The sequence below is a fragment of the Pelophylax lessonae genome (assembly GCF_965119305.1).
Source record: "Pelophylax lessonae genome assembly, chromosome: 5".
NCBI lineage: Eukaryota > Metazoa > Chordata > Amphibia > Anura > Ranidae > Pelophylax > Pelophylax lessonae.
The window spans coordinates 234,901,340-235,045,518 of NC_138772.1; the positions used below are offsets into that span (position 1 = coordinate 234,901,340).

The 144,179-nt window shown below is 44.3% G+C and overlaps 2 protein-coding genes across 4 annotated transcripts in view; one reads left to right on the forward strand and one right to left on the reverse strand.

The window, feature by feature from the left end:
* Nucleotides 1–11,002: 11,002 nt before the first annotated feature.
* On the forward strand, nt 11,003–93,875 carry PDIA4 (protein disulfide isomerase family A member 4). The gene is made up of 10 exons (XM_082259496.1): nt 11,003–11,246; nt 27,057–27,174; nt 45,439–45,644; nt 53,562–53,700; nt 56,053–56,258; nt 62,852–63,010; nt 72,617–72,768; nt 80,859–81,015; nt 87,485–87,718; nt 93,395–93,875. Exons 1-10 carry the CDS (start codon nt 11,171–11,173, stop codon nt 93,802–93,804), a joined length of 1,857 nt encoding a protein of 618 aa, XP_082115622.1. The 5' UTR covers nt 11,003–11,170; the 3' UTR covers nt 93,805–93,875.
* Nucleotides 93,876–131,493: 37,618 nt separating this feature from the next.
* The window catches only part of TRIO (trio Rho guanine nucleotide exchange factor), an 855,771-nt gene continuing 843,085 nt past the window's right edge, over nt 131,494–144,179 (reverse strand). For 2 of the 3 annotated variants that reach the window (XM_082259530.1, XM_082259529.1), the window contains exon 49: nt 131,494–132,041. In XM_082259530.1, the coding sequence (XP_082115656.1) occupies nt 131,778–132,041 (264 nt within the window). In that variant the 3' untranslated portion in view covers nt 131,494–131,777. The remainder of the gene's footprint in view (nt 132,042–144,179) is intronic. The other variant, XM_082259531.1, reaches the window with a different exon arrangement.

A 144,179-nucleotide genomic window follows, 5' to 3' on the forward strand; every position in this document is an offset into this window, starting at 1 on the left:
GAATGCCGGAAATGGCATAGATCGGGTCTCCGATGACGTAACCCGGAGGCGGCATCCATTACGTCACTTCCGGGTTACTGTGCTGCAAAAGGCGGCAAATTCGAAAAACGGCTGTATGCAAAAACGCCGTTTTCTGCGTTTTGCATACATGGAAGTGTAGTGGAGGGGTCTAGGGTCTTTTAGACCCTCGATCCCTCCATAAAAAGTACCTGTCACTATATATTGGTGTCACAAGGGATGTTTACATTGCTTGTGACAGCAATAAAAGTGATCATTATTTTTTTTTTTTTAAAACCTGTAATAAAGTTTAAAAAAAAAGAAAAAATAAATAGGAAAAAAAAAAATTTAGCCGCCCCCGTCACCGTTAGCTCGCGCACAAAAAAAAACGTATACGGAAGTCGAGCCGCGAATGAAATCGCTGTTCAAACCACACATGTGAGGTATCGCAGCGATCGCCAGAGCGTGGGCAATAATTAAAAAAAAAGAGCTACACTCTAACTCTAAACTGGTAACCGATAAATAAATTTAAAGCGTCACCAATTGAGATCTCTATTGACCGTAGTTTGTCGCCATCCCACGGGGGGGCGCAATTTTAAACCGTAACATGTTGGGTATCTATTTACTCGGCGTGACATCATATTTCACAATACACAAAAAAAATGGGCTAACTTTACTGTTTAGTATTTTTTAAATGCAGTGAAATGTGATTTTTAAAATTTTTTCCCAAAAAATTGAGTTTTAAAGACCGCTGCGCAAATACCGCGTGACAAAAAATTTTGCAATGACCGACATTTTATTCTCCAGAGTCTTTGCTAAAAAATATATATAATGTTTGGGGGTTCTAAGTAGTTTTCTAGGAAAAAATACTGGTTTTAACTTGTAAACAAAAAGTGTCCGAAATAGGGCTGGGGCTTAAGTGGTTAAGTGGTAGGAAAAAGTGTGGTAGAAAAAGGTGCACAAGCAACAGGAATAACCGCAGCCTTGAGAGGATTGTGAAGCAAAGGCCATTCAAGAATTTGGGGGAGATTCACAAGGAGTGGATTACGGCTGGTGTCAGTGTTTCATGAGCCACCACACACAGACATATCCAGGACACAGGCTTCAACTGTCGCATTCCTTGTGTCAAGCCACTCCTGAACCAGAGACAACATCAGAAGCGTCTTACCTTGTCTAAGCAGAAAAAAGGACTGGACTGTTGCTCAGTGGTCCAAAGTCCTCATTTTGGATGAAAGTAAATTTTGCATTTCATTTGGAAATCAAGGTCGCAGAGTCTGGAGGAAGAGTGGAGAGGCACAGAATGCAAGGTGCATGAGGTCCAGTGTGAAGTTTTCACAGATAAAATGCGAAGTTTTCGCATTTTATCAAGTTGAAAATCATCACAGTCCTTTAGCAGGAAATTCTAGAGCTCTTCATGCTTTCCTCTGCTGACCAGCTTTATGGAGATACTAATTTCATTTTCCAGCAAGACTTGGCACCTGCCCACACTTCCAAAAGCACCATAACCTGGTTTAACTGCTTTGCGACCGCCCCATAGCAAATTTACTGCTACAGGGTGGCCACTCTGTGCACAATCAAGTACATATACGTGATTCTGCAGGTCCAGGTTTTGGGTGCGAGTGTGCACTGGTGTCGGCTCACTCCCACTGTGATTTTATACAACGGGAGCAGATCAGCGGGTCCCGCCGACCTGATGTCTGGCGGGACCTGGTGATTGTTCGTTACTCTGACAGAATGACAGTCTGCCTATGTAAACAAGGCAGAGTGTCATTCTGTGAGTACAAAAGACATTGGTCCTGTGATTCTGTGAAGCAGAAACACCAATCCATGTCTTCAAGTATTAAAAGCACCTCTCCCACAGTTAGTAAGCACTCCCTAGGCACACATTTAACCATTTGATCGCCCCTAATGTTAACCCCTTCCCTGTCAGTGTCATTAGTACAGTGTATTATGGCGCTTTTCCACTGCATGGAACCGTACCGGTTCGGCACGCTTTTGTGCTTTTCCACTGCGGTACCGCATGGTATAGGGTTGGAACGGTTCGGTACGGTACGGTATAGGTTTGCTTTTCCACTGCATGGAACCGAACGGTACGGTACGGCTCTGAAAAAACAGTACCTACTCGATTGTGGTTCCAACAGGTACCAAACTGGTACCCGATCCCACAATCCTTTGCATGCAGTCACTACTAGCCACTGATTGGTCAGAGAATCACACCCACCCCGTTGTTATCCCACCCACTTAACTTTAGTACTACTTTAGTGGAAAAGCAAACCTATACTGTACCGTACCGAACCGTTCCGACACTATACCATGCGGTACCACAGTGGAAAAGTAAACCGGGCCAAGCAGGGCCGAGTAGAGCCGAGCCGGTACTAGCCGGTACTTGCAGTGGAAAAGTGCCATTAGTGTCACTGGTCCCCCAAAAAAAAAAGTGTCAAAAGTGTCAGTTAGGTGTCTGATTTGTCCGCCGCAATATCGAAGTCCCGCTATAAGTTGCTGATCGCTGCTACTATTAGTAAAAAAATGGTCTAGTCGGGAAGGGGGTTAAACCTTCCAGAGCTGAAGTGTTTAATGATCATGGTATCACTGTGCTTGATTGGCCAGCAAACTCTCCTGACCTAAACCCCTATAGAGAATCTGAGGGGTATTGGCAAGAGGAAGATGAGAGACACCAGACCCAGCAATGTAGACGAGCTGAAGGCCGCAATCAAGTCAACCTGGGATTACATAACACCTCAGCAGTGCCACAGGCTGATCACCTCAATGCCACGCCGCATTGATGCAGTAATTCATGTAAAAGGAGCCCCGACCAAGTATTGAGTGCATACTATACTGCTACATGGACTTACTTTTTAGTTTCTGTATTAAAAATCCTTTTTTATTAGTCACATGTAATTTTAGCACTGCCCCCTAGAGAACTGCTGGATATTACACTTTAGGGATTCCCCTGGGTTACCCGTAGCAACTGTTTGCAGAAACTTAACACCTTTAGTTCTTGGCTCAGTCAAAGATCAGTCCGGGGGTTGTTGTTTTTGTGGTTTTATTTAAATTGGGATGGGAGAAGGGATGAGTGGGATACTCCAACTGTTAACTATTCACAATGCTGAGGACTTCTAAGTTGAGAATGCTGCAAGGCCGCTACTTCATCCTGCCACTTGAATAAAGATAAGATAAGTGTTCCTATAGTATTTCTCTATAGGGTACTCCCCTAGTACCCCCTTTCTCTCTGGGCTAGCTGACACCCGTCCACTGACTCTACACTTACATAGTTTGTGAGGTTGAAAAAAAGACATCAGTCCATCCAGTTCAACCTATGATATGTTTGTGTTTGCTGTTAGCCATACATTGTATACCCCTGTATGTTGTGGTCTTTAAGGTGTCCATCTAATAGTTTTTTTTAAACTATCGATGCTCCCTGCTGATACGACTGCTTGTGGAAGAGAATTCCACATCCTTACTGCTCTGACAGTGAAGAATCCCTTATGTATTTTAAGGTTAAACCATTTTCCTCTAGTTTTAGTGAGTGGCCATGTGTCTTATTGTATTCCCTTTCTCTGAAAAGTTTGTTCCTTATGCTAGGGTCGCCAGTACAGTATTTGTACATTGATATCATATCCCCCCTCAATCGTCTCTTCTCCAGAGAGAATATGTTCAGTGCTTGTAGTCTTTCCTCATAGCCGATGCCCTCCATTCCCCTAATTATTTTTGTTGCCCTTCTCTGGACTCTCTCCAGTTACAGCATATCCTTCCTGAGGACCGGGGCCCAGAACTGGACAGCATACTCCAGATGTGGCCGGACCAGAGTCTTGTAGAGTGGGAGAATAATCTCTTTATTTCTGGAGTGAATCTCCTTTTTTATACATCCCAGTATTCTGTTGGCTTTGCTTGCAGCGGCTTGGCATTGCATGCCACTGCCAAGCCTGTTGTCTACCAGTACCCCCAGGTCCTTTTCCATCCTAGACTCACCCAGAGGTTCCCCCCCCCCCCCCCAGTGAGTAGCTTGCTTTTGTATTTCTGACGCCCAAGTGCATTACTTTACATTTTTCAACATTAAACCTCATCTGCCATGTAGTTGCCCACCCCATTATTATGTTCAGATCCGCTTGTAAGGTTTCCACATCCTGCATAGAAGATATTGGCATGCTTAGTTTAGTATCATCCCCAAATACTGAGATTGTACTCGATATCCCCTCCTCTAGATCATTTATGAATAAATTAAACAGGATTGGCTTTGCAAAGTCCAGATACACCACATCCACAGGCTTACCTTTATCTAGGTGGCAGCTCACTTCATCGTAGAAGGTTAATAGATTCGTTTAGCAAGAACGATTTTTCATGAATCCATGCTGATTACTACTAATAATACCGTTTTCATTACTAAAGTCTTGTATGTGGTCCCTTAACATCCCCTCCAAAATTTTGCAGACTACTGATGTTAGGCTAACCGGCCTATACTTACCCGGGATATATCTCGGCCCTTTTTTAAATATTGGTATCACGTTGGCTTTTTTCCAATCAGCTGGCACCATACCTGCCTGTAGACTATCCTTAAAGATCAAGAATAATGGTCTGGCAATCACCTGGCTGAACTCTTTAAGAACCCTCGGGTGCAAGCCATCTGGTCCCGGTGATTTATTTATGTTAAGTTTCTCTAGTTTAGTTCTAAGTCTATCTTCTGTTAGACATGGCGGTACTTCCTGAGGTGTATTATTTAGTTTAGCCTTACAAGCTGGGTTAGTGTAGCCCCCCGATTCTTTTGTGAAGACTGAAGAGAAGAATTTATTTAACACTTTCACCTTTTCTCTGTCCTCTGTGGCCATATTTCCTTTGTCGTCTTTTATGGGGCCAATGTGTTCTGGCCTCGCTTTCTTACTGTTTATATACTTAAAGAATTTCTTGGGGTTCTTTTTACGCTCTTCCGCTATATGTCTCTCGTGTTCTATTTTAGCCAACTTGATTTCGCCTTTACATTTCTTATTACACTCTTTGTAATGCTTGTATGCTGCCAATAACCCCTCAGTCTTGTATTTTTTGAAGGCCTTTTCTTTTGTTTTAATATGAATTTTTATGTTGGAGTTTAGCCACCCAGGGTTTAGTTTTGCTCTTTTAAATTTTTTTCCCTTTGGAATGCACTGGCCAATCCTTTTGTTTAGTATGCTCTTGAAGCACTCCCATTTTCCTTCATGTTCTTTGTTCCCAGGGTTCTATCCCATTTGATATTTTCTAGCAGAGAGCGCAGTTTTGGGAAATTGGCTCTTTTCAAATCCAGTGTCCTTATATTACCCTTGTGTTTCCTATTACTATGATTAATACTTAAACTAATTGACCTATGGTCACTGTTTCCTAAGTTGCCCCGTATCTCTATATCCGTGAGCAGGTCTGTATTGTTGGTAATCAGTAGGTCAAGTACCGCATTGTTTCTTGTCAGTGCGTTCACCATCTGACTCTGGAGTGGTCCCCTTCCTGGGCAGGTTCCTCTGTACTCACGACACTGTTTTTCCAGATTCTCCAATGCCCCAACTTCTGTAGTGAGCTCTCCTGGACCTCTGGGTTCAGCCTCACACCACTGGTATATCAGGCCGACTGCCTGAGACCACCATCAACTGCTGCAGAAGAAGAGGCAGCCGCCACCCACCTTCTGGGACTCTGCTTCCTGCCAAAGACCTCTACCTCATGTGCCCTTGGCTTTTTATACCCTGTCCCATAATGCACCACTGTCTGTGCAAACCCCTGGGACAGTACCAAAAGCCTGTGTGTCACTGGTCAGGTTTCCTTGAGCATCCAACGTGCCTCCCCATTGGATCAGCTGGGGACTCTCCCTGAGACCAGATGAATCACACACTGGGCACACTGAGTAGACCTAACTACAAATCCTGCTCCCTGATAAGCAGAGTGCATGAATATTTTGCCTGCTGCTCTTCTGGTAAGCAGAGAGAGCCAAAACTACACTCTCTTACCTAGTACCTGACTAGGAGGGTGCTACATAATATTCTAATTTTCTGAGATACAGAATTTTGATTCATTAGCTATAACTCATAATCCTCAAAATAAAAACAAATGCTTGAATATATCACTGTTTGTAATGAATCTATCTAAAATATATTTATTTCACTTTTTTTTTTTTCTTAACCATTAGCCGACTGCTCACAGTAATCCAACTGTGGCAGTGTGGCTCCCCTGGGTCCAGCGACGTAGACCTATGTCGCTGGACTCCTAGTGATTTCGGCGGCGTGTTTAGACACAGCAGGAGTTGGGCCGGAGGAGGAGAGGCGGCGATTGCCGCCTCCCTTCCCCGATCGTCGGGGAAACTGTGAGAAGACCTGCCTGCTTATGTAAACAAAGCAGGTGGATCTTTTCAGTGACAGACAGGAGGAGATCACAGGATTCAGCATAGCTGAACCTGCGACCTCTGTCTGTGTCACAGAACCCCCACACGTCAGAAAGCATGAGGCTCACATTTAACCCATTGATCACCCATAGGGTTAACCCCTTCCCTGCCAGTGTCATTATTACAGTAACAGTGCATATTTTTATCACTGAATACTGTAGTCATGTCTAGGGCTGCCACGACTTGTCGACTACAAAAAATCGTCGACGTGCGGAAAATGCGTCGATGCGTCAACGCGTGACGTCACACGGCCGGGTGAAATTCCCCCGCCGGGCTCCGTCGGAGACGAGAGGTGAGTGCTGACCGTCTCCAGCACCCCTGTACTCCCACAGCTTCTGCCGCAACACACATTCGCCATCCTCCCCCAATCACCCAGCTACTTAGACATGTCACATTTGCGGCGCTACACCGGCTTGTAATGGTCTGTACTAGGTGGGAGGGCTTACTGGGGGGTCTGCACTGGAAGGGGGGCTTAGTAAGCCCCCCTCCCAGTACAGACCCCCCAGTAAGCCCTCCCACCTAGTACAGACCCCTTAGTAAGCCCCCCTTCCAGTGCAGACCCCTCAGTAAGCCCTCCCACCTAGTACAGTCTGTACTAGGTGGGAGGGCTTACTGAGGGGTCTGCACTGGGAGGGGGGCTTACTAAGGGGTCTGTACTAGGTTGGAGGGCTTACTGGGGGGTCTGTACTAGTGTACTGGGAGGGGGGCTTACTAAGTGGTCTGTACAGTACAGACCACTTAGTAAGCCCCCCTTCCAGTGCAGACCCCCCCGTAAGCCCTCCCACCTAGTACAGACCCCTTAGTAAGCCCCCCCTTCCAGTACAGACCACTTAGTAAGCCCCCCCTCTCAGTGCAGACCCCCCAGTAAGCCCTCCCACCTAGTACAGACCACTTAGTAAGCCCCCCCCCTCCCAGTGCAGACCCCTCAGTAAGCCCTTCCACCCAGTACAGACCCCTTAGTAAGCCCCCCTCCCAGTGCAGACCCCTCAGTAAGCCCTGTACTAGGTGGGGGGGCTTACTGAGGGGTCTGCACTGGGAGGGGGGCTTACTAAGGGGTCTGTACTGGGTGGGAGGGCTTACTGGGGTGTCTGTACTGGGAGGGGGGGGGCTTACTAAGGGGTCTGTACTGGGTGGGAGGGCTTACTGGGGTGTCTGTACTGGGAGGGGGGGGCTTACTAAGGGGTCTGTACTAGGTTGGAGGGCTTACTGAGGGGTCTGTACTAGTGTACTGGGAGGGGGGCTTACTAAGTGGTCTGTACAGTACAGACCACTTAGTAAGCCCCCCTTCCAGTACAGACCCCTCAGTAAGCCCTCCCACCTAGTACAAACCCCTTAGTAAGCCCCCCCTCCCAGTGCAGACCCCTCAGTAAGCCCTCCCACCCAGTACATACTGTACTAGGTGGGAGGGCTTACTGAGGGGTCTGCACTGAGAGGGGGGCTTACTAAGTGGTCTGTACTGGGTGGGAGGGCTTACTGAGGAGTCTGTACTGGGAGGGGGGTTTAGTAAGTGGTCTGTACTAGGTGGGAGGGCTTAATGAGGGGTCTGTACTGGGGGGGGGAGCTTAGTAAGTGGTATGTACTAGGTGGGAGGGCTTACTGAGGGGTCTGTACTGGGAGGGGGGCTTACTAAGTGGTCTGTACTGGGTGGGAGGGCTTACTGTGGGGGGCTGTACTGGGAGGGGGGCTTACTGAGGGGTCTGTAGTGGGAGGGGGGCTTACTGAGGGGTCTGTATTAATTACAGGATTAATTAGCAAATCAAAAAGACACTAAATTAAGCAAAAAAACAAAAAATTTAAATAATCGTTAGATTAGTCGACTAATCGTAAAAATAATCGATAGATTAGTCGACAGACAAATTAATCGTTAGTTGCAGCCCTAGTCATGTCACTGGTCCCCCCAAAAGTGTCCAAAATGCGTTCGAGAGCCATGGATAATAACCCCTTCTGGCATTTTCTGGGTCACCAAAACCTCAGGTGTACACCTCATAAAAGAAAGGGCTCCAATTGTGTAATATGTACAAGCTTTTATTGCATAAAAACCAGAAGAATACTACTCACATGAAAGCGAATGAAACAGACATGTAAACAAAGATAGCCGCGGCTAGTGCGTGCGTCATGAGGTTTTGATGACCCAGAAAATGTCAGAAGGGGTTATTATCCATGGCTCTTGAACACACTGGGGATGTATTGAAAGGATAGCTCCCTACATGCTGCCCTGCCACGAGAGTGATACTACACGTCCTGGGATCGGCTTCCTTTCTTCACTTCCTCTGTGACTGTGGTTTGCCACTTTTTCTTTGTGTCTCTATCCAATGGACTCCTTCATGAGGATTGTGCTATATGCTCATTATATTTTTACTGTGATGACTTAGTAATGTGTTTTATTTGTTCATCTATGTAGCACATCTTTATCAACCTTTAGGCGCTGCACTTTTATATTATTGAATTTTATTTGGGTACAAGGTCGCACGACCGTGCAATTGTCCGTTAAAGTAACACAGTGCCGAATCGCAAAATAGGGCCTGGTCATTAAGCCCCGGAAGATTTTACCCCCTTCCTGACCAGGGCCTATTTTGCGATTCGGCACAGCGTGAATTTAACGGACAATTGCGTGGTCGTGCGAAGCTGTACCCAAATGAAATTGACGTCCTTTTTTTTTACCACAAACAGAGCTTTCTTTTGGTGGTACTTGATCACCTGTGTGATTTTTTGATCATGCGCTATAAACAAAAAAAAAGCGTAAATTTTGCAAAAATAACAATATTTTTCACATTTTTTTTATATGAAATTCCCCAAAAAAATGTAAAAATCAAAATTTTTTAACATTTTAGGCCATTTTGTTTTCTGCTACATATGTTTGGTAAAAAAAATTGCAAAAAGCGTATTTTGATTGGTTTTGATTTGATTGCGTTTACTAAGGAAAAGATTTTTGTCATTTTTTTTTTTAATGAGTAATGGCGGCGATCTGTGATTTTTTTGCGGGACTGTGACATTGCGGCGGACAGACCCTTGACTGACATTTTTGGGGTTACCAGTGACATTACTACAGTAATCAGTGCTATACATATGCACTGTTACTGTAAAAATGACACTGGCAGGGAAGGGGTTAACTTTATTGGAGAAGGAGGGGTTAAGTGTGTCCCTAGGGGGCGTGCTTCAAACTGTGAGTCCCGGTTCACACTAGGGCGACCTGGTTGCCTCACAGGTCGCCGCCCATAGGGAAGCTGCGGACCCGTTCTAATAGGAGCGACACAAGTCGCTCCGACCTAGAAAAAGGGTCCGGAGCTTCTTTGGGGCGACCAGGAGGCGACCGCCATAGACTTCAATGTTATGAAGTCCGTGGCGGCCGCTCCGAGGTCGCGGCGCGCTGCTCGCACCCCGACCTCGGAGGTCGCGGTGCGAAGTAGCGTCGCCCCTATGTGAACGGGGCCTCAAGGGATGTGGCTGTTTGTGTAACAACAGAGATATACGATCCTGCATAGCAGGACCGTATGATCTTTGTTCTAAGGCTCCATTCAAACCTGGGCGTTTTTGAGTGTTTTTCAGCTCCAAAAAAAAAACGTTCCAAAACGTCCAACAAGTAAAAACCCATTCATTTACATGGCCCCTGTTCACATCTGAGCATTTTGCAAAACGCCTGTAGCTGAAAAAAGTACATGAGCTTCTTTTTGGGCTGATTACCAGCGTTTTTGATAGATGTCAATGCCTGCCTCCAAAAACGCCTGAAAATTACGGTAAAAAACGTGCGAAAACGCTACACTCAAGTGTGAATGCAGCCTCACACAGGGGAGAATGACAGGCGGCTTTTACATTAGCTTTCTCCCGGTGTAAAAGACGATGGCGAGTGACCTGTGGACATCGGGTCCGCCGGTCACGCCCGTAGGGGGGGGGGTGTGTCCGTGAACGAGCAGGGGTGGGAGTGTGCCCCTAGAGCCTCACAGGCTAGCGACGTAGTACTACGTCGCTTTGCCTGTGAGGGGCTGACTGCCGCAGTAAATATACTGTGGGCGGTTGGCAAGTGGTTAGGGGCGCAAATCTTTCCGGTCTTAAAGTGGTTAATTACTGTAATAAATGAAGTTTTTGATATTCTAATTTTTTAGATGCACCTGTCCTGTATGTGACATAGAAAACAAAACGCAGGTTGGCTTCCAGTGTATTGTTCCAGGTGACACCACCTTTTCTTCCTCACTAGTCGTCACCACAAGCCTCTCTCCTCTCCGTGTCAGTTAAGGAAGGTCAGCGCTGACTGGAAATGCACCGGGTCATAATACAATGGGCTACTTTCACTTTTCACCTTCAGCCAAATTCCAGCACTCTGCAAACACAGCGAATCCTCCTCCTATCTCATACTTCTAACCAACCGCGGACTGACTAGTCCATTCTATAGACACCGCCCTGCTGAGGTATCCGCCTTCTCCGGGTAAAGTGGCACACATTAATTGGCGGGTTACCTAACCAGCCAATGATAGGCGAGCACCTCACAAATCCTAGTTTTGTTATGAAAATGAGGAAAACTCCGCTGTAGCTCTATACAACACACGTTTTATACGTTTACTGCTCATTGTACTCGCTACCAATCTTGTATTTGGGACGTTGTACGGCAGAATAGGGGGCGTGGTGACGTGTAGCTAAACGGTGATTTGTCCACGATCACCAACATCCCTTGCCGTTGCCCAAATCCACAGGACGGCTTGTAGAGGGGGCGGGTTTAGGAGTGTATTTGTGTGCTTGTCTGGCAGCACTATCTGCAGTGTACATCGGATTAGGACATTGTGGAAGGAGATGGGGCTGTGGAAATCATTGAGCCTTCCCCTAGTGATTGGATTGCTGCTCACAGATATTGTACATGGCGAGGAAGGTAAGGGCAGAATTATCCTGCTTGTCTTAGTTTATACTGCTCTGTGTCTATCATTCTGGAAGTATTTACATATCCTCCAGTGGCTGAATAGTCTCAGGTGTAGTCTATAATAGCCTTGATGACTCCCTAGTGATTCAACAAGACTCAAGGCTTGACAAGCTAAAAAATGTTATCAGGGCTGGTCTGTGGGTGAAGAATAACAATATGGTGCCAAGCCATGCTGCCTATGTGGGTCCTTTTTACTAGAAGTAGACATTTTATATTAGCTCTTTCTGTAGAGGTGCCAGGTTCGGCTGTGTTCACATACACTGGAAACTGTGATTTCGGACCCATTCACACCAGAAACTGCATTCTGCGTTTTTATGCACATTTGAAGCATGTTTTTATGAGCGTTTTACATGCAGTTGACCCACATTTTTCTGTTTGTCCTGTGAGGTCACTGCCTTCTTTCTCTGCGCACATTTACATGCATTTCTGCACGTTTTGTACTGGAATGGTATGAACTATGCCCGTAAGATAGACAGTCCAAAATCCAGGCTATGCCAGGGGCAGTGTTGGGGTAGTTACTCAAAAAATGTAACTAGTTCTGTAAATTGTAACGAGATCACTTTACTAGTTACTGCATTTGAAAAGTAACTTCACTACTTATTACTTTACTTTCCTCTTAATTGACCGTGTAGAAGATGCATGACCCTCTTTCTGCATAGAGTTTAGGGCTGAAACAACTAATCGATCGATTATGAAAATAGTTGTCAACTATTTTTGTAATCGGTCAGCCGATTAGTTGTCCTGCATACAGAAGTTGTGAATGTGTGAGGAGAAATGCCTCATGGGAAATGTAGTCCTGGGCAAGAGAAGGAACCAAGGTTCTAAAGGCAGAGGATTTTTTACCTTGCTATAGGGACACTCTGTACACTACAGTACTATACTTTTCTGCTTCCTTTACGGGCACTTTAAAGGCAGGAGGGGCCAGAAGTGCAATGGGGGTGCAGAAGAGGAGAATCAGTGCTGCTCTGTGCAAAATCATTACACAGAGAGGGTAAGTATGACAAGATTGTTGTAAAAAAAAAAAAAATCCAACGTTTACAATTACTTTAACCACTTGCCTACTGGGCACTTATACCCCCTTCCTGCCCAGGCCAATTTTCAGCTTTTAGCGCTCTCACACTTTGCATGACAATTGAGCGGTCATGCTACACTGTACCCATATGAAATTTTTATCATTTTTTTTCCACACAAATAGAGCTTTCTTTTGGTGGTATTTAATAACCTCTGGGTTTTTATTTCTTTCTAAAAAAAAGAAAAAAGACAGAAAATTTTGAAAAAAAAAAGTTTTTCTTATTTTCTGTGAGTTCATTTTGAAAATAAATACATTTTTCTCCTTCACTGATGTGCGCTGATGAGGCGGCACTTATGGGCACTGATGAGGAGGTACTAATATGCCGCACTGATAGGTGGCACTGCTGGGCACTGATAGGTGGCACTGATGGGCACTGATGGATACTGACGGGTGGCACTGATGGACAGCACCATCATTGCCCACACTCAGTGCCCATAGTGCTGCTAATCAGTGCCTAGATGAGAAGGCACTGATGGGCACTGACTGGCAGCACTATGGGCACTGAGTGTGGGCACTGGGCAGTAATGGCATTTTTTTTTTCTCTTGTGTAATCAGGGCACTGGTGATCAGTGCCCTGATTACATTCTTCTGTGTTCCCCTTACCGCTGACGGCTCTCCTCTTCCTCACACTGCAGTCTCTGTGTGAGGAAGAGAGCTGGCAATGAGAGATGATCTCATATGTTTACATATGAGATCATCTCTCATTGCACGGTCCGATCACGTGGTAAATGGCCGCTGTGATTGGCCATGGAGCGCAGGGGGAGCCTGTTACTGGTAAGCCGTTTAGAGACGGCCTCCCGGAAATTCGAGTCCGCGCTGTAGCTGTACTTCGGCTATAGCGCGGGCGGCAGGTAGTTAAGGGCTCTGTGCAGGGAAGATGGAACGTCTGAGCCCAGAGAAGGTGGAGGCCGATGGACTAGAGGTGACATAAGGCATTACAATTAAATTTAAAGTAAAAGTTTACTAGTATTGTGCATTAGATTTAAAATTATTATATCCATGAAAAAAAAGTCTCAGCTTTTAGTACTACTTTAATATGAAAATGTTATTTTCCCCACTCCACCATTCATATAGCTTCATGTCTGACTCCCAGTTAAATATTCTGTATATCAGACTTCTGGGCATATTTTTTTTTATATATACACACGATACAAGATATAATACTTTCATTGTTTCACAGTAGAAATTATAATTATATTACTGTAGCGCTATCTGCTGTGTTTTTTTTTTTTTTTAACCCCACAGGTGATAAAAAAAAAAAAGCATGCTGCTGCTACTAATACCCCGTTCACACTGGGGCGACCTGTTAGGTCGCCTGCCATAGAGAAGCCGTGGACCCGTTCTAATAGGAGCGACACAAGTCGCTCCGACTTAGAAAAAGGGTCAGGAGCTTCTTTGGGGCGACCTGCATTGACTTCAATGATATGAAGTCCGTGCCGGTCGCTCCGAGGTCACCCCGGCAAGTAGCGTCGCCCCAGTGTGAACGGGGTCTTCCGCTGCCAATACATGTATTGGAATTTTTGTACAAAAATATTTACATCTATATTTATACAAAAATGATTTGTATATTTGTTGAATGGACGAGTGTTGTTTGAAAATTCCACTTGCTTTTAACATTCAATTTTAAAATGAATATAACTTCTGAGCAAAAACCACACACACTATTTGAAGATTCGTTTGATCAAGAAGTTTTCTATTCTGCTCCTTCAAATTTTCCTGTCACTGTGGTTGACAACGAACACCAAATAGACCCCACTAATGGTTAGAATATCGGATGAAAGTTTTTATTTTAAATTTCTAAAAATAGTTTATGTATGGCCAGCATAAGTGACAGCAGGCACAGGGAGCTTGTATCCAGCTACCTGCCTATTCATAAGGGAGTCTATCATGAATATTCTATACCAATCTGGTCTGAAAATTTGCAAACCAGTGTTTTAGGTCTTTTAAAAATATTGGTCTCTGAGTCTATGTACCACATTTACAGCCCAGTCAGACTGGCGCAATCCGACTTCGGCACGACTTGCAGGGACTTCACATAATGGAAGTCTATGCAAGTCGCTCCCAGGTCGCCCCAAAGTAGTACAGGACCCTTTTTCTAAGTCGGAGCGACTTGTGTCGCTCCTATTAGAACGGCTCCTGTACTACTCAATGGCGACCGACCGCGACTTGTCAGGCGACTTGGTCGCCTGACAAGTCGCGCTAGTCTGAATGGGCTCTTAAACCTCTAATAATACATATCTGTCTCCGAGTGGATTAAATATGCTGGATATTTATATTTACCACTGCATATAGATATTCAAGAATATTAACTAAATTATACACCAACCTTATTTTTGAGGTTTTTATCCGATTAATCGAAACAATAATCGGCCAACGAATCGATTATGAAAATAATCGTTACTTGCAGCCCTAATTGAGTTTATTGTATAAACACAGGCTTTGGGAAACATGAGAACAAAACCAGAATAAAACATAAATTGCAACAAAAAGTCATAAACTTCATCCCTCTCTATTCTTCGAAATAACGATTGTATCGCATGGCTTGGGTAACGCAGGAAAGCGCGTTCCTATAGCCTAGTAAAGTAGTGTAGTTACCAATATTAGTATTGTAACTAGTTACGTTATTTCATTACCAAAAAAAGTAATGTAGTTACTGTAATCCGTTACTTTGTAACTCGTTACCCCCAACACTGGCCAGGGGTCTCAAAACAAAGGACTGCTTTACTGTCTTTTAGACCGGCATTTTTCAACACAGACGAACGAACCCTTGAGAAAACTTTCCTGTCTCGGGGGAACCCCTGCTAAAGTTACTATATCTAGAACAAACGATTCATTAGTATGATAGTCATTGGAAAGAATGTTACAAAGTGGAGTTCCAGTTATTTATTTATTTTTTTTAATTAAAAGTCAGCATCTACAAAAAGTGTAGCTGCTGACTTTTAATAAACAGCCACTCACCTGTCCCACGATCCAGCAGTGTTCTCCCCGTGTCCTCCCTCGCTGTGCAGCTTCACAGCCGGGTGCCCACTGCTGTCTGTGACTGGTCCCGAAGTATTCTAGGACCTCTCATGTGTCCCAGAAGACTTTGGCAAAGAACTTTCGATCGCCTTAGGCGGTCGGAAGGAAAGTGGGAGCAGGTACCTGTCAAAATCCGATACCTGCCCCCAAAAGCTCAGTTTTACAAACTGGACCTGGGAGGAGGTCTTGAAGCAGAAGTTCCACTTTTGGGTGGAACTCCACTTTAAGCTGATATTAAAGAGGAGCTCCAGCCTACCCCCACCAAAATATTAAGTCAGTAGCTACAATTACTGTAGCTGCTGACTTTTAATATTGGGACACATACTGTCCAGGGATGCTGCAGTGTCGACACCCCAGCTGATTTTTCAATAGTCTCTCGGGTGCTGCGCCGCCGTCATTCTTTGTAAGGGAAATTGGCAGTGAAGCCTTGCGGCCAGTTCCCCTACTGCGCATACACAAAGTGCGCCGAGTTTTGTGAATATCCTGGCAGGGGAAGGAGGAGGGGGCGAACTTCCGGAGGGACCTCACCGCAACAAGTGCAAGTCTTGTGTTTTTTTTTTTTTATAACAAACATGTCATACTTACCTGCTCTGTGCAGTGGTTTTGCACAGAGCAGCCCAGATCCTCCTCTTGGGGCTCTTGCCAGAGCTCCTGCCCCCACAGCAGGCAGCTTGCTATGGGTCACCCGAGCCGAAGTGCTGCCATGTGTGTTCATTCAGACATGGAGCCAATGGTGCCTGCTGCTTTCTTAGCCAATGGGGAGGGAAAGTTCCTGGACAGACGAGGCTCTAGTGCCCCATCACTGAATCGAGATGGGCTCAGGTAAGTATGAGGGGGAGGTGAGAGCAGCTGCTGCACGCAGAATGCTTTTTATCTTCATGCATTTAGATAAAAAAAAAAAAATCTTCTGCCTTTAGAACCACTTTAGGCCCCTTTCACAGTTGTGCGACTTGGGACTGCAAAGTTGCATGACAAGTCTTACCCCATGATTTCCAATGACTAATATTCATATCTGCAACTGCAAAGTAGTCCCTGCACTACTTTGGTCTGACTTTGATGCGACTTGAGGTCCATAGAATTCAAGACTACACAGGCATTGCTTCAGGTCATGGCAAAGTTGCACAAGTGTGAAGAACCACCCCCCTACAGATAGCTAAAAAGATCATTGGTGTCGGTGGAAACTTATCGGAGAGGCAGAAATTGCTCAAGGAATTCCAAGCAAGCTCTGGAGGAATCTTGGGGTTCAATGGAACCCTGGTTGAGAAATCTGCGTTAGAATATAGGGGGCTGGACTACTGACAGTGGAACTAGAAATGCCCAAGCGTCAGTGGGAGTAAACAATGCCTCTGGCTTTGCAGTCAGTGAGAGTAAAAACAATAATTAATTGTGCTCCATCATTAGTGTCCGTGGAAGTAATAGTTCCCGGTCGTTGGTGTCAGTGGTGGGAATGCTGCAGTATCATTTGATATCAGTGGGAGGAATAGTGTTCCATCATTTAGATCAGTGGGACGAATGTTCAATCATTGGGTGTTAGTGGGAGGAATTGTACCTCATCATTGATGTTACTGAGAGGCAAAGTGCCCCAAGGGCTGGATAAATGCGGCAGTTTGGAGACCACTGGTTTGTACAGTTGGAACATAGTCAGAAATGCATCCGACTGCATCTGGTGTGAATGGGCCCTGAAAGCACTATTACCACTTTTGCTGCCAGGGCCGTTTGTGAACATGTTAAAGAATAATAATAATAATTTTAGGCCTGAAGAATATTTAAAGTGGTTGGTTGTAAAGGCTGAAGGCTTTTTACCTTGCACTCTATGCAGTGCATGGAGTGCAGCGCTCCCCCCCCCCCCCCCCCCTTAGCCCCCCTATCCTTTCCCAATCTCGATCCAGCGATGTGCATGAGACTCAAGGCTCTGCCAGGTCTCCCTCCTGATTGGCTGAGATGCAGGAGCCAATGGCTTCTTTAGGGCCGAGCTGTGCTTTCTTTTTATGGAGGCAGAGCCAGCTTGGGAGCCAGCACGCATGAGTGCCCCCACAGCAAGCAGCTTTCTGTGGAGGCACTCTGCAAGGAGGAGGGGCCCAGAGCGCCAGCGGGGAACTGAGGAGGATCAGGGCTGCTGTACAGAGCAGGTAAGTATGGCATGTTTGTTAACTAATAAAAAAATCCTTTATAATAATTTAACTATTTCCGGACCGCCCGCCGCAGTTTTACTGCGGCAGGCTGCCCCTCCTGTGCGAACCTACGTTGCTCTACGTCGGTGGCGCGCCTGCAGCTAGGGTGCGAACACGCGCCGCCAGTGGCACGCTCCCACTCGGGAAGCGGGGACAACGGGGCAGGTGGCTCCGATTGACGCCTGCTACCCGCAATCGCTCCCTGCTGAGAGGACGGTCAGCTATTGTAAACCCAGCTGACCGTTCTTCTCTCTGGAATAATCACAGGGCGCCTGTGATCCTTCTATATAGGATCACAGGTCTCTGTGATATTTCAAAAGCCCAACCCCTATACAGTTGACACACGCCCCTTGATCACCCACTGTTAACCCCTTCCCTGCCAGTGTCATTATAACTGTAACAGTGCATATTTTCAGCATTGATTACTGTAGTAATGTCACTGGTTCCCCCCCCCCCCCCCCCCCAAAAGGGTCAAATGTCAGTTAGGGGTCCGATCTGTCCGCCGCAATGTCACAGTCCCGCTAAAAATCACAGATCGCCGCTATTACTAGTAAAAAAAAAAAAAAAAAAAAAGCCATAAGTCTTTCCCATAGTTTGTATACGCTTATTGCAATTGGCCTAAAATGTTTAAAAAAAAAATTACATTTTTTGGGAATGTTATATAGCAGAATGTGAAAAATATGTTTTTTTTCAATTGTCACTCCTTTTTTTGTTTATAGCACAAAAAAATAAAAATTGCAGAGGTGATCAAATGGCACCAAAAGAAAGCTCCATTTGTGGGGAAAAAAAGGACCTAAATTTTATTTAGGTACATCGTCGCATGATCGCAATTAAAGTAACACAGTGCCGAATTGCAAAAAATGACCTGGTCATTAAGGGTGCAAATCCTTCCGGTACAGAATTGGTTAAAGCCTTATTTCAGAATAATTCTCCTTTTTACAGCCCCACTCCCACCTATGATGATTGTGTTTTTGCCCCTTTGTAAAGCTAGCAATTCCAACTAAGTCCTCCATCCAGGTTCCTTACTGCTGCTGGATTCGGTGAAAAGGACCACTAATAGTGCCCGAGACCACCGGTCCCCCTACCTTGTCATACGGGAGTTGAAGCTTTGAAACTTCCAAAAAATTACTATTTTCTGAAAGCAGAGACTGGAAAATAAAATGGTGCAGTTTCAAAATTTTTATGTTGGATGGTATTAACACAGCAGTTTGTCAAGCGCAAATTTTCTTCAAAATGCCTAATTTTGGGGCACACAAACAATATTGGCTATTTTTTTGGTAACTCAGAAATGAGGTTGTGCAGAGTAAATGGATACCAAGCATGTCTAGACTCCATGAGTAATTCTAGGCATGGATAGCATGCAGGCTGATGCCGCTGAATCCTAGACACCACTATTTCAGTGATGTCCCCTTGCTGACATCTCCTATGCTGAGCAGCTGGCCTTGTATAGTGTGAACACAGGAGGTCAGGTAGAAATTGTTATACCTGAAGGGTTTCACATGTACTGTCACTTTAAGGCTGGCTCCACCCAGGAGTGATGACAAGGGTCAAGGGGAAGAGTGGCCATCTTTAGACACATGTAGAGATGTATTGATATGCAGAGCTGTCCTGTAATGCTGTACAGTGAGTCCTGAATAAACAACCGTTGTTCCAGACCAGAGTCCTGTGTCTCTCACAACACGGAGAATATAACAATGGCGACGAGGATGGGATTTACAAGGTTACTATCCGTGTGAGAAAAGAAAGAAAGAAAACAAACTCTGGATTGTCAGGAATACAAAATGTCATTGATCGGGACATTAAGTGAATTTGATGGCGAACAGACAACGTGGATTTCTTGGATTGAAAGATTAGAACAATATTTCTGTGCAAATGCCATCCCAGGCGACAGGCAAGTAGCAGTATTTCTGACACTGGTTGGTGCTAGGACATATGACACTCTTAGGGATCTCCTTTTCCCTGAAAAACCAGCAACTAAGACTTTGGCAGAGCTCCTGACACTGTTAGGAAATCACTTCCAGCCTAAACCACTAGAGATTGCAGAAAGATTCAGGTTCTATCAGCGGCAGCAGCAGCCAGGTGAAGATATTAAGGCTTATGTGCTCGCCCTTCGCAGACTAGCCTCAACCTGTTCTTTTGGGGAGTATTTGCTGACTGCACTGAGGGATAAGTTTGTCATGGGACTGAATAGTGAGTCTAGCCAAAAGAGACTGTTAACAGAGAAAGATCTTACCCTTACAAAGGCAATTGAGATAGCTTCAGTGATGGAAATGGCTGTGAAAGATACAGAGGCATTGAACCCCCAGAGTAGAAGGGGAGAGGTTAAAGAGGAAGTTTTCAGAACAGCAGTCAAGCAAACTGCAGCTAACTGTAAATATAGAACCTCACCAACCAGGACGTCAGCTTGCTACCGTTGTGGGAATACAGACCATGATCACAAAGTCTGCCGGTTTAAGGATCAGCTCTGTCATAATTGTGGTAAGGCAGGCCATCTGAAACGAGTCTGCCGTAGTAAGAAAGTGCGAAATAAACAACCTCTGAACCCCAGGACAAAGGCATATATGGTGGGAAGATATACATCGTCATCTGAATCAGAGGATGAGGAATTGCTCCACAGATTGGACGTACATCATATGCATTCAGCAATGACTGTAGAGGTAACCGTGGAAGGAAAGAAACTCAAGATGGATGTAGACACAGGAGCAGCAGTTTCAGTTATCACCCAGAAACAATGGAGAAAACTTCTGATCCGAACAACTGTCCGTCCAACACCAATCAAACTGCAGACATATTCAAAGCAGATACTCCACCCACTGGGGTACATGAAAGTACAGGTATCCTACAAGGGTCAGACAAAGAGAATGCCATTATATATCCTAGAACATGGGGGACCCCCTCTTTTTTGGGAGAGACTGGATTGCTCACTTTAGCATGCCAGACATCGCCATTAACCCCTGCAACACCGTGGCCATCCCATCAGGGGATGAAGAGGGATGGGTGAAGTCCCTGAAACAGCGATTCCCACAAGTCTTTGATAACCATTTGGGAAAAATAAAGCATGACTGTGTGAGACTCAGGCTGAAACCCAATGCCCAGTCTAGGTTCTTCAAAGCTCGGACGGTACCTTTCGCACTCCGAGCAGGTGTGGAAGCTGAACTAAGCCGGCTGGAGGAACAAGGTGTCATCTCAAAGGTAGAGCACAGCGAGTGGGCATCACCAGTTGTACCAGTAAAGAAAGCGAATGGGGACTTGCGCATTTGTGGCGATTTCCGCATGGCACTAAATTCTCAACTGGAGATAGACCAGTATCCCCTACCCAGAGTAGATGACATTTTTGCCTCTCTTGCAGGAGGTCAAAAGTTCACCAAGCTTGATCTCAGGCAAGCTTATTTACAGTTTGAGGTCCACCCTTCGTCCCGCAAGTTTCTAACAATCAACACTCACAAGGGACTGTATGAATACAATCGGATGGTGTTTGGGGTAGCCTCCGCCCCAGCCATTTGGCAACGCAAAATGGATGAGATTTTAGCGGACATTCCTTTCACACAGTGCCTGTTAGATGACATGCTCATCACGGGCCTGACGGACCAGGAACACAAGCGTAACGTGGAGCTTGTGTTGGCCAGACTCCAAGAGCAGGGTCTAAAAGTGAACTTAGCGAAATGCCAATTCATGGTACCTAAATTGGAGTTTTGTGGCCACCTTGTGGATGCAGAGGTTATACACACCACGGAAGCCAAAGTTGATGCTTTAGTAAAAGCTCCAGCCCCGACCAACGTCCAGCAGCTGCGATCATACCTGGGCTTGCTGAACTATTACCACATAATTCCTGCCGGATCTAGCACACACTTTGTTTCCATTAAACAAGCTTTTGGAGAAACACTCCAGATGGAACTGGTCGGCTGCATGCCAACGTGCTTTTGAAGTTTCTAAGCGAAAGCTGTTGGCGTCACGCATGCTCGTGCACTATGACCTCCAAAGGCCTCTCACCTTGGCTTGTGATGCCTCACCCTATGGTCTAGGGGCTGTACTATCTCACGTTTTACCAGATGGGTCAGAGAAACCTGTGGCATTCGCCTCCAGGTCCTTGACAAAAGCAGAAAGCAATTACTCTCACATTGACAAAGAGGCTCTGGCACTCATATGGGCAATTAAGAAGTTTCATCTTTACCTGTATGGTAGGGAATTCACCATACTGACTGATCATAAACCACTCCTTCAGATCTTTAGCCCTGACAAAGGCATCTCCCAGACGACTGCAGCCCGTCTTCAACGCTATGCCCTATTCTTGGGAGCATATAGCTACAAAATCCAGTATCGCAGCCATGATGCCAAGGCTAATGCAGACGCCATGTCCCGTCTGACAAGGACATTAACAGACTCTTCTCCACCTGTCAAGAGTTGTCGTTACACCAGCCTGTCCTTTCTGTCTTCCGGGGAAGTAGCAGCCCATACAGCCAAGGATGCCTTCCTTAAGACAATACTCTCCTGGGTACGGTACGGTTGGCCTGCAACTGTCACACAGGATTATGAGCCTTACTTCCGTAGGCGTCTGGAATTAACTGTGTCTGGCAACTGTGTTTTATGGGGAGACCGAGTGATCGTTCCACAGACCCTCCGGAGACACATTCTGGAATTGCTACATACTGGTCATCCCGAGGGCACACGTATGAAACAAAAGGCCCGAGGCTATGTGTGGTGGCCGAACCTCGACTCCGATATCGCGACATATGTGAATGCGTGTGCTGGATGTGCACAAACTGCAAGAGACCCTCCTCGAGGGTGCGTCCAGCCCTGGACTTGGCCCACGGTTCCCTGGTTTCGCCTACACTTGGACTTTGCAGGCCCGATCAGAGGACACACCTTTTTGATCATTATTGATGCCCATTCAAAGTGGCCTGAGGTCATTCCTGTTACTCAGCCAACGACTAAGATGACGATTTCCATACTGTTACATCTCGCTGCTACGTTTGGATACCCCAGAGAAATTGTCACAGACAACGGTGCACAATTCACAAGCCAGGAGTTTCAGGGTTTCCTGACTGCCCACAACATCAAACACAAGTTGACCGCACCTTACCACCCGGCTACAAATGGTCAAGCAGAAAGGTTTGTACAGACCTTCAAACGCTATTTGGGGGTGTCAATGTAATCTTAACGACACCCCCAGATTGATCGCATATCGCAGTGCGATCTTGCAGTTCGCACAGGATTGGATCGCACAAGTGTGAACCGCTGTGCGATCCGATCCTGATGCGGCTGCCAAAAAGGGTCCTGTGCGAGTTTGGTGCGGGTGCGAATTTAGCCATACAAAGTGTATAGCTAAACTCGCACCGCACAGCCGATCGCATGTAATGAAGGAGCAGTGCGCTCGGACATTACATGCGAACCCCCCACTCGCACAAGTGTGAACCGGGGCTAAAGCTAAAACTGCACAAAAAGGCTTGTGGAAAAGGCCACTCAATAGAATCAAAGACCTTAGCAGTAGGGTTGAAGCAACTAATCTACATAATTGATTGTGAAAATAATTGTCCACTATTTTCATAATCCATTTGCCTGCATACAGAATACATTATTTGTTTACAAATCAGGAAATGCAGTGCAGCACACATACAGCTCAATACACCGTCCAATTTACTGACACAGCCAAGTTTTTTTTTTTTTTTTTTTTTTTTTTTTTTTACTGGTCTATCCAAGTGTTACATAATTGGTTTTTAGTGCAAATTTTAGTATTTAGGCTACAAACAAGTACAGAATGCAATTTAGTGATATCATTTTTAAGGTAGTTATTAAGGCAAAAAAACCTTTCTTTATTTTCGATATAGGAAGTAGCTCAGGGACAGGAGGACAAGAAATTAGAATGGGCAGGGAGATGCATAACCTTGACTTTCTGTGACACTGACAGCAGTGTGCAGCAGCAAAGATGATGACCCTTCACAGAAATGACATGTACTCTCCTGAGTCACAGTGACAGTTTCTCTCCATGCCAGGTAGTCTCTTCAGTCAAAACCGCACTGACAAACCTGTTCCTGGCTTGCCTTGCTCCCGACCCCCAACACGAGGCTCCAGCCGCTCTGCTTGACTCCCTTGCATCATGACCTCACATGTCACTCTCCGACACCGCCTCCGCTGAGCCGCCTGAACACCCTGAAGCAGGCACTCAGATGGTCTCGACCCAGCTCCGGACCAAAACTGCTCATGTGCTGTTCAGAGTTGAGCATCAAAGCCATATTTTTAACTGGCAACCTTTTCCCTTTTACTGGCTGGAGAAATGATGCTTAACTACACTGCAGAGTGCATGAGCATTATGGGAAATGTAGCTCCAAAAAATCTGGGGTGCCAAGGTTTGCCATCGCTGCTCTATATAGTATACTTTGCTGCTTGCTAAAGGGGCAATCTAAAGGTGGGAGGTGCCAGAAGCGTGGGCAGAGACCCCGGAAGAGGAGGATAGGGGCTCAGGTAAGTATCAGGGGGGTCTGCTACACAGAGTAACATGAAGGTAAAAAAGTCAGCCTTTACAAACCATTTAACCCCTTTATAGTAGTGATTATCTTCTGTTTTTGTATTCTACAGGGCTACATTTTTATTTATTTTTTTTCTCCATTAAGCCTCGGTTCACATTGCTGTGGCGTTCGCATGTAATGTCGGAGCGCACTGCTCCTTCATTACATGCGATCGGCTGTGCGGTGCGAGTTTAGCCATACAGTTTGTATGGCTAAATTTGCACCGCACCCGCAGCAAACACGCACAGGACCCTTTTTGGCAGCCGCATCAGGATCGGATCGCACAGTGGTTCACACTTGTGCGATCCGATCCTGTGCGAACTGCAAGATCGCACTGCGATATGTGATCAAACTGGGGGTGTCGTTAAGATTACATTGACACCCCCAGCGTATCGCATATGGCAGTGGGAACTGCCGGGGGTGCGTTTGCGATGCGGGAACAGGCTGCGGATTCGCAGCCTTCCCGAAGTGTGAACCGGGGCTGAGAGGTGATAAATATAATAATAAAAAAAAAAAAACATGCTGCTACTAAATGTCTGTCCTTACTCGTATCAATTTTTATTATTTTTTTTTTTTTAATTTAGAAAATTCATATAGAACTTCTTTGTATGCTAAATGAATGGACTAATGCCGTTTGAAAATTTCACTTGCTTTTACATTCAATTTTAAAATAAATGTAATTCATACAATGTGGAATTTGTTCAGGGAGAAAAGTTTTTTTTCTATTCTGCTCCTTCAAATTTCCCATCACTGTGGTAGAAAACAAAGGACGATTTGACAGCACCAATGATTAGAAAATCGAACAAACCTACTTGAAAGAAAGAAAGAAAGAAAAGAAAAAAAAAAAAAAAAACTTCTAAAGGAAGAATTTGCTTGTGTAGGGCCAAATGACAGCAGGCACTTGTTACAGGTAGCTTGTATCAAGCTAATCGGCCTTTAGCAGCGGGGGTCTTTCGTGTGTTCTATTCTAGTCTTGTCCTAAAACACTGTTTGGCAGATTTTCAGTCTTTTTCTTTTTTCTTTTTTCCCCGATTATGAAATTAATCATTAGTAGTTTCAGCCCAACTTAGCAGTATCAAAGAGAGGCTAATGCCCAGGTTTTAAATCCCATAATTGAGCTATAATTTGGGTCCTATGTTTGAGGGATGTTGACTTGCCAGGTATAGATCCTGTTCGGACTTTGTGAATTATACAAAGAATTGGAGTTGAGCTGCATGGCAAGTATTTGTTTTTTATTATTTTTGTCAAAATTTTATAATCGATATTTAGTAATGATATTGGTCGGTAAGAAGCACTATCTGTGAGGTCCTTGTCAGGTTTGGGAATTAGTTACAGTATACATGGACTGTGGCTATTTCCCTTCTTGGAAAGCCTTCACCTATACTTGTACCATAACCGGGGCTATGATATCTACCATGGGCCTCTAGGGAAGGCTGTCAGGAAGTGATGCCTTACCGGAGGCCAGGGAAGAAATGGAAGTTCTCGCCTCCTGCTCTGTTATCTCTGCGTCCTACAATGTGACCTGTTCCTCTGACAGAGAAGGACAAATTTTTTGCTGAAATAAGCCTCAGTCTCTAGGTCAGAGCATTGAATAGAAGACCAATAAACCAATAAATACTAGTAGGCCTCTTGCACACGGTACTGATGGTTGACCATCAACATTTTTGCCTTGTATTCTTGGGGGGGGGGGGAAAGAGTATTTCTGAATAGAGGTGCTGTGCTTCAATCCTTTGCAGTAGCTGGGCCTGGTTCTGGACATGGCCCAGTTCAAAGCTTTTATAAAAATGCCCCCTTATTCACTTTTTTTTTTATTTCTTTAGGCATGGTAAAACAAGAACTGTTAGATCCGACAGGAAAAAAGGGGCATTCTTTGCCCAGGCATTCTAAGTCTTGCAATAAGAATTCAGGGCCTCGTTCAAATGGGTGATTGGGGGTGGTAAAGACAGGTGGTTTGAGCTGCAGTTTTCTGAACACTCACCCACCTAAAAGAGCATGCAGGTGCAGGGTTGTACACATTGCAGCAGCAAAAATTATAGCCCCTGTTGTGTTTTGGTTGGCAGGATCACTGTCAATTGTGGGCCATTCATGTGAATGGGGCTGGTGTTCAACCACAAGCCAGACACTAGGCTTATTACATAGTTACATAGTTAGTGAGGTTGAAAAAAAGACATCAGTCCATCCAGTTCAACCTATGATGTGTGTGTGTGTGTGTGTGTGTGTTTGCTTTTAACCGTACATTGTATACCCCTGTATGTTGTGGTCTTTAAGGTGCCCATCTAATAGTTTTTTGAAACTATCAATGCTCCCCGCTGATACGACTGCTTGTGGAAGAGAATTCCACATCCTTACCGCTCTTACAGTGAAGAACCCCTTATGCACTTTAAGGTTAAACCGCCTTTCGACGCCAGTTGCAGCATGGCATCTACATGCCAAACTGCCATTCAGCTATCAAAAAAAGAGGGCATTCAGAAGGTGGCTGTATCCCCTACTGAATGCCTGGCAGCCACTTTTCTACTACCTCTGAAAAGCATCCACTACAGACCACTTTTCAGAGGGGCAGCAATGGCTTCCTGTATGCGTGAGCTCTAAGGCTCAAGTTGGAGGCAAGGTTCAAACCTAGCATTTTGTGAATGCGTGTTTTTTTGTACTGCATGCAAAGGGCAGCCTGTTCACTTCAATGGGCTTCCCTATGTGTGCCAATGTAGCTCATTTACAATTTTGGGGGTTGAGCTTCTCACATTTTTATACTTACAAAAAAAACCATGTGCTTGCTGAGTTTGGGGTGTAATAGTAAATGGCATTGAAAGTGCAACACATATTTTCCGCTAGTTTCATTGAACGGGGACAAAAACCATGCTTAACACATTCATGAAATTCTAAGGTGTGAATGCAGCTTTTAATTGAATCAGAAAAAAATGCATCAAAAATGCAAAGGTGTTTATTGACCTGAGATCTATGATATGTTAATGACTTTTTTTTTTTTTTTTTTTTCCTTCAGAAATTCCTACAGATGAGCGTGAAGTTGAGGACAGCGATGTAATAGCATTAACAGATGAAAACTTTGATAGTTTTATTGCCGATAAAGACACTGTACTTTTGGAATTTTATGCTCCCTGGTAAGTAGATGAGTTTTTCTACAAATATAGTATTTTAAACCTTTCCCGTTGTCATTGCCATACAAAGCAAGAATAGACATGAGGGCTAACATACACTTTTAGCATGTGAAAAACTAATTTAAAACCCACGCTAATGAATGATCTCTTAGAAAACAAAATTTTATATATAACTCCAAGTGAAAAGTGTAAAATTGAAAACGTGTATATAAGGTGCAGCTGCTGCAACACTAAGAAAAGCTTAGGGAAAATGGTAAACACAAATTTAAGCAGCGCTGGCACTCAATAATAAAAATATAAATAACCCTATGTTGTACTTCAAATTAAATATATATATATATATAACACTCTAATGATAATATATGTTCTAATAAAAAATGTGAATGGTTATACCAACCATATAAATAGCATTCAATGGTGATAAGAAATAAAGTGCTGAAATTTAGAGAATAAAATCCTTAAATATATATGAAAATTAATTACTGAAAATTGGTGAAAAAAGTCCATAAATATATTGAAATCAACAATCAAGTGAGATAATATAGTCTTTATAGTGATCCCAAGATAAGGTGCTCCAGTGCTGGTAAACAATATAGTGCTCCAAGAGTGAAGGGTGCCCCTCTCAGTTCCCTACTCACCAAAACGCCAATAGTTTGGAGCCTTAGAAATATTGCACATAAGCCTTGGCACCAGGATTCTTAGGATTCCTCCATGCGCTTTTCCCTAGATAATCATGGGTCCGCTTGCGCACCCACCATTAGAATAGAAGAAAAAGCCATGCATAGTGAAGTATGTATATGTAAGGTTTAATTGTGCTTGGTAGCCAAAGACTTCTTTGAAAACGCCGGAACTTACGGCGAAACGCGTTGACGTATTTCCTGTCAAGCACGGAGCGGCACGTCACTTCCGGTTGGTTACTTCCTGCCCATGGAACGCATGCCGAGCGGCGTAACCACAAAGCTTGCTTTTGTATTTGCCTATACGATTTGTTACATTGTAAGTATGTATTTGGCTACCAAGCACAATTAAACCTTACATATACATACTTCACTATGCATGGCTTTTTCTTCTATTCTAATGGTGGGTGCGCAAGCGGACCCATGATTATCTAGGGAAAAGTGCATGGAGGAATCCTTCTAAGAATCCTGGTGCCAAGGCTTATGTGCAATATTTCTAAGGCTCCAAACTATTGGCGTTTTGGTGAGTAGGGAACTGAGAGGGGCACCCTTCACTCTTGGAGCACTATATTGTTTACCAGCACTGGAGCACCTTATCTTGGGATCACTATAAGGACTATATTATCTCACTTGATTGTTGATTTCAATATATTTATGGACTTTTTTCACCAATTTTCAGTAATTAATTTTCATATATATTTAAGGATTTTATTCACTAAATTTCAGCACTTTATTTCTTATCACCATTGAATGCTATTTATATGGTTGGTATAACCATTCACACTTTTTATTAGAACATATATTATCATTGAGTGTTATATATATTTAATTTGAAGTACAACATAGGGTTATTTATATTTTTATTATTGAGTGCCAGCGCTGCTTAAATTTGTGTTTACCATACACTTTTAGCATACCAAAGGAAATCATTTTAAAGTGGACTAAAGGCAAAATGTTAAAATTTTACAGGCAGGCTTTTCCTTGCAGAAGAGTCTCTTCTGCAATAAAATGCACTCACCTTCTTGTTCCCAATTCCCTGTAGAATGTACAATTTTCCTGCGGCAGGCTGGCTTGACTGTGTGAACCAACGTAGCCCTACGTCGGTCGCGCGCCCTTCGTCCCCGCAGTTGTCTGATTCGGTTCAGTTTTTTTTTTTTTTTTTTTCTTTGGTTTGGACCTGGTGATCGGTTCTAACCAATAGCTGTTTTTGTAAACACTGGCACAGGAACTGATGCTCTCTTCCCTCGTGGAGCCCTTTTCGGTTCCAGTGTGAGAGAAGAGCGCATCTAACAGGGAGTACAAAATCCCTACACTGACACCAGCACATGTAGGCACACTTTTTTTTAAAACCCCCCCCAGTTAACCATTTCACTCCCTGTCACAGTGCACATTATATACAGCATATAGGTTTTTACGGATTACTGTAATAGCATCACTTGTGACTTCAGTTAATGTGAAAGACCGTTAGTTTCTGTCCCAAATAGGTTTAGGGTACCCGCCATAACCCAAACCCCCCCCCAAATATTTAACCCCTTCATTGCCCTGTCAGTGTCACTTTTATAGTGTACAGATCTTTTTTCTGAACACTATATTGGTATCGCAGATGATGTCAGTTAGCGTAACGCTAGTTAGCGTCAAATCTAGGACCGCCTCAGATCCCCGCCGCATATTTAGTAATATTTAACCCTTTGCCAATGACACACACATCCCCTTCATTACTGGTATAGTGTCTGAACGGATCAATACTATACTAGCAACCCCCATAGTTTAGTGTTCCGAAAACGCAGCATTAGCACGATCGACTACAACACCTGCCAGCACCATCAACCGATTACTGTCACTTCCAATACACAACCACAGCGTTAGCAGAGTCATGCCTGATCTCTGCTAGCACTAGCAGTTTTTTTTTTTTTTTTTTTCGTAGTGATTCAAACAGTCCTTGACAACCAGGTGCCTTTTTTTTTTTTTTTTTTTTTTTTTTCCTGTGAGTCACACTAGGTACCTGTAAATTTATTGGCCGAAAGGTACACTAGTGAAGAGGCCTACAGGATACTGAGCATGACGGATAAGAGCGATGGGGAAGCCTCACTGTCACAATCGTGCTTGGTATACGACCCTGTAGAGGGCAGTGGCACCCTGACAGATGGCTCTGACGACGGAGTAGTGGTCCCTGGCTCTGACTCTGTTCTTCTGTTGCTGAGGTGCAGCAATCGCAGGATACTCGTATGCAGCAGAGTGTCGGTACTAGTGCCGCTCAACCCTCTGGTGGACTGGCAAGCCCCAGCGGCCTAATACATCCTGGTTATAGTCAAACCAGCACTGCAGTAACACTTGGTGATGTGGCGAGTCCCATAAGTGCAGTTCAAGCTGGTGCAGTGGCTAGCACAAGTAGTGTCCCGCAGCCACCAAGAATTCAAAGACCGGCCTGTAGAGCCCATAGTCCTTCCTGATGTGCTGGCAAATCCTTTTTGGGAGCCCACCACTTCTGCAGCGCTCGTATACACTCCCCCCCCCCCCCCCCCCCCCCCCTCACTGGCCAACCGTAATTCACTGGAAACAGCCAATTTTACTTCCCTTGACTTATACGAGCTGTTTTTCAGGGAAGATCTGTACAGATCTATTGTGGACCGAAGCAATTTGTATGCGGATCAAGTCTTTGCTGCACATCCAAATTTGACCCTTGCCAGAGAACTTGCATGGAACTTATCACTGTTTCCGAATTTAAAACCTTTCTGGGCCTATTCCTCATCATGGGCATTACTAAAAAGAGCGCGTTGCAGTCATATTGGTCCACTGACCCAATTTACCAGATGCCAGTGTTCTCTGCTATCATGGCCAGGGCAAGATGCAAGCAAATCCTGCGGTTCATGCACTTCAGTGACAATGAACTCTGTGATCCTAGGGGTGACCCTGGATATGACCGGCTCCACAAGATTCAGCCCCTCGTAAATCACTTCAACCAACCAAAAGTTTGCAGCCTTGTGTACGCCCCAACAAGTTGTCTGCGTTGCTTTCAAATAGTTTCTCCCCAGCAAGCGTGCCATCTATGGGGTCAAGATAATGTATAAGCTTTGTGACGGGGCAACAGACTATATACATGTAGTGTCTGGATTTACGAGGGCAAAGCTAGCAATGTTAAGCCCCCCCAACTGCCCAGACTACATGGGGAGCAGCGGCAAGATTGTTTGGGACTTGGTGTCACCCTTATTCGGAAAGGGGTACCATTTTTATACGTGGACCACTTCTTTACAAGCGTGCCACATTTTAGTCCCCTTTCTGAATTTGCAATTGGCACATGGGGCACAGTGCAACCTAATCCCCGGGGCTTCCCCCAACAGCTTGTAGATTCAGATTGCTTGCGGTGAAGTGGAGGGACACACGGAATGTTTTCGGTCTGCCCTCCATTCACGCAGATACGACTGTCCAAACTGCAACGGTAACTGGTGTTGTTGAGAAACCCCTCTGTGTCCACGAATACAACCTTAACATGGGAGGGGTGGCCTTCCAACGACCAGATGATGGCGCCGTACTTAATTGCCGTAAGGCCAGACGCTGGTACAAAAGTGTCTGTATACTTATTTCAATTGGCTCTGCTGAACGCTTACGTGCTATACAAAGCGTCAGGAAGAATTGAGTCCTTCCTAAAATTCCTTGCACTAATGCAGCACAAAGGGGTTAATTAACTGCCACTGGTCGGTCACTAATGCAGCAGTGACAATACATTAAAGAGGTTGTAAACTCGTTTAAATTTTTTATTTTTTTTTTACAACCTGCAAGAGAAACACATAATGAGCTAGTATGCATCGCATACTAGCTCATTATGAAATACTTACCTTAGAACGAGCCCCCGCCGTGCCGCTCCCTCACCTGTATGACGAGCGACATGTCCAGTCGCCCGTCTTCTGGGATCGCGGCATCCGGCCATCTGATTGGCTGGAGCCGCGGTGATGTCACTCCCGTGCGGGAGCCGACGGTCACGGCATGGGGCTCTGAAGGAACGGCACGATCAGCCGTTCCTTCAGAGCGCATGCGCCAGTGACGTCACTGGCTGCATTAAAGGTAAATATCTCCTAAACGGTACATGTTTAGGAGATATTTACAGTACCTATAGGTAAGCCTTATCATAGGCTTACCTATAGGTACAACTTCCCGAGGAGGGTTTACTTCCTCTTTAACCCCCTCATGCTGCATAATACAAATACCATTGGTAATTAAATTAACCACTTGCCAACCCATCACAGTACATATACTGTGACAGGGTGGCAGCGACAGGTGTACGTCGCTGCCTGATTTTGGTGTATGCCCCTGTTCCATCTATTTTAAAATTATTTGGGGGGAAAAAGTCGTTTTCGGCCAAGGGCATCCTGCATTTTCGGTTTTGGCCCAAAATTTTCATTTCGGTGCATCCCTACTTATTTTTTTATCAGACGTGTAGCCAAAATGCATGACAAAAATTAAATTTATTGGTTAGAAAAAGTAGGAATTTTTTTTTCGGACTTTTTTTTGTTATATTGCAAAAAATAAAACCACAGAGGTGATCAAATACCATCAAAAGAAAGCTCTATTTGTGTGGGGGGGGGGGGGGGGGGGAGAAAGGGGCATACATTTAGTTGGGGTACAGCATTGTATGTGCAATTACCAGTTAAAGTAACGCAGTGCCAAATTGCAAAAAATTAAGGGGGCAAATCCTTTCAGTCCAGAAGTGGTTAATTAAAGTGATGATAAACCCAAAATAAACATTTATTATATTGCAGGTTACAAATTCTTAAATGTAGTGGCTGTATTTGTTTTTTTTTTTCTTTTTTTTAGGCCTTCTTTCCTTTGTTTTTTAACCTGGTGATCCAGCCAGTCTGTTTTTCATCAGAACAAGCTGTTCTGCAGATGTAGCATTTAGTGGGTTGAGACAAACAATTTACCACCGACGGGGGTGCTTATCATGAACCACTTTTATTGCAAAAAAAAGGAAAATGTTGCTGTAACTGCTTAAACGTGCAAGCTGGGGTTTGGCTTCAGTTTGTTACTGTATGTAAATCTAACACCCCCCCTCCCCGCAGATTAACAATGAATGCAGCTATCCAAAGGTGTCTGTTGCTCCTTCATCCAGAATGTGGACACCCAAAGGCAGGAATAGTGTTAGTGGCCAGATCAGACCTAAGGAATGGTAACTGCAATGCAATGTGTTTAAATGTTTGGTTTTGGGTTTTATACTGGTTTAACCAATTTCCACCTGGCCTATAGCAAGATTACAGCTGAGCATGACTTTCATTGATCTGGGTGGATTAACGTCCTCACGAATCGCGGCTCACGTGGGGGGCCATGCTGCGGTGCAATTTGTCACCAGCTGTGGCCGTCGGACACAGCTGTTAACTGAACTGCATACCAGCTTGCTGCTGATACCATGTGACTGTTGTAACCATTGCAGATTACATAACAATTGTGAACAATGGATGGCTTCCTTTGATGTCATCTATTGCATACAACTGTGTTGCTGGCTGTGATTGGTCATATAATACAGATTGGGCCAATCACAGCCCTTCTGTACCATGTTATTTAAATGTGGCCAATCCCAACAAAACACACTGAATGAATCAGGTTCATTCAGTAAAAATGGTTGCTTATACCAGTGAAATTCACTGATGTAAACAATCATGATGTGTAAAATTAAAATCCTGATATGTTATTATGAAGTTGATTTTCAGATATATACCATAGTTTGTGGACTGTCTTTCCTGCACACTAAATAATATACACTGATTAAGTTTTCACCAAAAAAAAGGAGCAGAATACATTTTGGCCTAAATTTTCTGAAGCAATATTAATTTGCAAAAAAAATTTAAAACAAAGAAAAATGTGGTTTTGAAAGAGAGAAGTACAAATGAATTCCACTTTCTATGATTAGCTGAGTCAGAGGGCAGACTGATGACGTCGCAATCCAGAAGAAGCTTTGTATTAATTTTACCGAATACAAAGCTGCCTGTGAATGGCTAAGCACTGCCCAGATGAACTCTGCATTGTTCCGAGTGTGTGATGGGAAGTCTCCCAGCCGGAACCCAGCACTGTGAGCTGTATGTAGCTGAAGCTACAAGCAGTACATACACTGTGTAGAGCCAGTGCAGCACTTGGTGAAGGAAATGGTTCAAGTGACATGAAACATGGAAATCAACTTAAGTCTTACCAGGTGGATGTTCAGGCCTCCTCTGATCTCTGGTTTGAGGTGTAAGGTGCTGCAAGCGGCTCTGAATTATTGCCCTGTTTAAGTGGTCCTGTTAAGTTTTTGTGTTGCCCAGCCCTCAGTTGGACTGCATTTGGATGTCCGATGGTTAAGTCTAAGGTCTTGTACTATATGATCAGGGAAATCGTATTTTCTCTATCGCTCATTGACAGACGTAGTCTTCTTGATTCTCAAGAGCTGGGTTATGTTGTCTCCGCAGGAGTAGGACTAGGCAGAATGACAAAACGTTCTGGCTCCACCCTAGGGGGCAGTCCCTGAGGATATATCCTCCCTCTCTCTGCTACAGGGAATCAGTTTTTTTCTGTCTAGTCAGGAGTAAGGACCTAAGTTCCTTGCTGGGATCTTTTGGTCCTGGCAAGACTTTTTTTCTTTAAGAAAAATACATTTTTTAGGTAGTTTTCTCCAGTGTTTTTTTCCTGTGAGATCTTCAAGCAAAAATGCCGGACTGGGCGACACTTGTGGTCACCCCAGCCGGCCTACGAGCGCGTGCAGACCAGGCATTGCGCTTGGTCGGCCGCGACATATTCAAGTAAGTATGCGGGGCCGGGCGACGGGCTGGATGTGAGATCCAGTGGTCACCCCGGTTTCTGCCTAAAAGCGCGTGCAGACCAGTGCGCTGAGTCGGCCGCGACGGAGTCCCAGTAAAGGGACTGACTTTGCGAGTTAAAAGCTCTCTTGGACGCCAGGACCAGAGAGTCGAGGCGTCCACAAACCCCCACCTCGGTGGAGAGGGTATTATGAAGAGAGGGTGCCTGTCGGTTCGGTATGGTGAGTAAAACGTTCCCTTTTTTCCTCATTTATGAGGCAGTATATATTATGGGCCCCTCCATATATGGTCAGTATATATCTGACACTTACAAGTCCCCCTTGTTATACAGCATGTGTTTGTGGGAAGTGGACTTGGTTCAAGAGCTAACACTCTACCCAGCAGACTGTAACATTACAGCAAACATAGGAGGTATAATCCTACCTTATGTGCAGTGTATCTCTGTAGATCCATATGTCACCTCTCAGCAGAGTGCAGGTGGATGTGCTGGGAAGACGATATCGGCGGTCCGCCGCCATTTTGCCGTAGACCGAATGCATGTATGTCCTCAGGTCACGCCGGCCGCCATGTTTTTGGAGTCTTATGTCTCTTCTATGGGGGCGGCCATGTTTTGTGAGCCCAGCTTCCTCGTGGAGGGCTGGGAACGCCGGAAGGCGTACACAGGGGGCGGAGCCACGCCTTCTGCCCGGGAAAAAGCAAACAGCTCCTTCCAGTCTGTGTAAGACAGACGCTGGCTGCAGTTTGTTGGAAACTGCACTGCATCGGTTGGTGAGCCTTGGGGGTCCCTCTCTCTCTCTCTCTCTGGGATCGAGAAGCAGGTACTCTGAGGGGCGCTATTGCGCTAGGGGGAGACACACAAAAAAAAAAAAAAAAAGTTTTTTTGTTTATTGCTGGCAAAAGTGTCCTGTATTAACATGGACCCTGCCACTCATGTATCTCCTCCGGATCCCCTCGAGGGGTCTGCGGGATCCTCCAGCACCCCATTGACAATTGAATCTTTGTCAGCCATTATGGAAACTTTTGTGTCCCGGGTGGAAGTGGCTTGTCAGGGACAGGGCGCAAGAAAGCGACCCCCGCCTAACCCCTTATTATCTGAAACCTCGGATTCAGACTCTGAGCCTATTTCTGCAGTTGCAGGTACTTCATCTGGTATTGGTGTCTCGGGTCCTGTCTCTTCAGACAGTGAGGAGGATGTTTCGGCATCTGCCATAGCCCGAGAGGAAGCGTTGGTAAACGCACTCATTGTATCTGTTCAAGAGACTTTAAGGTTACAGGGTATTCCATCAGAAATAGCTGAAACTGAGATCCCTTTTGGGACTAAAAAGCGCATCAAAGTGGCAAAGGTTTTTCCATTGCCCAAATGTTTTGGCAATCCAATCGATGAAGAATGGCGTCTGCCAAAACGCACTTTTAATATTTCCAAACGCATTGACAGGCGTTATCCGTTTGAGGAAACCCTTATTAAGAAATGGACAGAACCACCTGTGGTGGATTCACCAATTGCTAGATTGAATAAAGCCACGGTTATTCCTTTAGAAGACGCTCCGTCTTTTAAAGATCCAGTGGATCGCAAGATAGAAGCTATGTCTCGCACCATGTTTTCCTTGATTGGATCAGCTTTCAGGCCAATAATTGCTATTGGTCTGGTTTCGCAGGCTGTAACTGAATGGACCAAGTGGTTACGCCGGGACTTAGAAGAGGTCCCTCAGGCGGTATCAGATTTGTTGGAACAAATGATACAGGGGTTACAGTTTGTATGTGATGCGGCGTTAGACGCCACTCCATTAATGGCGCGAGCATCAGTCTCAGCAGTGGTTCTCAGGCGTACACTGTGGCTAAAAGGTTGGATAGCCGACCAAGGTTCCAAAAAAGCATTGGCTAATATCCCCTTGTCAGGAGAACGTCTATTTGGAGCCAACTTAAATGAGATCATTAAGGATCTCACCGGTGGAAAAAGCACCTTTTTACCGCAAAATTTTAAAGGTAGAGGAACTCGTCAAAGACGAGGGCCTTCTTTTTCTGCTCACAAGAGGTTTTTTCGTCCAGCGGGTGAAAAAACTAAGTCCTCCAAGGTTCCTACAGGAGGCGTCAGGGGTCGTTGGTCGGGCAAGCAAAAGCCCGCCCCCTCCAGACCTGAAGATAAACCATCCAAAGCCTGAAGGTGCGCCCCCACCCCAGTTATGGGTGGGGGGACGTCTTCGCCGGATCCATGGCTTTCCAGAATCCCGGACAAATGGGTTTGCGAAGTCATAAAGTCAGGGTACAAGATCGAGTTTCGATCTCTCCCACCGGCGCGATTCTTCCCTTCCAATATCCGACTATCTCCGGATCGTCTAGAAGATCTGCGGAGAGCAGTCACAGATCTACTACAACAAGGAGTGGTAGTCCACGTTCCTTGGACAGAACGGTTTCAAGGGTTTTATTCAAACCTGTTTACAATACCCAGGAAAGAGGGCAAAGTGCGTCCCCAATTCTGGACTTAAGAGCACTCAATTCTTTCGTCAACATAAGAAGATTCAGAATGGAGTCCATTCGCACGGTAGCAGCCTTCCTGCATCCAGGGGATGTCCTAGCGTCCATAGACATCAAGGACGCCTATCTTCACATTCCCATTTTCGCAGGACATCAGCGTTTTCTACGCTTTTCCGTAGAGGAGAACCACTATCAGTTTGTGGCGTTACTTTTCGGTCTCGCCACGGCTCCGCGGGTCTTCACAAAAGTGTTGGCCCCAATGTTGGCACTTCTGCGCCAAAGAGGTATATCGATTCTAGGTTACCTAGACGATCTTCTGCTTCATGCAGAGTCTCCTCAGACCTTGCTACAAAACATAGAAATTACTATGATTTCTTTACAGGAATTCGGGTGGCTGGTGAACCAGCAAAAGTCTTTTCTGGTTCCCACCCAGAGGCTCGAATATCTGGGTCTAATTCTAGACACAGTCAGGACAAGAGTGTTTCTTCCGGTAGGGAAACTTCGAAAGATTCAATCAGCAGTCCAGTTGTTACTGTCCAACAGCTGGTCTTCCCTTCGGACTTGCATGAGGGTTCTGGGGTTGATGGTGGCTTCATTCGAAGCAGTCCCATTTGCCCAGTCCCATACCCGAATTCTTCAGCAAGAGATTCTCCTCAGATGGAATCGGAATCCGGAATCCCTGGACAATCAGATACGATTGAGCAAACAGACCAGAGAGTCTCTGGTTTGGTGGCTTCGGTCTCCAATGCTCAGCCAGGGAAAGTCATTTCTGCCAATATATTGGACGATAGTGACCACGGATGCCAGTCTATCCGGATGGGGAGGAATTCTCGGTCAATTATCTGCCCAGGGACTTTGGTCCCCGGAAGAATCCAGATTACCGATAAATGTATTGGAACTGAGAGCGATCAGACTTTGTCTGATTCACTGGACCGAGCAGCTCCAGGGCAGCCCGGTTCGGATCCAGTCGGACAATGCCACGGCCGTGGCTTATGTCAATCACCAGGGGGGCACCAAGAGTGTCCGAGCGGCCAAAGAAGTGGCTTGCATTCTTCGCTGGGCGGAACGATTTGTTCCAGCAATCTCTGCGGTGTTCATTCCGGGGGTGGAGAATTGGCAGGCAGATTATCTCAGCCGTCAGACCCTGGATCAGGGGGAATGGTCCCTCCATCCAGACGTTTTCCACCAGTTGTGCCTACGGTGGGGCACCCCGGATGTGGATCTGTTGGCATCACGATTCAACAGGAAAGTTCAGAGATTCGTGGCTCGCTCCCGCGATCCTCTAGCAGAAACCGCAGACGCACTGATCGCCCCGTGGGGGCAATACCAGCTAATATATGCCTTCCCTCCTCTCGCGTTACTGCCAAGACTTCTTCGCAGGGTAGAGGAGGAAGGAATCCCAGTAATCCTGGTAGCTCCGGACTGGCCTCGTCGAGCTTGGTACGCCGACATGGTCAGACTGGTGGCGGACGTCCCGTGGAGACTTCCTCTCAGGGAGGATCTACTGTCTCAGGGACCGATCTTCCATCCTGCTTTACGATCGCTGGCTTTAACGGCCTGGCTATTGAGACCCAGGTGCTGAAGGACAAAGGTTTGTCAGCTTCAGTTATTCCTACTCTAGTTGAAGCAAGGAAAGCGACTTCCAGAAAGATTTATCATCGCACATGGAAGTCCTACATTGCATGGTGTGAACCTTTGGGGTTCCGTCCTCGGTCTTATTCGATTAGTCGAATATTGGCTTTTCTGCAACAAGGGGTTGAGCAGAAACTGGCCTTGAGTACTATCAAGGGTCAGGTCTCAGCATTAGCCATCTTCTTTCAGAAGCCTTTGGCTACTCATTCCTTGGTGCGGAATTTCATCCAGGGGGTGCGACATCTGGCTCCGCCAGTGCACGCGCCATTACCCCCCTGGGATCTTAATTTAGTGTTGTCGGTTCTTCAGAAACCTCCCTTTGAAGATATTAGGGAGATTCCTCTACCCACGTTGTCCCAGAAGGTGGCCTTCTTGGTGGCTATTACTTCTGCACGCAGGGTGTCAGAACTGGCCGCATTATCTTGTCGTTCACCATATCTGGTGGTTCTTCGTCCGAATCCATCCTTCCTACCAAAAGTAGTTTCAGAATTTCATCTGAATGAAGAAATTGTATTACCTTCCCTGTGTCCTAAGCCCAGTCATCCTCGGGAATTTGCTTTGCACTCCTTGGATGTGGTCCGGGCGATCAGGGTATACTTGAAAACGACAGACTCGTTTCGCAAGACGGATTCACTTTTTGTGATCCCAGATGGACCCAAAAAGGGGTTGCCTGCATCTGCCGCGACCATTTCCAGATGGATCAGACAGACTGTAGTGCAGGCTTATTCTATTAAGGGTCGGGAGCCCCCGTTCCCTGTTAAGGCGCACTCCACTCGGGCACTTAGTGCGTCATGGGCCTTTCGCCATCAGGCGTCAGTGGTCCAGGTGTGCAAGGCGGCTACCTGGTCGTCGGTGCATACCTTCTCTAAACATTATAAAGTTGATGTAATGGCATCGTCTGATGCCTCGTTTGGCCGCAAGGTTTTGCAGGCCGCAATTTGAGGAGACCAGTGGTCTACCTCGAGGGTTTTTTTCCGTTGGAAAATTTTTCTTTAGTCTCATTCTTTGTTTATAATGAGCCTTTAAAACTTCTAGTTTGGCACCGGTTGGGCCTACTAGATTGGATTTGATTTTGTCAATCCCACCCCTCATTTGTGGCACTGCTTCTGGATGTCCCAGCTCTTGAGAATCAAGAAGACTACGTCTGTCAATGAGCGATAGAGAAAAATGGATTTTTGTAAGAACTTACCGTAAAATCCTTTTCTCTTAAGCTCATTGACAGACGTAGTACCCGCCCCTCTATCATTGAGTTGGGTTGGGTTAAATTCTCTGTACTGCTTTAAACAGAACTGATTCCCTGTAGCAGAGAGAGGGAGGATATACCCTCAGGGACTGCCCCCTAGGGTGGAGCCAGAACGTTTTGTCATTCTGCCTAGTCCTACTCCTGCGGAGACAATATAACCCAGCTCTTGAGAATCAAGAAGACTACGTCTGTCCAATGAGCTTAAGAGAAAAGGATTTTACGGTAAGTTCTTACAAAAATCCATTTTTTGACTTTCCATTAAAATTCATTTATTGGATTACAGTATACGTTTTTTTTTTTTTTTGCCAGTTACCAGTTGCTTTATAGAGGTATCTGCAAAAAACTCATGGTTAAGACTTAAGCTGGATACACACTATCCAACTTTTGTGGTTAGATTTTATTCAGATTTACCTTTTCTATGTTGTGCAAGGGCCTGCAAGGTTGCATACAAATTGAAAGTGTTTAGGTTTGACCTCATTATATGGTTTTGGTAAGTCTAAAGGGAAAAAGTCTTCAGAAAATCTTATAGTGTGTATGGCCCATAGATCCTGTGTCCTCTACTGTTCTCCTAAAGCCCCGTACACGCGTACCAATCGTCGGCCGAACGATCGGCCGTCTTTTGTCCAGGGCTGTCGTGTCTGTTGAAAACTGCAAAAGACTGCACACGAATTTTGTCGGCCCAACAACAGCCGACTGCAGAAGTGATGTCATGTGATGGTTAACTTTCTGTGTGTTTTTTCTTTTCTGAGCATGCCCAGTCTTGCTAATCTGCTGTCTGTCGGCTGAATTCTGTATTGACTGGCGAACAATCGGCCGTTCTGGTGTTGGCCTACAAATTTTAATGCCTGCACGACAGATTCTGTTCGGCCGAAAATGCTCTGTCGGAAGCTTCATACTAACAAGCCTACGATCGGTCGGCGGCCGAATATTTGCGGCCGACAATCGGTACGTGTGTACGGGGCTTTAGACTCCTGCCAGGACTAGATTTACACGTTGGGAGCCTAGAAGCGCAGAAGATGCTGGTGACCTTGGCCTCCGCAATGAATGTGTCACATTCCTGTCGCGCTGCTAAAAACCATTGAATACACCGGCATAGTTTGCTGAAATTCAGCACTATTTTTGGCAGCCCCTGTATGCGTCTTTTTGTAGTAAGAAACCCCTAATGCTGATAACAAGGCTAAAAAATTGACCTAATTTTTGTATGAAAATGCACTTAGAAAACCTATAGTGTTTGGGTGTATGTGTATATGTACAGTTGTGCTCATAAGTTTACATACCCTGGCAGGATTTATGATCTCTTGGCCATTTTTCAAAGAATGAGTAACACACAACTTTTCTTTTACTCATGGTTGGTGTTTGGCTGAAACCATTTATCGATCAACTGTTTTTTACTCTTTAAATCATAATAACAAACTACCCAAATGACCCTGATCAAAAGTTTACATACCCCTGTTCTTAATACCGTGTATTGCCCCCTTAACATCAATGACAGCTTGAAGTCTTTTGTGGTATTTGCGGATGAGGCAAAAAAGCCTCAAAGTTCTGTAAATTCTTGGGCTGTCTTGCATGAACTGCACGTTTGGGATCTCCCCAGAGTGGCTCAATGATATTGAGGTCAGGAGACTGAGATGGCCACTCCTGAACCTAAAAGAACCGGAAGTGGCGTCAGCTCGTTACGGCCGTAAACCGGAAGTTCCTGTCTTTACATCGCTGTGTGCGGCTGCTGAACTGTCTCTGCCTTACTGTAAGTGTCTACATGTTTTTTTACCTAATAAACTTGCTATACTTCACCATGGGAGCTCCCATTCTCTTTGAGCATTACTGGATAAAGTGCACAGAGATCTACCTTACAAAGTGAAGTCCTTACCAAGTAAAGAGTGGTCAGCGAGGTGCTGAACCCCCCCACCCAAGCCATTAGGAAAAAAGGAGGAACCCATTGCTTGGATCTGTGAACCAACAGCAGTATATATATATATATATATATATATATATATATATATATATATATATATATATATATATATATATATATATATATATATATATATATATATATATATATATATATATATATATATAAAAAAATGCCTTTATTGGTGTAATGTGAGGTGAGCAGCCATTGCACCCGTTTTTGGATTCGTTGGCTCACTCTGCACAATACCACTGTGGATCTCACAATAAGAAAAGTCGCCACGTTTTATTCAACATTTTTTTTCAGCTGCACTTGGACAATTTTCTAGTTTAGCAGCATCACTCCGTTTTTTTGTTCACAAGGATAATTTATTTCATTACTGAATTTATTATATTTTGTGCACTTGATTTATTGCTTTATATTTGATCCCACACTTAGTGTGGCCACTCATCCCCACTTATAGGCACTAGCACTTTATTTGTCACGCTCTCATCTTCACCATCACGCAATATTCTTCCGCACTTTTAAAGTTTTCCACACCTTTCTGTTGTTGTTTGACATCTTTATCTATTTATTCATTTGGATTGTTTTTTTTCACCATTCTAGAGGATTAGCGCGGATTCACCCCTTCCGATTTATTTGTATTTTGTGATAAATACAGAATTGGCTGCTTATTTCCTTCTAGATTTGTCACGTTCTCATTTTCACCATCACGCAATATTCTTCCGCACTTTTTTAAAGTTTTCCACACTACTTTATATTGATGTTATATATTCATTTTTACTATTGATCATCACGCAACATTTTCTGCACTTTAAATAGTTTCCCACCACACTATTTTGTGTGTTATTGATTATTTGATATCTTTTTTTTTTATTGGATGTTGTGTGTATTTTTTTTTTTTTTATACTATTCATCATCACTCAACATTTCCCGCACTTTAAAATAGTTTCCCACACCTTTCTGTGTGTTAATTGATTATTTGACATCTTTATCTATTTATTAATTTGGATTGGTTTTTTCACCATTCTAGAGGATTAGCGCTGATTCACCACTTCCTTTACGATTTATTTGTATTTTGTGATAAATACAGAATTGGCTGCTTATTTCCTTCTATATTCGTTTTGAGTCCGTCATCTTTATCCATATTTTCCCTCATCTTTTACCTGCTTAGCAGCGCATAGGTATCCTTCTTCTCTTAACAGTTAATTGATAATAAGTGACATCTGCCAAACACTAACCATGAGTGAAAAAGACATTTTTGTGTTTATCATTCATATTCTCTGAAAAATGTCCAAGAAATAAATTCTGCCAGGGTATGTACACTTATGCACACAACTGTATGTATGCATGTGTGTTAGAGCAGCACAATTCTGGATAAAATTAGAATCCTTTTTTTTTTTTTTCCATTAAAGTGTATTTTTTCCAAAAAACTGCGTTTGAGAAACGAATGCGCAAATACGGTGTGACCTAAAAAAAATGGCAACTAGAGACATTTTGGTCTTTTTTTTTTTTTTTTTTTTTTTATATATAGAATTTGTGTGTATAGGAGAGAGAACCTTTAAAAGGTTAAACTGAGAGAGAGAGACTTTGAGGTTAAACTGCCCTCCTTCACATGTATGCAATGCGGGAACCCTGTAAATCCACTGCAGGTTCCCGCATCGCTGCCATATGCAAATCGCTGGGGGTGTCAATATATAGTTAATGACACCACCAGATAAGTTCGCATAGCGCAGCGTGAAATGTCAGTTCAGACATGAATGGGATCGCATTGGTGTGAACCACCATGCGATCCGATTCTGCTGCGGACCCGAGGGTTCTGTGCGTGTTCTGTCCACATCCAATGTCAATTCAGTCATACAATCTGTATGGCTGAATTCGAATCGCACAGACCTCGCATGTGATTTTCAGAGCAGTGCGCTCGGAATCACATGCGTTGTCTGTGATCGCTATAGTGTGAACCGGTGTTCCGTGAGAATTACCTACCCGTGAGAAAAACCTACCCTCGTCACTTCCGGTACACGGCACTGTATGTAACGCGAGCAGTTACATTAAAACAGCTGTGCTGCACTATGAGTCATCTCCACTCCTGTCCCGGTCACTTCCCTGATCTTGGCTACTAAATATAAAAGCGGCGGCGGCTGTATGAAAACCTAAATCACGGAGCCGCCAGCCGCTTTTATATTTAGTAGCCAAGATCAGGGAAGTGACCGAGACAGGAGCGGAGATGACTCATAGTGCAGGACAGCTATTTTATGTCACCGCCGCGTCGGTAGGTTTTTTTAACGGACACCGAGATCGTTTCAGACTAGTGCGCATGCGCACTAGTCTGATCCTCAGCTCTTCCATTAGGTATCCGGGGCTGTGAGCATGCGCACTGCTGCGCTGCTCAGCTGTTCCTGGCCGGAAGTGACGAGGGGTAGGTTTTTCTCACGGGGTAGGTAATTCTCACGTTACACCGGGACTAAGACAGAAGTTCATTCCTTTTAATCTAAAAAGAACGAAATGATACATTGTGTTTTTATAGTTATCTAGCAGCCTTAACAATAGTGATAAACGATAGAGGCTTTTTTTTTTTTTTTTTTTTTTTATAAACTATCTTAATCGTGCAGCTCTAGTGTTTGTGTAATAATACCAATCCAGGGGTTCCCCACCACAGCATCAATATGTTTCCCTCCTTTGGTCAATAATGCACTCTTCTTCCTCTCCTCCTCCCTCAGACCAAACAAAACACTGCTAGTGCTCAAGTAAAATTATTGAAGGCTTTTAAAGATTCGTTTTGCATTAATATCACCCCATCTTGGATACAGCACAGATAAAGAAGAGATAAATGCACACTTAGTCCTCAGTGAGTGTGATACAGCAGTGGTTTAAATAAGGTGTGCATTATGAATGGCAGTCTTCAATATGTAGAGCACAACCTGGACATAAGGCAGTGTAGCTATTATGTGGTTATAAGCACAAAGGTGTCATGTTGTGGGGGCACCAGGTAGAAAGTAGAGGGAAGGGAAAGTGGAGCAAGAATTTTAGAATGGGGGTGAAGGAGTTGGATTCAGTTAGATCTAGGTATGTGGACCATATTTTGGCGTACTTGCCAGGGCAGCCCCTTAGTATTTTTTTTTTTTTTTTTTTCCCCCTGCGGTCTAATCTTCTGATTCCCCTCTTATATTCTCTATATACTGTATTTTTCTTTGCACCCTTTTTGCTATAAATTGGCTTACCTTAACTTCAAATTGCTTTATACTCTATCCAATTTCTTTTTATTTGTTTTTGTATATCATTTACCAGCTGAGTTTAAAAAAACTTTTACTATGGGTATTGGGGCAAAAATTCCCATAAGTGGACATCACTTCACAAAAAAACACCAGCCTCCAATTACTTAACTGATTTGGAATGGTGGACGGGAGTAGCAGGTGAGGTATTCCTGTCCCCCGCCCCCCCCCCCCCTTTTTTTTTTTTTTTTTTTAACAGTAATTTTTTTAGCATTGCAAAATACTTGTTTTAAGGATCTCCTTGTTTAAAATTTAAACAAAATATATTTATGATTCTTAGGTGTGGTCACTGCAAGCAGTTTGCTCCTGAATATGAAAAAATTGCAAAGACACTAAAGGACAGTGATCCACAGATACCAGTCGTAAAAATTGATGCGACAGTAGCATCAAAAGTTGCTGAAAAATATGACATTGGTGGCTATCCTACAATTAAAATCCTAAAGAAAGGCCAGCCTGTAGACTATGATGGTCCTCGAACAGAAAAAGGTAAGTAAAACATCAGTCTAACAAGTAACTGACTTGAAAAGCTTGGGAATAACCTTCGTCCGCAGACCATTTTTAAAAAAAAAATTTAATTTAATGTTTTTGCTTTTTGTGTTGACAACAGAAAAGCTGCTTGACTATGGTGTTTACTTTTTTTAACCATTTAACACTTGCCAGTTACATTATACATTGGACAAGCTTTGCTCTTTATTACAAGGTATTGATCATTATTGTGGTAATGTCTGCTTGACTGAAGAAGGAAACATTTACTAACGTATCAGCTCTTCATAACCCCAAAAGAAAAAAAACCTATTTCAAAATATTTCTTGAACTTTTCAGTCTATAATGTTCCCAACAGGAAGATTGGTCATAGGAAAACAAAAGCTATTGAAGGCCACAAACACAAATAGTACTGCAGTTTCAGCTGATTCAGTGCGCAGTCAACTAAGGGGTTCTGCCTTGCATGCAGCGGACTCCTTTATAGTGGGGACCACCGTAGCTGTAAAATCAATTTATCCCCTAGTGTTGGCCTCTGTACTCCAGCAGGTGTACCTGCCTCTTTACCCCTTACAACAGAGATTTATCCTATCCTGAAGTTGGAGGATCAGCCTGTCACTCCTAGCTTAATCTCTGAGGCCAAAGCCCTTTCCATCAGGACTGGAAGCACCCTAAAAGGTTTTGCTCCCCCTAAAAATTGTGTCTCTTCACCCACTAAACTGGGAGTATAATTAGTCTCTGTGTGGTTCGCCCAACCATTTCTTGACTAAACAAGGTGGAGGATGCTCCTTCTTGTAAGGCAAATGTATGGAAGCACTTTCAAGGGCCATGGTTTTTGGTGTCTAATACTGCTTTGCACATGTGGGTTTGTTGTCTCAAACCCATACTGACTAGTCTAAAGGCCCGTACACACGTACCGATTGTTGGCCGTGAATTTTCAGCCGCCGCCCGATCGGCCGATTATCGGCTTGTTAGTATGATGCTTCCGACAACCGACTGCGACTTTTCGGCCGAACAAAATCTGGTGTGCAGGCTATAAAATTTTTGTTGGCCGTCAGCAGAACAGCCGATTGTTCCTCAGTCAGTACAGATTTCAGCCAACAAAAATCAGATGATCAAGACTTGGGCATGCTCAGAGAAGAAAAAACACACGAAAAGTAAACCAGAACATGACATCACATCACAAAAAGTCGAGTACAAGTTCTTACCCGACGGAGAGGATGTCCTACAAAGTCCCGCCTCCTGGACACCAGCTCCTATGATAGACGTCACCAGTGTTGTGTCTATCATAGGTAAGAGCCGGCCCAGGAGGTGGGACTTTGTAGGACATCCTCTCCGCCGCAGAAGAACTTGTACTCGGCTTTTTGTAATCATGCAGCGCTGTAAGTGTAAAACACAGCCACTCTGATCCTCTCCATTCTGCCCCCCCCACTGAGACAGAAGGAAGCAGACCGCTTCGGCGGTCCAGATTTTAATCCGTGTGGGTCCGGAGGCGGCCCGGAGTCCTCCTATTGAGGACCCCGGCTCTAGGACTTCACATCGAGGCTTCACAAGGCGGTTTTTTTTCTTCAACCAGCAAGGTCTGGCACTTTAAGTCCCCAAAATCGGCTGCAAAAACTTCCTCCGCATGAAGGAACTCTTCTCATAGCACCTATTTGCCTTTGCGCAGTAGGTGGTGTCTCAGGGTTACAAGCTTGAGTTTGTATTCTTGTAGCGCATTTACCAAGGCGTCACTGTTCCATTCTTTTCTTGTGGAATGCTTTAATGGATTTTGTTCCAACCTGTTTATGGTTTTCGAGCCCAAAGTGGTCATCTGTCTGTCTGAAAGCTCTGAATGTTTTCATTCGCGCTCACAAGTTCCGAATGAAATCCACAAGGTTGGTCATTGCTTCACTTTATTGGGAATTTATTTTCCTCAATGGAAATCCAAAGTACACGTATCCATCTTTCTAGAACCCAAGCGGGCCCATCTACTGGTTTGTAGCCCTCCTGTTTGCACTTTCCTCTGCACCTTGAGTGCTGGCTCTCATTCTCCTATTCGATACTGGGTTACCTGGACAACCTTTTTTTTTTTTTTTTTTTTTTCCCTTCTACTGCCACTTTAGGAATATGTCTCTTGCCTTTGACTAATTCTAAAATAATTACTGCCAGTTCATGAATAAGCAAACCTATGCGAATTTGGACCAACTCAAGTTGGTTTACAGTGGGAGTGGACTTGTGTGAAGAATTCCATCTCCAAATCTACAGCTTAATTTCAGGGGATCTAGCTGTCCCTTCAGCAGTAGATTGCACTGTTGAAGGGCCATCTGATCTGGAGGCAGTCAGAGAATGCCATGACGCTAGCTTATATCTTCTGCCTGGGAGAAACAAGAAGTTGCACTGGAGCAAGAGAGATCCGGTGCATACTTATTTGGATTGAATGTCCTTTTGCAACTTTTTTAGCTGTGTACATGCCTGAAATAATTAACTGGCACTATCTTAACCAAGTGTTGTGTTTGAACCTGGAGGCACCCAGGATTGACCATAAACTGGACGGGTTGGTATCTAGGTCCTGGGATCTGCTGGCAGAGGCAGTGGATGCACTTTTAGCTCCATGATATCGCTACAACCTGATCTGTGCCTTTGCCCCATGGAGCTGTGTGGGGGGGGGGGGTTTTTTCTTTAAAATAAACATGTTGTACTTGCCTTCTTTGTTCAGTGGTTTTGCACAGAGCAGCTCCAATCTTCCTCTTCTGGGTCCCCTGCTGGCACTCCTTTTTGTCCCCAAGGAAGTCAATGATTATTGTATTTTACGATTTTGTACAGCCCTTTATATTGACCTAATTTTGTTCAAGATTGTGCATGTCAACTTTGCATTTGGGTGACCATACCACTTTTGATCTTACCTGCTGTTGTAACATTTTCAAACTTTTTCAATTAAAAAAAATCCTTGCATGTAAAAAAAAAAAAAAAAAAAAAGAGTATGTATGTATATATATATATATGTGTGTGTGTGTGTGTGTGTGTATATATGTATATATATATATATATATATATAATGTGTGTGTGTGTGTATAATATATATGTATAATTCTTGTTTACACGATAAAAATGCAGTATATAAAATGTCTATTTTTGAATACAAGGTATTGCAATAACAAGGGAAAGCGGTGAAAACAGTGTCTCAAAACCATAGAGACCGATCAAACTTGAAACGGGTCGGGGGCAACAAGTGTAAACAATGAGGACATGCAGTGACCTCTAATTGGAACTTTTATAACATCAAGAATTGAGCATGAAAATTTTAGATCCTAACCGGTAAATCTATATAGATAGGGATGAAGAGGTCCATGTATCCCTAATTTTTTTTTTTTTTTTTTTTTGTGGCAATCCCCTGTGTTCGAACACCAATTTCTCATAGATATGATAACAGAATATGATTGATTTATCCATTGGTGAACTGAACGAGGGGTGGGCTGAATCCACGAAGAGCTATGGATTTCCTAGCCAGAAAAAGCGTTTCTCTTAATTGCATTATACAATTGGGTCAGCTTATTAATTGCGGGTGACACAAACAAGTGGGAAGAGCACACTTCCTCCCAATCATCGTCCGCGAGGTTATGAATCAGCGCCTGCCACTTAGTTCGGACCACCAGTGGGTTAGCCATCAAGGTAGCATGTACTAGGTGGGAATAGAATGTCTGAGATCGGACCCCTAGGGTCTTGTAAATTTAAGATCCCTATCATTGGGTAGTTAGATGAACCACTGCCAGAATTTCCAATTGTGCAAACCGTATGTGGCGAAGTTGCAGATATCTACAAAAGGATCTGCGTGCTATTTCCTTTTTACCCTATAGACCTGCAAATGAATGTAAACCTTATCGTATACTGCAGCTGGAGTTAATACCCCTTTGCTTTCCCAAAACTGATAGTCTGTGAGTATTATCCTAAACTTCCTAAAGGAAGATGTAGCCGGCAACTCCAGAATCCCATGAAAATCTTTATTAGCTACATAAAGGTCAAGATTAATAAAAAAAAAAAAAAAAAAAAAAAAAAAAAAAAAAACTGATCCGTTTCAGCATATAGCCTTGTTCACAGCATATTCACAAATGGAATGATAGAACATTTATACTGCAGTGCATACCTCCATATCAGGAAAAGCAGTGTCAATAAAACAATTCTTTAATCAACCTAAAAAAGATGCCAGATGATGGGGGGAAAAAAGCAGCACTGGATTATTATTCTATTCACATTAGATGTGGGCTTACAATACTTTGAAAACATTCAGTATATATATATATATATATATATATATATATATATATATATATATATATATATATATATAATATATTAATTACAGTATCTCTCTCAAAAATGAGTACACCCTCACATTTTTGTAAATATTTTATGTTTTCATGTGATAACACTGAAGAAATGACACTTTGCTACAATGTAAAGTAGTGAGTGTACAGCTTGTATAACTGTGTAAATTTGCTGTCCCCTCGACATAATCAACGCACAGCAAGTAACCACTTCTGGACTGGAAGTATTTGCCCCCGTTAATGACCAGACCATTTTTTGTCGATTCGGCACTGCATTATTTTAACAGAAAAATGCGTGGTCGTGCGACGCTGTACCGAAATAATAAAATTGATTGTCCTCTTCCTTTTTTTTTTTTTTTTTTCCCCCCACAAATAGAGATTTCTTTTGGTAGTATTTGATCACCTGTGATTGGTATGTGTGTGGTCTGTGTTTTTTGCTGTGGAGGTTGAAGGAGTGGGGGGATCAGCCTTTCAGTGCTCAGACTATACGCTGCACACTGCATCAAATTGGTCTGCATGGCTGTTGTCACAGAAGGAGGCCTCTTCTAAAGATGATGCACTAGAAAGCCTGCAAACAGTTTGCTGAAGACAAGCAGACTAAGGACATGGATTACTGGAACCATGTCCTGTGGTCTGATGAGACCAAGATAAAACCTATTTGGTTCAGATGGTGTCAAGCGTGTGTGGTGGCAACCAGGTGAGGAGTATAAAGACAAGTGCGTCTTGCTTACAGTCAAGCATGGTGGTGGGAGTGTCATGGTCTGGGACTGCTGAGGAAATGCAGTACATGGGGAGAAACATGAATGCTAACATGTACTGTGACATACTGAAGCAGAGCATGATTTTCCCCCCTCCCTTCGGGCCGCAGGGCAGTATTCCAACATAAGGACCCCAAACGCATCCAAAAGACGACCACTGCCTTGCTAAAGAAGCTGAGGGTAAAGGTGATGGACTGGCCAAGCATGTCTCCAGACCTAAACCCTATTGAGCATCTGTAGGGCATCCTCAAATGGAAGGTGGAGGAGCGCAAGGTCTCTAACATCCACCAGCTCCGTCATTTTGGGAGTGGAAGAGGACTCCAGTGGCAACCTGTGATGCTCTGGTGAACTCCATGCCCAAGAGGGTTAAGACAGTGCTGGAAAATAATGGTTGCCACACAAAATACTAATATTTGTACAATTTTTTTCATTTAGGGGAGTACTCACATTGGTTGCCAGCGGTTTAGACATTAACCACTTAAGCCCCAGCCCTATTTCGGACACTTTTTGTTTAAAAGTTAAAATTACTTAGAACCCCCAAACATTATATATATTTTTTTAGCAAAGACTCTGGAGAATGAAAAGTGTCGGTCATTGCAATGTTTTTTGTCACGCGGTATTTGCACAGCGGTCTTTAAAATGTTGTGTTTTTTTTTTTTTTTTTGCTCACGCTCTGGTGATCGCGGCGATACCTCACATGTGTGGTTTGAACAGCGATTTCATTCACGGCTCGACTTCCGTAAACGTTTTTTTTTCGTGTGCAAGCTAACGGTGACGGGGTGGCTAAAATTTTATTTTTTTTTAACTTTTATTACAGGTTTAAAAAAAAAAATCTGATCACTTTTATTGCTGTCACAAGCAATGTAAACATCCCTTGTGACACCAATATGCAGTGACAGGTACTCTTTATGGAGGGATCGAGGGTCTAAAAGACCCTAGACCCCCTCCACTACACTTTCATGTATGCCAAACGGCTTTTTTTTTTTTTTTTTTGCATACAGCCGTTTTTTAAATCTGCCACCTTTTTGCAGCAGAGTAACCCGGAAGGGACACCGCCTCCGGGTTACATCATCAGAGACCCGATCAAAGCTGTTTCCGGCTTTGATCGGGACTCCATCCAGCCGGCGGACGCTCGGGTCTCCCGGCGGGACAGGAGGCCCGTTGAAAGTCACGGGAGGGGGGAGAACGTCCCCTCCCGCTCACCCGGGTAACGATCGAGCGGCTCCGGAGCCACATCGGTCACTACTGACAGAAAGCCGACTGTCGGCTGTAAACCACGGTACCGGGATGGTGTCTCTAGCTAGAGACATCATCCCGGTATAACACCGCAAAGTTTGCAGATGTAGCCATACGTCACTTTGCGGTAAGTGGTTAATGGCTGTGTGAGTTATTTTGAGGGGACAGCACATTTACACTGTTATACAAGCTGTACACTCCCTACTTTACATTGTAGCAAAGTGTCACATGAAAAGAGAATAAAATGTATTTACAAAAATGTGAGGGGCGTGCTCACTCTTGTGAGATACTGTGTGTGTATTCATACATTCTTGACCTTTTTTATGTAGCTAATAAAGATTTTCATGGGATTCTGGAGTTGCCGGTTACATCTTTCTTGGAGCTGCGTTTTCAATGGCCTCCAGCCATTTGAACCAGAGCACCCAGTGAAGGACTACAGCCTTGATCTTTGAGGGGTGTTCCCTATTGTGAGCGCTGTCTTTGTGCTTTTGTTTTCCTAAATTTGGGAACGTCTTCCATATTTTTTAAACCCTGTTTCTCAGTCGCTTCGGGTGACAGATAAAGGCCTCTCCCAACTCTGTCTCCTTACCAGCGTATCTAAACCCAAAAATGAATATGCTACAGTTTACCAGCCTTTAGATGTGGTGTCTGACTACATTTTAACTGTTTTTTTTTTTTTTTTTTTTTTTTTTCTTTTTAACTTGGTGATTTATGCCAATAACACTTATGCCCTAGTACAAATAAGAATATCGAACAAATGATCGTCCATGTTTTTGGTTCTCATTGCACAAGTACTAATGATCAGAATATTGGACGATTGCTCCGAAAGCATCCGATTTCTCATCAGCATAAGGGTAAAAAGGCTCCCCCCTAGACTGATGTCCTGATTTCAACCACAAATGCCTCTCTTCCTCTCTTCTCATTCCATGACATAGATGTGTTGCTTTTGTGGTTTTACAGAATCTAAGATAGCTTTTAGCATCGTGACTTTAGCGACAAGACGTTGCAAAAATACAAGATTTCTGAGGGGGATCAATAGGTGTTTTCCTATACTTGCAAAAATGTACTTGGCCCTAAAAACAAACTGTTGCTGACACTACACCCCTTTTTTTTTATGATGTATGTTTGTTTTGTTGACCTCCCACCAAACAGTTCTATGATTAATTTAATTTAAATACACATTTCTTTGAACCATAGTACAAAGTTTTTTTTTTTTTTATATATACACTTACTATATTTTCTGTGTGTGTGGTTTGTTTGTTTTTTTTTTTTTTTTTGTCAAAATATTGAGGCTGATTTACTAAGGAATTGACAACTACTATTTACACAATTTATTGTGTTAATGTTCAGTTCAAATATTCTTGATACTCATCTAAAGTAAAGTCACAATGCACAATCTGCATGATTGGATAATTGGAAGTAAATTCCTACAAAATATTTATTTTTTTTTTATTGCAAAAATTCTCAACTCTACCTTTTTAGTAAAGTAGCCCTGTTATGCCCATATCCTTTTGTAGGCAGCAGAATAACCCATGTTATGGGTGAAAGATTTTATATAGTTGAGCAAAACCTATATTCATATGCAATTAAACTTAAACCCTTCATTTTTTTTTTTTTTTTTTCAGCAATTGTGGAAAAAGTGAAAGAAATATCCCATCCAGACTGGACATTGCCCCCCGAAGCAACAATTGTATTAACAGGAGAAAATTTTGATGAAGTTGTGGACAATGCAGATATTATCCTTGTTGAATTTTATGCACCCTGGTAAGAAGTGTGTGTGTGTGTGTGTGTGTGTGTATGTGTGTGTGTGTTTGTGTTTTTTTTTTTTTTTTTTTTTTTTAATAAATTAAGCAGTGACATGTTTGTTCCACAGTTATTAATTAATGTTTGTTTCATATAAAATGGAGTAGTACAAGCCTATGTGAGATTCAGTTAACAGTTGCGATACTACTGAATCAAAGCATTTCCAACATTAAGGGGGGGAAGTAATTGGCACAATGTCATTTTGCCAACTATGCAAAAATGTTAAACGTATCTTGGCCCATGGTGGGCAGAAACCGTGCCAGGGTTATAATCTCAAAGGGCAGGGCCCAGATGTCCAAATTTTCTCTTTTGTTCATTGACTGACACCGCTCCTGTCATTCTTGACCATTGGGTTATGCTGCCCCCTACCAGAGTAGGACCCTAGACGGAAAAAAAAAAAAATCTTAAGGCTACAACACCCATGGGCAGTCCCAGGGGGTATACTCCTTCTTGCTATAGTCACTCAGGCTTTTTTTTTTTTTTTTTTTTTTTTTTTAAGCCTAGTCAGGGCTAAGGACCTAGTTCCTTGCTGACATCTTTGGTCCTGGCAAATTTTTTGGGATAGAATAGAATTACATTTTTTTTTTTTTTTTTTCATCCTGGATTTTTCCGGTGAGATCTATCAACTGCCGGACTGGGCAATGAGCTGGATAATCTAGATCCAGTGGTCACCACAGTCTGGCCAGCGAGCGTGCGCAGGCCTCAGCTCCGCGCTAGGTTGGCTGCAACATGGCCTCACGTCTCGCGAGATTGCATACGACCTGGCCTCAGCCTGAGTTGCAGCGCTCCTCCTGGCTTCAGCCCCCCCCCCCCTGTTTTGATGGAGAGGATGATCTGTCTGGAGTGGTGTTTCTCCCTAACCCCCCCCCCGGCTCCTGGTATGGTGAAAAACTCCCCCCCCCCCCCCCCCCCACTACCCTTGGGGAGGTTTTGCACCTGGGCCCCTCCTCAGGCTCCCAGGTGTTGGCGTCCTTATCCCCCCCCCCCCCAGGAAACCCTGACCCCCCCCACCCCGCTCCACATTCGCTGGGGATGTATTTTTTTTTTTTTGGGTGGCCTTGCCACTTTCTGGGGGTGGGGGCAGGGCGCTAACTGGCGATGGGGGCCGGGGGATTGTGACCGGTTGTGCGCGGGGGGGGGGGGGGGGGGTGTTTGTACCTGGTGGGGGCTCCTGCCAGGGCCCCCCGTCCTGCCTGGATCTGTCCCTGTTTGCTTCGTGGTGCTGCGTGGGGCCGCCATTTTGTTGTAGCCTGTGTATTCCTGTACACGGCGGCCATGTTTGTGTAGTCCCACGGCCATTTACTTGTGGTTCGCCATTGCAAATAGCGGCAGCCATGACAGTGGAGCCCTATTGGCAGCGAATTCGACGGTGAGATTCCCTTCCGCTTCCCTGGTGCTTAACTCCTGGATCAGCTTCCTGATATCTGCACGTGTAGTGCAGAGTCTCCTGGTGATTGAAGGTGCCTGTGGAGGTGGGTCTGGTGGGGTCCTCTCCCTCTCTCATGAGGATCGCTCTGTGCCTTGTGCTGGCGACCGGGTGGTGCTATCTGCGCGGTGGGGGTTGACCCTTAGTGTGTTACACTTTTTTTTTTTTTTTTTTTGTGAGGGTTCCCCTGGTGAATCAGGGAGTCTTTGGAGCACGTTTCCCCACCTACTTCCCTCTCAAAATACAGGACCCTCCAGGTACCAACCATCCATCCATGCACTGACTGCGGTCCTGGAGTCCCTTGTGTCCCGGGTGGAGGTGGCTTGCAGTTGACAGGCTAGCAAAAAGTAAAAACATCCTGATGAAGCCTGCTGGGTCACGTGAAACGCGTTGACGTCACACGCGGCCTCGTCTCCGGCTCCGCCCCCCCCGTCCGGACCAACACGCCACCGCTGAAACTGCTGTAGCGGCGTCATTAAACTTGGGATCAGCATTCGCCTTCCTCTCTTTTCTTGGGGCACCATTCTCACCCTGGATCTCCGCACCTGGGGGGGATGGCCATCACTTTGGCTAGGCTTAATCTAGTTTTTTACATTGGGCCTGTTGAATGTTGGTTGCTGCGTTGCCCACCCCTCAGTTGAACTGCTTTTGGACGTCCGGAGGTTTAAAACCTATTTTCGTTTTGTTCCTATAATGAACAAAGATTTTAGGATTTTTGTGCTCGCTGTAAAATCCTCCTCTTGGAGTCAATTAAGGTGTGTGTTCATGCTCTTGGTACTGCTTTGCTACAAAACTGAGACCTGCTGATAGCAGGAGCATTATACTTTGGTCTGCCAATTCTACAACATTGATAACTGTTCAGTCTCTTGCATTTGATTGTACTTTAGGTGTGGACATTGTAAAAAGCTTGCCCCTGAATATGAAAAAGCGGCACAGGAATTGGGTAAGCGCACACCACCTATACCTTTGGCAAAGGTTGATGCTACTGCTGAAGATGAGCTTGCAAAGAGATATGAGGTAACAGGCTACCCCACACTGAAGATTTTTCGAAAGGGTAAAGCATTTGACTACAACGGGCCAAGAGAAAAATATGGTAATTATTGTATTTTTTTTAATTTATTTTTTCAAAGGACTTCAGTTCTTAGTAATTTTTTTGTTGTAAACTATACATCACTGCTCTAATTGATTGAAAATACAGGCATATGTGTTATTGCAGTCTAACGTGATAAACTTACCTAAGTACAGTATATTCAGAATGTGTAATTCTTAGCATTATTGGTTTTAAATAATTTTATGGGGCATTTTTATAAAACCCTTTATATAACCTTATAATAAAAAAAATAAACCTTCCTCCTTTCTAAACATTCTTAGCCCAGTACACCAGGCATCTGTGTTTGTACCCTGCGACAAGAGAAGGGCAGTTTGCATCTTGCAGCCATTGATACCAGCCCTTGTGCCCTTAACCTTAGGCAGACTATACAACACATATGTGCAGCTGCAAGGAGCATGCACCGAACACTTACAACCCGCGCATATGTGTTCGTGGTAGCTGAGGTTTCTGTGCTGAAGGCTCACTGGGCACTTCCAGTGGGAGATGGCAGGATGGGATCCTGATGATTGCAGCTAGTCACAGGGAACGGCTACTATGTAATAAAATAAATATATATTTAACTCATTTTTTTTTTTTTATCTTTTTTTTTTTTTTCACGGTTTTGAATGAGCCTCCTTCGCTTGTATCTTTTTTTTCTACTCCTTCTTCTGTTTGAAAGGAAAGTTTTTGATTTAGAGAAAAAAAAAAAAAATGGGGAGTAGCCAGAATCTGGAGCAGCTATGCATGGCAACTAGTCAGTTTTAATCATTTTCAAAGCGTAAGGCCTCCTTCACATGGTTAAGCTGCAAATGCCTTAATTCTATCAGCAAGAATTAGCGAGTTCTTGTGCCTGGAATGACCAGTGCATGCAAATAATATAGTGACAGCCAGCCAGTTTCCGAGCCTAGAGGCATCTTACTGCCTCCAGGCTTTAACACTATCCCCTAACTGCAGATACCTGCGTGTTGTATACTACATGCAAAAAGACTGCTACTGTCACCCTGTCAATACTTTTTATATGCTGAGTGGCTGCCGCTATCCACATGCACTTGTTTCAGCTGCTGGAATATTGATTCTTGCCACTGGAATCCAGTGTAGGCAGCTAAACGGTCGTGTGAAGAGGCCTAACTGAACAAGCTGAAGGTAGAAGCCGATTGGTTACTATGCACAGCTGCTCCAGTTTTTTTGATAAAATTACCCATGTGGCTTTCTCCTTCCAAACAAAGTAGCCAGAGATACAGGGGTAGCTACTATACAAGTGAATGTGTAATCAGGTGCCCCTCCTACTAGGTCTTGGACTAACCATTGGAGGGCCATCTGTGATTAGTCTTTCACCTGGCAGCACATGATCAAGCATGCTCCCAGCACAAACAAATACACATGTGGCAGCATGGCTTAAGGCACGGTCTGTGCTGCCACATGTGTACAGCTGTTGTTTAAACTTGGGAACATGTTACACCTGCATTTAGGGTGTAACATGTTGCCTTGTACCAGCCCCCCACCTTCATGACATTGGGAAGGGGTTCCTCTGCAGCCGTTGTGCCATTTTAAAATCGGCAGAGCTCCGGGCTCCATCCATACAGCCTCATCATTCATTCACAGGGACATGTTAATGAATAAACCTCAATTTCCATCTGCCACTACTCTCTCTTGGTCCATTGACACTTCCTGCAGCTCAGTAACTGACAGCCAAGAGATGTGGTAAGTGTTTTCAGGGGCCTGACCACCCACTGCTCTGTTTGCAGGCTCCTGTGTTGAGAGAGAAAAAAAAACCCTGAAGACCTTTTTTTTTTTTTTTTTTCCCCCTGCAAAAACTGCATGTTGATGGGGACAAGGGCCTCTTCCCGACAGCCCTGGGAAGTGGTTGTGGGGGTCTGCAGGCAGGGGGTTTATCAAAATCTGGAAGCCCCCTTTAACCACTTTACCACCGGAGGATTTTGCTGTCTTGCAACCAGGCCACTTTTTGCGATTCGGCACTGTGCTATTTTAACTGACAATTGCGCAGTCATGCAATGCCGTACCCAAAGGAAATTGACGTCCTTTTTTTTCCTACAAACAGAGCTTTCTTTTGGTGGTATTTGATCACCTGTGCGATTTTTACTTTTTGCGCTATAAACAAAAAAAGAGCGAAAACATTTGAAAAAATAACTACTTTTTTTTTCACTTTTTGTTTTTTTTTTTTTTATGAAATTCCCCCCCCAAAAAATGTAAAAAAAAATCAAAATGTTTTATCATTTTTGGCCAATTTGTTTTCTGCTACATATTTTTGGTAAAAAAAATCGCAATAAGCGATTTAAGATTTCTGTCATTTTTGGTGTTTTAACGAGTAATGGCGGCGATCTGCGGTGTTGTTGTTTTTTTTTTTTTTGCGGGACTGCGACATTGCGGCGGACAGATCAGACCCTTGACTGACATTTTTGACACTTTTGGAGGTACCAGTGACATTACTACAGTAATCGGTGCTATAAATATGCACTGTTACTGTAAAAATGACACTGGCAGGGAAGGGGTTAATTTTATTGGAGGGGGAGGGGTTAATGTATGCCTGGTGCTTACTGACATGTGTGGGGGGGAGGGGACTGAGTGACACAGGGACAGATCGCAGGTTCAGCTATGCTGAACCCTGCAATCTGTCACTGTCTGTCACTTAGGAGATTCGCCCGCTTTGTTTACACAAGCAGGTGGATCTCCACACTCGATTCCCCGACGATCGGGAAAGAGCGGCGGTGATCACCGCCGCTCCTCCCCTGGCCCAACTCCCACTGTGACTGAAAACAGCGGGGGCGAGCCTCCCACAAGGGGAGGAGTCCAGCGACGTAGGTCTACGTCGCTGGACGATAACGAGCCACATTGCCGCAGTAGCAGCAATGTGAGCGGGGGTAAAGCGGTTAACAAGGGGAGCTCCCAGATCCTGGCCCCCCCGTATGTGAATGAGTATGGAGTACATTTTACCCCTACCCATTTATGCCAAAAAAAAGCAGTGTAGTGTAAATAAAAACAAGAGACCAAGTCTTTTATTAAAATGAAGAATGTCCCCCTGCCATAGCTCCAACATGCCTCCGTTGTCTTCTCTCTCCACTGCTGTCTTCTTCTCTGTTGCTGCTGTCTTCTCTCCTGCTGACCCGGTCTGGCTCCTGCCATTGTCATCTCTGATGTCTGCCAGTTCCTTTTTAGCCATAGGGTCATTCTATGATGTCACCCTGAGACTCTACCCCTTGTGAAGTCACATGATTACCATGTACCCCCTCCCGATACTCAATGTACCCCCTCCCGATACTCATTCACATAGGAAGGGCCAGGATCTGGCGGCCTCCTTGTTAAAGTGGGATTCCGATAAGCCCCCTGCCATAGACCCCCCCCACAACCACCGCCCAGGGTTGTCGGGAAGAGGTCCGTGTCCCCATCAACATGTCCCCAGCCACAAAGCACCCACCCGAGGCCCTACAGTAAGAGCATCTCCTTGCATAATTTTTTCTGTAGATCTTTGGCCGTCCTGTCCTCCTTATGATTGACTGTTAGAATAATGACCCTGAAGCAGCAGCAGAGGTAAATGAAGGAAAAATCTACAGAATGAATGAAGTAAAAAGATGCTTGTACCATAGGTGCTCAGATACAGTTGTGACTAAAAGTATCACCATTCCCCCCCCCCCCCCCAAAAAAAAAAATCCAAAATAAACTGGTATCTGACATCTCATTCTTTATTCCATAGTCCAAAGAGCAGATGCTTTGCCTTTTTTTTATTTATTTATTTATTTTTGGCTTTTATTACTTGAGTCCCTTCCTGTGACCTGCTACACAACCTCATTGGAAGTTGGTGGTTTTGGAGCCTCCTGTGCAGCAGGAACTTTGCTAGTGGGGTAAAATTATTTTCTGACTGCTGCACACCTCCTCTTCCCTAGCATCCGAACACAATTCAATTTAACTCCACTTTTTCACTGCAGAATTGCTGCACAGAGTGACTGGATCAAAGCTTGACTGCACCCAAGCAGGCTGGTCCTCGCACATTTGTGTGTAACCCACTCCCTTTTTGGCAAAATATTTTTTTTTTTTTGCTCATTGGATGATGGAAATCAGGAGAGCTTCACCACATTCACTGAATTTAAAGGGGAAAATGAGTGCAACTGCACTTGCAAAGTGCCCAGTCTTTAGCGTTTAGTATATCAATCCCATAGAAACTGTACTTATTAACATTATTGTTTAAAAAAAAAATTATAATTTAAATGTCTTTATATGGACGTGGCCATCATTCGAAAAATGCTGAAGCTATCCATATGCTGTACAAATTCACTAAGTGGGTGGCCTTGCCGGCTGCTTTCTGTCTGAAATCTCGATTGAAAAATCAAAGGGACAGGGTGATTGTCGGCAGAAATGTTTTCTGTATCGATTCAGATGCCGCAGCTGTTTTAAAAGCCATTAGTCTATGGCATACACAAATAGCACAAAGTATGAAGAGGCAAATCAAATGTATTAGTTTTAATAATGGTTAGTTTAAATGTAAATATATTTTAAACTAACCTTTTCACACTAGCTGATTTTTGGTACATATATGCCATCAGGTATAGGTTCTGTACCTAGTTTGCATTTTGCAGATGGTCACAATGTCTTTAAAAAAAAAAAATAGGTGTTTTATACATGAAATTTTTTATTTTTTTTATCTTTGTTTGTATTTGTGTTTTTTACTTTGGATAAACAGAAATGTCCCATATTCGTGTGCTATGGAAAAATATATATATTTAAGTGATTGATTTTAAATGGAAATGTATGTAATGCCAAAATCTTTTTTTTTTTTTTTTTTTTTTTTTTACACACTTTAGCCTCGACCTATTTTATCCTTAGCACTACCAGCACACAATGTGTTTGCCAACGAGCATTGAAATGGGACACCAAGAATGCTGGCAGATCGTATCTTGAGAAAGGAGTACAGGAACTGGAGGATGCAAAAGGAGAAGGGGTTTGGGACTTTGAGTGAGGCATGTGACCAGACCTGGTTATAGAACTCAAGAGTACAAAATGAAATATGCATAAACAAGCAAAAATTGATGAATGTAAGATTGAATAAAAATAAATAACAATTTTATTGAATACAACAGATGGTAAGCATGTTGAATCATGTAAAACAGAAGATGGCATACATGGATGGTCCCAATATGACCGAGACCTAATGAAGGTGAACATTGTAACAATCAACTAGATGCTGGATTAACCAGATAATATTGGAAAATTGTGAGGACAGACACATGTAAAATCATATAAATTGTTTGAAGATTGCATTGCAGGCGATTATCTCTTTGCACTTTTTCTTCACATCACTTGTATCCTCTGCACTTTACTTTATTTCTGCATTTTAATTGACTGCACCTTCATGTACTCCTATTCACACCGCTTAGCATATGCTTTTTTTCCCTTGTGCTTCTCCTGGTTTTGGGACTTATTTACAGCCCCACTATACATGGTACTCAGTCAATATACTATAATTATTACCCCTACTTTCTATATGACCATACTCCAAATATATACGTTTTTAGAATCTACATGGGATGGGTAGTTGAGGCCATTGGTATCCCTCCATAGAGATGGCACCTGTCTCATATCTCTGCCTTTCCACCCTTTATGCACATGGCGTTGCTCCCTCAGTTCCCGGGTTAGACGGTTTCAGAGGACCCTCCATTAGCTCCATGTGGGAACAATTTGGGCTAATTTGTAAGTATTTCATCAATTGTGACAGACTTTGCTCTGAATAGGCGGTGATATTCTAAGAGCCATTGTAATACTCTCTTACATTTATATTATTTTTCTGTAGACAACTGATTGTGTATCTGCTCCTGAAGTGGAGAAACGCGTAGAGCACAATAGGATGCAATCTTCAAACTATTTTTTTATATGATTTTACATGTGTCTGTCCTCACAATTTTCCAATATTATCTGGTTAATCTAGCATCTAGTTGATTGTTACACTGTTTACCTTCATTATGTCTCGGTCATATTGGACCATCCATGTATGCCATCTTCTGTTTTTACATGATTCAACATTGTTACCATCTGTTTTATTCAATAAAATTGTTATTTTTATTCAATCTACCATTCATTGCTATTTTTTATTTTTTGTGTGTGTGTGTGCAGATTTAATTTTTTACTCTTGAGTTCTATAACCAGGTCTGGTCACATGCCTCACTCAAACCCCTTCTCCTTTTTGCTTCCGAATATAGGGATGGAGGTACAATTGTAGTTGTAACCTCATTTACAGTCCCAACCCTTCCCCTTTATAGGAACTGGTGGATGACCACAACAAGCAAACATGAGCGCATGCATAGGATTTCCTTTACAGGCACGCAGCTACTTGCTGCCCCTGAGTAAGCGGCCTTTGGCAGACTGTCACTGAGGATCAAAACTGTGTTTTAAAAATTCTGCAGCTGCCCAATTAGTTTGTCATTCTAAATATTGTCACATACTTTGGGCTCTGCACCAGTGTATATATGCAGTTTTTGATTATCCAAAGAGTAAATTTGCTCTTCTCAAAACTTCTGGTAATAACACACATAACACTCTTGGAAACAAGAGCATGGATGTTTAAATGTTTTTTTTTTCCTTCATTTAAGGGATCATTGATTACATGACTGAGCAAGCTGGGCCACCATCTAAACAGATTCAGACCATTAAACAAGTACAGGAGCATTTGAAAGATGGGGATGATGTTGTTGTCCTTGGAATTTTTAATGACGACCAAAAAAGAGAATTTGGAATTTATCAGGATTCAGGTATAGATTTAAAATGCGATCACCCTTTTTTTTCATTGCAAGAATAATTTTTGCTTTACAGCTTTAGTAAAAGTAAGTTGTCTGTTCTTCATAAATCCCTAAAGTTGTTCCAAAGGCTCAAGGTTTTTCATGGTGGGAAAATAGGCATATGCCCCAAGTGTGAGCAGGGCCACGGTGATCGTCGCATGTTTTGGAGGTGCTCCAAACTTCTGTCACTGGAAAGAGGTTTTGGATACGATATCACAGGTTTTCATGTTGAAGATCCCAAGGTATCCCATCGTTTTGTCTGCTAAACGTGTTCGAGGAGGAGTCCCTTACGTGCAACATATAATAACCTTAAAATAGCAGTATGTGCATTAATGGTAAGTTGATTGCACTGTATTGGATTACTCCTCGGTGCCCTCCAGGAAACAGTGGGTGGAACATGTGAATAACGCACTTATACGTGAGAAATTAACATATCAACACAGGAATTTTCCTTGCAAGTTTTATTCTATGTTGCAACCATGGCTGGATGTTCTGGGATTGGCCCCTCCTCAGTTGGTGGGTGACAGAATTTTCAAAAACCTAGGCCTTTATCAGGACTTGGTACGGATCTTCTGCTAGATTGTTCAGGTGATGATGCTCCATGTACGATTTTATCTTTATTTTTATCTCCTCACTGTTGGAGGAGGTTCTATATGTCTGATTCTTTTAGACTATTTTGGATACATATGGTTGTGTTGCGCTATATATATATATATATATATATATATATATATATATATATATATAACATTTTTGATGCAGTCACAGGGGAAGAGGCTTTTTTTTTTTTTTTTTTTTTTTTTTTTTTTTTCCATAGCGGAAGTTTCCTAAAACCCTGATCCACTGGAGATTCGGCCTCTTCACACAAAGCACCCAGGTGCTTCCCCCTGGCTTCAAATTCAAAACCTGATTTCAACTCTTTTAGCAGAAGATTTGGCTTGCAAAGCCCACCAAGTCTTCCCTGAAGCCCTCTTCTTAATGAAGTGGTGTCCTCACTCCTAGGGGTGGGGGAGACTTTAGTTAGTTTGCCTTTTGAGTCCCAGACTTGTGGGTTCAATTTGTGGTTTCAAAGGGGTACAAAATGGAATTTAAACTCTAACCCTCGCTGCTTTCTTCTCTTAAATCTAAAAACTGCCCAAAGTCAGTTAGATTTGCAGAATGTTCTGAATCATCTCTTGTCCCTGGAAGTGGTTGTGCTGGTACCTCCTACAAGACGGGCTCAAAGATTTCTACTCAACGTTTTCACCGTACCAAAGCCCAATGGGGATATTTGAGGTTCAGAATAGGACAAACTCCAAAATTGTTTGGAATTGGCAAGGTCAGTTATGACCTGTCTTAGACGAAGAGAACACCTGGCATCCAAGATGCCTAGTTACACATTCTCATTTATCAACCACATTAGCATTTTCTGCACTTTTTAGAATCAAGACGATTTCCAGTTTGTCGCAGTGGCTTTTTATCTTTTCTGTTCTCAGTGTTCACAAAGGTCTTAGAACCTCTTTCTGCCTTACTAAAGCCCCGTACACACACACAGATCGTCGTCATACAAATGTTCGTCTTTTCTCCCCGGGATGTCGGTGTCTGTTGAAAAGTGCAAAGACAGCACAAGGACAGCACAAGAATTTTGTCCGCAGACTTCAGCTGACTGCAGAAGTGATGTCATGTAATGGTTAACTTTCCCTGTGTTTTTTATTTTCTGAGCATGCCCAGTCTTGCAAATCTGCGGTCTGTCGGCTGATTTCTGTACTGACAGGCGAACAATCGTCCGTTCTGGTGTCCGCAGACAAAAAGTTTCATGTTTGCAAGAAAGACTCTTGTCCGCGGATTGTGTGCAGACAGCTGTCGGAGGCACCATACTAACACGCGTACAATCGGCAGATCTTTCGTCCGCCGACGTTTGTATGACGATGATCTGTGTGTGTGTACGGGGCTTAAGTCTTCTCCTGAAGGACTCATTTCGCTTCCAGCTATTTGCCAATGTCCACAGAACAATTCAGCTTCTTCAGGCATTCGGTTGGTCCGTTTTCAAAAATCTACTCAACAGGCATTTCATTGCCTGGAATACTTGAGCTGATCCTGAATCCATCCCAAGTCAAGGTTTTCTTTTAAAAAATAAAGGTTCTGTCTCAAGACTCTCTTATTTGGAAACAAAGGTCAGACATCTGTTGGGGAGATTCTTCATGAGTGCCATGCCTTGTAGTAACCTAATTTTGAGGCTTTTTCATTCTCTCAAGTGTATTTTAAAGCTGCTCTAGCAATTGTCGGCCTGGAATAGACCTGTTCAGGTTGGTGGGTGTTTCCTGTGCGTTCAAAAACTGGGAAACGGAGGCCTGGTGTCAAAAGGCCACCACCTGGTACTCTGTTCATACCTTCTTCCTTTTTTTTTTTTTTTTTTTTCAAATACTATCAGGCGGTCCACTCTTCTGCGGATGTAGCTTTTTGCTGCAAGGTTCTTGCAGCAGCACTCTGTGAAGTTGGGTCTGTTGATCCTTGTTGGTGGCCTGTTGACGCAAGTTCTTCTTACCTAGTTCTTGTCCACCCTTTGATTACTACGCCTCTGTCCTGTACTGTATATCCAAGAAAAGCAATTTACTTGTAAATTTTGTGTCTGGGATTATGGTACAGGACACCTTCCCTTCTATTCCTTGGTTACTTGCCATTATGTCCTTCAAAACTGAGAACCTACAGACTGGGGTAGGGTTATAGGGGGCATGCCAAGGGGGTGTATTCTCAAAAACTTCCTAGTGTCTAATCACTTGAATGTACTAGCCTGTAACCCAAGGTTTAGGAGTACTCGGCCTGTTGTAGGATATGTGTTTTTTTTTTTTTTTTTTTTTTTTATACCAGCATTGACTTTCTCAGTCTCTTGCAATGTTTGAAAAGCAGAGCTCAGTCTGGTAGAGAGAAACATGGCCCAACAGCCAGTCCATTGAGCTGCATGTGATAACAAGTAGCATGCTGATGGGAGAAGAGAGCAAAGTGAAAGGGAGATGGGCCTAACTGTGCTGCTTCTGTTTTTACTGTCTAGTCACAAGCTAAAGGACAGGGCTTGCAATTAATGAACTGCAGCAGAGAACAATCAGGTCTCCTGCCCTGGCAGACTAGCTATGCTGTGTACCCCCAAAGACCAAGAGGCAGGGGTTAAAAATATATTTCTCTTACGTCCTCCGACAGTCGCCGCCTCTTCATATTCGTCACATATGGGGTATTAGACTTTGCTCCGAAGGAGTAGCTAGGCAACAGAATATGTTAACAATAAAGCTTTTAACATATCCCACCCTCAAGGGGTGGTCCCCTCAGTCCATACCCTCCTACTTCCTGCAACCATATCTCAGTTTTAATGTCTAGCTTGTCAGGAGTGGCTGGCTCTCTCTGTGCTTGGACTTTCTGTCCCAGACTCTTTCTTCTTTTTAAAATTTTTGTTTGAGTTTTCTCTCTACCTTTTTACTTAGCTGTTATTTTGTCAGCGTTAGTTAGTTCTTCTGATGAAGAGGATCATGCGGACTGGGTCTCGGGCTGATCCCCCTGGTCGCAGGTCGTGGGTCAGTGGCTTCCCAGTCTCCCATCGAGCGTTCAGCCAGGTAACGCTCTTGGCACAGTGAACGACCCATCCCTGTTCGGTGCAGGGATGATTGGTGAGGTGGCTACCTCACTGGACGCTGTGCGGTTTCTTAACCCCCATTGTGTGCGTCTTGAATGCGACTCTCCCTGCCTCATGTGCAGCGGCTTGTTCGCCTGTGCGGGTCCCCCACGCCATGTGAGGTAAGTGTATTTATGTGGGGACCTGTCTGTCTGGGGGGGTGTCAGTCTGGGACTGTGTAACCTGCCTCTATTCACACTGCTTGTCTCCCTATCTCTCGGCTGCATGCTGTGGGCTGCAAGGGGGGGGGAGCTGTATGACACTGTGTGTGTCAGACTGGTCAATGTGAGAAGCTGTGTGCTGTGGGGCATGTTTTTTTTGGCATGTTTGGGCATATACAGCGATCGCTGCGGCGATCTGACATGTATTCTGATTTTGGAATGTAATGTGTGTTTTAATGCACTGTGGAGCGGCGGTTTCGGCGCCAAACGACGCCATTTTGCCTACACTTGCTCCGGCCGCATGTTTTACATGCATGGCGGCCATTTTCTTGTAGCCTCCATAGGCTTACATAGAGCGCCCTGGCAGCATCACTTCCTCTTTCCAGGAACACCGATCGAGGCAGCAGCAGCGGCGAGGGTCTCCTCAGGTTTTATCCTTCTGTTCTTGCTATCCATTGCCTGTGTTCAGTTTGCATATTCCCTGTGGGGGTCTTATTGTGCTTGAGTGTGGTGCGGTGGGCTGCGCTTGCCGCGCTTGCTTAAAAGGGGCAGTTAACCCTTTGTTGTCTGGCATTACAGGGGCAATGGATTCTCAGGAGGGCAAATTTCCTACAGCATTGGTGGAAAGCCAGGGGACCGCTGTTTCCCCCCCAGGGGGGGATTTAGCCACTATTGTGGCTGGCCTTGCTGCTCAGGTGCAGATGCTGGTGGCTGCTCAATCTACTAAAAGGCCCAGAGTTGCTCTTTCCTCTGATTCTGAGGGTGAAGGTGATGGGGCTGTTATGGCGGGGGCCTCCTTATCGGGGTCCCGCTCCTCTCTTGATCTAGTGGGGTCTGAGGTGGAGGCTGAAGTTGAGGGGGTTGATAATTCTCCCCCTGGCTCGCCTGAAGAGCTTGCAATCATGGATGAGTTGATTGCTTCCATAAAGCAAACGCTGCGTTTGCAGGACGAAGTGTGTCCCCCCGCTGCCTTGGCGGCTTATGGGACGCAGAGAAAACGCAGGACGCCGCAGGTTTTTCCCTGCAATGATGATTTTCAGCGCGCTGTTAAGGATCAATGGCGCAATCTGCGCAAACCTTTTGCGGTACCAAGTAGATTCAAGCTGCGTTATCCTTTTTCACCTTCCACTGATGAAAGGTGGTGTGTGCCTCCCCCAGTGGATCACGCAATTGCGGTTTTTGAACAAAGCCACTGCGGTTCCTGCAGAGGATTCCCCTGTGTTCCGGGATGCCACGGATAGGAGACTGGAGTCTCTTGCCCGTCATACTTATTCTGTTACGGGTTCTATGCTTAAGGCTCTGTTTGCTTCTCTCATGGCGGCCCAGGCGATCGCAAGTTGGACGCAGATGCTTAGGCGCGTCCTAGTGGCCGACTCGGCCTCGCCGGCGACCCTGGATATGGTGGATCAAATCCACCAGGGCTTCATGTATCTGTGTGATGCGGACCTGGACCTGGTTCCGTTGGCTGCACGTGTGCACAGCGTGGCGGTGTTGTCTCGCCGCCTGGTTTGGTTAAAATGTTGGTCGGTGGACCAATCTTCACGTAAGACCTTAGCCAATCTACCTTATGATCGGTCTCGCCTTTTTGGGGAGTCCCTGGATGTGTTGATTAAGGGGATCACCGGGGGTAAGAGCACTCTCTTGCCCCATTTCCCCAAGGCTAAGGGGGCTTCTGGGAAGAAGCATGCTAATTTTCGGCCCCCTCAGGGGTCCTTTCGTGCCTTTCGGCCGCACTACAAGGGCAAACCGTTCAAAGGTCAAGGCTCTCAGAAGAAGCCCTGGTCTGGTAAACAGAAGTCCGGCCAATCCGGATCTGCAGCCCATAACAGTTCGGCCTGAAGGGGCGCCCTCACCCAGTTTTGGGGTGGGGGGACGCTTGCTCGGTTTTCTTCGGCCCTGGTTGGCCCGTGTGCGGGACAGATGGGTTCAGGAAATCGTTCGATCTGGTTACAAGATCGAGTTTCTCTCTCGGCCGGAGAGCAGATTTTTTCCCTCAAATCTTCAACTGTCTCCAGAGCGCTTGCGGGACCTGCACCTGGCGGTGCGGGACCTGAGGGCTCAGGGAGTGGTGGTTCCGGTGTCTCATCGGGACAGGTTTCGGGGGTTTTATTCCAATCTGTTCACCGTGCCCAGAAAGGAGGGCAAGGTTCGTCCAATTCTGGACTTGAAGGCTCTGAACCGCTCTGTGCGGGTTCGCAAGTTCCGCATGGAATCCCTGCGGTCGGTGGTGGCTGCCCTGGTTCCGGGGGAATTCATGGCCTCCATCGATTTGAAGGATGCGTATCTTCACATCCCCATTTTCGAGGGTCACCAGAGATACCTTCGATTTGCCATTGCGGAGGATCACTACCAGTTCGTGGCGTTGCCCTTTGGTCTCGGCTCCGCGGGTCTTCACCAAGGTGCTTGCACCGGTTCTGGCATTATTGAGGGCCCAGGGCGTTTCTGTCCTGGGGTATCTGGACGACATTCTGGTTTGGTCTGCGACCAGCCAGGGTCTGGAGAAGGACCTGTCTGTCGCGATGCAAACTCTGCAGGAGTTTGGTTGGACGATAAATTTTCCAAAGTCAACACTGAGTCCGTCGGTTCGTCTTCCCTATCTGGGAATGATTCTGGACTCGGTGCAGGCGAAGGTCTTCCTGCCGGAAGACAAACTCAGGACTCTCCAGGAGGAAGTCAGGTCCCTCAGGGACGTTCCGCACTCGTCTCTGCGGACGTGTATGAGATGTCTGGGATTGATGGTCTCGGCCTTCGAGGCGATTCCATTCGCCCAGTTTCACACGCGGGGTCTCCAAGCGGAGATCCTGTCCAGGTGGGACGGGCGACCTCAATCTCTGGATCTTCAAATCTCGTTGAGTCATCGCACCAGAGGAAACCTTCTGTGGTGGCTCCAGTCCCCGTTGGTGTCCGGGGGGCAAGTCATTTCGTCCGATCTCGTGGACGGTAATCACCACGGATGCCAGCCTGTCGGGCTGGGGTGGAGTTCTGGGCGTTCTGTCCGCCCAGGGGACTTGGTCGGAGGGGGAGTCTTCCCTTCCGATCAACATTCTGGAATTGCGTACGAGAAGTCTCTGTCTTCATCGCTGGACGGACCGGCTGCAGGGCTGCCCGGTTCGGGTGCAGACGGACAATGCCACGGCGGTGGCCTACATCAACCACCAAGGGGGCACCAGGAGTGCCCGAGCGGCTCGAGAAGTGGCCGACATTCTGTCTTGGGCCGAGACTCATGTCCCGGCGATAACGGCGGTTCACATTCCGGGGGTGGAGAACTGGCAGGCGGACTATCTGAGTCGCCAGACCCTGGATCAGGGGGAATGGTCTCTCCACCCGGCTGTCTTCCAGATGTTGTGCGCGAAGTGGGGTCTTCCAGATGTGGACCTGTTCGCGTCTCGTCTCAACAAGGTGAAGAGGTTCGTGGCAAGGACGCGCGACCCTCGGGCAGACGCGTCGGACGCGTTAGTGGCCCCGTGGCATCAGTACAGGCTGATGTACGCGTTTCCACCGATTCAGTTGCTGTCCAGGTTCCTTCGCAGGTTACACTCGGAACGCAGCACGGTGATTCTTGTGGCACCGGACTGGCCTCGCCGGTCCTGGTACGCAGACCTCGTGAATCTGGCGGTCGACGCCCCGTGGCGTCTGCCTCTTCGAGACGATCTACTGTCTCAAGGACCGATATACCATCCTGCTTTACAGTCGCTGGCTTTGACGGCCTGGCTGTTGAGACCGAGGTCCTGAAGGAGAGGGGTCTCTCTCCAGAGGTCGTTCATACTTTAATCAACGCGCGGAAGTCTTCCTCAGGGAAGGTTTATTACCGTACTTGGAAGGCCTATTTTTGCCTGGTGTGAGTCCAGGGGGTTTTCACCCCGCACGTACTCGGTTTCCCGTGTGCTGTCTTTCCTTCAAACGGGTGTTGATCAGCGTTTGGCGCTGGCTACGATAAAGGGTCAGGTGTCTGCACTGGCCGTTCTGTTTCAACGTCCCGTGGCTTCCAACTCCTTGGTTGGCACCTTTGTTCAGGGTGTGCGGCATCTGGTTCCTCCTAGGAGGGATCCTCTGCCCCCTTGGGACTTGAATCTCGTTCTATCTGTGTTACAACGTGCTCCTTTTGAACAGATCAGGGAGATCTCGTTGTCTATGTTGTCCAAAAAGGTCGCCTTTTTGGTGGCGATCACTTCGGCTCGCAGAGTGTCGGAGCTGGCGGCTTTGTCCTGCAAGTCTCCGTACCTGGTTATTCATTTGGATAAGGTGGTCTTGCGACCTAATCCTTCGTTTCTTCCGAAACGAGTTTCGGAATTCCATCTTAATGAGGATATTGTCTTGCCTTCGTTGTGCGCGAAGCCTAAACATCCAAAGGAGGTGAGATTGCATTCTCTGGATGTAGTTCGGGCGATAAGGGTTTACCTTAAATCGACTGAGTCTTTTCGAAAGACGGACTCCTTGTTTGTTCTTCCAGAGGGTCCTCGGAAGGGCTTGGCGGCTTCGGTCTCTACCATCGCCAAATGGATCAGGCAGACCATTGAACAGGCCTATGCTTTGCAGGGGAAGGTTCCCCCTGTGCCTGTGAAGGCGCACTCTACTAGATCTCTGAGTACGTCTTGGGCCTGTCGTCATGGGGCTTCTGTAGCCCAGGTGTGTAAGGCGGCGACTTGGTCGACCGTGCACACTTTCACAAAATTCTACAAAGTAGATGTTCAGGCATCGGCGGATGCTTCCTTTGGCCGCAAGGTTCTTAGTGCGGCTGTTCCCTAGGATCCCTTGTTGGGGACTCCTGGCTGTTGGGATAAGTTTTGTATCCCCTGGTTTCTTGTCTTTTCCTGGGTTGTTGCTCCTGTTGAGCACTTGTTTTTTTGCTGTTGCCCAGCTGGTTTCCTTCCTTTGGTAAGGTTCCTTTCTTTGATGCGAAGACTGCGTTGCCTTTCGGCGCGGATGCGTTTCCCACCCCTCATGTTTGCACTGCTTTGGGACGTCCCCATATGTGACGAATATGAAGAGGCGGCGACTGTCGGAGGACGTAAGAGAAAACGGAATTTTTGTAAAATCTTACCTGTAAAATTCCTTTCTCTGAGTCCTCCGACAGTCGCCGCCCCCGCCCCTCTTTTGGGGTTTGGTTGCATACTCTACTGCTATTCCACTAAAACTGAGATATGGTTGCAGGAAGTAGGAGGGTATTGACTGAGGGGACCACCCCTTGAGGGTGGGATATGTTAAAAGCTTTATTGTTAACATATTCTGTTGCCTAGCTACTCCTTCGGAGCAAAGTCTAATACCCCATATGTGACGAATATGAAGAGGCGGCGACTGTCGGAGGACTCAGAGAAAGGAATTTTACAGGTAAGATTTTACATTCAGTTTTCTTCCATAAAATGGGGGGGGGGGGTGAGAAATGATTAGCTCACTGTCCCTGGTGAGGCTGCTCACATAAAGCAAGGCTCCTCTTCAATTGGTGGTCGGAATGTGTCTCAAAACGTAAAAACACAAAAGGAGCGCCAGGCAAAATGGTGATGGAATACAATTTTAGCTTTAATTATTCATCACTACAAACCTTGTCCCATACATGTATTTCTTGTGTGTATTTAGCAGTTTTCCTGGTTTTCAGCTTTTAATATCTTCCATGAAACATTTCACATGCACAAAGTGACAGCAGTCACTAGCCTTGTCTTGTTCCCAAAATGCATGGCACACTGTATATTTTATTTTATATAAATATAATTTCAGGAGCTTTGCCTCTAGATATTTAACTTTTTACGCTATTGTAATATTATTATTTCTTGTATATTTCAGCAAATGCTCTAAGAGAAGACTTTAAGTTATACCACACTTTCAACACAGACATTGCAAACTTTCTTAAAGTTTCAGCAGGACAAATAGTTGTAATGCATCCTGACCGATTTCAATCAAAATATGAACCAAAAACGCACATTCTTAAAATTAAGGTAAGTGTTGTTGGGGTTTTTTTTTTTTTTTTTTTTTAAGCCATTTCTAAATCTGACTATAAACATGGCAATAACCAGAAACACGTACTGCAATCATATTGGTTCACACACCCAATCCACCATGTCCTTGTCATGTCCAGGTCTCAATATAAAATGATTCAGATCTTGCTTTTCAGTGACCATTCTCTTGTGACTTGCATGTGACAGACTCGGCTGCTCATTTATTTTTGAAAAACATTACCAAAATGGATTTCACCAACAAATCATTTATTACTTCACAACTTGCACAAATGCAAAATAAACACTGTATATCCTCCTCCTGTAAAGTTCTTCTTCTTTCTTCTTTCTTCTTTCTTCTTCTCCTCCTCCTCCTCCTCCTCCTCCTCCTCCTCCTCCTCCTCCTCCTCCTCCTCCTCCTCCTCCTCCTCCTCCTCCTCCTCCTCCTCCTCCTCCTCCTCCTCCTCCTCCTCCTCCCTCCCTCCTCCTCCTCCTCCTCCTCCCACCAACCCCACAGGAGATGACTGACGGGCTCATTTACTGGATTGTGTGTATTTTTCCAGTGAGACAGGCTCCTGGAAGCTAAGAAGTATGATCTGCTCTGTGAACTTTATAGGGTTCTGGAAAAGAAAGGGTTGTGGCTGTAGGTTAACCATGTGGGAGGATATGCTTCATCATGTTTGTTCTAGAACTAGTCATTTCAGGGGGTTTATGTATGTAAAGGTATACTATATTGTCCAAAAGTATTCAGACGTCTGCCTTTTACACGCACTGTGCAAGCCAGTCAAGATCCACCACTCACTCATCCATTTCTTTATGGTCCTTGCTATATGCACTCGTTCAAATCATTTGGTGGAGAGGGGATTATGGCCTGGGGTTGTTTTTCAGGGGTTGGGCTTGGCCCCTTCGTTCCAGTTAAGTGAATTTCTAAGGCTTCGGCATACCAAGACCTTTTGGACAATTTCATGGCCCCTTTCTATTCAAACATGACAGCGCAGCAGTGCATTAAAGTTCATGTGCATGTAAAGGCAGGCATCCAAATACGTTTTTGCCAATCCAGTGTATATTGCCACTTGGCAGCACCTGCCCGCAATGTACTGCGTACAGGGGGCTACTGTAGGCAAAGCGATACTAGTAGGTTGCTGCCTACTTCTGGGTTTAGGGCACGCACCCATTGTAATTGCACACAGTGGAAGCCTGTCAGCAAGTCCTGGCCAATGATTAACGGCTGGGACCTGCTGTTTGGTTGAGTGCAACAGAGGGAAAGATCTGCCAGTTTCTCATCCCTGCAGGACTCTTAGAAACCCACATTACACTTAGTTAAGCCCCGTACACACGTACCGATTGTCGGCCGTAAATATTTGGCCGCCGCCGACCGATCGGCCGATTGTAGGCTTGTTAGTATGATACAGCCGACAGCGCATTTTCAGCCGAACAGAATCTGTCGTGCAGACTTTAAAATATTTGTTGGCCATCACCAGAATGGCCGATTGTTCGCCAGTCAGTACAGATTTCGGCCGACAGACAGCAGATTAGCAAGACTGGGCATGCTCAGAAAAAAGACAAGGAAAGTTAACATCACATGACATCACTTCTGCAGTCGGCTGTTGTTGGCCGACAAAATTCGTGTGCAGTCTTTTGCAGTTTTCAACAGACACGACAACCCTGGTCAAAAGACGGCCGATCGTTCGGCTGACGATCAGTACGGGGCTTTAGGCCTATATTTACCCTTTGATTGCCCTAGATGTTAAATTCCAGTGTCATTAGTCCAGTGACAGTGTATAATTCTTTTACTGATCACTGTATTGATGTCGGTGGCAGTTAGTCAGTTCTCCCCCAGTGTCAGTGTTGGATTGCCAACTGCACTGTTGCAATCTCATAAGTCGTTGATCACTGCCATGAGTATTATAATGAAATACAATTTGGTATCACGAAAACCAATCCATATAAACTTATCAGGACTTTTATTATCTTTTTTTTTTTTTTTTTTTTTTTTTTTTAAGTTTTTATCGCATAAAAACAGTGGTGATCAAATACCACCAAAAAGCTCTAGTTGTGTGGAAAAAAAATGGGTTTATATTTGTTTGGGTACAGCGTTTCATGACCGCACAGTTGCCAGTTAAAGTGGCGCAGTGCAGAATAGAAAAAAAAAATGGCCTGGTCATGAAGGAGGTAAAGTCTTCCGAAGCTGAAGTGGGTAAAATAAAGCACAGATTACACATTTTTGATTTTTCAGTTTATGATCAACCCGAAAAACCGTTTACTAGTACAAGAAAAATGTCCATCCATTTATTCCAATCGTCCATCCATAAATCATATGTAAATGTATAAGTCTTCAGGAAGACCTGGCTCTTTCCTAAAATATCAAGAAATTATTACAGTCCAAAATTACCAGGAAAGCCCTGCATCTGATAGCCTTCAGGCCCAATTCACACTAAATTCGGCTTTGAAATCTCGGTACTTCAGCGTGATTTCATGTGGCTTGCCGACATTAGTGCGACTTCATGCACAGATGTCCACGTTGCATATGAAATTGCCAAAAAAAATGAATAAAAGGAAAAAACAAAAAAAAATGATCCTATACCCACAGTCGATCCAGAGGAAGGCAAAAACAACCCAGCAAAGCATGATCCAATTTGCTCAAGCAGGGGATAAAATGCCTTTCTGATCCCTGGGGAGGCAATCTGATATTCCCTGAATAAACGTTGCCTATAAATGTTAGTATCCAGGCCTTTTTAAAAGCAGTTTACTGAGATGACCAGAACCAGCTCTTGAGACGTCTATTGTACATTTTCACAGCTCTAACTGTGAAGAAATCTCCATATTTAGAGATTAAATCTCCTTCCTGCCAGACTTGGAGTGCCCACTTGTCCTCTGTGATGACCTTGAAGTGAATAACTTAACACCAAGTTCACTATATAGACCACTTTTGCATTTATACATGTTGATCATACCCCCCCCCCCCCTTAATCTCCTCTCCTCAAGAGCAAATTAATTCCTCCTGTAATCCTCATAGCTGAGCTCCTCCATGCCTCGTTTGGTTGCCCTTCTCTGCACTTTCTCCAGTTCCCTAATAATATAATTTTTTTTAAACTGGTGCTAGAAACTGAACTGCATATTCCAGATGAGGAACTGAAAATGATTTGTACAGGGGAAAATTTTTATATCTTGCTCTCTGGAGTTCAAACTCCTTTTTAGAAAAACAAACCGTAAGAGCAAACAACATTGTCATGTAATGACCGATAAATCGTTCAATGGACATAAATTAATCTGTTTTTTGTTGTTGGTTTTTTTTTTCACATATACGTACCTAGTGCAAATCGTTTGGATGAGCAACCCATTAACCTTTCAATTTATCATTTGTTTGGCAGAGACTTTTGCCTCTGAGAGCAACAAAGCACTTTTTATCCTACCTGTAAAAAGGGGTCAAATATCTCCTGAGTGCACATCCATTTTTAAACACAAGCAGTGAACGATTTTGGAAAATTGCATTGGAAGATTTTGTGGTGTTGGGATTTTATCACGCTGGACTATTGCATTTAATTTATGAAATTTTGCACTTTGGTTATAGTTTGTATTTTAGCTGCACACTTTTTTTATTGTATTTATATCACAAGTGGATTTCTTCCTCCCTAAAGGGGCAGCTACGTTTTGTTAAATGCACATTTTATAATGGGTGCCATACATTGGTCTAATATTTATTTCAGGACTATTTTGAGTCAAAAGAACCTGAGGGCGTACTCTGGATTCATTGTACAGTGTCTTTTTCTTGTTTGCTTTATCTAACATACCAAAAATCCCATTAAGATTTTACTAAATCCAGCATATAACTGATAATGTTCTGGGTACGTGAAGATCAGCCAACAAATTCTTCCTCAGTAAAACCTCAAAGGCCACCACTTAGACTTTGATACAGACTGCAAGGCCATTGTCAACACTTTCTTGTAACTTTCTTAACACCTGCAAATTCACTGCTTCTTATAATGAATCATACTATCCACAAAGGGAAAACCTTTCAGAACTTCCTTTTTTTTTTTTTTTTTTTTTTTTTTTAAATGGTCTAAGTTGGGGGGGGGGGGGGGTGGCCTGACCTGCATGGAGTGAGGACATCTCGGCTAAGAGCTACGACTTCCCTAGGCATGATCGCATAGTAGTAGTGAGCTCTCCCCAACACACCCAACGATGCCTCCTAAGCACCGCACAGCCTCGTTAACCAACCGGCGGCAGCCAGCAACATCATGAAGATGTCCTAAACTCCCTATTAGACCAGCTTTATGACTGAGAATAGGGATCGGCATCAGAATCTATCTGCATACGCTGTCTCCCAGAGGCTACGCATGCTGCTGATCTGCTCCCTACAGTGCAAGGTCTCTTTCCTCCAAACCCTTGGAGATGCAGCTTCTGATTTAATCAAAGTGCATAGGGTGCACCGTGCCCTGCTCCCTCTACCCCAAGATACTGAGAGACCCCAAGATGTCATTTGTAAGCTACATAAATATTCCTTAAAACAAGCGATTATGAAAGCCTCTTGTTGCAAAACAATTATTGACTTTGATGGTGCTCCGCTATCTGTTTCCTGATTTGTCAAGACGCACTCTTTTGCAGCGCAGGGCTGTCTGTCCTTTGCTGGAGGCCTTGCGTTCTGTGGATGTGGCCTATCGCTGGGGCTTCCCTTTTCGACTGACGGATTCTCTGAATGGGAAGACGGCAGTTCTTTGCACCAAAGATGACCTGCAGCACTTTTTGGAAACGTTGGCTCTCCCATCGATTGATTTTCCTGACTGGAGATTGAATAGCTCAATACCTCTACCACCACGAACCAAAAGATGGCATCAGGCATACTCGAGATCCCGTAGAAGGAACCGTCCACGTCGTCAAATTGGAGTGTGGCGGCTGCCCCATCTCTACCCTGACTCTCTGCTGGGTTTCTAGTTCTGTGAATTGCTCCTTTTGACAAAGATGGAAATATCACCTGCGTGAAGATTGCCCCCCTTCAGTTGGAAGGGGCTCCATAAAGCTCATTTTGCTTATTTTTTCCTCCCTACTACAGGTTCTTTTTGTAGGACCCTCAAACTTTTTACAAACTTTTCTCTTCAGTTATTTGCTTCCACTAGATTACAAAATTTAAAAGTATTTTTGCATGATATGCCCAGGATGTTCTATAGGCCTCATTATTCCCGCAATAGGTGGCCCCCCTAACTGGGGGTTTAGTATTCTGCATATTTGCAGTAGGATTGTTAACCCTTAGGGAATTTTTTTTTTTTCTCTCTCTCCCTGGTCGACCCTTCCTTTTAGAAGATTTGTGCAATGTTAGTTTTTCTTTTTTTTTTTTTTTTTTCTTTTCTATGTAGGTTTTGTTTTTACACCACCTCCCGAGGCTGTGCTGGACTGCATGTTCTTACTGGTGTGGGCTCTTTGGCTGATTTTCATCTTATGGTTTATGGGGTTATTATAGATTATGTAATGTGTTTTTATGATCTCATTATGCTCTTATGGCTGGTGATTTAAAGATTTTGTCCTTTAATGTACAGGGGCTTTGTTCCCCCAACTAAAAGGGGTCGCCTCTAGCAGGAACTGCGTCCTCTGTCACACAATGTTGTTTTCCTGCAGGAGCTGCATTGCACGGCCATTTCTACGCGTCGTATGCCTCTTTCTACATTTTAATCAATGGTTCTATGGTATCTCCCCTATCCCTTAGGCTAGAGGTGTCTCAATAGCTATACGAAAGACTTGCCCTATTTCCCTGCGGTCCATGCTAGCTGATCATGAGGGCCGCTTCCTTTTCATTAAAGGGCTGATTTCATGGTCGCCTGTATACTTTTGCCAATATTTATGCCCCCTAACTCGCGCACATTCAATTTTAATTTTAATAACCCTTGGGAAGCTGGCAGACTTCTGGGAAGGAATGCTGGTATTGGGGGGGGGGGGGGCGGGGGAACTTTAACCACTTTACCACCGGAGGATTTTGCTGTCTTACGTCCAGGCCACTTTTTGCGATTCGTCGCTGTGCGACTTTAACTGACAATTGCGCGGTCGTGCGACGCCGTACCCAAACAAAATTTACGTCCTTTTTTTCCCACAAACAGAGCTTTCTTTTGGTGGTATTTGATCACCTGTGCGATTTTTACTTTTTGCGCTATAAACAAAAAAAGAGCGTTTATTTTGAAAAAATAACAATATTTTTAACATTTATTTTTATATGAAATTCCCCCCCCCCCAAAAAATGTAAAAATCAAATTTTTTTTTTAATTTTTTTGGCCAATTTGTTTTCTGCTACATACGTTTGGTAAGAAAAATCACGATAAGCGTATTTTGATTGGTTTGCGCAAAAGTTATTGCGTTTACTAACTAAGGGAAAGATTTCTGTCATTTTTTGGTGGTTTTTTTTTTTTTTTTTTTTGCGGGACTGCGACATTGCGGCGGACAGATCGGACCCTTGACTGACATTTTTTACACTTTTGGCGGTACCAGTGACATTACTGCAGTAATCAGTGCTATATATATGCACTGTTACTGTAAAAATGACACTGGCAGTGAAGGAGTTAATTTTATTGGAGAGGGAGGGGTTAATGTATGCCTGGTGCTTACTGATGTGTGGGGGGGAGGTGACTGAGTGACAGAAGGACAGATCGGATGTTCAGCTATGCTGAACACTCCGATCTGTCAGTCCCTGTCACTTAGGAGATCCGCCCGCTCTGTTTACACAGTCGGGCGGATCTCCTCACTCGATTCCCCAACGATCGGGGAAGAGCGGCGGCGATCGCCGCTGCTCCTCCCCTGGCCCGACTCCCGCTGTGAATGAAAGGTCTACGTCGCTGGATGGGAACGAGCCACTGTGCCGCAGTAGCAGCACAGTGGCTGGGGGTAAAGTGGTTAATATCACTCTCGGCTTGGACACCTCGTCTGGTAGAATCTTTCTCTTTCCGAGCCCTCAAGCATGTTAAAAGGTTGCTACGTTCTCTCCATCTGATGGATAGTTAGCGTTTGATGCAAGCCGGGGACAGAGATTGGTTCTTAATCTAAATCTTTTGATGCCTATTCTCGTTTGGACCTTCTTTTCGTGGATCAGTTTTTTTTTTATTTGAAGAAGTCCAGTCTTACACTATAGAATCTATAACGATCTCTGATCATTCTCCTGTAACATTGGTCCTTCTCAGAGCGTCCGCTTGCCGGATTGAGAGAACGTGGCGACTTGATAAGACCTTTCTGGACGTCCAACTAGTCATTAAAGTGGTTTCTTGATCTCTGAAATCCTATTTTGAGCTCCATTCCCCCAGCGAGTTGTACACCCAGGCAGTCTGGTAAGGCCATAAAGCTGTCATCAGCGGGGAACTTATTACCCATGGTTCTCGTATTTAAAAAAAAAAAAGGAAATTGAGGTATTGGACAAGATTTACCCTCTAGGGGTAAAGCCCAAACCTTTTCCTGTTTCCTCTTCCCTCTTTTTTTGTTTTTCTTCCTTGTTCTCTTTACATTGTTCTTCCTTGTTCTCTTTACATCTGTTTTCCTTTCCAGTGTTTTTTCTTTTTTTTTTTTTTTTCTATGGTTTTTCGTCCTTGACCGGCTCTCAATACTTTTAACACCAAGTATATGTAGACCAAGCAACAGAATCGTGATTGTATCTTAAATATTTCAGGGCTCCCTAGATATGTTGCCACTCTGGTACAATCGACCTCACTCGGGTCTATTCTCCTGTGTTGACAATGGCATGGAGATGGGTGGGAGACCTCGGACTTCCTTATTTATGTTCTACACTAGACCTGTAATTTTTCTTGCTTTCTTTTTTGGCAATAGATTGATTTTTGTTAGCTCAATTCCTGCTCAATTCCTGTTATGTGAGCCTGTTGATTTTTACTTGGTATGTTTTCAACCTCCTTTTTGTTTTTTTTTTGTTTTTTTTGTTAAAGTCTAGGTTACCCTCATTTGATATATCAAATATATTTTTTTTTAACTTAAACCATTGCAACAGTTAAGTCAGGTCTATGCATGTGCATGCACGGTCTTGCTGTGCTGTTGCCTTTTGGTAAAATTATTTTTTTTGACATGTAGAATAGAAAAATGTAGTTTTATCTTTCTTTGAAATTTTGTTTTAGGATACTATAACAGAAGAAAAGATTAAAGACCATATTCGGAAACATGCTCTGCCTTTGGTTGGCCACAGAACACATGCTAATGAAGCTAAGAGATACACAAAGCGCCCGCTTTTTGTTGTTTATTACACAGTAGATTTCAGCTTTGACCATCGCACTGGTAAGTTCAGTAAAATCCTAAATATCTCAAAATCTTGGGTTTAAGCCTACGTCCTTCTTCTATTGTTTATATATTTTTTAGTGTGTGTGTGTGTGTGTGTGTGTGTGTGTGTGTGTGTGTTGTGTTTTTTTTTTTTTTTCTTCTCCACTGAGAATCAGCCTGTAATACCCCCTTCATTACCAGTACATTTTTCAGTGTTTGGTACTGTGATAGTTTGACGATTATTCATGCAACACAGTGTCCCCACATTTTATATAATTTTTTGGAGCTAGAGCTTTCTATTGGTATTTAGTAATCGCTTTTTATTTTTTTAATCTAAAAGAAGAAAAAAAGACCAAAAACTGATATTTTCCCTTTCTGTTAAAATTAAAAGTGACCGAATAGTAATAAAAAAAACCCCCAAAATGATGGCCCCCTTACTTTAAAAAAAAAAAAAAAAAGACACTCCAAGGTGATCTCAATTTGCCATAATTTTTTGAAAATGAAACCTGCTGGTGCTGAGGAAATGAGGAGCTTGAAATGATGTGCCAATTACAATGTACAAGTCATGCACAGAGGAAGTAGACATGACCTAGCCACCTGGATCCTAGGACAATGAACTTTGTTATGCAAATTTTTAGCCTTCAAGTCAATGCTTGGGGAGCTCCTTGAATACTAGGCCCAGGCTTACAAGGGGACTCTCCTTCTTATCTGAGATTAAGTCCCACTCTATTAGTGCGGAGTTGCGCTGTGTCATTCAACTGTTAAATGCCAGAAGATCACTAGTAGGTAGTCTTAACGTTTAATAATTGAAGGGCATTGAGTGGCGCTTGTTAAAGCAGTACTAAAACCAAAAACAAATATGTAATATATTGCAGTTTACCAATCCTTAAATGTGGTGGCTATTCTAACACACTTCCTGTCTTAGGGTGTATATGATTGGAAGAGCACCTTTTTTTGATAGCATTGTCAGAGCATAGTGTTAGCTTTAAATTTGATAGTCAAGCCTATCCAAAGCTGCTAGGGCATCTAACAGGTTTTAAGCAGTTTTATCAGTGATTTTTGTTTGGGGGGGGGGGGGCAGTTGCATAAATTAATAAAAGCTAACCATTGTAAGTACCCCTGTCCATGTTTTATCTCAACCCTCTAAGTTTTTGCTGGACTGCTTGGTCTATTAAAGCAAGATTAACCATCCAAGAAAGTGTGTGTGTGTGTGTGTGTGTGTGTGTGTGTGTGGTGACTTGCAAAAGTATTCACCCCCTTGACTTTTTTACCTATTTTGTTACATTTACAGCCTTAAGTTCAATGTTTTGTTTAATCTAAATTTTATGTGATGGATCAGGTGAAGTGAAATTAGAAAAATATATAGGTACATAAAACTATTTTTTAGAAATAGAAAACAGAAAATTGGCATGTGCGTATGTGTTCACCACCCCCTTTGTTGTGAAGCCCATAAAAAGCTCTGATGCAACCAATTACCTTCAGAAGTCACACAATTAGTGAAATGATGTCCACCTGTGTGCAATTTAAGTGTCACATGATTGGACATTGCATATACACACCTTTTTATGAAAGGCCACAGAGGCTGCAACACCTAAGCAAGAGGCACCACTAACCAAACACTGCCACGAAGACCAAGGAACTCTCCAAACAAGTAAGGGACAATGTTGTTGAGAAGTACAAGTCAGGGTTAGGTTCTAAAAAAAAAAAAAAATATCCAAATCTTTGATGATCCCCAGGAGCACCATCAAATCTATCATAACCAAATGAAATTAACATGGCACAACAGCAAACCTGCTAAGAGATGGCCGCCCACCAAAACACATGGACCGGGCAAGGAGGGTATAAATCAGAGAGGCAGCAGAGACCGATGGTAACTTTGGAGGAGCTGCAGAGACTGGAGTATCTATACATAGGAGGAAAAAAAGCCATACGATCCATAGAGTTGGGCTTTATGGCAGAGTGACCAGAAGAAAGCCATTACTTTCAGCAAAAAACAAAATGGCATGTTTTTGCGAAAAAGCATGTGGGAGACTCCCACATGCCTCTTATCAAAGAAAACGCTATGTCTGTCACAAACCCAACACATCACCCAAATAACACCATCCCCCACAGTGAAACATGATGGTGGCAGCATCATGCTGTGGGGATGTTTTTCAGCAGCCGGGACTGGGAAACTGGTCAGAGTTAGGAGTAAGATGGATGGTGCTAAATACAGGGATATTCTTGGGCAAAACCTGTACCACTCTGTGCGTGATTTGAGGCTAGGACTGAGGTTCACCTTCCAGCAGGACAATGACCCCAAAAGTAAAGCAACACTTTTGGGAAGGGGAAACATGTAAAGGTGTTTAAGGGGAAACATGAAAAATTAAGGTCTGCAGGTATCGACCGCAGGGTTTGCTCTTGGATACGGAACTAAAAGGGCGTGTCCAAAGGGTGGTAATAAACAGCGCATTCTCAGACTGGTCTGAGGTGGTAAGCGGGGTCCCCCAAGGCTCAGTCCTGGGACCAACCTTGTTCAATTTATTCATAAACCGCATTGAGGATGGGATCAGTAGTTCGATATCGGTTTTTGCATATGACACAAAATTGGGCAGGGCAATAACTGCACAGCATGAAGCAGATATCCTACAGCATGACCTGGACAAAATGACCTGGACAAAATAACAGAGTGGGCAACGACATGGCAAATGAGGTTTAGTGTGGAAAAGTGTAAGGTTTTGCACTTGGGGACTAAAAACATAAAAGCACAATACACGTTGGGGGGGAACCCTTGGGGGAATCAAAAATTGAGAAAGATCTGGGAGTCTTGGTAGATGATAGACTAGGCAATAGCATGCAATGTCAAGCGGCAGCTGCCAAAGCCAGCAGAATATTAGCATGCATAAAGAATGGGATGTATTCCAGAGATAAGACTATAATCCTTCCACTTTATAAAACTCCGACCACATCTGGAGTATTCTGTCCAGTTCTGGTCGCCAGTCCTCAGGAGGGATGTGTTGGAGCTGGAGAGTCCAGAGAAGGGCAACTAAACTAATTAGGGGATTGGAGGACCTTAATTATGAAGAGCGTCTGCAATCGCTTGATTTATTCTCCCTGGAGAAGAGACGCCTGAGAGGGGACATGATGGCAATTTATAAATATCTTAATGGTGATCTCGGCATAGAAAAACAGCTATTCAGTCGAAGGGATTGCATGAGGACTCGAGGGCATACAATGAGATTAGAGGAGGAGAAGCGTTTTAACATCAGGCAACGTGGGGGGGTTCTTTACTGTTAGGGCTAAAAGATTGTGGAATTCTCTACCACTGTTAGGGCTACAAGATTGTGGAATTCTCTGCCACAAGAGGTGGTTTCTGTGGGAAGTATGGTAGCTTTCAAAAGACTCTTGGACGTACATGTCAAGGATCAGAACATTCAGGGGTATGTGAGATGATTACAGCCACACACACCTACACAGGTTGAACTGGATGGACTATATTGTCTTTATTCAACCTCCACAGAATATGTAACTATGTAAATGTGTTGGAATGGCCTAGTCAAAGCCCAGACCTCAATCCAATAGAAAATCTGTATTAGGACTTAAAGATTGCTGTTCGCAAGTGCAAACCATCCAACTTGAAGGCGCTGGAGCAGTTTTGCAAGAAGGAATGGGCAAAAATCCCAGTGGTAAGATGTGGCAAGCTCGTAGAGACTTATCCAAAGCGACTTGGAGCTGTGATTTGCCGCAAAAGGTGGCTCTACAAAGTATTGACTTTAGGGGGTTGAATAGTTTTGCAAGGCTGTGTGTGTATGTATATGTGTATATATTGTGTATGTGTGTATATATATATATATATATATATATATATATATATAATCTCATTTATAACTGTTCTTTCTCCTATGGGACAAAAAAATCTGTAGTACTTTTATACCACAATTCGAGCATTTTTTGGCTGATCCAACAACTGCTAGGAAGCAGATGGCTGCTTCATAACTGTAAAATTAATAAAGTAAAAGTGTGCACTAAATGGTTATATAGCAGTTGTCACAAAAAAGTGAATATACAACCTTCAAATCCTACAATAACGAAAGGCAATGCAGCACTTTCTAGTGAGAAACAAATGTCCATTAATATGCAATCAATGAAATAAACAAAGTTCCACTGACTGTGTGAAGTGACCAAAGATCTGTTGCAATAATTGCAGTATGCTAAATCACTCACCAGAACACTTCTGTGAGGCCGTAAATATGTTTATGCTGAGTGGGAAGGGTCCAATCGTACAGGATTTGGGTTGTATGCCACTAACTTTGTTTTGTTCACATTTGTACACAAGCAAAAGATTTTTGCTTGGGCCATCTTCCCAGTGTAAATGGGGGCGTGCTTACGCGCTACCTCGGAGACTCAGTGAGTGGTTTAATTATTCAGAATTCCAAAAAGTAAAACATTTTTAACATTTTAAATCAAAATGCTGCTGTAAACATCCAACCGTGTTCCCACAACTATAACTGTACAAATGAAGCAAAAATTTATGTTGCGCTGCTATTAAAATGGGACAGTATCAATGATTTTATATGGTTTTGTAAAAAAAAGTGCTTGCTTCCAAAATGTGCTTGGGGTATCTTTACATGTGACATTCACGCAATGAGTTTAGTATATGCCATCAATTCGTGTTTGTATTCACTATAATAACGAACTGTATAAGCTTAAACCAATGAATCATAATAGTGCGATTTATAAATATACAATAAAACGTAAATAAGTCTCTTGTTAGTTAGTTCCCATCGCTATTATGCAATGGTGTCTGTGCCTTGTGTGGTTCACAGAACTCTCACCTTCTTCATGCTTGTGTTTTTAAAGCATAGATCGCGAATCCTCCATGGGTGTTTGTCCTATGTTCAATGGGGGTCATGACTGTATCTTTCGGTTACTCTCCTAGTGTGGGGGTTCCTTCAAGAAGCTCCTACTTGTCCATCTCTGTATGTGCCTCGCCTAAATGGTTTGATGTTTCTCCTTCTGGACATGGAGCACATTTATACCATGGTTGATGGCCTTCTTTTACAGCTTTTCTGAACCCTGGAAGACATTCCTCGGACCATCGACCTCTTAGGACAGTGGTTCTCAACTCCAGTCATCAGGACCCACTAACAGGCCAGATTTAAGTATTACCTTGGAGATGCAAACTAGAGTACTGCAATCACTGAGCAGCAAATGATCACCTGTGATGTATTTCAGTTATCTTGCAAACCTGGCCTGTTAGTGGGTACTGAGGACAGGAGTTGTGAACCACTGTCTTAGGACCTTGAGTGGACTTGCCAGCAGTATCTGCATCAGCAGTCTGCTTCCTGTACAGATTCAACCAGGAATGCCTTATTTTGAGTCAAGGTTCTCATTTTTAACTGATGGTACATGGTGAGGGTCAAAGAGGTCAAGGTTCCAAAGAATGTCTTTCAGCTTGGTATAGTTTGTTATAGTGAATACAAACACTAATTGATGGCATATACTAAACTCCTTGCATAAATGTTGCATGTAAAGATACACTAAGCACTTTTATTCATACAACCATATAAATCAACGTCCCATTTTTAAATAGCAGCGCGGCATCATTTTTGCTTGAGCCCCCAGTGCAGCCAAATAACCCCGCCCGCTCCATGAGGCTCCATTTTTTTTTTTTTTTTTTTTTTTGTTCGTGTCCTTAGGTGATTGTGCCTGTCTCCTATTAGGGAAGAATCCTTTTTTTTCAGGGTGGACAAAAATCGATTATTTTAAACCACTTCAGCCCTAGAAGGTTTTACCACCTTAACTGATCAGTCCATTTTTTTGTGATACTGCACTGCATTATTTTAACTGACAATTGCGTGGTTGTGCAGCGCTGTACACAAAATTGACGTCCTTTTCCCACAAATAGAGGGGGGGGGTGTGGCTGGCTTTTTTTTTTTTTTTTTTAAACCTCTGCTGATCGATGCTATAGCCACAAGGTGCTTCTGCTGTCGACTGTGTTGGGATTTGTTGAACCTTCTTCTTATTTTTTTCCTAAAGGGCCTGTTGCTGGTTTTTTGGCTGTATTGTTTCCCAACTCTCCATTTATTGCTTGGTAAAGAAAACTGGAGCCTCATGCAATGGGTGTAGCTATATAAATACACCTGGGGGGGGGCTATACAAATACACCTGGGGGGTCCAGTAAGGCTTTTGTCAGTGCTTAGGCACCGAAGGGTAGCATCATATATAACCTATGGTCTAAAAAAAATCAATTCCTGTGTCCTGTACTCAGAAATTGCCTGTTAAATTTAACCTATGGTCTAAAAAAATCAATTCCTGTGTCCTGTACTCAGAAATTGCCTGTTAAATTTACATATTTTGATTTGTTGGGTGTTCTACTGCTTTAGTCAAAATTGTAAAATAAGTCTGGTTTACAGCCTTGGCTTTGGTTGGGCGAATTGGAAAGAATTCCAAAAGAAACAAGTTGGCAAAAGATTAGTTTTGCTTTAATACTGTATCTTAATTTCAGCTACCCAGTACTGGAGAAATAAAGTCTTGGATGTTGCAAAAGATTTTCCAGAGTATACCTTTGCTATTGCTAATGAAGATGATTATGCTTCTGAATTAAAAGACCTTGGATTAAGTGAAAGTGGTGAAGAAGTGAATGTAGCCATTGTAGACACAAATGGTAAAAAATATGCAAAAGACCCTGATGAATTTGATTCAGATTCCCTTAGGGATTTTGTGATGGATTTTAAGAAAGGTAAGCTTTTGAAATGCATTTTTATTTTTGTTTTTTATGCATTGTATATAGAGGTAACCTATTTGACCGGTTAAGGCAAGAAGCATTGTATGTAAATAGACTTCTAATAACGCATTTAAATAGACTTCTAATAACGCAACACTGATAACTGCAACATATTGATTGGTGCATTTAGACCATTTGATTCTCTGACAAATGTAGTTCCAGCACTGGAATACAACTATAATAATTTCCCTGCACATATTGTTTAGGACATGTGTATTTTTATTATATAATATATTGCATTTGTCTATGTATTCCTAAAAGCGCACATTCTAGAAAGCGTGGTGTCAAGCGTGTGTGGTGGCAACCAGGTGAGGAGTACAGACAAGTTTGTCTTGCCTACAGTTAAGCATGGTGGCGGGAGTTTCATGGTCTGGGGCTTCATGAGTGCTGCTGGCACTGGGGAGCTAGAGTTCATTGAAGGAACCACAAATTCCAATATATACTGTGACTTACTGAAGCGGAGCATGATCCCCCCCTCCCTTCGGAGACTGGGCCACAGGGCAGTATTCCAACATGACGACCACAAATGCACCTCCAAGATGACCACTGCCTTTGTTCAAGAAGCTGAGGGTAAAGGTGATGGACTGACCATGCATGTCTCCAGACCTAAACCTTATTGACCATCTGTGGGGCATCCTCAAACGGAAGGTGGAGGAGCGCAAGGTATCTAACATCCACCAGCTCCGTGAGGTCATGGAGTGGAAGAGGACTCCAGTAGCAACCTGTGAAGCCCTGTTGAACTCCATGCCCAAGAGGGTTAAGGCAGTGCAAGAAAATAATAGCCACACAAAATATTGACACTTTGGTCCCAGTTTGGACATTTCCACTTAGGGGTGTACTCACTTTTGTTGCCAGTGGTTTAGACATTAATAGCGGTGTGTATTTTTGAGTGGACAGCAAATTTACATGGTTAAACAAGCTGTACTCTCACTACTTTACATTGTAGCAAAGTATAATTTCTTCAGTGTTGTCACATGAAAAGATCTAATCAAATATTTACAAAAAATTGAGGGGTATACTCACTTTTGTGAGATACTGTAAACTTTGAGGTTGTGGTAGATAGATACTCAACATGTTAAGGTGACAAACCTTGAGACCCTAAAATTTCCATAGGTGACGTTTTAAAAATTTTGCTGCCAGAGCCTTGATTTTTGCACGTTAAAAAATTGTTTTATACCTTAAAAGAGAAGTATGGGTTTCTTTGTGTCACCCTTTTTTTTTACTTCCCTATGTGGATTCAGCATCGGTCCTCCGGCATCTCTGCACTGAGAACTGAGCGATCAAACACTGCCGACCGCTCGGTTCTGATAGCTCCCGAGCAGAGAGCTGCTGACTGCCAGTCAGCAGCTCTCCGCTCTGCCCCCTCCTCGCTCATTGCGCTGAGCTGTGGAGGGGCGGGAAGCGGCACTGGACTGACATCTGTGAGGTCAGCAGAGAGCAGACTTCAGACCGCTCTCTGCTGAAAACGAGTCACAGGAGTGCAAACTAACTGCACTCCTGTGATCCATAGTTGTACAGCCAAACCAAGGTTTGGCTGTACATCTCCTCCTCCTTTTTTTTTTATTTTTTTATTTATTTTTTTTAAAGGTTGGGTTAAACCCCCCCAACTATATATATTTTCTGAAAGCAGACACTCTAGAGAAGAAATCAGTGGTAATTCAGATTTTTTTTTTTATGTCACCGAGTATTGGCGCAGTAATTTATGAAACGCAAAGTAGTAGCAAATACATAGTTGATTTTAGGCCACTTTAACACAATGGATTACCCATTATTTTTGGTAAAATCGGAAAGATGAGGTTGCGCCAATAAAATATACCCAGCATATCAAACCTTAAAAAAAAAAAAAAAAATGTATGAGCCTGTGAAATGGAGACCAAACTTCAGTATACTATATTTTCCATAGGCAACACTTTATAAGCCCCATACAGGTCATTCATTTAGAGTTAAAGCAGTAGTAAAGGGTGTTTTTTTTTTGTTTTTTTTTTTTTTTTTTTCCCCTGCAAGGTAATGGCGTAATGTGCTAGCATGCTTTGAATACTAGCACATTCTAAAAGACTTTCCTTTAAAATGAAGCCCTCCAACGGCATTTGCTGGCAGGGTTTCCATCTTCACTTAGCCTTCGTTCCGGGTGCCACGGTCCCGGCCCAATGCTATGAAGGGATGGCATAACATTCCTTCAGACCACAGTGCTAATGCTCCGGTGATGTCACTGGCTGCACACAGTGCTAATGCTCCGGTGATGTCACTGGCTGCAGAAGTAGTGAATATTTCCTAAACGGTGCACATTTAGATGTTGCTTGTTCTTACAGGATCTTTACCTGGTTCTCACCCAGGCCAATTCTGACATTCTTTCCTAAATGTAAAAATCAGTATTTCTTTCGTTCATTGACGGACACAGCTTCTAATCTTCATAACCGTTGGGTTAGATTGCCCCCCCTACAGGAGTAGGACACTAGGCAGAAAAAGTCTGGCTAAAACCATGAGTAGTCCCAGGGGGTATTCTCCCTTTCTCTGCTATAGGCACTCAGTTTTTTCTGCCTAGTCAGGAGCAAGGACCTAGTTCCTTGCTGGGATCTTTGGTCCTGGCAAATTATTATTTTTTTTTTTTTCTTCTGGTTTTTTTTTCCCTGTGAGATTTAGATCCAGTGGTCACCCCAGTCTGGCCAGCGAGCGCGTGCAGACCTCAGCTCCGCGCTAGGTCGGCCGTGACATAGCCCAACTGGACGGGGGCTGGCCTTTGAGTTAAACGCCTCGCAAGGTCGCATACAAACTGGTCTCGGCCCGAGTTGCAGCGTTCCTCCTGTCTGAGACAGCCCCCCCCCCCATTCCGATGGAGAGGGGTTCTGTCTGGAGCGGTGCCTGTCCAGTTCCTGGTGTGGTGAGTAGCTGTCCCCCCCCCCCCCCCCCGGAGTGTTTTGGGGTGAACGTGGGCCCCTCCTTGGGACGGTCCCCTCCTTCACATCGGGCATCCCCCCCCCCCTCACCTTTTCATCTGTCCCCCATCCTACCCCCCCTCCACATATGTTGAGGCTGTTTTGGGTGGTCTGGTCCACCTCCTGGGATGGGGGGGGGTGCGCAGCCGGCGATCGGACTATCGACTGTGTGGGGGGGGGGGCGGGTTGTACCTGATGGGGCAAGGAGGAGGGGTACTCGTAGGGGGAGAGTTCACCCCGTCCCAAAGCGCAGAGTGAGTGGTGTGCGTTCCGGGACCCGGAAGTAACTGACAGTGCGTGTCAGCTTAGATTAAGACTTCTGTTGTGAAATGATTAGGGGGACACGGATCAGGAGACAGCGGAGAGTGGGGCCCACAGTTTGATCATTTGAACAGGCACAGGATGGCATGAGGCACAACATGGCTGGGTAAATGTTTACCTTATATTGCCCAGCAATTAGTTTAAGAATCATGGATCATTTTTGATGTTTACATGTGCAGTCATGGGGAATCTGTGTTTTGGGGGGGGGGGGGGGGGGAATGGGCTTAGGTATGTATTTTATTGTATCTTTTTTTTTTTTTTTTTTTTTTGAGTCTTGCAGTAGACACTGGTCAGGGGTCATCTGTTGGGGAATTAAAATTATCCTGAAACACATGAGGGCAGCTGGTAGGTCTGTATGCTGGATGGTCCCGCCCATAGCCCACAGGAAGCAGGAGGGATTTGTCTAATTGGCGTCACTATTTATCTGGGCCTGCTTGGAAGTAAGACCAGCTCTGAAGGTAGCTTGACTCAAAAGCGTCAGCAGTCCTATCTACAGGGACATGATCCGTTGCCTGCCTATTTTAGTACCTCCATATACTAACTGTGACCGCTGCACTGGGTGGGCCCTACCAGAGGGACAGTGAAAATCCAAATAGGGCTTAGCATTTGGGACACCTTGCTGTTGTTGCCCAGTCTTCTTCATTGCTTGGGAATATCCTGGTGTCCCATTAATACTCAGCCTGTTTCTTGTACTGTATGATGGATAAAATTTAATTTTGACTTGCCTGTAAACTCTGGTGTACTGTACTATAGTCCAAGACATGAACACCCTCCCATCTATTCTTGGGTTAATCTGCATTGCTTGCTACAAAACTGAGGACTCAGATTGTAGTAGGGTTATGAAGGCGGCACCAAGGGGGACATGTCCTCTAAAGCTTTGCCAGTGCCCAAGCCTATAACCCAGGGTCCATGAATACTCAGCCTGTGTCCTGTACTGTATTTCAAGATAATGAATTTACAGTTAAGCCAACATTTACTCTTATATCTCAATTCATTCAATTCCTATATTATGTATGTAAACTATACAGCCACCAAAATTTTATCACTTTTAAAAAAAATAATCCATATACAGGAACCTGTTTTCAATTTAAGAATATATCCAGGATTTAAAAGACTGATTCAATGGTAGTTATGATCACTGCAGTAAGAGGGTGATCTTTTCAGAAATTTTCCTTTTGCTTTTTGTCTACCATTTACTTTAGGCTTCTGTTCCATCTGGGTTAGATTTTCTTCTTGCAGCCACATCCAGGGAGGTTGGCTACACTCCCATGGACCTTTTTTAAACTTCTTAACCTCTTGTTAACTAGGTAACCCCTATTATGTGACAGCAAAAAAATGGCCTTTAATGCTGCTGCAAATGTGTTCAAGGTGACAGGTTTTGTGCCAAGAGCATGCATGCTCACTGTCTGCTCCCAGCACACTGACCGAGATGTCACTGACCGTTCTTGGTTACAGCTTCTGATTGGGAGCCAGCAGGACAGGCTCACAACTATCTGACCACTGTGAGAGCCAGTCACATGATATAGAAGCCATGCCATTCCTGGGCTTTAAAGCCCACTCAAAGGGTTTCTGGCAGGCGTTGTTAAGGGGTTAATATCTGTAACTATACACACAGTATCATCAAGCTGCCTGCAGAGGGTCTTTACAATGTTGGTCTATAATTTTTAGTTGCTGAGCTCGTCAGACGACCCTCTCTCCTCTTTCTCTGCTGTTTGACATCATCGTTTCACCATACTGAACAAGAATCGGAGTACAATTTTTTTTTTTTCTCCATTTGAAAGCTTATGTCCATCCTTTAGTGAGGTTTAAATGCCTTTTAAGATTAAGTTTTAAATTATGTTCCAAGCTGGTCAAAACAAACCATTACACGAAACGTAATAGATGTGACTCCTATGTGTGCCATATACTGTAATCTGTATGCAGCGCTGTGTTCTGGTAGTGAGACGGGAACATCCCGCATCAAAATCCAGTCGGTCTCAGCACTGCTTAGCCTCTCACAGGGAGCGTTCTATTTCAATAAGTCTTCTGGTTGAGGAGGGGAGGTGGGCAGGTAATGTCATGATCTCCAACTCTACAAGTCAGAGGAAACTTTATATAGTTTGTATTCATTCATAGATTTTAGCCTAAACAAACTTCACTAAAAGCTGGAGATCTGCTTGAAATAGGCTGTCAGACCACAAGATTGAACTAATGCCTGATACAAAGTACAGAAAATAATTGGTTTTTAGATAGAAGCCTCAACGTTTATGCTATGACTATCTTTTTTTTCAGTGTAAAATCGAACATTTCAGTCGCTTACATTTTTATTGCTTTTTACTTTGTATGTATATGTGCAAGTTTTTATGTTTTTTACATATATTTTTATCTTTTTCTGTAGGCAAACTCACTCCAGTTATAAAGTCGCAGCCCATACCAAAAACCAAAGGCCCTGTCAAAATTGTGGTCGGAAAAACATTTGATGAAATTGTCATGGATACAAAATCTGATGTACTCATAGAGTTTTATGCCCCATGGTGTGGACACTGCAAAGCATTGGAACCAGTTTTTAATGACCTAGGTAAAAAATACAGATCGGCGCAAAATATTGTTATAGCCAAGATGGATGCTACTGCCAATGACATTCCCAACGACAAATACAAAGTTGAAGGTTTTCCAACTATATATTTTGCTCCAAAGAACAATAAACACAATCCAATTAAATTCCAAAGTGGAAGTAGAGACCTGGAGGGATTGTCTACATTTATTGAGGAACATGCTTCAAAATCTAAACAGAAAGAAGAACTTTGATTTTCCTCAAGCTGTGTCCTTGTACCAGTGTTGCTCACAATTCCTGGCAGTATCTTTGATATAAAACTGACTGTGATATAAAACTGACTGAGATTATCTTGTAAGCCTAGGAAATTTATTGTTTGTAAAATAAACAATTTTTTTTTTTTTATCCTTTTTTGGAAAATGGCTGCTATATTTTTGTGTATTACAAACTGCATACTATATGTATTTGGTGCTATAAATAAGATTGGCATGGGACCTGATTCTTAATCATCGCATGTAAATACGTACATTTTAAAAAATTCTGTACTTGCATCCTATTTAAGTGTAAAAATAGAAGATCCGCCAGCCCCCACCACCCAAATAAAATCAACTGTATAAAAAAAATTAGAGGGGAAGGTTTCAAAAAAAGATAAAAATACTCATGTACTCAATTCTTATGTCACGGTGCGTTACCACTGCCTCCTGGGATAGCTGGGTTTTCAAAACTGCAGTTTAGAATGGCACCAGGGGAGGCTATCATTAATTGGCTTTTTTATCTATGATATGCTGAGTTTTTTGTTTAACCACTTTCAGACCTGAGGATTTGGCTGCTCAAAGACCAGGCCCTATTTTGCGATTCGGCACTGCATAATTTTAACAGACAATTGCACGGTCGTGCGATGCTGTACCCAAACGAAATTGACGTCCCTTTTTTTTTTTTTTTCCACTATAAACAAAAAAAAGTGACAATTTTGAAAAAATACATTTTGATTTTTTTTTTTTTTTTACTTGTATAGAATTTCATATGAAAAAAAATAACATTTTAGGCCAATTTGTTTTCTGCTACTTATTTTTGGTAAAGAAAATCGCAATAAGCGTATCTTGATTGGTTTGTGCAAAAGTTATTGCGTTTACTAACTACGGGAAAGATTTATGTAATTTTTTTTTTTTTTTTTTTTTTATACTAGTAATGGCGGCGATCTGCAATTTTTTTTTTTTTTTTTTTTTTTGACACGGGCAAGGAAGGGGTTAATTGTACTGGTTATCAAGGGGTTAAATGTGTCCTTAGGGGCGTGATTCTAACTGTCAGGGGACGTGGCTTGTGAAGTAATCAGACATGTGATCCTTTTATAGCAAGATCACATAGCCGTCAGCCTCTGTGATCACTTCAGGGAGAAGACAGTGTTTACATCAGCCGTCTGTCTTTCTCCCTCAGCTGCGGGAGATCGCGAGTGGCTGGAAGCCATCGGAGCAGGCTCCCCGGCTGAGGAGCAGGAGCGTGCGCTCGCCCCCTAGAGTCTTCTGAGCGAGCGACGTAGTATAACGTCGCTTTGCCCAGAAGCCGCTGGGTGGTTGTTATGTGGTTAAGTGACGCACATTTCGCCCATGCGTATGGAAGCCATTCCTCTGCTTCTGTTTAAGGGGCATGACTGAAAATCCCCAATGGCTGAGATTACTGAGTGTAGGTCCGCCCCCCTGCCAGACAAAATAGCTCAGTTGGGAGATCACTGTACTAACTAACATTGACTATTTAGTACAGCGGCTCATCTCGAGTGCTTGTAATTGATGCACACTGCTTCATCACTAAGGAGGCTTCGTGCACATGGGTGTATTAATGAGGGACACCTACAGTGCATCCAGAAAGTATTCTTCACAGCGCTTCACTTTTTCCACATTTTAGGTTACAGCCCTATTCCAAAATTGATTAAATTCATTATTTTCCTCAAAATGCTTCAAACAGTACCCCATAATGACAATGTGAAAGAAATTTGTTTAAAATCTTTGCAAATTAATTTAAAAAAAAAAAAAACACATTCATAAGTAAGTATTCACCACCTTTGCTCAATACTTTGTTGAAGAACCTTTGGCAGTATTTTGAGTATGCTACAAGCTTAGCACGCCTATTTTTGGGGGTCAGTTTCTCAAACTCTATCAGGTTCGATGGGAAGCGTTGGTGCACAGCCATTTTCAGATCTCTCCAGAGATATTTAATTGGATTCAAGTCTGGGCTCTGGCTGGGCCACTCAAGGACATCCACAGAGTTGTCACATAGCCACTACTTTCTTATCTTGGCTTGCTGTCCTGTTGGAAGATGAGCCTTCATCCCAGTTTGAGGTCCAGAGCGCTCTGGAGCAGGTTTTCATCAAGGATGTCTCTGTACATTTGCTGCATTAATCTTTCCCTTAATTCTGGCTAGTTTCCCAGTTCCTGCCGCTAAACATCCCCCCTATTCTGCCACCACTATGCTTAACTGACATGACGCTTGCTATTCAGTCCAAAGAGTTCAATTTTTGTTTCATCAGACCAGAGAATTTTGGCAAACGCCAGGTGGGCTGTCTTTGCCTTTGAGGAGTGGCTTCTGTCTGGCCAATCTACTGTAAAGGCCTGATTGGTGGAGTGCTGCAGAGATGGTGGTTCTTCTGGAAGGTTCTCCTATCTTCAGAGAAATGTTAGAGCTCTGTCAGCGTGACTAAGGTTCTTGGTCACCTCCCTGACTAAGGCCCTTCTCCCCCGATCACTGTTGTGCCTGGAGGCCTGGTGTAGGAAGAGTCTTGGTAGTTCCAAACGTCATACATGATGGTGGCGGCTACTGTGCTCATTGGGACATCCAATGCTACAGAAAAATATTTGAATACCCTTCCCCCAGATCTGTGCCTTGAGACAGTCCTGTCTCAGAGGTCTACAGACAATTCCTTGGACTTCATGGCTTGGTTTGTGTTCGGACAAGCACTCTCTTAACTGTGGGACCTTAAACAGGTGTGTGTGTGTGTTACATAGTTAGTGAGGTTGAAAAAAGACATCAGTCCATCCAGTTCAACCTATGATGTGTGTGTTCGCTTTTAACCGTACATTGTATACCCCTGTATGTTGTGGTCTCTAAGGTGCCCATCTAATAGTTTTTTGAAACCATCAATGCTCCCCGCCGACACGACTGCTTGTGGAAGAGAATTCCACATCCTTACCGCTCTTACAGTGAAGAACCCCTTACACATTTTGAGGTTAAACTGCCTTTCCTCTAGTTTTAGTGAGTGGCCACGTGTCTTATTGTATTCTCTTACTCTGAATAGTTTGTTCCTTATGCTAGGATCGCCAGTACAGTATTTGTACATTGAAATCATATCCCCCCTCAATCGTCTCTTCTCCAGAGAGAATAGGTTCAGTGCTCGTCTTTCCTCATAGCTGATGTCCTCCATTCCCCTAATTATTTTTGTTGCCCTTCTCTGGACTCTTTCCAATTCCAGCACATCCTTCCTGAGGACGTGTGTGTGTGCGTGCGCGCGCCTTCCCAAATCATGTCCAATCAACTGAATTTAACCACAAGTAGACTCCAATCAAGTTGTAGAAACATCTCAAAGATGACCAATGGAGGAAACAGGATGCACCTGAATTAAATTTGAGTGTCATGATAAAAGGCTGTAAATACTACATGTAAATTTTTTTTTTTATTACATTTGCAAGGATTTCAAACAAACGTCATTATGGGGTATGGTTTGTAGAATTTTGAGAAAATTAATTTAATCCATTTTAGAATAAGGCTATATAACATAACCCAATGTGTAAAAAGTGAAGCGCTGTGAATACTTTCCGGATGCACTGCATGGTAGATCTTTTTGGCAGAAATCTGCATAAAAAATGTTTTGTCAATGCATACTTATGCATATTGATTTGCGTTTTACAGGTGTATGATATGCTTGAAAGGGTATGAATGTGAACTCCTTCTAGCCACTAGAATCAGTTAACATTGAAATTTTTAAAACTGCACATGAGATGTTAAAAATTGGGTTTTAAATCTCTTGGTACACTATTTACACTTATCGCTTTGGTGCATTACAGTGAAATGCATACTACTGATTTTTAATTAGTTTTACTGCTGGGCAAAGTGACCTAGTACTAAGTCGCTCGCTCGCTCCCGTCGCTCTGGGGCGCGCTCGAGGACCCCAAACCCAAATAAAGATTTAACCCCCTTGATTACCACACACACACCCCTCCATTACTAGTATAGTATTTGAACAGATCAATATCTGATCAGATCAGCGTCCCTATAGTTTAGTGATCCCAAAATGCGGTGTTTGCACGATCAGCACTGATTCCTGCCAGCACCTGAGTTTAGCCCCTCAGCCCACCCCGGCAAGTGCAGTAAATCAATAGATTATTGTCACTTCCAAAAAACACACAAAACCGCTGTTAGCAGAGTCAGGCCTGATCCCTGCTAACATTAGCAGTTTTTTGGTAGCAGTTGAAATAGTCCTTGCCAACCAGGTGCTTTTTTTTTTAGCTGTGAGTCACACTACAGTACCTGTAAATTTAGTTGCTAAAATGGCCAAATGGTGGTACAGTAGTGAAGAGGCCTACAGTATACTGCCCATGTCAGATGGGGAAGCCTCACTTGCAGAATCAGGGTCAATATACGAACCTAAAGAGAACAGTGGCTCCAATGACGGATGGGTCCCTGTTAAGATCAGGCGTACCCTGACCCCCATTCTGGAGTTGCTGAGGTGCAGGAATTGCAGGGTGCTCGTATGGAGCAGAGTGTCAGTACTAGTGCCGCTCAACCTTCTGGTGAACTGGCAAGCACCAGCGGCCTAGTACACCCTGGACCTAGAACAACCAGCACTGCAGTATTACTTGGTGACGTGGCGAGTCCAATATGTGCAGTTCAAGATGTGACAAAACTGTTGTTAAAGGTTAACAGAAATAAAATCTGATTCACTGTTTCTGAATTATATTGCTCTTTAACAATCCTGTTTCCATAGTTGCTAAATGGATATTTTGTATTGCTAGTAAGTGACATGTGAGGGAAGAGGGGGAGATACGAGGATGGGAGAATGCCATTATAATATGAACAACAGAGTGACACTGTGAGAGGATCACCATTCCTATCTATATAACAGACATGGACCAACTCAAGGTCATAAATGTCTGCTTATCATAAAATCTTTCCAATGAATGATTTGTACCGCAAAAACCCCTCCTCGTGTGGGGTTGTGCATTCTCCCACTCTCAGAATACTCCTTAAATATGGTAAAATTATATGTGTCATAGTTCCCCAGCTAAAATCATTTTATCCTTTAACAAATGAAGTTATGAACTTTCATAGACACGCAGTATCTCTCTCTCCCAGTGTCCCTCCTTGGCCCCCTCTCCCCTTGCTGCGGTATTTTTTTTTTTTTAACATTTAAAGAAGTGTCTGAGAGGGTGCAGGGGGGGGGGGGGAGAGATGGAATAGGAGAAAGGGAAAAGAAAAAGGGAAAAAAAATGAATTTTTGTAAAATCTTACCTGTAAAATTCCTTTCTCTGAGTCCTCCGACAGTTGCCGCCGCCTCTAAGTCATCACTGTTGGGTATTGACTTCTGCTCCTCAGGAGTAGCTAGGCATAAAGACTTAGTCAAAAGAACAAAGGCATTTGCATATACACACCCATGGGGGCTGTCCCATCTGGTCAATACCCCCCTGTAGTGACCACTTCCAACTCAGTTTGGAAGCATAGCAGTAGGTAATAAGAACCCCAAAAGAGGGGTGGGGGCAGCGACTGTCGGAGGACTCAGAGAAAGGAATTTTACAGGTAAGATTTTACAAAAATTCCGTTTTCTCTTACATCCTCCGACAGTCGCCGCCGCCTTTACGTCATCACTGTTGGGATGTCCCAAAGCAGTATAGACATGAGGGGTGGGAGACGCAACCGTAGAAAAGGCAACGCAGTACCCACATCAGAGAAAGGAACCTTACATGCACAGTAAGAGAACCTGCTGGGCAACAGAAAACAGTGCTCAACAGGACCAACAGCCAGGGACCCATAAAAAAAAACAAAGGTCCTTGGTGGCATTGCTGCACTGAGAACCTGCGGCCAAAGGACGCATCAGCTGATGCCAGAGCATCTACTTTGTAGAATTTAGAAAAAAAGTGTGCACCGACGACCAAGTTGCAGTCTTGCACACCTGGGCCACCGAGGCCCGATGCCAATAGGCCCAGGACGCACTCACAGATCTGGTAGGGTGCGCCTTAACAGGGAAGGGTGGAACCCGTTCCTTCAAGGCATAAGCCCGTCCAATGGTCTGTCTGATCCATTTGGCAATAGTTGCTGCAGATGCAGCCATGCCCTTCCGAGGTCCCTCAGAAAGCACAAAGAGGGAATCCGTCTTCCAAAAGGATTCCGTATACGACAGGTAGACCCTGATCGCCCTGACAACATTCAAGGAATGCAGAGCAACCTCCTTAGGATGCTTAGGCTTCGTACAAAACGAAGGCAGGACAATGTCCTCACTAAGGTGGAACTCAGAGACCACCTTGGGAAGGAAGGAGGGATGCGGACGCAAAACCACCTTATCCTTGTGAATCACCAAATACGGAGAACGGCAAGATAACGCTGCCAGTTCCGACACCCTGCGAGCCAAAGTGATCGCCACCAAAAAGGAAACCCTTTTTAGACAGCAGAGGCAACGATATCTCCCTTATGTTTTCAAGGGGAGCACGCTGTAACACGGACAGAACCAAGTTCAAGTCCCATGGAGGTAAGGGCTCCTTCCTGGGAGGAGCCAAATGTCGCACACCTTGAATGAAGGTGCGAATCAGGGAATGAGACGCCACAGGGCGTTTGAAAAGAATAGCCAGTGCGGACACCTGGCCTCCTATCGTGGCCAGCGCCAGGCGCTGGTCCACCCCCGACTTGGAGGAAGGCCAACACTCTTGACACTGAGTACGAGCGAGGGGAGAACGCCCTGGACTCACACCAGGCGAAATAGGCCTTCCAAGTACGGTAATAGATCTTACCAGAGGAAGTTTTCCTAGCCTTGAGAAGGGTAGGGATGACCTCAGGGGAGAGACCCCTGTCCTTCAGGACCTGGGTCTCAACAGCCAGGCCGTTAAAGCCAGCGACCGTAAAGCAGGATTGAAGATCAGACCCTGAGATAGGAGATCTTCCCGCATTGGCAGCCGCCACGGAGGCGCCACTGCCAGGTGAACAACGTCGGTGTGCCAGGACCGGCGTGGCCAGCCCGGCGCCACCAGAATCACCAGATGCGGTTCCGAGGCTAACCTGCGGAGGAACCTAGTTAGCAACCAAATCGGAGGAAAGTCATACATCAGACGATACTGATGCCAAGGGCCACCAACGCATCAAAGGCGTCCGCCAGAGGATTGCGCGTTCTTGCCACGATCCTTTCCACCTTGCGGTTTAGCCCAGATGCGAACAGATCCACGACCGGGGATCCCCACGTCGCACACAGCATTTGGAAGACCTCCGGGTGTAGGGACCATTCCCCCTGGTCCAGGGTCTGGCGGCTCAGATGGTCGGCCTGCCAATTCTCCAAACCCGGAACATGAACTGCCGAGATTGCCGGGACATGAGTCTCGGCCCAAGACAGAAGGTCGGCCGCCCGGGCACTCCTGGTGCCCCCTTGGTGGTTGATGTAAGCCACCGCGGTAGCATTGTCCGTCTGTACCCGAACAGGACGGCCCCGAAGTCGGTCCGACCACTGGAAGAGACAGAGTTTTGTCGCTCGCAATTCCAGCACATTTATCCGGAGGGAGGACTCTGCCTCCGACCAAGGGCCCTGGGCAGACAGTTTGCCCAGGACTCCACCCCAGCCCGACAGGCTGGCATCCATGGTAAGCACCGTCCACAACAACGGACGGAAGGACTTGCCTCCGCCACGACGGGGACTGGAGCCACCACAGAAGAGCCAATCCGTTCTGACGACTCAAGGAGACACTCAGATCCAGGGACTGAGGCAGTCTGTACCACCTGGCCAGGATGTCCGCCTGGAGAGCCCGCGTGTGAAACTTAGCAAAGGGTATTGCCTTGAAGGCCGAACCCAGCAACCCCAGGCCCCGCATACAGGGCCTGAGTGACGAGTACGGGATGTCCCTGAGGGACCAGAGCTCGTCCTGCAAGGTCCGGAGCTTGTCCTCCGACAAGAACACCTTTGCTTGAGCAGAGTCCAGAATCATTCCCAGATAGGGAAGACGAACCGACGGAGAAAACGTCAATTTCTGAACGTTGATGGTCCATCCGAACTCCTGTAGCGGCTGCAAACCGCGCAAATGTCCCCCCACCCCTGAAAACGGGTGAGGGCGCCATTTCAGGCAGAGGCTGACTGACCCGCCAAGTCGGCAATGCCTGACTTCTGCTTACGCGTCCCGGGCTACTTCTGGCTGCCCTGGGCCCTGAAGGGCTCGCCCTTGGATCGGCTCCGAAAGGCACGAAAGGACCCCTGAGTGGGTCGAGACGCAGAACCCCGCTTGCCATCAAAGGACTTGTTCTCCGGGTTCTGGGGTAGCAAGGTGCTCCTGCCCCCCATGACGCCTCTCACCAGGGTATCCAACGCCTCGCCAAAAAGGCGAGAACCAGCACAGGGAAAATCAGCAACTGTTTTCCGCGAGGACTGGTCAGCCGACCAGCTCTTCAGCCATATCAGTCACCGGTTAACCACTTAAGCCCCGGAAGATTTTACCCCCATTCCGACCAGGGGGTATTTTGCGATTCGGCACTGCGTGACTTTAACGGACAATTGCACGGTCGTGCGACGCTGTACCTAAACAAATTTGGCGTCCTTTTTTTCCCACAAACAGAGCTTTCTTTTGGTGGTATTTGATCACCTGTGCGATTTTTTGATCACGCGCTATAAACAAAAAAAGAGCGTCAATTTTGCAAAAATAGCAATATTTTTCACATTTTTTTATATGAAATTCCCCCCAAAAAAAATGTAAAAATCTAAATTTTTTTAACATTTTCGGCCAATTTGTTTTATGCTACCTATGTTTGGTAAAAAAAAAAATCGCAAAAAGCGTATTTTGATTGGTATGCGCAAAAGTTATCGCGTTTACTAACAAAGGGAAAGATTTTTGTTGTTTTTTTTTTTAACGCGTAATGGCGGCGATCTGCGATTTTTTTTGCGGGACTGCGACATTGCGGCGGACAGATCGGACCCTTGACTGACATTTTTGACACTTTTGGGGTTACCAGTGACATTTCTACAGTAATCAGTGCTATACATATGCACTGTTACTGTAAAAATACACTGGTAGTGAAGGGGTTAACTTTATTTGGGAGGGAGGGGCTGTGTGTGTCCCTAGGGGCGTGCTTTCTACTGTGATTGGCTGTGGCTTGAGCTGTAAGGACACTGATCAACGGATCTACATAGTAGATCCGTGTGATCAGTGTCTTTACACCGAGGAGAATGACAGGTGGCTTGTTTACACAAGCTGCCTGCCTTTCTCCCTCTCCCCCGCCGATTGCCGAGTGACCGGCGGACATCGGGTCCGCTGGTCACACGCGCGGGGGGGTCCGTGACCACACGGGGGCGCGCGCTCGCTCCCTAGACCCTCACAAGCTAGTGACGTAGCCCTACGTCACTTTGCCTGTGAGGGGCTGACTGCCGATGTAGATCGGCGTTAGGCAGTCGGCAAGTGGTTAAGTACCGAGACACCAGAGAGGCGAGCTACTAAAGGAGCCTCATGTAAGGCCGCATCACACAGATACATAATTCCTTGGTGGAATTGATCCACCATAACCAGCCGGGCAGGCGGAACAGCTTCAGACACGAGGTTGCTCCTAAGCACCTTAGACCAATCAGCCACCGCCTGAGCCACCAAAACGGACGCGGAAATGGGTCTGGGCAAGGAGCCCGCCACCGTATAGGAACGGCGGGCCCGAGACTCCAACCGCCGGTCCATGGGATCCCGAAAAAACCGGGGTATCCTCAGAAGGAACCAAGGTAGCCTTGTTTAACACTGCCCGAGTGTGAACTACCCGTGGAGGCACACACCATCGTGATTCCCTAGCCGGTGCAAAGGGATAGAGCAACCTGAACCGACTAGGCACCAGCAATGGACGTTTCAAACGTGCGCCACAGTTCATTAACAGTGTAATGAAACTCAGCGGGACAGGGAAAAAACCTGCACCGACTTGCGGGTCCTGGGTGTCCCAAATGAAGACACAATGCCCGGAGGACTGGGCTCATCCTCCAAAAGTAGTGTTTCCTTAACAGAAACTATCAATTCATCCATTGTCGCTCTCAGGCGACCCCGGGGAGGAGGTATCAACCCCCTCCACCTCAGCCTCAGACCCCAGCGGGTCCAAGGATGAGCGAGACCCTGAAAAGGGCACGCTCGCAGCAGAGGGAGCCATATCACCATCTGAATCATAAGAGAGAGGCAATCTGGGCCTCTCACTAGCAGCACGTTCAGCCATCCATAATGGACACCAAGGTTGCCACTACAGCGGCCAAATCAGGTCTCAGAGGAGCCACAGGGGAACAGGGGTCCCCCACCAGAGCTGGGGGAATATGCTGTCCCGAGAATCCATTGCACAAGATGAAAAAAAAAACAACAGTGCAATAAATATGGTACTGCCCCTTTAAGACCGCTGTGGAGTGCGCAGCCCACCGCTACAGCTACAGTGACAAAGACCCCCAAACAGGAGAAGAACAACTGAGCCAGCAATGACAATACAGAAGTAATTGAGAGAGATAATCTGCAGAGCCCTGCAGAGTGTTACTACCGATGTCCTAGGCTGAACTATAAGCTGCATGACCCAGGGAAATTGGCTGCCCCATAGGATTGCATGGAAGGCTCTGCCAAAATGGCCGCCGAACATGCGGTCGGAATGATCGTTCTGTGACCGCAAAATGGCGGCGGATGGCACCAAAACAGCATGTAGATTGCCCATAGAGAAGCCAAACATGCCTGCCCATACTTAAAATGGCGGACCGCGCGGATTTACCCCGCTGCGGCCGCCACACACACAGTCTACACCCCCAACAAGCACCAAAGTGACACAGGGAAGGGGGACCCCCAAAAACATACAGCACCGCAGCGCATGCACCAGGGAGTCACACAGGCACAGACATGGGGGACACAGAGCAACACAGGACTGCCACCCCAGACAGAGGCCCCACACAGAAGTACTTACCTGTACCAGATGGCGTGGGGAGCCTCTATGAATGGAAAGCCGCTGTCCTCATCTGACAGGGAGTGCCGTTAGCCAGGGACATGACTCTGCAGCATCGCAGATGTGTCCTGTGAGGTAGCCACCTCACGGCTGCATCCCTGCTGCGAGCAGGGATAGGTCGTTCATAGTGCCAGGATGAACCACGGCTGAACGCTCGATGGCGGGCTGGGGGTCCATCTGACCCTCTGCCCTGGAGAACCAGGGTGGTCAGTCCGAATCCCAGCACCGCATGAATCCATCTTCTTCCGAAGAATCGACTAAAACTAAAGCTGACAAAATAAACAGCTAGTAAAGTAAGGAAAAAAAAAACCTGACATTTTCAAAAGAAAATCAAAGAAAAAAGATTAGATAGGCTGAGACTGTAGCCCCAGCACAGGGAAGCCTAACTACTCCTGACTCTAGGCAGAAAGAAAACTTTGGGACTTCCCAACAGTGATGACTTAGAGGCGGCGGCGACTGTCGGAGGACGTAAGAGAAAACTGAATTTTTGTAAAATCTTACCTGTAAAATTCCTTTCTCTGAGTCCTCCGACAGTCGCCGCCCTCGCCCCTCTTTTGGGGTTCTTATTACCTACTGCTATGCTACCAAACTGAGTTGGGAGTGGTCACTGCAGGGGGGTATTGACCAGATGGGACAGCCCCCATGGGTGTGTATATGCAAATGCCTTTGTTCTTTTGACTAAGTCTTTATGCCTAGCTACTCCTGCGGAGCGGAAGTCAATACCCAACAGTGATGACTTAGAGGAGGCAGTGACTGTCGGAGGACGTAAGAGAAAGTGCATTTACCTGATCTCTGTATGCTTTTCCTGGTCTGCCCCCGCTGACTAGCTTTCTTTTTTTAACTGGTCTCAATGTCTGCTTGAACATTTAGATTCTCTTCTTAAGCAACTCAAATACACTATCCCCCAATAACTTTCATATAACTGTATATTATTCATGGTGATCACAAATCTCCAACAGCAGTAAATAGTCACAAGACTCATGGGGTTTCTGAGCTATACTGAACACACACCGCTCACACCCACTACTCCGTCACTCAACGGGTACCTTTTTTTTTTTTTTTTTTTTTTGGTCCCTGTTAACCCTTTCCGATTACTATAGATACTATAGGATCAGGTTTGTAAGGGAAACCTGATCTACAGAATACATTCTATTTTATATACAGCTTATCTTTATACAATGACACCCTTCTGTCCTGTTGCTAAGGTTTCTGTCCCCCTCCTCTCTCTTTTTTTTTTCTACAGACCATTTTAGACTCACACTACCTCATCTTCTACTACAACATGATTTCACTTAACTTCGACGTACACACGCGTCGAAAATTGGCAGGGAATTTTCGGCAAACGTCCGATCTGCCGATTTTCGGCTTGTTAGTATGATGCTTCCGACAACCAACTCCGACTTTTCGGCCGAAAAAAATCTGGTGTGCAGACTATAAAATTTTTGTTGGCCGTCAACTAAACGGCCGCATTTCGTGCAGTCAGTACAGATTTCGAAAGGGAAAAATCTGATGAGCAAGTCTGGGCATGCTCAGTGAAGAAAAAACACAAAAAAAACAAACCAACACATGACATCACTTCTGAAGTAGAATTTTGTTGGCCGAGAAAATTCGTCGGCAGTCTAGGCACATTCCAACCAACAAAACACAACTTGGACAAAAGTCGGACGATCGGTCGGCCGATAATCGTTGCGTGTGTACGAGGCTTAACTCACACCTACTACAGTAACATGCTCAAAATTGTCTCATTAAATACAAAAGGACTAAACATACCCGAAAAACGCAGCCAAGTATTGGCACAGGCTCGTAAATTAAAAACTGATATCCTGTTTCTTCAGGAGACACATTTTCGCACGGATGCAATACCGAAACTCCTTAATAGATATTTTCCCACTACTTATCATGCTATCAACGCCCTGACCAAGACGAAAGGAGTTTCGATTTTACTTTCCAAACACTTACAATGGCAACTTTTAGATTCCCTCATAGATGGAGGCCAATTTCTTTTCATTAAAAGGCACTAATGGGGGGCGCCCGTTTACTTTGGCCAATATATACTCCCCAAACTCAGGTCAGGTAACTTTTTTTTAGAGAAATCACACAGCTTTTAGCTGGCTTTCAAATAGGGATCACTATTCTGGGAGGTGATTCTAACGTAGCCCTTAACCCACTTATAGATTCCTCCTCAGGCAAGTCATCTCTACCCTACCAAGCCCTCTCAAACATCAAGAAATTATGATGTTTGCAACAATTATCCCTTCATGACACATGGCGATTTATGAATCCAACTGTAAAAGATTACACATTTTACTCTCCTCCCCATGACAAATACTCCAGAATTGACTACCTGCTCATCTCCCAAAAAGATCTGCCCTTCGTAACTAATACTACTATCGAGCCGATGCTATTATCTGACCACCACCCTATTACCCTAACTTTAACCTTACCAGAACGGATACCCTTTACGAAAATTTGGTGACTTGACTCCTCCCTTTTGACTTCGGACTGCGATGTATCTCGCATACGCACTAGCATAAAAAATTGTTTCACTGAAAATTATACCCTCGACTACTCCCATCTCACAATGGGAGGCACACAAATGCACTATAAGGGGCCTGTTGTTAGCAATGAAAGCTGCCAAAAAAGAAATACAAAAGGAAACATCAGATATGATACTGAAAATAAATACCCTTGAAGCACTACATAAACAATCTCGAGCTCAAACTACCCTCCAGGAACTGATTCAAGCAAGGACTGCCCTACGAGAACTCTTAGAACGCAAACAAAAATGTAAAGCCATATTATCTCAAAAGCTATTTTATGAACAGGGCAACAAATGTGGTAAACTACTAGCAAGAATGGTTCAAAATAATAAATCTAACTCTTCTATTCAATGCATCAGGGATGCTCAAGGGAGACCCAAACTAACTACTCCCGATATAGCCGCCCAATTTGAAAATTTTACTCCGAGCTATATAAAACTTGCCTCATAACGCGCACGGTATGGACATCGCCCTCAATAGACAGAGTTTGATATATTCCTTTCTGCAGAAACATAGCCCCACTCCGATCCCTACTCAAGACGCTGACCTTTTAGAAAGCCCAATAACAGAATCTGAACTAAAACAAGCGATTAAACGATTGAAATTAGGCAAGAGCCCTGGCCCAGATGGTTTCACCGCGGCCTGTTATAAAACGTTCTTAGACCAACTTCAGAAACCATTTCTGAAGGCCTTCAACACCATGTCCTCCCTTCCCACCCAACCTCACAGACTCCTAGAAGCCCACATAGCAGTCGTACCAAAAGCAGGAAGAGACGATACGGTGGTATCCAATTATAGACCGATATCCCTATTAAACGTAGATTTAAAACTTTTCACCAAAATTCTAGCAAATCGACTTCAACCGTTCCTGACGACATTGATCTCAAACGATCAAGTTGGCTTCGTGCCGGGTAGGGAGGTGTAATGTTCTGGTACCTCTGGTACCCTTATTCCACTTTCCATTCCGTGTATGCGTCCCACCATTCTCTTCTGGTAGGTGCGCATACACCTTTAAGACCGATGCTGTCATCACTGAGCGCCGCAGAGCGGCTATTTCAACCGCCGGCGTTCTCACTCACATGTTCGTTCAACCTGCCTTGCATCTATGCTTACAAGCGTGTCTCGCTGTGGAACCTCGCTACAGATCCCTGTATCTCGCTACCAGGATCACTTCCTCAGACCCGAACCTCGCTACTGATCCCTGTATCTCGCTACTGGATCACTTCCTCATCACCGGACCCTTCTACTACTATACTATAGTGATAAGTACCCCGCAGGGGAAACCTCCATAACTTACACTACTACTATTGCATTAAGGACTGTTACTACCTATCCATACTATCCTATCATCTGCACTGTTACATAGATTGCTAGCTCTTGAGACTACTACTGTGACAAGACCAATCTCGCCACTGGGCGTTGGAGAAGCCTGGTTGCTCGCCTCCTGCAATGGGACTATGGACCCTCTCATCAGCCCAGGCTAAACGTAAACCCCATGGCAATTTGACTGTGTTTGTGGCATCTGAGCGCTGTTTGGATATGTTGAGCGCTCAGATCCAGGCTATCTGGGGATGGGTTGAATGTGGGGGTTCTGTTCAGTAGACTGGGAGTTATGCATTTTTGTGTCTTTTTGTGTTTCTTTAAACATGTGGCTAATGGAGCCTTGCCTCTCCTGGAAGCTAAAACGTATTCCTGTAAACTGTAAGGAACAGGAAGCCAACTCCTAATATGGGCATTACAGGAAGTTCTGAGGAGACGGGCGGTCTATTGACACTCAGAGTAATGTGTATTGAGGGCTCGTTAGGGAACCATTGTTCTGTGTCTGACTATTGTGTACATTGATTGCCCCCTGGGGCTTCTGTCTCCTTGCATTGGTCAAAGCTATCTGACCAATCCCTGTTGACTCATTTTCAAGCCCTCATTTGCATATGCTGGAGAGGACCTTAGTGAGAACTGCAAGTACTTTACAATTGACCAATGGGAAAGCGGTTGTTGGGGGAAGGATGTTTCAATTTCTGTATAAAAGTGTGCTCTGTTCTTCCAATAAATGTTGTTCCTGTTCTACCCTCATCTCGGAGCTTTGTCTCGTTATTGGGGGAATCTGCTGCAGGGATTGCTATGGTCTTCCATACTCCCTTAGAGAATCACTAAGCTCTTATAAGAGCTTGTGTAAGAGCTTGTTCGTGCTGCACTCTCTGGGGAAAGAGAGGTTCACCTACAGGAACCTGGGGCCTTGTCGTTGGTCCAGGGTGGGTAGGAGATGCCAAGACCCTAACCAAGCTGTGGCGGTTCGTGGAGTCTGAAGTGCTTACGGTGTCTGGTGGAGTGCTTGGAGCCCTCGGGAAGCACTAGGAGCATCTGTCAACGGAGGTACCTGCTCAGGGGTGCCCTGTTCCGTAACAACTACCATCTATCATCTGCACTGCTGCATAGATTGCTAGCTCCCCTGTCTACTACCATCTATCATCTGCACTGCTGCATAGATTGCTAGCTCTCCTGTCTACTACTATCTATCCTTGCACTGGGTTAGTCTATCCTGTATTTGTCATCTGCTGTCCTCACCACCTGTTAGCATACTCAATACTAACCTATCTGCATTCCTAAATACCATCTTGAACTCTCCTGTACAAACCTATCAAGTGCTTACCATCCTTGTCACTGTTCACACCTGTCCCTTCAGCACATCACCTTCATACTATCATATACATTCTATCACTCCAGGAACATCTCATTGAGTGTGTATATATCTGTATGTTGAAGCTGACAGGCCCACGGTGATGAGTCCTGGAGAGTTGGATCTGGTATTCAACACATCTCTACATGACTACTGAGTGGAGATTTTGCAGCTGTAAATCCAGCCTATAACAAAAACGCAGGAGCGTTACAGATTGAACGAACCTTAAAAATGGATTCAGCAGAATTACCCACTCAAGTGACACAATTAACACAACAAGTAAAAGCGTTAATACTTGCTCTGACTGACGTACAAGAAAAGAATCAGACTTTAACACAGCAGGTAACCCAGCTCTCACGGCTTACTGCTGTTCAGCCTCCTGAACCTAAAATAAACCCCCCTCTAGTGTTTACAGGCGACCGGAAAAAATTTCGGGAATTCAAAAACGCATGTCAATTGCTTTTTTTGTTAAAGCCTCGTACATACCCCACTGATCGAATAAAAGTCTGTACCGTTATTTCATACTTGACGGGTGATCCACGGGCCTGGGCAGACTCTCTCTTTGAGAATAATGATCAGATTCTCAACATCTATTCTTTATTCCTAGCGGAACTCACCAGCTTATACGATGACCCCAATAGGCAGAGTACTGCTGATATGCAGTTGAGGGCCTTGAAACAAGGAAGGAGACCTGTAGAAGACTTTGTATCTGAGTTCAAAAGATGGACCCTTGATTCAGGGTGGAATGACACATCTTTGCGAACTCAATTCAGACTCGGGTTATCGGAAGCTGTTAAAGACGAGCTCGCCCGAGCGGATTTACCTGGCACCTTGGAGGCCTTGATACAACTTAGTATCAACATCGACAGACGACTGCGAGAAAGAAGGGCTGAAAAGATGGGAATGCCATTGTCTAGTCCTTCTCGGATTTCGGCCGTTGACCCTACTCCCATGGATGTAGGAACCATACGCCCACCTTTAACGACTACTGAACGAGCTAGAAGAACATCCAGAAATCTCTGCATGTATTGCGCATCCCCGGATCATTTGATAAGCACCTGTCCCCTTGTTCGCAAAAAAGAGGGTGGGTGTTCACATGTCTTGCTGGGAGGATTAACGACTTCCTTTTCTAACCCCTATCTTTTTGTTCATTTAATATTACAGTGGGACCAAACTAGGATCACCACCAAGGCTATGGTCGACACTGGATCTTGTGGAAACTATATTGATACACGCTTTGTTACCTTAAATAAAATACCTATTATTTCAAAATCTAAGCCTGTTTCTGTTAGTTTCATTAATGGTATTCCACTGTCTTCTGGTCCAATCACCAACCAGACACAGGCACTCCTTGCCACTACCAAAGAGTCACATGTGGAGACCATCACTTTTGATATACTATCCTCACCCCATTTTCCTATTATTTTGGGACTTCCCTGGTTACACACACACCAACCAATCATAGATTGGAAAAAACGGACTTTGGTTTTCCCTTCTCACTATTGTGAGAATACGTGTAACCTCGCATCTTATGGGAAGATTCTGTCTGTGGTGTCAGATGAAATTGCACCACTATGCTATCAGGATCTGTCCGAAGTGTTCCTTGAGAAAAATGCTCAAGTGTTGCCTCCCCATAGGGATTACGATTGCACTATCGATCTACTCCCTAACAGCAAATTGCCTTTCGGTCATGTTTATCCCCTTTCACAGGATGAACTTTCTCACCTCAAGGAATACTTGGATGAGAATTTGACAAAAGGGTTCATTAGACCCTTTACTTCTTCCACTGCTGCAGGACTTTTCTTTGTCCGCAATAAGGATTCCAGTCTCAGGCCTATTATCGATTATAGGCAATTAAACACGATTACGATAAAGGATTGCTATCCTTTGCCGCTTATCCCTGAACTTATTGAACAAGTGCGTGGGGCTACTTATTTCACCAAATTAGACCTGAAAGGGGCATACAACCTAATCCGAATCCGTGACGGGATGAGTGGAAAACAGCATTCAGAACCAGATACGGACTATTTGAATACCTTGTGATGCCATTCGGGCTATGTAATGCTCCCACAGCTTTCCAAGGATTCATAAACTACATCTTTAGAGACTTACTTGATGTCTGTGTTGTAGTATACCTAGACGATATACTTATCTATTCTCGATCTATGCCTGAACACATAAAACATGTAAGACTTGTGTTGTCCAGACTGCTCTCACACAGTCTATACGTGAAATTAAAAAAATGCCTATTTCATAAAGAAGAAATATTATTTCTAGGATACTTCATATCCAAAACTGGAATTAAGATGGATATGAGTAAGATATCCTGTATTCTAGACTGGCCTATACCAACAACTCGTAAGGCCCTACAGCGATTCCTAGGATTCTCGAACTTCTATAGGAAGTTCATCAAGAACTTTTCCGCCATTGTGAGACCTCTCACACAACTGACAAGTATAAAAAAACCATTCAAATGGTCAGAAGAAGCAAATCAAGCTTTCTGCTTGTTAAAATCAAGCTTCACTTCTGCTCCCATACTACGCCATCCAGACCCATCCCTCCAATATATTCTAGAGGTAGATGCGTCAAATATGGCAGTAGGAGCAGTTCTCTCCCAACGACCAACAAACACTTCATCACTCCACCCAATTGCTTTCTTTTCAAAATCACTAAGCAGCCCAGAGGTGAATTACCCAGTGGGTGAAAAGGAGTTGCTTGCCATAAAATTGGCACTGGAGAATTGGCGACATCTGCTCGAAGGTACCCAGTTACCAATACTCATATATACAGATCATAAAAACCTTCAATACCTCCAGACTAACAAGACTCTTTCCCACCGGCAGGTACGATGGTCATTATTCTTTTTAAGATTTAATTTCTTAGTGACCTATACGCCTGCAGACAAAAATAAAAAAGCGGATGCGCTATCACGACTAACCGAAGATAACTGCGCCGAAATCCCTTCCATTCCCATAATACCCTATGAACGCATTATTGGTGTTGTCCGATCCTTGAAGGAAGAGATTTTGCACAGTATAGGAATGGATTCACCTCCACCACAACTAAGTACTGATGCAGAAGGCTTCCTCTATTACAATGACAAACTTTACATACCCCCTACTATGCGCACCAAGATCTTGGAGTTATCGCATGATGTACCCATGGCAGGACATATGGGTATGACGAAAACCTTTAATTTACTCACCAGGCAGTTTTGGTGGCCTGATATGAAGACGTCTGTACAAAAATTTGTTTCTTCATGTGACATCTGTGCAAGGTCCAAAATTGACACTACAAAACCATCTGGACTACTTTGTAGTCTACCAATACCCCAGGTTCCATGGGAAGTTGTGTCCTTAGATTTCAGAGTAGAACTACCACCTTCCAAAGGATTTAATACCATCCTAGTCTCAGTGGACCACTTGACAAAGATGGCACATTTCATCGCTATCCGTAGACTACCTTCATCCAAACAAACAGCGGAACTACTGATGAAACATGTGTTCAAGTTTCATGGAATTCCAAAGACTCTTTTGTCCGACTGTGGTTCACAATTTATCTCTAAATTTTGGCAAGCACTTTGTCAAATTTTACGCATTGAGCGAAAGCTCACTTCTCCCTACCATCCTCAGACCAACGGACAGACTGAAAGAGTCAACCAGTGCATTGAGCAATATCTACGCTGCTACACATCATACCTGCAGGATGATTGGGTGGATCTCCTTCCTCTAGCGGAATTTGCTTACAACAACGCAACCCACAGTACTACGAAGCAAAGTCCGTTCTACTTGAACTATGGGTTTCATCCCACTCTTCTTCCACCACGCATCCTGCCATCGAGTAACCCAGTAGCCTCGGATTACCTTACCCAAATAAAAGACTCTTTGGGTTTACTCAATACTACCATATCACACGCTCATAGTCAACAAAAAAGGTACTATGACCTTCGTAGAAGACCTTCTCCTCAGTATGTTATTGGGGACCTCGTTTGGCTATCAACAAAAAATTTAAGATTAAAGATCCCTAGCAAAAAGCTTGAGCCTTTATTCTTGGGACCCTTCCCAATCAGGAAACTAATTGGAAAAGCTGCAGTACAGCTCACCTTACCGGCAGATCTCAAGATCCACCCCATCTTCCATGTGTCGCTATTGAAGCCACATGTTCCTAACCAAGGAATAAGGCCTACCATCCCACCTCCACCTCCTGTACAAGTTGAAGGCGGAGAAGAATATGAGATAAAGGAGATTCTGGATTCTCGTATCCACAGAAGAAGACTCCAATATCTAGTACGATGGAAGAACTATGGGCCCCAAGACGACACCTGGCTGGATACCTCTGATATTCATGCCCCTAGACTGATTTGCAATTTTCACTCGAAATACCCGGAAAAACCAGTTCTAGAGGCCTTCCGGAGCCGGCCTTAAGGGGGGGGTACTGTAATGTTCTGGTACCTCTGGTACCCTTATTCCACTTTCCATTCCGTGTATGCGTCCCACCATTCTCTTCTGGTAGGTGCGCATACACCTTTAAAACCGATGCTGTCATCACTGAGCGCCGCAGAGCGGCTATTTCAACCGCCGGCGTTCTCACTCACATGTTCGTTCAACCTGCCTTGCATCTATGCTTACAAGCGTGTCTCGCTGTGGAACCTCGCTACAGATCCCTGTATCTCGCTACCAGGATCACTTCCTCAGACCCGAACCTCGCTACTGATCCCTGTATCTCGCTACTGGATCACTTCCTCATCACCGGTCCCTTCTACTACGATACTATAGTGATAAGTACCCCGCAGGGGAAACCTCCATAACTTACACTACTACTATTGCATTAAGGACTGTTACTACCTATCCATACTATCCTATCATCTGCACTGTTACATAGATTGCTAGCTCTTGAGACTACTACCATCTATCATTTGCACTGCTGCATAGATTGCTAGCTCTCCTGTCTACTACCATCTATCATCTGCACTGCTGCATAGATTGCTAGCTCTCCTGTCTACTACTATCTATCCTTGCACTGGGTTAGTCTATCCTGTATTTGTCATCTGCTGTCCTCACCACCTGTTAGCATACTCGATACTAACCTATCTGCATTCCTAAATACCATCTTGAACTCTCCTGTACAAACCTATCAAGTGCTTACCATCCTTGTCACTGTTCACACCTGTCCCTTCAGCACATCACCTTCATACTATCATATATATCCTATCACTCCAGGAACATCTCATTGAGTGTGTATATATCTGTATGTTGAAGCTGACAGGCCCACGGTGATGAGTCCTGGAGAGTTGGATCTGGTATTCAACACATCTCTACATGACTACTGAGTGGAGATTTTGCAGCTGTAAATCCAGCCTATAACAAAAACGCAGGAGCTTTACAGGAGGCAAAAGACAATACAATTAAGGCTATCAATTTGCATCATTGGCTAAATGCCTCCCATACCCCAGGCTTCTTTTTATCCCTGGATGCTGAGAAGGCGTTCGACAGGTTGGCCTGGGACTATCTGTCGGCGGTGCTCCGGCACGCCGGACTTAAGGACTGTATGTGGTCATTCATTATATCACTCTATTCCTCGCCAATGGCTAGGGTCAGGGTGAACGGCCACCTGTCGAACGCCTTCTCCATCTCTAGGCAGGGTTGTCCCCTTTCGCCAATTCTTTTCATACCAAAAAGTAGCTGCATATGCTGACGGCATTTTGTTGTTTCTACAAGACCCTCACATATCTATCCCCAACTTACTTAAAGACTTCAAACTATTCCAAAACATCTCAAACCTCAAAATAAATTTTTGAGGCATTTTTAGAAAAATTTTTTTGAGAATTTGTAGAAAAAATTCTAAATGAGCGTATTTTTAACCACTTAAGACCGGAAGATTTTACCCCCTTCCTAACCAGGCCATATTTTGCGATTCGGCATTGCTTTACTTTAACTGACAATTGCGCGGTCTTGCGACGCTGTACCCAAATGAAATTTATGTCCTGTTTTTTCCCCCATAAATAGAGCTTTCTTTTGGTGGTATTTGATCACCTGTGCGATTTTTAATTTTTGAAAGAAAGAGCGACAATTTTGAAAAAAAAAAAAAACAGTGTATGGTTATGAGTAAGCGATCTAATTCGTGAAACGCGTTAACCCGGCACGTCTGTTATGTGCATTGTACTGTCTGTCTGCTGCACCGAAGAAGAATAAAGGAGTTTTGATTGTTTTCATCTTACTTTTTCTGAGTGCGGTCTACTTTCTTGGATTCTTCATTGCTTGGACGGCGGATCTGACCAGCACCACCCATTGAACTGACACCTGAGCGGCTCTGCTCTTTGTTGTTATACCATCAAATAAGACATTTCCTCACAACTTCAGACCACTCCACTTCATTGTCATGACAACCCACTCCATTTGAAACCCTTTGCTCTCAATCCGCTCCCCCGAGACATGTTGTCTCTTTGACTCACAATATGCTCCTCATAAACACTTCTTCGAAAGAAGGGAGGGCGTGTCTCGCATGGGAGAAGGATTTAAGTATGGATTTATCAGAATCCGACTGGGAACGCATTTTCAGCATTGCACATAAGGGATCCATTAACATCTTGACACAAGAAAACAACTTCAAAACACTGTCCCGATGGTATAGAACACCAACTTTACTACATAAATTCAATTCTGAGAACTCAGATAAATGTTGGAGATGCTCCAGGGAGGAAGGTACCCTTTTGCATATTTGGTGGTCCTGCCCACATATCCAAAAATTTTGGGCACAAGTGCATCAAATAAAGACCAAAGTCTCCACATTGGCTCTAGATTATACCCCAGCGCAACTGTTACTACACCATTCTGACACCCCAATATCTGCATACTGCAATACGCTTCCCCTAAACATGATCAATGCTGCCAAGTTGTGTATTCCCATTCACTGGGGTTCACAACACATTCCCTCAATGGTTTAAAAAAATTAACAAGATTGCAGAAATGGAGGAACTCATAAATATTGGCAAAGATACACCAACAAGATTCTACCAGACTTGGGCATGTTGGTTGCACTTCCGAACCACAAACCAATACACAGAACTTAAAGACGGGATTATCTTACAACAAACATAAATACAGTTTTAAACATCTTTGATCCAAACTGTCACCTAAAGAGCTATGTCGTATCATATAAATGATGGTCTAAATTGATCCTGTATTTCTCCTTGCCTTTCTTCCACCCCCCCCCCCCCCCAACATTTGTATTAAGTTCTAGAAACCGATGCTAATAACTTCACTTGTTTATGTACCAAGAAGAGTGTTACTTTATGTATTCGATGTATGATTATCGCTGTATTGTTGTTCATTTAATTTGAATAAAATAAAACTTTTATTGGATAAAAAAAAAAAAGTGAAAATTTTGCGAAAAATTGAAATTTTCTACTTTGACAGTTAAAAAATACCCAATATATAAAATTTTTGTCATATATTTATGCCAAAATGTATTTAGCTACATGTCTGACAAAAAAATTCTAAATGAGCGTATTTTTAACCACTTAAGACCGGAAGATTTTACCCCCTTCCTAACCAGGCCATATTTTGCGATTCGGCATTGCGTTACTTTAACTGACAATTGCGCGGTCGTGTGACGCTGTACCCAAATGAAATTTATGTCCTGTTTTTTCCCCCATAAATAGAGCTTTCTTTTGGTGGTATTTGATCACCTGTACGATTTTTAATTTTTGAAAGAAAGAGCGACAATTTTGAAAAAAAAAAAACATTTTTCACATTTCAATATATAACATTCCCCAAAAAAAATTTACAAATCAAAATGTTTTAACATTTTAGGCCAATTTGTTTTCTGCTACATATTTTTGGTAAAAAAAAATAGAAATAAGCGTATTTTGATTGGTTTGTGCTAAATTTACTAACTACGGGAAAGATTGGTAATTTTTATTGTTTTTTTTACTAGTAATGGTGGCGATCTGCGATTTTTTGCTGGACTGCGACATTGCAGCGGACAGATCGGACCCCTAGCTGACATTTTTGGGGGGACCAGTGACATTACTACAGTAATCAGTGCTAAAAATATGCACTGTTACTGTAATAATGACACTGGCAGGGAAGGGGTTAACACTGTTGGTGATCAAGGGGTTAAATGTGTGCCTCATGCTTACTGACGTGTGTGGGGGGAGGGGGTTGTGTGACACAGACACAGATCGTAGGTTCAGCTATGCTGAATCCTGTGATCTGTCCCTGTCTGTCACAGAGAAGATCCGCCAGCTTTGTTTACACAAGTGGGCGGATTTTCTCAGACGATCGGGGAAGAGAGACGGTGATCACTGTCTCTCCTCCCCTGGCCCGACTCCCGCTGTGTCTAAACACAGTGGGAGCGAGCCTCTGGAGGCACGCGTGCGCTGCCGAGACAGCAGGGAATCCAGCGACGTAGGTTTACATCGCTAGACCCAGGGCTGCCACCTTGCTGCAGTAGCAGCAACGTGAGCAGTCCTAAAGTGGTTAAATTTTACCAAACAATTTGGAATTATATAGTGTATTTGTGCATTAAATGTAAAAAAAATTTACTTTTTTCGCAGAAATTACGTTTGGAAAATCTGTGTGCAAATACCGAGACAAAAAAATTTGCAACTTCCACCATTTTGTTCTGTAGGGCCTCTGCCTTAAAAAATATATATATATAATGTTTGGGGGTTCAAAGTAATTTTCTAGTAAAAAATTTTTTTTTCATGTAAACAAAAAGTCACAGAAAAGGCTTGGTTTTCAAGTGGTTAGAAGAGTGGGTGATGTGTGGCTAATATTGAGCATAAAATGCCAGGACAGTTCAAACACCCCCCAAATGACCCCTTTTTGGAAAGTAGACACCCAAAGCTATTTGATGAGAGGCATATTGAGTCCATGGAGTATTTTATATTTTGCCCTAAGTTTCGGGAAGGTGACAATTTGTTTTTTTTACACAAAGTTGTCACTAAATGATATATTGCTCACGCATGTCATGGGTACATGTGACATGACACCCCCAAAATACATTCTGCTGCTTCTCCTGAGTACAGGGATACCACATGTGTGAGACTTTTTGGGTGCCCAGCTGTGTACGGGACCCCGAAATCCAATCACCACCTTCAGGTTTTCTAATGGCGTAAATTGTGCATTTTACTTCCGCACTACCTGTCACAGTTTCAGAGGCCCTGAAATTTCAAGATATCACAAAACTCCCCTAAATGACCCCATTTTGCAAAGTAGACACTCCAAACTATTTGCTGAGAGGCATTGATGAGTCCATGGAATATTTAATATTTTGCCACAAATTTCGGGAAAATTATTATTTTTTTTGTTTTTTTACACAAAGTTGTCACTAAATGATATATTGCTCACACATGCCAAGGGTATATGTGAAATGACACACCAAAATACATTCTGCTGCTTCTCCTGAGTACAGGGATACCCTATGTTTGAGACTTTTTGGCAGTCTAGCCGTGTACAGGACCCCGAAATCCAATCACCGCCTTCAGGCTTTCTAAGGGCGTAAATTGTTGATTTCACTCCTCACTACCTATCACAGGTTTGAAGGCCATGAAATGCCAAGATAGTACAAACCCCCCCCCCCAAATTACCACTTTTCGAAAAGTAGACACCCCAGGGTAATTGCTAAGATGCATTGTGAGTATTTTGCAGCTCTCATTATTTTGGAAAATTAAGAAAAAAAAAAAGGAAAATGCATTTTTCTCCCTCTTTTTTTCAATTTCCAAAACTTTGTGACAAAAAGTAAGATCTGCAAAACACTCAACATGCCCCTCTGCAAATAGCTTAGCTTTCCGAAAAGTGGTCATTTGGGGGGGGGGGGGGGGGGTTAGTGCTGTCTTGGCTTTTTATGGCCTCCGAAACTGTGATAGGTAGTAAGGAGTGAAATCAACAATTTACACCCTTGGAAAGCCTGAAGGTGGTGATTGGTTTTTGCCTTTTCGGTGCTCTGTGGGGCAGTTCAGGCTCTGGTTCATCAAGCTGGACCCACTGGTCCTTTGATGGTTCCATGCAGATCACAAATTCAAGTTGGGTTTGGTTCGCACGGTGGTGGCTTCTCTACATCAGGGGGCTTCCTGGCCTCCTTAGACATCAAGCTGCCTACCTTCACATCCCGTTATGTTCTGGACAGCTACGGGTTCTCAGTTTTTTGCCGTGGGGAAGGATCTCTTGGTTTGTGGCATTACCCTTTGGTTTCGCTTGTGCTGCTAGGGTCAAGGTGTTAGCTCTGGTCCTGGCGCTGTTGCGGCAGTGGGGCGAATTGGCCCTGGTTTCTTGGCCGCTCTTCTTCTCCGTTTGGAGTCCCCTACAGTGCTGACAACGAAGTTGGTTGTCACCGTGAGAACTCTGGTGGAGTTCAGGTGGGTTTTGAACCTTCAGAAATCATCCCTGGTCCCTTCCATGAGACTGGACTTTCTGAGCCTGACTTTGGACTTGTTCTCGGTCGGACCCCTCCAGGGTCAAAACTCTTGGCACTTTAGACTGCGGTCGACTGTTGCTGTCCCGCACATGGTCTTCCCTTTGGACCTGCATGCGAGTTCTAGGACTGATGGTGTTGTTTTTTTCAAGACGGTCCCTTTCACTCAATCCCTCTTGGGGATCCCCCAGGAAGCAATCCTCCTCAAAGGCGACTGGAATCCAAACTCTCTGGACTTGCGGATCCGGCTGGGCCTGGTGCCCGGGGAGTCTTGCACTGAAATCCTTCCTCCCCATCTACTGGACGATTGTCACCACGGATGCAAGCTTCTCCGGGTGGGGAGGAGTCCTAGGCAGGTTCTCTGCTTCGGGAGTATGGTCCCTGGAGGATCCAGGTTACCGCTTATTGTCCTGGGGCTGAGAGTGATCCAGCTTTGCCTAGTTCACTGGATCGGGCACATGCAGCTGTCCGGTGTACTTTCAATTGACTACGCCGCGACCGTGGCTTGTGTCATTCACCAAGGGGGCACCAAAGGTGTCCTTGCGGCCTTGGAAGTGATGATTCTCGTTGGGCAGAGCGCCTTGTTCCTGCTCTATCCGCTGTTCCCTTTCCAAGTGCGGAAAATCCACAATTGGTAGGCGGTTTGCCTCAGTCGACAGGCCCTGGATGCAGGGCAATGGTCTCTTCATCCGGAGTCGTTCCAGCAGTTGTGCCTTAATTTGGGGGCACTCCGGACATGGTCCTGTTGGCATCACATCTACAGGATAGTGCAGAGGTCATGGCCCGCTCCCGGGACCCTCTGGTGGGTGCAATGGTGGCACGATGGGTTCGGTCATGGGCAAGAACATTCGCTAGGTTCAACATGTACGATGCTGAGAAGTTTTGCGTGGTCACCTGTGCAAGGCTGACGCCAGCATGGTCGTGTGAGAGTGCTCAGGGATGGGCTGAGGTCAGTGTCAGCTACTGTCTGCCTTTCCTCCTCTCCAGTTGCTGCCAAGAATCCTTCGCAGGATCGAGGTGGAAGGGATTTCGGTCATTCTCGTGGCTCCGGATTGGCCTCACTGAGCTTGGTACGCTGACCTGGTCAGGCTTGCCGCTGACGCTCCTTGGAGGCTTCCTCTCAGGGAGGGTTTCTTATCTCCGGGGCTGATCTCTCATCCGGCTTTATGGTCGCTGGCTTGCCGGCTTGGCTGTTGTAAACCAGGTGCCAAAGGACGGAGGGTTGTCTGCTTCGGTGATTCCCACCCTGCGTAAAGCCTCGGAAGCATCTTCTATGATGATTTTTTTTTCATCATATGAGAAAGTCGCGTATAGCGTGGTGTGAGTCTTCTTGGGCTCCCCCTCGCTCTTACTCAGTGGCTGGATCTTGGCTTCCTTCAACGGGGGTGTTGATCAAAAGTTGGCCTTGAGTACTGTCAAGGGTCAGGTTTCGGCTTTGGTAATTTTTATTCCACAGGCCGTTGGCCGCCTGTTCCCTGGTGCGTAACTTTTTCCAGGGGGTGCGACACTTGGTTCTTCCGATGTGACCTCCGTCGCCAACTGGGGACCTTGGTTGGTGCAGTCAGTTCTTTCAGACCCTCCTTTGCAAGTATCGAGGGTATCCCCTCCTTTCCTTATTGCAGAAGGTGGCCTTCTTGGTTGCTGTCACTCTGAACGCAGGGTGTCGGCACTGGCGACATTGTCCTTTCGTTCTCCCTATATGTTGGTTCATGGGACCAGGTGGTACTTCGTCCGGATCCGTCGTTTCCTCCAAAGGTGGTTTCTAGTGTTCACTTGCAGGAGGCCATTGTGTTGCCATCTTGTGTCCTAAGCCCCCTCATCCTACGGAATATGCGCCACATACTCTGGATGGAGTTCGGGCACTCGAGGGGTACTTGGCGACGGAGTCTTCCCGTAGTCAGGTTCGCTCTCTGTGCTCACTGATGGCCCAAGGACAAGGCTGCCTGTGTCTGCTGCGACTATTTCCAAGTGAATCAGACAGTCGGGGGTGGAGGCTTCTTCATTTATGGGTCAGGTCCTACCTTTCCCTGTTTCGGCGCCTTCTACTTGGGCGCCTAGTGCTTCCTGGGCTTTTTGCCACACAGGCATCTGTGCTTCAGGTTGCAAGACCACTACCTGGTTGTTTGTTCACACCTTTGCCACATTTTATAAGGTGGATGTGCTGGCATCGGCAGTTGCCTCTTTTTGGCTGCAAGGTTTTTTGCTGGCTGCTGTTTGGAGGGCTTTTGGCCTGCCTTGAGGGTGTTTACTGTTTGTTTTCAGGTGGGCCTCATCTTTTGTTCTGATGAGTCCTATGTTGCCTGGTCGGCTATGTTTGGCCTTGGGGACTTGTTCTTTTCTGCTGTTCCAATCCCTCATTTTATGGCACTGCTATGGGACGTCCCTACTGATATGAATCAGAGAGAACTACGTCCGTCAATGAACGATAGAGAAAACTGGTTTTTTGACTTACCGTAAAATCCTTTTCTCTTAAGTTCATTGACGGACGCAGAACCCGCCCCTCTATTTTGAGTTGGGTTGGTATTACTTTCTGACACTGCTTTGATACAAAACTGACATCCTATGCAGGAAGAGAGAGGGTGTACCCTCCGGGACTGCCCATAGGTGTAGCCAGAACATTTTTCTGCTTAGTGTCCTACTCCTGTAGGGGGCAGTATTACCCTGCTGATATGAATCAGAGAGAAGTGCGTCCGTCAATGAACTTAATGAACTTAGGAGAAAAGGATTTTACGGTAAGCCAAAAATCCAGTTTTTGGGGTGTCATTTCACATATACCCATGTCACGTGTGAGAAATACATTTTGGCCAAAATATATGTCAAAAATTGAGTATATTCTATAATTTTTAAAAGACAAAGTTGAAAATGTTTTCTCAAAATTTTCGCATTTTTTACTAATATCGCAAAAAATAAAAAGCGCAGAGGTGATCAAATACCACCAAAAGAAAGCTCTATTTGTGTGAAAAAAAGGACATAAATTTCGTTTGGGTACAGCATTACATGGCCGCGCAATTGTCAGTTAAAGTCACGCAGTACCAAGTTGAAAAAAAGGGGCCTGGTCATTGAGCAGCCAAATCTTCCGGGGCTAAAGTGGTTAAAAATTAGGGGGATACAGCACTAACACATTTGTTTTGTGTAATAGCGTTTATCCCATTACCTACAGTTGTCTGCTTTGGGAAAAAAATGGATTTTTGTAAAATCTTACCGTAAAATCCTTTTCTCTTAGCTCATTGACAGACGTAGTCCTCGGTGATACAGCACCTTCGGGTTATGTTGCCTCCACAGGAGCAGGACTAGACAGGAAATTAAAAAGCTCTGGCCACACCCTAGGGGCAGTCCCAGAGGGTATATCCTCTCTCTCTCTGCCTCAGCAAATCAGTTATGTCAAAAAGCAGTCTTTAGAGATTTTAACCCAACCCAACTCCAAAACAGAGGGGCGGGGACTACGTCTGTCAATGAGCTAAGAGAAAAGGATTTTACGGTAAGATTTTACAAAAATCCATTTTTCTCTATCGCTCATTGACAGACGTAGTCCTCGGTGATACAGCACCTTCGGGACGTCCCAGAGCAGTATCACAAATGAGGGGTGGGAAAATGGAAATCAAATCCCAATCTAGAAGGCCCAACCGGTGCCAACTAGAAGTTTACAATGCTCATCCTTAATGATGAGACTCAACAAAAAAGAAATTTTTCAAACAGAAAAAAACTCTCGAGGTAGACCACCGGTCTCCTCAAATTGCGGCCTGCAAAACCTTGCGGCCAAATGAGGCATCCGCCGATGCCGTCACATCAATTTTATAGAATTTTGTAAAGGTATGTACCGACGACCAAGTGGCCGCCTTACATACCTGGACCACTGACGCCTGATGGCGAAAGGCCCAGGAAGTACTGAGCGCTCGAGTGGAGTGCGCCCTAACAGGGAACGGAGGACTCTGACCCTTAATAGAATAAGCCTGTACCACCGTCTGTCTAATCCATTTGGCAATGGTCGCGGCAGATGCAGGCAAACCCTTTCTGGGGCCATCCGTGATCACAAAAAGTGAATCCGTCTTACGGAATGATTCCGTAGCTTTCAGGTATACTCTGATTGCCCGAACCACATCCAAGGAATGCAACGCATGTTCCCGATGATGCTTGGGCTGAGGACACAAGGAAGGTAGTACAATATCTTCATTCAGATGAAAATCTGAAACCACCTTAGGAAGAAAGGATGGCTTAGGATGAAGTACTACCTTATCCCTATGAATCACTAGGTATGGGGACTGGCATGATAATGCAGCCAGTTCTGACACCCTGCGAGCAGAAGTGATAGCCACCAAGAAGGCCACCTTCTGGGATAAAGTAAACAAGGGAATCTCCCTGATGTTTTCAAAGGGAGGTTTCTGTAGAACCGACAAAACTAAAGATCCCAGGGCGGGAAGGGCGCGCGGACTGGTGGAGCCAGGTGCCGCACCCCCTGGATGAAATTCCGCACCAAGGACTTGGTAGCTAGAGGTTTCTGAAAGAAGATTGCTAATGCTGAAACTTGACCCTTGATGGTGCTCAAGGCTAGCTTCTGCTCAACCCCTTGTTGCAAAAAAGCCAATATTCGAGTCACCGAATAGGTACGTGGAGGAAATCCTAAAGATTCGCACCACGCAATATAAGTCTTCCATGTGTGATAATAGACCTTGCTGGAAGTCGCTTTCCTTGCTTTAATAAGGGTAGGAATGACTGAAGCTGACAAACCTCTGTCCTTCAGTACTTGGGTCTCAAAGGCCAGGCCATTAAAACCAGCGACTGTAAAGCACAATGGTAAATTGGTCCTTGAGACCACAGACACTCCCTGAGACGAAGTTCCCACGGAACGTCTGCGACTAGCCTGTCCAAGTCGGCCAGACCGGCTTGACGAGGCCAGCCTAGAATTTCTAGGACCACTGGTGCTGACTGGATCTGAACCAGGCGTCCCTAGAGCTATCTGGCCCCGACCAACCGAGAAGGTCTGGTCGTTTTCTGTTCCCACACATTTATCAGATACCTGATTGCTATCAGGAAGGGTGATCTTTTCTGGTTGAACCTCAGGGACCGAAGTCACCCGGCTAGAGGCTTCTTGGCCTGTCTGGTCAACCAGATCCGATTCCTGTGGGGAATTGAGACTAATCTTAGGAAAAGGTAAAGGAAAAGATCTATTCAGGGAACGGTGACTACCGCTCCCTGTAGTACTTAAATGTTGGAAGGGAAGAATCGCACCGGTAGTAGTAGTTGATGCTCGATCTAATGTCCTGAATACCGGTGAAAACGTCCCCCCACCCTCAACCCGGGTGGGGGCGCACCTTCAGGCTGTGTAATCCTTTGCTTCGGGTTTGGCTGAGTTGGTCCTCTGTTTGTCCGACCAGCCTTTCTTGAACCCTCCTGGAGGAGTCTTGCCTTTCCCGCTTGTTCCAGCCGGGCGTGCGAACCCTTTATGGGCGGTAAAGAAAGGTCCTCGCTTGTTGCGAGGTCCCTTAGCTTTAGTAGCCTGTGGCAAAAAAGTGCTCTTGCCCCCAGTGGCATCCTTAATGATTTCATCTAGGGTGGCCCCAAATAGACGATTCCCCTGAAAGGGGAGATTCGTCAAGGTCTTTTTGGAACCTAGGTCAGCTGACCAGCATTTTAACCACAGCACACGTCTGAGGATTACCGCTGACATAGATGCATGCCCTAATAGGGGAGTAGTGTCCAAGGCTGCATCACAGATAAACTGTAGCCCTTGTATAATCTGTTCCATCAAATCAGATGTTTCCTGGGGAATATCTTTTCCCCTAAGGTCTTGGCGTACCAATCTCGCCCATTCCGTAAGTGTCTGGGAAACTAAACCAATAACAATTACTGGTCTAAATGCTGACCCTATCAGAGAGAAGATGGTGCGGGACTCTGCTTCCATCTTTCGATCCACCGGATCCTTAAAGGACGAAGTGTCCTCCACTGGAATAACCGTGGCTTTATTCAGCCTGGAAATAGGTGGATCCACCACTGGTGGTACCGTCCATTTCTTAATGATGGATTCCTCAAACGGATAGCGTCTAGCAATACGCTTGGAAATAGTAAAGGTACGTTTAGAATGCTCCCATTCTCCTTTAATCTTATTACCAAAACACTTGGGTACAGGAAAAACCTTCACCGTTTTGATGGGCTTGTTAGTACCAAAAGGAATCTCTGTATCAGTTGCTTCTGCCGGTAAAACCTCAAGTTTTAAGGTTTCCTGCACTGCCACAACTAGTGCGTCCACCAATGCTTCTTCCTGAATTATAGCGGGAGAAGAAACGTCCTCCTCACTGTCTGAGGGAGCTTTACCTGAGGTAACAGCCCTTGCAGAGGGACCTGCAACTGCAGTGACCATCTCTGAATCTGAGTCAGAGGTGTCAGATAATATAGGGGTAGGCGGGGGTCGCTTCCTTGACCCTCGTCCCTGACAGGCCGCCTCCACCCGAGCCACCATAGACTCCAAAATTGCTGTAAATGCCTCTACACTCTGTGCACCGGCGGGTCCCGTGGCCCCCTCGAGGGAAACAGGTGGGGGAATTTGTGTGGCAGGGTCCATGATTATTCCAGTAACTTCCCGGATAATATAATTCAAAAATAAAAAACTTTTTTTTTTTTTCACAGACCCCCAGCGCCACAAAAGCCCCTTAGTGTTACCTGCTAGGGATCCCTATCGATCGAGAGAGAGAGAGAGAGATAGACCCCCAGGCTCACCACTTGATGCTCAGAGTTTAACTGCAACAGGTTACAGCGCTGTCTTGACAAACAGGAAGTCTTTTGGCTGGCTGCCCAGGAAGAAAGGAGGCGGCTCCGCCCCTCTGCACGCCTTCCGGCGCCTCCCCTAGCTCCACGAGGTGTTTGGATCACCTCAAACATGGCCGCCCCCATGCTGGAGACACGAGGCTACGCCAAAATGGCGGCTCGTGCAATCCAGCAAAAAAAAATGGCGGCGGCTTGTACCGAATAGCGGTGTGCTGCAGGGCACACAACACTATCTCTGCATGGGGATTTTTGGCGTGGTTGGCGGTACCGGCCCTGGCGGACCTCATGGCCGTTCCTGCTATAGCTGGAGATTTGACTAGGGAGGCAGTCTACATGTCCGTGGCTTCTGACTGGTAGGTACCTTATTCTTATCACAGTAAGATTCCCAGACTGCCACTGATTACAATCTTTTAAACATGTATACAATTAGATTGTTAGCTCCCAAACCAAGCCTCCTGGCTTTTTGCACATAAAATCACACTCAAAGTAGGGGGATCTGTGCCATGTTATAGGATAGAGGGGGACTCTATCTTACCATACAGAGAGGGGCCCGCGTTCACCACAAGACCCGTCAGGGGGAAAAGGGGGAACATACTACTCACCATACCGGAACCAGACGGGCACCAACTCCTGACAGTACCCCTCTCCACTGGGGCGGGAGGGCTGTCGACCAATACGGACGCCGTGACTCATGGTCTTTGGCGTTTCAGCGAGACGTTTAACTCGCGGGGTCAGTCCCTTAATGGGACTTTGTCGCGGCCGACCCAGCGCGGAGCTATGGCCTGCACGCGCTCGTAGGCTGAACTGGGGTGACCACCGGATCTCAACATCCAGCCCGTCGCCCAGTTCAGCTTTCTTGCTTGAAGATCTCACAGGAACACTGGAGAAAAAAGCTGTCTAAAAAAATCTTTTTAAGAAAAAAATCTTGCCAGGACCGAAGATCCCAGCAAGGTATCTAGGTCCTTACTCCTAACTAGACAGAAAATAACTGATTTGCTGAGGCAGAGAGAGAGAGGATATACCCTCTGGGACTGCCCCTAGGGTGTGGCCAGAGCTTTTTGATTTCCTGTCTAGTCCTGCTCCTGTGGAGGCAACATAACCCGAAGGTGCTGTATCACCGAGGACTACGTCTGTCAATGAGCGATAGAGAAACATCTTCTGGTAAGTGCCTCCTTCATAGCTGCTGGTTATTGCCCTGAGTAGCTGTCTTCCGGTGCTGTGCTGCTACTCCTAAGAGCTGTGCTCTCTGCCACTTAGGAGAGCTGACAAATTTCCAGCACTGCTATCGGCACACTGACCGAATTATTTCCAGAAAGGTACAATAAAATGCGCTATGGGGTGTGTATTTATGTTGTTTTTATATACAAATTATGATGTTTTTTTTATTCATGTGCATTAGTTTTTGTACCTCATTTTATACACTATTAATGCCCTTATGTTTTAAATTTATTATGCGGCCACCTGTATACTTTTAGCTGTACATGTGCTAACACGATGGTCGGCCGGGGTAGGTGTGAGTTGGGGAGGCAGTGTGCGACTGGAGCGGCTTCTACAAGTTAGCCCTTGGCGGCCGGGAGGCTATTTCTCTGGTTGTTTCTGCCCGATTGGCTTCCCCTGGCCGACTCCCATTGTGGGCGGAAGCGCTTCACGGCGTTACCGATAGTAAACAGGAAGTGCGTCATTGCGCACGCCGCAACCGGAAGTGCATCATCACGCACCGGAAGCGGAGGCGCGTGATTGCGCCTCGAGCAACAAGGGGTGCTATTTAAGAGAGTGCTGCATATGGGGGGCTTCGCCTTTGACAACGCCTTAGCAGGGCGAAACGCGTCAGTAACGCCAGCCCCCATGCAGACACGCTTACAGCCGCGGCCATCATCTTTACTTCATACATGCCTGTATCAAGCAGTTATCATGTGAGTGCTTTTACCATTTTTTATCAATAAAACCTGTACATACTTCACTATGTGCGCCCCCATTTGTATTCTTGGAGGAACACCAATGTCTTTCACCTGGGGTATATGAGGTTGACCGAGTCCATGGTCCTGTCCGGATAGCCCGTGGAGGATTGGAGGAAGATTTGGTGCGTTTTGTTCCTGGTGACCATTTACATTGCATGCCTGGTGGACCTTCCTTAACAGGGGGTCTAAGTTTCTGGTAAGGAGACAACCATTTATTGCTTTACACGTGGTGACCATCAGGAGCTTTTTTTGCACGCCTGGTGTTGGAATATATGAATATACCTTTCTACACCTGAATTATTATTCTTCTCAGATGGACTTTATGGACTCTGGTTTATTTTCTTTGCATCTAGAATTTTGAATTTAGTGGCGCTGTACCTTTAACAATATTGCTTTACCGATCAACGGCACTTCCTATTTACTATGTGACCAGCTGTGGTCACATGGTAAAGAGCCTACGTCAGTAGTGTGTAGTGTAATGGCATAGTGAGTTACTAATGGTTTTCTTTCAGACTGTGGTCCCAGCTCTCTTCAGGTCATTGACCAGGTCCTGCCGTGTAGTTCTGGGCTGATCCCTCATCTTCCTCATGATCCCACGAGGTGAGATCCTGCATGGAGCCCCAGACCGAGGGAGATTGACCGTCATCTTGAACTTCTTCCATTTTCTAATAATTGCGCCAACAGTTGTTGCCTTCTCACCAAGCTGCTTGCCTATTGTCCTGTAGCCCATCCCTACAATTTTATCCCTGATGTCCTTACACAGCTCTCTGGTCTTGGCCATTGTGGAGAGCTTGGAGTCTGTTTGATTGAGTGTGTGGACAGGTGTCTTTTATACAGGTAACATGTTCAAGCAGGTGCAGGTAATACAGGTAATGAGTGGAGAACAAGAGGGCTTCTTAAGAAAAAAATAACAGGTCTGTGAGAGCCAGAATTCTTATTGGTTGGTAGGTGATCAAATACTTAAGTAAAAAAAATGCAAATTAATTATTTAAAAATCATACAAAGCGATTTTCATGATTTTAGATTCCGTCTCTTACAGTTGAAGAGTACCTATGATAAAAATTACATACCCCTACATGCTTTGTAAGTAGGAAAACCTGCAAAATCGGCAGTGCATCAAATACTTGTTCTCTCACCTGAATATGAAATACTCCTATAGCGATTGGATTGTATGCACACATACACTTAAACAAGTTAACACCATCAACAAAAAACAGTTTGGAATCCAATGTATTTACCTTTTCTGCCATGAAAACAGACAAATATAAGTCTCTAGCAGACTAGCTGTGTTCCCTGTATGCATTGCAAAGCTTTTTAAAACTGAAATGCAATGTATTTTTAACCACTTAAGCCCCGGAGGATTTGGCTGCTCAAAGACCAGGGGCTATTTTGCGATTCGGCACTGCGTGATTTTAACAGAAAATTGCATGGTCGTACGATGCTGTACCCAAATGAAATTGATGTCTTTTTTTCCCCACAGAGCTTTCTTTTGGTGGTATTTGATCACCTGTGCGTTTTTTACTTTTTGCGCTATAAACAAAAAAAGAGCGACAATTTTGAAAAAATAACAATATTTTTCACATTTTTTTATATGAAATTCCCCCCCCAAAAATGTAAAAATCAAAATTTTTTAACATTTTAGGCCAATTTGTTTTCTGCTACATATGTTCGGTAAAAAAAAAAATCACAATAAGCGTATTTTGATTGGTTTGTGCAAACGTTATTGCGTTTACTAACTAAGGGAAAGATTTTTGTAATTTTTATTGTTTTTTTTTTTAACAAGTAATGGCGGCGAACTGCGATTTTTTTTCCGGGACTGCGACATTGCGGCGGACAGATCGGACCCTTGACTGACATTTTTGACACTTTTGGGGGTACCAGTGACATTACTACAGTAATCAGTGCTATACATATGCACTGTTACTGTAAAAATGACACTGGCAGGGAAGGGGTTAACTTTATCGGAGATGCAGGGGTTAAATGTGTCCCTAGGGGCGTGCTTCTAACTGTAAAGTGGTGTGGCTTTTCATGTAACCACAGAGACGTACGATCCTACATAGCATTTGTTTACATCAGCTGCCTGCCTTTCTCCCTCTGCAGCGGACGATCGCAGGTGGCGGGGATGACAGTGAACGAGCGGGGGCGTCACTTTGCCCAGGAGGTGCTGACCGCCGCAGTATATGTACTTGCGGCGGTCGGCAAGTGGTTAAGAGTAAGATGCACTATTTAGAAGTAATCTAATATTGCTAAACTACACTAGGACACTAGATAAGTGCTAATCCCCAGCTCCCTTAAAACCTGGGGCACCCAACCCAGTGATAAAGATAGCAGTGATATACCAGGGATTTATCAAAGTATTGTAATGTAATGTACCCAAATTAATATACAACAATTAATTTGATTCAGCAAAAAAAAGCATAAATAAAAACACAGGTTTGATTGTTTTTATTGTAAAATGCAATTTCAATAATCAATTAAACTAATGGGGGCTTGCATTCCATTTTTAATTATTCAATTTATTTGCCCTTGTTGTACAGAAAGTTCTTTGCAACATTACATAAAATCAGTATAAGCAAAAAGACAACAAACATCCATAAGGTGCTTGTCTGCAATTATTCAGAATGTTTAAATAGCAGGTTATTACCACATATGTACAATATTTTTGAATTATCACTCAAACATAAATAAAACATTTACTTTTATTGCTACCTTTCTTAGCCAAATACCCACTTCATTGTCCCATCAAACATATCAGTGGTGACAGAACTTGTATGGCCTAGGACGTAACTTGGAATCCAGCCTTCAGCTGCAGGGCAGTCATCGGTGGCAGCTCGGAACACCAGAAACATGCTCTGCTGGTTGCTTGCCAAAATCTGAACAACCTCTCCTTGGTAGACATTAATTTCATCCTCCTTCACTGCTGTGTAATCCCGTGTCACCAACATGGTGGAGATATTGCTACTGCTGCTACTTTCACTCTGGAGAAAAATAGAAACAAATATGATCACCTATCTATAAAACAGACTTATCCTGGTCATAGACATGAGATGATTGTCAAGTCAATGACCATCTTACGTCTATAGCAATACAGACTTACCCATAAGCTGGCAAATTCTTGGAAGGAAAGGATAATTAAACAGGGTTTGCACAAAATAAAGACAATTATAAATCATTTTTATGTGGAAACAAAAGAAGAGGTGCAGTGGTAAGAGATATAGGTTTTTAAAGATTTTGTAATTAGCTAGATACAGAAAAGGTATATCAGTTATCAATAAAACACAAGGAAAACGGGTTTTTACAGTAATTGTGAAGGATCAGCACACCACGAACAAGTGTAAAGATTTGTGATTTTAATGTCAGTTTCATTATTTTTGTTGCTGTATTACCCTTTTTAAATTCTCTGACTTGCAAAGAACAGCATTATTATAACTGCTTTATAGGCAGGCCAGATCATTCAGCTGTGACTATGTACAGTGGGTAAAATAATTATTTGATCCCCTGCAGATTTTGTAAGCTTGCCCACGTACAAAGAAATTAAGGGTCTATCATTTTTATCATAGGAGAATTTTAAATGATAGAGACAGAATATCAACAAAATATCCAGAAAAAAACACGATATAAATGCTATCTGAGTTGCCATTCAGTAAGAAAATAGGTATTTGATCCCCAAGCAAAACATGACTTATTACTTGATGGAGAAACCCTTGTTGGCAAGCACAGAAGACATTTCTTGTAGATGGTTACCAGGTTTGCAGACATCTCAGGAGAGATTTTGGTCCACTCTTCTTGACAGATCTTCTCTAAATCCTTAAGATTTCTTGGCTGTTGTTTGGCAACTAGAAGTTTCAGCTCCTTCAATATATTTTCTATAGGATTAAGGTCTGGAGACTGATTAGGCCATTCCATGACCTTAATGTGCTTCTTCTTGAGCCACTTTTGTTGCCTTGGTGGTATGTTTTGGGTCATTGTCATGCTGGAAGACCCATTTATGAACCATCTTCAGTGTTCTGGCTGAGGAAAGAAGGTTCTCATCCAAGATTTTACAATACATGACCCTAATTCATTGGCCCTTTAATGCAGCAAAGTTAGCCTGTACCTTTAGCAGAGAAACAGCCCCAAAGCATCATGTTTCCCTCTCTGTACTTGACTGTAGGGATGGTGTTCTTAGGGTCATAGTCAGCATTTTTCTGCCGTTAAATACAGCGAGTTGATTTAATGCCAAAGAGCTCAATTTTGGTCTCATCTGACCACAGTACTTTCTCCCAATCCTTCTCTGAATCATTTAGATATTTATTGGCATGACTGTACATGTGCCTTCTTGAGGAGAGGGACTCGCTGTCTTTGGAGGAAGAAAAATGCTGACTATGACCCTAAGAACACCATCCCTACTTGGCTAGCTCCTTGACTAGCATGAAGGTGGACATGTTTTGCTTTGGGGATGTCATGGAGTGGCCTGGCCAGTCTCCAGACCTTAACCACTTGCCAACTGCCGCACGACTATATACTGTGACAGTCAGCCCCCTACAGGCAAAGCGACGTATCGGTACGCCCCTCGCTCCCGCCGCTCTGGGCGCGTTCCCGGCACCGCTGATGATCTGATTGGGTTCAGAACCGATCAGTCATCAGGTCCAGGCCAATGATTTTTGATCGTTGATTGGTCCTGCCAAACAGATCTGTGCCTGTGTAATATAAACTTGTAATTGCAGGTATTCGTCAGCTGCCACACTGATTTTATATATTCTGACACAAACAGCGTTTGCGCTCAGCATATGTGGATGCCTCTGATGGTAGCGCTGTGGTAGGTTGATTTCACCACTGCAGTTAAAATACCTTTAGGTATACGTGAAATATTGTCATGTATACCCGCCATTAAATAAGTCGGTTTGGGCGGTTAATAGTGTATATACTACACAATTTTCCTGTGGTGATTGCGGTTAGGTTCTCTTTTTTTTGTTCAGCCCACAGGCTGCATGAAAAAAATAAAAAAACCTACACTATATGCAAACAAGGACTTTGAGTGGTTATACCAGGATGATGCCTGCAGATTTAGGCATCATCTTGGTATCGTTTTTTACAGCCAGCGGTCGGCTTACATGTAAAAACAATCCTATTGGATAATTGGCCGCTAGACTTCTTTTACAAGCAGTGGGAGGGGACTCCCCCCCCCCCCCCCATTCCACCTTCCTCGGTTATTCTCGGGCTCTCCTGTCCCACCGGTTAACCCGAGAGTGCAGCCGATGGTTCAATTATCTAACCATAGAGCTCTGATTGGAGACAAGAATGGCTCCAATCATCTCCATGGCCTAAGATACCGGAAGCTTCGAGCATTTCATGACTTCTGTTTCGCCAGAAATAAACAGTGCCATTGGGAAATTGGGAAAGCATTTTATCACACCAATTTTGGTGTGGTCAGAGGAGAGATCTAGAGTCTAAAAGACCCCAATTTTTTAAAAAAAAAGAGTACCTGTCACTACAGATTGTTATTATAGGGGATATTTAAATTCACTGTGATAACAATAAAAATGATAAAAAAAAAAAAAATTAAAGGAAAGGTGTCAAAATAACATAAAAAAGCAAAGTAAAAAAAAAAAAAAATCAAGCCGCCTGTCCCTGCGCGCAAAGGCGCACGCAAGCGTTGGTCTAGTGTCATATGTAAACTGCAATTGCAGCATGCATGTAAAGTATCGCCGTGAACGCCAGGTCGAGGGCAATAATTCTTGCAGTAGACCTCCTCTGTAAGTCTAAAGTGTTAACCTATAAAGACTTTTAAAAATGTACGTAGATTGTTGCCGCTGCACAGGCGTGCGCGATTTTTAAAGCATGTCATGTTTGGTACCTATGTACTTGGCATAAGATCATCTTTTAAATTTTACCAAACAATTTGGAATTATATAGTGCACTGGTTCTTAACCTGGGTTCGATCGAACCCCAGGGGTTCGGTGAGTCAGTCTCGTGGGTTCGGCGGAGGCACACCCGACTCATATGATTCGTGATGACACGCACAGTGGTGTGATTCAGTATATCAACCTCCTGATCCGCTGACCGCTCTGCTGCTCTCTCTGTCCTCTGTCGGTGCTCTCTCTCTGCAGGGAGGCGGCCAGAGCTCACACACTGCACTGGTTGCTAGGCTAGAGCCGCTTAGCATCTAGCAACCAGTGACGTCACCCCTTTCTCCTCCAGGCCTCTGCCTCCCAGACAGTCCCCGACTTCCCGCCTATTACAATTTGACTCTAGTAGGAAAGGGTGGACCCGGGGCGCAGAGCAGTGCGTCATGAGCCCACCCATTGTGTGGCAATAGCGAATGAAAATTCGCTATTGTCACATCTCCTCGGCCAATGGCATTGGCTGTGGAGGAGGCGGAAGGACTCGAGGAGACGCAGGGACTGAAGAGAAGAAGCCGCCGCTACAACAGGTAAGTCAAGTGCACTGGTCTCGGGGGGGCTTGGCAAGTTGGCACGCTGTTCACTCTGCATTGAAGGGGGCACGCAGCACTCTGGTCTCTGCATTGAAAGGGGGCACGAATGATGATCTCTGCATTGAAGGGGGCACGCAGCACGCTGGTCTCTGCATTGAAAGGGGGCACAAATGATGTTCTCTGCATTGAAGGGGGCACGCAGCATGCTGTTCTCTGCATTGAAAGGGGGCACGAATGATGATCTCTGCATTGAAGGGGGCACAAATGATGATTTCTGCATTGAAGGGGGCACGAATGATGATCTCTGCATTAAAGGGGGCACACCGCACGCTGGTATCTGCATTGAAAGGGGGAACACTGGTCTCTGCATTGAAAGGGGCACACTGGTCTCTGCATTGAAAGGGGTCACGCTGGTCTCTCTGCATTGAAAGGGGGCACGCTGGTCACTGTGCACTGAAAGGGGGGCAACGCTGGTCAATGTACATTGAAAGGGGGCACGCTTGTCATTCTGCATTGAAAGTGGGCATGCTGGTCACTGTGCATTGAAAGGGGGCACGCTGGTCATATATACCTAAAATAATATATACCTATGTTTTGAATTTGAAAAAATCATATTTTATTTTTCCAATTAAGAAGGGTTCGGTGAATGCGCATATGAAACTGGTGGGGTTCAGTTCCTCCAACAAGGTTAAGAACCACTGATATAGTGTATTTGTGCATTCAATTTAAAAAAATGTATTTTTTTTCGCAGAAATTGTGTTTGAAAAATCTGTGCGCAAATACCGTGTGCCAAAAAAATTTGCAACATCCACCATTTTGTTCTTTAGGGCCTCTGCTTTAAAGAAATATATAATGTTTGGGGGTTCAAAGTAATTTTCTAGTAAAAAAAAATATTTTTTCATGTAAACAAAAAGTCACAGAAAAGGCTTGGTTTTCAAGTGGTTAGAAGAGTGGGTGATGTGTGGCTAAGATTGAGCATAAAATGCCGGGACAGTTCAAACACCCCCCAAATGGCCCCTTTTTGAAAAGTAGACACCCAAAGCTATTTGCTAAGAGGCATATTGAGTCCATGGAGTATTTTATATTTTGCCCTAAGTTTCAGGAAGGTGACAATTAGTTTTTTTTTTTTTACACAAAGTTGTCACTAAATGATTTATTGCTCACGCATGCCATGGGTATATGTGAAATGACACCCCAAAATACATTTTGCTGCTTCTCCTGAGTACAGGGATACCACATGTGAGACTTTTTGGGAGTCTAGACATGTAGCTAAATACATTTTGGCCAAAATATATGACATAAATTGAGTATATTGGATAGCACCAAAAGAAAGCTCTGTTTGTGGGAAAAAAAGGACGTAAATTCAGTTTGGGTACAGCATTGCATGGCCGCACAATTGTCAGTTAAAATCACTCAGTGCCAAGTTGAAAAAAGGGGTCTGGTCTTTGAGCAGCCAAAACCTCCGGGGCTTAAGTGGGTAATCCTTTAGAAGATTTATGGAAGGAGCTGAAATTTCGAGATGCCATGCCACAGCCAAGAAACCTTAAGGATTTAGAGAAGATCTGTAAAGAAGAGTGAACCAAAATTCCTCCTGAGACGTGTGCAAACCTGGTAACCATCTACAAGAAACGTTTTATCTATGTGCTTGCCAACAAGGGTGTCTTCACAAAGTACCAAGTCATGTTTTGCTTGGGGATCAAATACTTATTTTACGCACTGAACTGCAACTTAATTTATAACATTTGTATCATATGTGTTTACTGGATTTTTGGTAGATATTCTGTCTCCATCCTTTAAAATACACCTATGATAAAAATTATAGACAATCATTTCTTTGTAAGTGGGCAAACTTACAAAATCTGCAGGGGATCAAATAATTATTTTTCACACTGTACATAGCAGGCATGAAGTCACACTCAACTTGAGCTTATTAAAATGCCATCAGTGCACATTTGCACCACTGGCATCTGAGTGCATTATTCTTCATATTACGACTTAAAACCAACCGCCGGGTTGCCCTTAACCACCTCTCACCCCCTCTAAATAATCGCTGGAACAGGAAAAAGAATGCTCCTTTCACGCACTTAAATCCATACATATGAAAGAGATCAGCTTAATGTAAATAGTCTTATTAATGTGCATTATTATTTATTATTAAACAGGACTTATATAGCGCCAACAGTTTGTGCAGTGCTTTACAATAAAAAAGGGAGACAATACAGCGACAGTACAATTCAATACAAGAGGGTTAGGAGGGCCCTGCTCCTGCGAGCTTACAATCTAATAAAAAAAAATAAAAAAAATAGTTCCTAGGCATAGTTTGTAATTACAGTATATACATACGAGGGGGCAGTAATATTTACTCATTATATATGCACACTATGCCTCCGGCTTAGTAGTGGAGCTCAGTGATTGTGCTTTACTTATCTTCCTTCCTTACTGTAAGTATACTAGAAAGGGGCTACATGTTGGGTTGTGGGTTTTTAACAGTTTAGTGACGGCATAGTATGTTGTTTTAAATTAGCGTGATAGACCTGCAGTAAAATAAAATAAGTACAGTACAATCATGTACAGTACTGCCAAGCAGAAAGCCTGCATATTTAGGCAGGCATTGGCTAATATAACTGCTCAGATACATTACTACTGTAGATCCATAGGTGCATTTCTCAAACATAACATACGAGTCCAAATAAGCCGTAACACTGTATACAGGCCAGGCTGTGAAACATGTAAAATGCAGTAACAGTGTATTTGCTTGACTTTGTTATATAAATATGAACAATGATTGATAATTACTATAATATTCCAATTATCACACCTATCCAACTTTTTAGACTACTTTTTATCTACCTTTAGCAACCGTGGTGCAGTAATGGTCCGTGTGTGGTATCGTTCATCATGCTGCACCTTTTAATGGCATAAAGATATTCAGAGGGAATAGAAAGAAGTGAGAATTTTAAATAATTGATTTGCTATATAAAAAAAAAAAGGAAAAAAAGCAGAAATAAATAGAAGATGAAGTAGTTGTTCTACTCTGTATTAGTAATTAGGGGTTATGCTTTCCATCATGTTGTCATTTACAACAAGAAATAAGAATTTAAAGCTTTCATGACCAGGGGTCATAAATAATTAGATGCTTAGGCCAAATTTAGCAGCTTCTATGCCTTGGGTAATTTCACTATCAAAAAAAAAAAAAAAAAGATTTATGCGGTCTTTAAAGACTATGATAATTTTTACTTGGTACACTGTTTCAATTAATTACCAGCTCAGATTTTTATTCTGAAATGTGAAAAAAGTATTTGTCACTTAAACAACATATATTATCTTTTAAAACCTTTTTTTTGTTTACCGGTGTACTTTTAGTTTAAAAACTGAAGCCAGCTGTTTCTGTGAGAAGCACAATGACAGTTTAACTAGCTTGATTGTAAACAATGTTATGATTATTGACATAATCGTGATCACATGATTGGGTATCATGGTAATTGGCTCCTGATCACTGTATTTGACAGCGCAGCTGTCAGGTACAGCACTGTAACGGGTCTACAGCGGTTTATAAACCTATCGCCAGATTGATACATTATGTTGAGGAATTTTTATCTACAGATGGCAGGGGGCAAAAGGCTAGTTTAACACACTAATGAAAATATTTATATTATGCTGATCTCGTTCAAGTATATAAAACAAATTTGGATTTTTGACTTACCGTAAAATCCATTTCTCTGATGTTCATTGACAGCTCTTCATCTTCATGACTATATGGCCCCTACTGCCCCATACAGGAGTAGGACACTAACCAGACAAAAACTTGACTACGCCTATGGGGCAGTCCCAGGGGGCATACTCCCACTCTCTGCTATAGGAATTCAGTTTTCTTACAAGCAGTGTCAGAAGAAAAAACCCAACTCCATAGAGGGGCGGGTGCTGTGTCTGTCAATGATCATCAGAGAAAAGGATTTTACGGTAAGTCAAAAATCCCATTTTAGCTTTCGTTCGTTGACGGACACAGCTCCTCATCTTCATGACTATGTGGGACATTACAAAGCAGTCTTGAACATGAGGGGTATGAAAAAACCTTCCCCAAGTCTAAACATAGCCAACCAGGTAACATGGAGCTATCAACAACTAGAGCTCACCTGAAAAAAAAAAAATAAAACACCCTCAAAGAGGACAATTCCTCTAAACAGCAGCCTGCAAAACCTTGCAGCCGAAGGAAGCATCTGAAGATGCCAACAAATCCACCTTATAAAACTTTGTAAATGTGTGCAGACACGACCAGGTAGCCACCTTGCAAACCTGCATCACTGACACCTGATAATGGAAGGCCCAGGAGGCACTAAGCGCCCGAGTAGAGAGTGCGCCTTAACAGGGAAAGGAGGAACCTGACCTGTAATGGAATAAGACTGAACCACAGTCTGTCTGATCCATCTGGAAATGGTCGCAGCAGCTGCACTAAGCCCTTTGCAAGGTCTATCCGTGAGGACTAATAGTGAGTCTGACTTTCTAAAAGACTCTGTAGCTGCCAGATACACCCTAATTGCCTGAACCACATCCAGGGAATGCAAAGCAACTTCCTTAGGATGCTTAGGCCTGGGACACAGGGAAGGCAACACAATGTCTTCATTACAATGAAAATCAGAGATGACCTTCAGAAGGAAGGACGGGCATGGACAAAGTACCACCTTAACCTTGTGAACCACCAGGTAAGGTGAACGACAAGACAGAGCCGCCAGCTCCGACACCCTGCACACAGAAGTGATAGCCACCAAAAAGGCCACCTTCTGGGATAACATAAGCAGGGGAACCTCCCGAATATTTTCAAAGGGAGGCTTCTGGAGAACTGGCAACACCAAATTCAACACCAAATTGAAGTCCGGAGACCGCACTAGAGGAATCAAGTGTCTCACACCCTGGATAAAAGTACGCACCAAGGAATGTGTAGCCAACGGATGTTGAAAGAAAACCACCAAGGCCAAGACCTGGCCCCTAATGGTACTCAAGGCAAAGCGCTGCTCAACCCCTCGTTGGAGGAAAACCAAGACCTGAGTCACAGAAAAGGAGCGAGGGTGAACCCTGAGGGATTCACATCACGCAATGTACGACTTCCAAGTACGATGGTAAATATTCCTAGAAGTAGATTTTCTACCTTTTAACAGTGTAGGAATCACCGCTTCAGACATCCCTCTATCCTTCAGCGCCTGCCTTTCAACAGCCAAGCCGTCAAAGCCAGCGACTGTAAAGCAGGATGGAAGATTGGCCCTTGGGACAGCAGATCTTCCCTGAGAGTAAGTCTCCAAAGAGTGAATCAATCTCCACGATGATCCGCCAAAACGATATCAATAGGACCAGACAATTGCCTCCAGCATAACGATATCCCAAAATCACAGAGGATACTCTTTCCCAATAAGCTCCAAAACATATGGATAAAAGAGGAAACAATCTAGTGCTCTCTGTTGCAGGAATAACATTTTATTGCTCAAAAAATGGTATTGCACTTACATTATGTCCCGGTTCAATGGGCATGTAAATAGCAGAGCATGCAGCGTGCTGTGAGGTGTCTGGCTTCCGTGTTGTGTGGCCGACGGACCGAGTGACCAATCCCCCGTACGCGTTACGTCTGGTGGGCGTAGACTTCTTCAGCGGGGATGCTGATAGGTCAATAGGTCCGGCTTTTTAAGCTTGAGATGGGCGGCGCCTATTTCGTCATGTCCGGCGTTTCACCATCGCCATAGAGACTCAATAGTCTCTCTGGACAGGAAGCGGAAAAGGCGGGCACGATCATGATGTTTACTACAGCTAAGCCACAACTATGTGTATTGCCGTGGAAACGGATGTCTCCGATCATGATGCAATCTAAAATGAATCAGCTGCAATTTATGTATTTGAAGGAAAATGTTTTAAAACACTACCTTAGATAATTTTATTACTGGCCATTAAAGATTCATCAAATACAATCAATCTCTGATTATAATGATGGTCAATCGGACCTGGCGGCCACACTGTTAACCAGTCACTAGATGGCAGCATACTGCATACTCTTAGGGCAAAATATAATGAGTACAATATCTTATAAAACACCACGTGCATAATTATTTAAAATACATAAAAATACAATCAAGATATTGTGACATTAAACCTTTATAAAAAGAATATTAAAAACATGTATATAAAAATTTCCAAATAAATAAAATGACCATAAAACTCATCTGTCTGAAATATCTCAAGCTTAAAAAGCCGGACCTATTGACCTATCAGCATCCCCGCTGAAGAAGTCTACGCCCACCAGACGTAACGCGTACGGGGGATTGGTCACTCGGTCCGTCGGCCACACAAAACGGAAGCCAGACACCTCACAGCACGCTGCATGCTCTGCTATTTACATGCCCATTGAACCGGGACATAATGTAAGTGCAATACCATTTTTTGAGCAATAAAATGTTATTCCTGCAACAGAGAGCACTAGATTGTTTCCTCTTTTATCCATATGTTTTGGAGCTTATTGGGAAAGAGTATCCTCTGTGATTTTGGGATATCGTTATGCTGGAGGCAATTGTCTGGTCCTATTGATATCGTTTTGGCTGATCATCGTGGAGATTGATTCATGCTTTTAGACCCTGTGGGGTCAAGTTCTGGAGGTGAGAGGCAGAGAATGCCGGGTGATGGGATTTTATGAGCACTCAAGTCACACATATTTTATATTTCACCGGATCACCAGTGGACTGTGTGTTTTTCTTACCATCTACATCTTCACCTATGAACTTTTTTACTACCATATGTTTTTAATGTTTTTTGTGGCTTTTTAAGGATTTACTTTAATTTGTCATAATTTATTGTAACACTGGACTGCGCTACACTATTATTTATATATGTACTGAGGGTGTTGGATTACACTTGAGTGTTAGCTGCTGGTCTAAGTTTATATTTATTCAGCGCTGAATCTTCTATTATTTTTGTTAAGTCTCCAAAGAGCATCGGTGACCAGCCGTACCAGATCGGCGTACCAAGACCGGCGAGGCCAAGATCGGGGATGCCAGTCTGGAGCAACTAGGGTGACCGGAATCCCTTCTGCCTGGAATCTTGGAAGAAGCTTGAGAGGAAGAAAGGCTTAAATCAGACGATACTAACTCCAAGGAGCCACTAATGCGTCTGTGGCATCGGCTAGAGGATCCCGACACACAAACCTCTGCACTTTCCTGTTGAGGCGAGAGACCAACAGATCCACCTCAGGAGTACCCCACTAGAGACACAACTGACGAAACACCTCCGGATGAAGTGAGCATTCCCCTGGTTCAACGCCTGTCAACTTAGGTAATCCGCCTGCCAGTTTTTTACCCCTGGAATGTGTACAAGTGTGAGGGCTGGAACAATTCATTCTGCCCACCTTAGAATTCCGGCTACGTCCTGAGCCGCCAGGACACTTCTTGTGCCCCCTTGGTGATTGACATTCGTGGCATTGTCTGAATGAATCCATACCAGACACCCCTGGAGACGACTTGTCTAATGATCCAGACAAAGTATGATCGCTCAAGGTTCCAGTACATTCATCGGTAGCCTCCTCACCCGGCCAGGCTGGCGTCCATGGTGAAGACTGTCCAGTACAGGGAAGAAATGATTTTCCCTGGCGAAGTAGCAGAAAACGAAGTCAACAAACCAGGGACCCCCTCGTACTCCAGCTCAACAGGATCAGATTGTCTAGAGATGGAGGATCCTTGTTCCATTTCAACAGAATCTGCTTTTGCAAAGATCTCGTGTGGAACTGTGCAAACGGAACTGCCTCGAAGGTAGACACCATCAGGCCCAGCACCCGCATGCAAGTTTTTCCTGAGGAAGAAACACTCTGGCTGAGGCCGACTCCAGCGTCAGACCCAGATAGTCCAGACTTGTGGACGGAACCAGAGCAGGCTTCTGAAGATTCAGAATCCAACCGAACTCCTTCATAGTTCGCAGAGTAATCCCCAAGTTGTCCAAGAGAGCAGTCGAAGATTCTGCTTGTAAAAGCAGATCATCCAGATACCCCAGTACCGCTATCCCCCGCTGACGCAGCAACACTAGCACCCCTTGAAGTAACGAGTCTTGCACTGCCCCATAGAGATGCCCTAAGTGATCTGGGAACAAGTGCAGGTTGGAAAGGAAGAACCTTTCCTGAGGGTATGATCGAAAAAAAATATTGTAGCCAGGGCAAATGACGTTGTGGACCCACTTGTCCTGGATCAGGGAGGTCCATGGATCCGAAAACCAGTGAAGACGTCCTTATACCCCAGATATGGGTGAGGGCGCTCCTTCATGTAGAGGAAGTCTTGTCTAAAGGTCTTGCCAGACCAAGACCTCTTAGATCCCCGGCGGAGGCCCTGAAGGGCTTATATCCCCTTGTCTTGAGACCCTGAGGGACGAAAAGGCTGTTTGTGAGACGAAAAGAAAGGCCCCCGTCAGCGACGTGACTTCTTATCCTTGGAGCCCTGAGGAAGAAGAGTACTCTTTCTCCCTGTGAGGCCTTTGATGATGTCATCCAAGGAAGCACCAAACAGGTGATCCCCCACAAATGGAAAATCGAAATAGGCCTTCTTAGAGGCCTGGTCCGCAGACCAGAACTTTAAAAAACAGATAATATGCCACAGGACCATGGCTGAGACAAGTCTAGAAATCAAGGGAGCGGAATCAAAAGAGGCATCACTGTAGCCCTTTGACCAACTGATCAGCTATCTCC

Coding starts and splice junctions, on each gene's coding strand:
- PDIA4 (XM_082259496.1), top strand. CDS start 11,171: ATGGGGCTGTGGAAATCATTGAGCCTTCCCCTAGTGATTGGATTGCTG. Junction 27,175..45,438: donor TTGGAATTTTATGCTCCCTG/GTAAGTAGATGA, acceptor TATGATTCTTAG/GTGTGGTCACTGCAAGCAGT. Junction 53,701..56,052: donor GTTGAATTTTATGCACCCTG/GTAAGAAGTGTG, acceptor ATTGTACTTTAG/GTGTGGACATTGTAAAAAGC.